Below are 123,953 nucleotides of genomic sequence, written 5' to 3'. Positions count from 1 at the left end.
AGCAGAGACAAGATGCACAGAGATCCTGGCATGGAAGCCTAGACTTTACCGACGATCATTACGGAGGAACAAAAACACACCAGCCATTAGTTTTCCCAGACTTGAACCAACTCCCCGCGAGAGGGAAAACTTTATTCACACCCACCAGTGTATACCACATGTCAAAAACAACACGCCTCATTGGCTGTCGGCGTCCTCTGCCACATTAATATTTAACAAAAATAACTTGTCTGTAAACAACAGGAAACAAACATGCCTTTTGCACAATTGAGAGCATATCTGCCAACACCCCCACTTGCTCTCACATTGTCATTCTTTCAAATAACAAAAACATGAGGTTTCTTTCCTTACACTGTATACACTGATACACAATCAACCTCCAAAAATAAACCTTTCAAACTTAACCAGCTTAACTTTTGTGGCAGGTTTTGTCATCACATCTGCTACCATCTCATCTGTTGGACAATAACTCAAAATAATTTTTCCCTCATTCACAGTTGACCTTACAAAGTGATACTTTATATCAACGTGCTTACATCTCTGTCTGGTAACAGGATTCTTTGCCAATGCTATCGCACCTTGGTTATCTTCATAAACCTTAAACGGTGCATATTGCTGTCCATCGATACCTTCTAATAGTTGTAGCAGGTACAGACACTCTTGCACAGTTGCAGCTAATGCCATGTACTCAGCTTCACAGGTAGATAAAGCAACAGTGGATTGCTTTTTGGTTTTCCATGAGATCAAAGGACCATTCTCACTCAGACTTACACAATATCCAGTTGTGCTCCTTCTGTCAGTTAGATCTGCTGCCCAATCTGCATCGCTGTATGCTTGGACCTTCAGTTTCTCATCACATTTTCTGTAACACAGTTCTTTCTCAGATGTCCCCTTTAGGTATCTCAGTACATGTTTTACTGTAGTCCATTGTTCCTCAGTTGGCTCAGTGAAATACTGTGACAGTTTGCTTACTACAAAACTCAAATCTGGTCTTGTGCATGTAGCCAAATAGAGCAGGCTACCCACTGCCTCTCTATATTTCCTGACATTGTCCATCATGTCTGCACCATCCGTGTAGCTTACTTTCTGTTCACAGGGTGTCACTCTGGCTTTACAATCTTGCATATCAAACCTTGTAAGTATTCTTTCAACATATTTTTTCTGTGACATTCTTACACAGTCATCACTCTGGTCAAAATCTATACCAATGAAATGTTTCAGTTTACCCAAATCTTTCATTTTGAACCTTGCTGTGAGCATTTCTTTCACAATAGTCAATGCTTTCACATCACTGGCTGCGATAAGCAGGTCATCCACCCATATTATCAAGATCACTTTCTCATTTTCTGTCACCCTTGTGTAAACACAATGGTCAGCAGGATTCTGCACAAAGTTGTTTTCACTCAAATATTCATGCAACATCCTATTCCAATTTCTGCCTGATTGCTTTAGCCCATACAGTGACTTTTTCAACTTGCACACCAATCTTTTATCGGTGTCGGATTCCACCTCATAACCTTCTGGCTGTTCCATGTATATCTCATAATCTACCGGTGCATGTAGGTAGGCAGTTTTAACATCCATCTGATGTAAAATCATGTTTTCTTGCGCTGCCTTTTGCATCAATACTCTGATACTGGTCAGGTTAGCAGTAGGAGAAAATGTTTCCTCATAATCTACACCCATCTTCTGACTGTATCCTTTGGCTACGTATCGTGCCTTGTATTTTTCAGTTCCATCTACATTGTTTTTGATTGCATATACCCATCTACCCCCCACTGTTTTCTTACCCTCTGGCAAGGTGGTTAAGGTAAATGTGCCATTTTCTTTCAGTGACTCCATTTCTTCATCCATTGCACCTACCCATTTCTGAGAGTCAGATGACGTTACTGCTTCTCTGAATGTCAGGGGTATGTTACACATGACTCTGTAACAATAATCCATGTTAGTCAACACTTGATCACCACTGTCCTCACCAGTTACATATTCACTCAAATATTCTGGCTTCTTCCTCACTCTGGAAGGGTAACGTGCAGCCTCATGGTTTGTCTCACACTCTTGTGACTGGTTGTTCACCTCAGGCATGGTTACTGGAAGCTGACATTGAACATCAGTATTTTCTCTAGTCTTGCTAGTCCTGTTTTGTACCTCAAAGTCATCATCATCACCTGGCATCATGTGAGTTTGTGTCTCTCTCTCTACAGTTGTTTTGATAACAAACTTCACCAGTCTGTGCTTCTGTACCTTCCCACTGTTAGGGTAGTAGACCATGTAAGCTGGACTATTCTTGTCATAGCCGACAAAAACTCCCTTCTCACATCTCGAGTCTAGTTTCCTCTTGTTCTGTCTGTAAACATAACACACTGTCCCAAATCTCTGCATCCTAGAAAGGTTTGGTCTTCTTCCTGTCAGCATTAGATATGGTGTCTGTTTTGTGCGTTTGTTAAAACATCTGTTCCTCACCACAGCTGCGGTTTGTACTGCATATGTCCATAACTCCTTAGGTAACTCACTCTCTATTAGCATACACCTGGCCATGTCAAAGAGTGTGCGCCAGTTTCGCTCGGCAGTACCATTCTGATGTGGCGAGTATGGTGCTGAAGTCTCATGCCTGATCCCATTTTTTCTGAGAAGTGCCTGGTAATCCTTCCCCATAAACTCCGTTCCATTGTCAGATCTGATACATTTAATTTGCCCATATGGGGCTGTATCAGCCACAAATTTCTGTGTTGCTTGTGTTGTGTCGCTTTTACTTTTCAGAAAATACACAAACACTGCACTGGAATAATCATCAGTGAATGATAATGCAAACCTATATCCATCTTTGGATTCTGGGTCTACTGGTCCTGCTAGATCTGTGTGCACCAGTTCTAGAGCAGCCTTGGCTCTTACATCAGGCTCCCTGTTCCTAGTCTGAATAAACTTCCCCTGTGTGCATACCTGGCAATGTAGGGCTGATTTATCAGTTTTACCTTTGATTGTCATACCATTGACAACACCTTGTAATTTTTGAATGTCATCATAATTGCAGTGCCCTAATATTTCATGCCATGTTTGCATGTCATAGCAACCGTTACACTGGTCATCACTTTTGTTCACTGTTTGCAAGTAGTACAATCTGTTATATTCATATATGGGAAACTTTGTACCGTCTCTGTGCTGTAGGGTATTTTTCTCTTGCTTGAAAATAACAGTTGCTCCGCTGGAAGTAGCTGCTTTTACAGAAAAGATGTCCTGTGGGTATGAAGGAATGTACAGTGCCTGCCTCAGAGTTGTTTTGTGGCACTGCCCCCTGCTGTCGATCAAGCAAACCTCTGCATCTCCTCTGTGCTCTGCGACTCCGTTGCACTTCGTACCATCAGCCAGCTCTACGTAGTGTGTCTTGGCCTGGAAGCTGTCATCGAATTTTACAAACTTTGCAATATCCGTAACGATATGCGAAGTTGCTCCCGTGTCCACCATCAGACCTTTCTTTTTGACGCCACGCCCTGACTGGATCCCTGGATCCTCGTCGCTCGTCCGGAATGCATAATCCTTGCCGCTTGGTTCCTCAGAAACTTTTCGCGCGTTGTCCCGTCGCTGTTTCCCTCTGCAGGTTGCGTCCCGATGTGTAGAGCTTTTACACTCACTGCACCACTGCTTGCGCTGACACATTCTGGCTTTGTGTCCCCTTAATCCACATCTGAAACACACAATGTCTGTATTCCCGGCTCCCCGGTCATTTGGAATTTCAGACGCGGGTTTGTCACCCGGCCGTGCTCCTGCTTTCATGACATTATCCGCCGATGCTACGGTGCGCATTTTCTCAGTGTCCTCATAGCTCCGCAGTTTAGTTTTAAATTCTGCAAAGGTCACTGTCACTTCACTTTGTGTGATATGGATAGCAAACGGTCTAAATGAATCTGGCAGTCCCTTTAAAACCATTGCTATCAATAACCCATCACTCAATGTCTCACCAGCATTTCTCAGGGCAGTGATGGCGGCCTCTGCCCGTATTACATACTCAGTCACACTCTCACTGGTAGACTTTTGGAGTGAAGTCAGTTCTGTATACAGACTAATTATGCGAGGCTTTCCTTTACCTGCATAATAGTCCCTTAGGATCTTCAGCGCTTTCTGCCCATTGTCCGCCGCTTCTCGCATCACTAGAGACAAACTTTTGTCATCCAGGAACTGGATCAGCTCCGCATATGCCTCTGCGTTTTTCGCGCTGTCCTCTTCTTCCTCGACGCCGGCAGGCTGCTTCAGAATGATATCTTTCAATCCTTGCAATCGAAGATGGCCCAAAAATTTCGTCTCCCACAGTTCATAGTTCTTTTCATCTCCGTCAAAAACTAGCCGAGACCAGCGGTTATTTGACTCGGCGACCCGTCGACTCATGGTGTTAGCATGCTAACTCTCACCGGACACGCTGTACGTTGCGACGTTTCTTTCGGTGGAAAATCACTTGACAACTTTCTCTGGGCAAGTCTAAGCTATACTGGGCCCATAACCTGTTAGCAGAGACAAGATGCACAGAGATCCTGGCATGGAAGCCTAGACTTTACCGACGATCATTACGGAGGAACAAAAACACACCAGCCATTAGTTTTCCCAGACTTGAACCAACTCCCCGCGAGAGGGAAAACTTTATTCACACCCACCAGTGTATACCACATGTCAAAAACAACACGCCTCATTGGCTGTCGGCGTCCTCTGCCACATTAATATTTAACAAAAATAACTTGTCTGTAAACAACAGGAAACAAACATGCCTTTTGCACAATTGAGAGCATATCTGCCAACAAGCAGGTACAGCAAAACACAAAGCACACCCTCTTTGAGTTCCAAGGTTTTACATATGAGAACACCATTAAAAAAAAAAAATTACCTGGTCCGTACCTCACAAATCGATTTAAATACAACCTCAGATGAACAACAAAACTCACTCTATATTGCAAAAAGTGTTCACGTGTTCACTCTGCCTTCACACACATTTGATCTTTCCACAAGGTTTAGGAGTGTTTATGGGAATTTTTGACCATTTTTCCATAAACGCATTTGTGAGGTCAGACACTGATGCTGGATAAGAAGGCCTGGCTCACAGTCTCTGCTCTAATTCACCCCAAAGGTGTTCTATCAGGTTGAGGTCAGGACTCTGTGCAAGCCGGTCAAGTTCTTCCACATGAAACTCACTCATCCATGTCTTTGTGGACCTTGCTTTGTGCACTGGTGTGCAGTCATGTTGGAACAGGTAGGGGCCATCTCCAAACTGTTCCCACAAAATTGGGAGCATGAAATTGTCCAAAATGTCTTGGTATGCTGAAGCATTAAGAGCTCTTTTCACTGGAAGGGGCCGAGCCTAACTCCTGAAAAACACCCCAACACCAGAATCCCACCTCCACCAAACTTTACACTTGGCACAATACAGTAAGACATGTACCGTTCTCATGGCAACCACCAAACCCAGACTTGTCCATCGGATTGCTGGACAGAGAAGCATACTTCGTCACTCCAGAGAACACATCTCCACTGCTCTAGAGTCCAGTGTTGGCGTGCTTTACACCACTGCATCCAACGCTTTGCATTGTGCTTGGTGATGTAAGGCTTGGATGCAGCTGCTCAGCCATGGAAACCCATTCCATGAAGCTCACTGTTCTTGAGCTAGTCTGAAGGTCACATGAAGTTTGGAGGTCTATAGCAAGGGACTGCAGAAAGTTGGTGACCTCTGCACACTATGCACCTCAGCATCCACTGACCCCGCTGTGATTTATGTGGTCTACCACTTTGTGGCCAAGTTGCTGTTGTTCCCAGTCGCTTCCACTTTGTTATATTACCACTAACAGTTGAATGTGGAATATTTAGCAATGAGGAAATTTCATGAGGGATAGATGAGTGAATACTTTTGGCAATATAGTGTATGGCATGTTTCTTGTTATTTGTTTAACAAGAATTAAGCCAAAATGTAGAAGCAGTATGTAAAACTAACCCAACTTAAAACACTTGGTTCATATTCAGGTTATAAGATAAATCTGCACAAAATGCAAACTCTTACCTTTAACTATCTACTTCCTGAAAATATTTGTAAAATGAGTAAATTTAAATGGAACAACACAGTTATCAAATATTTAGGAGTAAATATACCCAAGGATTTATCCAAGATTCATGATCATAACTACCCACCCTTAACACTAGAAATTAAAAACGATCTAAACTGCTGGTCATTGTTTCCTATGAGTCTATATAATTGAATTGATATTATCAAGATTAATATTCTACCAAGACTGCTCTTTTTCTTTCAGTCTTTGCCTGTGGAGGTACCCTTAAAACAATTTACTAAATGGAACAGATTAACTTCAACCTTCGTTTGGGAAAAGAAAAGACCAAGAGTAAAGCTACAGACACTGCAACTTCCTATGAACAAAGGAAAGATGGCATTACCATGTTTTGAAGATTGTTACAGAGCGGCAAAGTTATGTTCATTAGTCTGCTGGTGCAATTCTAATATTGAAACCAAATGGAAAGATCTGGAGCAGATATTTGTAAAACACAATCCACTACCACTAGTTCACTTTTGTGGAGGGAATATACCTGGAAAAACAATTTGAGATTTTTCATTACACCCAAAATAAAGCAATTAATAAAGAAAAGAACGGAGCTCGGGCATTGTTGGAGACTGTGTGGGAGTGACTCTGCAGGACATTTCCACATTTTCTAGGATTGTCCTGCTATTTCTCCCTACTGGAAGGACATTATGTTTGCAATCAGTTCCATTATTAGAACAAAGATTAACTTTACTTTTGATGTTATTTATTTAGGGAATATATCAGATGAGCTTCAGAGAGGGGAAAGATATCTGTTGCAGGCATTACTAGCTGGTATAACCAAGAAATGGCCAAATAAAGAACCCCCAACAAATAATGAATAAAAAAAAATAATCTGGGAAATCTACAGTATGGAACAAATTACATTTTCTTTAAGATACGCCACCAAGAAAGGAGAGGAATACTGGGAAGAAAAAGAAAATTGTGTGTGTGCGTGTGTGTGTGTGCTGTGTTTGGTTTTTCTCCAAACATGGTGCTGTACATTATGGCCGAATCGCTCCTCTTTGGTTTTGTCTGGCCAACATTGCTCCAGAAGTCTTGTGGTTTGTTCAGATGCAACATTGCAAACACAAGCTGTGCTGTTGTGTTCTTTTTATAGAGAAGAGGCTTTCTTCTGGCAATCCTTCGAAACAAGCCATACCTGTTCAGTCTTTTTTTAATTGTGCTGTCATGACGTTTAACATTTAACATACCAACTGAGGCCTGTAGAGTCTGACTCACTCACTGAGAGACAGACTCCAGAGTCTCACTGTGGAATGATGGACTTTAAATAGTTTGGAAATGTCCTTATAACCCTTCCCACACTGATGAGCAGATCACTGCTGAGATCTTTTTTCTTGGCATTCTGTTAACACATGCCTGAATGCCCTAGATCAGCAAACAGCCCAAACCTTAGCTTTTATAGAGGTGCTCACCCTTGCTGATGATCAGTTAATCCACATGTTGTTGATTAGCAGCACCTGGCTGCTACTTACCCTCTTAGTTCCTATGAAAGCAGTAAGAATGTACTTAGTCTTTCACACACTGCTTCTGTATTTTGGTTAAATAACTAATAACCCGGTGTAATATGTAATATGTTGTTATTCATCTGAGGTTATATTTACTTAATGTTAAGACCTGCTGAGAAGGAGATGTTTTTTCTTATGTCCTGATGTGTAAAAGCTTAGAACTGAAAGTGGGTGCACTTTCTTTTTCACATGGCTGTGAGACAAACAGTATGGCTGTTTATCCATAAATGTTATGCACACAAAGAATAACAGTGCATCTGGTAAACACATGTATAGACAGGACGTTTGACACAAAATCATGCTGATTTTTTTTTGTTTGTTCTTTTTTACACATGACTCAGTAGTTGAGAATGCAGTGTGAAGTCACGAGGACTTCTTGAGAACTCAGTCACCAGATGAAAAATAGCTCTTCCTCTCTGTATCAAACCTGTGGTAGCCCCCTAATGTTTAATGGTGCAGCAAACTACATCAGGAAACAACAGCCTGGCAACAGCTGATTTAACCGTTGATTTGTTTCACAAAAGAGGCGGAAGTGGGTTGGGGTGGTATTTCCAGCTGGACATTTCAATATGACAGGTTTGCAAAACAATTGAAAAACTTTCTAAAATTGTGTGCACAGTTAGTGGTGTATCTGTGTTCCTCAGCTGATGTGTCTCTAAATGTTTGTGGATGTCTATAACAATAAGTTGTGAAAAGAGGGAACTTCTGTGCCACTAAATTTGTGGCTTTCCTTCCTGTGGGATCATTCGCTTTGTAGATGAATTTGTCTATAACTGAGAAATCTGCTTCACCACTCTGAACTTGTGTTTATCTGCAGGCTGGGGGGGGGGGGGGGGGGGGGGGCTCACTGGTGCCAGACTGGAGGTCTTATCATTAAGCAGGACATGACATGTCAGCTGAAAGGCTGCCAGTGACTCATTGTGCCACACACTGACAGCTGGCTGATGCACATCCTCAGTGACAATGCAACCAACTCAAAATGGATTAGACCCCCATCATCGAAGGCTTATTTGTCTGTTACAGTCTAGTGCCTGTAAAGACTACATGCACAAAAAAATAGCATTCGATCTAAAGAATAGTTCTATGCTTTCAGAGATACACATTCATTTTTACCTGAGGGGAAAAGATACCCACTGGTTCAACATATGAAAAGAGTACCCCACTTCAGCAAGATGCACTGGAGTCTTACAACACTGTCAAACTCATAAACACTAACTAAGTCAGAGCTGGTGCACCAGAACTGGCAACACTGGGGTGTATTGTGATAGCAGTTGCTAATCTTTTTTTTTAGTTCTAGCTTCAGATTTGTGTCAGTCTTCAGACCCAACCAATGGTGACTCAGGTGAATTTGTCAGATTTAATACATTATTACATTATTATTCATGTGTGCAGAGGTACTTGCAAACAGTTGGAGGCCATCCCTTTGCAGCTGGAACTAGCTGCAGTAACCCAAGCTTAGTAAACACAGGCAGACTGAAACAACCAGTCAGTTAAGTCAGTGCATTCAGCCAATAAAAACACAGTAATCTGCTGTAAAACCATAATTTATGGACTTTTTCTGTTTGCACATTAGTCCAATAAATGATAGCATGCTAGTAGGTGGATTTTATTCACTTCATCATGTCAGGAATGGTTGGAGTGAAGACCCAAATGCAAGACATAGAGGCAGAAAAAAATACCAAAAAAGTAAGGCTTTACTTCATGATGATGTAAAAGCTTCAATATGCAAAAGTGAACACACACCTGTAATCTGAAAACAGAAAGGAGGAGCAAGAGTTACATAGGGAAAAAACTCAGCAGCAAAAACAGGGAAACAACAGATCATGGGACTCAATAGATGCGATTATACAGTTAGCTCCATAATTTGATTGGACACCTTTTTTTTTTCTCAATTTTGTCTCAAACAATCAAGATGTGATCAAAATGTAGACTTTCATCTTTAATTGGTTGAACCAAAATTGTGCATTAACTATTTAGGAATTACAGCTATTTTTATACACAGTCCCCAATTTTCATAGGCTCAAATTTCTGTCATATAATGCTGAGGTATACAGAGCTGAGGACCCAAATGGAGAGACACTGAGGCAGAGTGAGCTGTTTATTTGAGCTGATAGTTTACAATCAAGAAATGCCTTTTAAATGTGAATGCAGAAGGTTTACAACAAGGTGCAAATAAGAACAGGTTAGATCAGACTTTGCCAGAAAACATCTAAGAGAGACTTCCTGGTTCTGGAAAACAATCTTTGGACAGGTGAAACCAGGATGAACTTGTGGCAGAATGATGGGTAGAGAAATAGAGCATGCTTTTCAGTTATTAAATACGAAACAGAAGGCAGAGACCCACAAACAAGCAGCAGCTGAAGGTGGCAGAGGAAACAACATTTGGTGATGTCCACGGCTTCTAGACTTCAAGCAGTCAGTGACTGCAAAGAATTTTCATCTAAGTACTAAAAATATTCATTATATTTTAAATTATTCAAATTTGTCCAATTCATTTTGAGTCTCTGAAAATAGGTGTTATGTTATGCTGTGGCAGGCTGGGTCAGGACCCCGACCCAGGACTCGAGACAGGACTTTAACTTGAACCTTCAGCTTTATTGCTATAATCACAGGATCTACAGAAAGCCAACAGAACTGTACGGGAGCCGGCAAACTGGGAATCTCACTCAATCAGAAATACACACAGACAGGCGAGTGCACGGCAGACAGGAAGCCATTGATGACAGCGCAACAAAGAGCAAAGAAAAATGAAGATCATTTATACACACGAGGTAATTATAGAGATGGAAAACGACAGGAAACACAGGTGAAACTAATTGGGGAAAACAAGACCAGGGAAGCAAAACTGAATACAGAACACATGATATGAGACACTATCAAAATAAGGCAGGAAGTGACTATCAGTGAGACACAGACTCACACATCTGAACTTGACACAAGGGCAGGAAGGTAAACAAACACGGGGACAAGACTGAATACACACAGGAGACACAGAAGAGACTGAGAGAGGCTGGACCAGAAAAGGAACCATCATAAAATAAGACAAACTCAGAAGCACTAGAAAATATTATAATCAAAAGGCAAGAAACAGAACCAGAACAAAATCATTTCAAAACCAAAATCACAGAACTCAAAACCCACACTGACTCAGAACTGTGGGTCAACGACCCAGAGACCATGACCACAGGGAGCTGTGTGTTAAAGAGGCTGCAATTCCTAAACAGTTCATGGAAAATTGCTGTTAAATCCCATGAGTGCTGAAAATCTGCACTCCAATCACATCTTGATTGTTTGCTTTAAAATCCGCTCCGGTGACATGACAGAGGGAAACACTGGGGGCGACTAAAAACACAAGAACCAAAACGCTCCAAATACCCAGGATCATGACAGTTTATCCTGATACTCTTTGGACATCTTTGGACACAGACTGTGGAAACATAGTCTGTGTCCACAGAAGTTCTGACTGTAGCGGCATTGTGCAGAGTTCATGTGTAAACAGCCTCAGAGACCGCACAAGAGCCAGAAAACCATGCCTAATGTTTTTCAAAACCAGTTTCCACACTGTATTTATTTAGAATTTCCAATACACCCCACCTCCCTCCTCACTGCTCCTTAGTTTTCCTTGTGCCACCACATTAAAGGAAAAAAAAACCCCCTGGAGTTGCTCCTGACATAGCGTAATGCTGAACAGGAACTGAGGAGTCACCGGTGTGCTGCCGGCCCAGAGCCAAATGTATAAAATTCAAGTTGTTGTAAATATGTAACTAGGAAACCCTCTCCACTCCCACTCCTTCAGTGTAAAAGTTTAGCTTAATGACAGAAAAGCCAGTAAACTACAGCCTGGTGATTGTGGAGTGCTGACAAAGAAGATAGCAATGACCCTTAAACAGCATCAACCACTAATAGTTGTTTTTCCACCATGCAGAGTCACATGACGCTCCCCCACTGGTGACAAAACACATTTATAAGTGAAGTCTATGAGAAAGCAGCTGAGAAGCGGTTTGAGCAGACAGTGCTTCAGATATATGTGAGGGATCAGCCGCTCCCCCCCGACAGACAGATAAGGGCTGTGTTGCTCCTTGGTGACTGGGACAGAAATGCACTTTGTCACTTTAAGGAAGCTTTCAGAGTCATGGGTGCAGGTAACCTGCGTTGGCCATCAGACTGAGTTCAATACAAACACATGCAAGCAGCCAGGCCTAAAGCAATGAATTCAAACTAAAACAGATCATTAGAAAATGTGGGTGAAATTGGGTGGGTGCCTATCGGTTCAGTTTAGTAGAAACAAGAACTCAAACCTTGTTATCTTATGAATCTTGTTAGCATCCAGCTCTACATCACTGAAATACCTCATAAAAGCAGAACAACCCACAGAGCCAACATCCTGATGCAACAATGAGCAAACAAGGATCTTGTTTCTTTTTAATAATAGAATTATTACTTTATTGTAGCCTGCAGTGCATTGTTCAATGTGTTCTTACTGATTAGAACCAGTGTTAACCAGTATCTTTCCATGTGTGGTTATGCTCGTGTGCCAAGCAGACAGCTTGTGTTTATGACACTCGTTGTGGTTAACCTGGGCATACAGTTCTTCAGCTTTGCAAAGATTCTCCTATGACTGTGCAAACTCTGTGTGCAGTTTTACATTCAAACTCTTTCATCTGAAACACTTTGTCCTTCTGAATTAACTGTCACAGTCAGGTACAGTGTTGTGTGAAAGTCACTCGAGCCACTCCTCATTTCTTTATATTTTGCAAGGACAATGGGAACCAGTTGCAGTAGTTTATTAAAATGTGTGCATACATTCATGGAAATACAGTATCCACCTTTGTTCTTTAACACGGCCTGAACTCTCTCAGGCAGCTTTCTTCTCATTTCTTTCAGTAGTCTTCAGGAATAGTTCTCCAGGCTTCATGAAGGACATTCAAAGCTCTTCTTTGGATGTTGGCTGCATTTTTGTTCTGTTCTCTGTTGTGATGCATCTCTCAGGTCCTGTGTCTTGTCTGGATTTTTTTTTAGGGCTGCAACTTCTTCTTTGCCCCCCACTTGTCAAGCCTTCCACAACAATGGCTCTTTAGAGCTTAAAATATCTACTCACATCCTTTAAAAAAAAAAAAAAAAATCAGTACAAATATTACAATGTACAAACAATCAGCTACTATGAAGAAACTGCTTCACATACATCATTTTCTGATGAATTCAACTGCTGGAGGCAGCAGCAATTTCCCTCCCAGTGCCTGCTAACACCAAATGATTAACCCAATACATATGATTTGTTAAATCTTTACAAATAACAACAACAACAAAATTTCAACTGGGAACAACAGTCAAAAAATAGTCTGGGTTATGAAGGCAAAGGTAGAGTTGTTGTTTTGTGTTGCAGTAAAGTAAATAAACACATGAGCCATGTTATTTGAATGTATTATTCATGAAGTCAGGTGGTAAAATGTTGAAAATGTTACTGCTGTAAGCGTAGGGCAGCCGACACTAATGGAGCACAGTGGAGGTAAGTCAGTGCAGTCCTGTGGGAAACCTGCTGTCATTATTTGATGGCTGCCTTTTTGGAAATCTGTCATAACAGGTTTTGTACATCAACAGCTTTGATTCTTAGAAACAGAGCTGTCAGTTATTTAGTGGGAGTGTTTGTTGCTGTGACATAAGTCATAGACACTGGGTGTGTCTATGACTTATCCTTATTCTTTATGCTCTCTCTGGTACCTGTTTTATGCCTTTATTTATAATTTAATTTTTAATATAAATCACATTTAGTTTCCAAACACACACACACCTATTTTCACATCTGTCATATTTGCTTGCTCTCCAGCTGTCTGTTAATAGTCTTCTCATTTGGTTGTAAAGAGTCTGCTTTAAGCTAAACACTCACAAAAAAATTATCTACCTATCTATTCTGAATAAAGCAAAGTTTATCTATTTGTTGTTCTCGTAAAAGTATCTACTAGCAGCGCAGCATCACAGCTGACACATTTGAATGGGAGAGTGGAGGGGAGGAATATCATCTATTATATAACAGGCTAAGAAGGCCACGTCAGCAGGAAAGTGGTTTAAGCAGTTGTCATCCATCTGAAATCTCAACAGCTGTCTTCATGCAAAAATGATTTTTTTTTTTTAATTAAATGCAATATGTTTGATAGGAACAAGAGGCATCACTCTACTAACTGCTTTAGAAAGTTCCACAAAGGAACTAGAGCTCAGCTTAATGGCACGCGATACACCACTGTCTGAACCACATCCTCTAACATCCTCCAGACTCACAGATATCTTAACAAACACTCAGCAAAAGAAACGAGAACAGAAAGAGAGAAGCTCCTCAAATACACGCAGCTGATCCAAAGGAGAAGGTCTAACCTTCAAATTATCCAACCACTTTTACTCAAGCTCTCCCAGCCCTGCTGTTACACGAGAATGCAGGACAAACAGGCCAGTTTACTGAGACAGTTGCATGCACGCACACAATCTTGTAATGCACACAAAACACTCACGAAGAGAAAAGCCTCTGATAAACAGAGAGGTTAGTGGTGAAGAAATGCAAACATGCACAGCCCCCATCGACGCCTCACATGTACGCTGGAAACCATTCTGTGTCATCAAACCAGACAGCCCACCTGCCACAAAGCAAACACTTTTTTTTATGACCCACAACAAGCAAGCAAACTCGTCTGGAATGGACTGAAATATATGACTATTATTTTTGCTTTCCTTGTCTCTGAGTAATGCTGTGTTTGACATAAATATGTTGCATGTTAACTAGATTAAGGTACCAGTCCAGCACTAATTTATACAAAGAAAAGATGTCATGTGATCTGAAGGGAGGAGCTATTTCTTGACTGGGCGCAGTGACTTTCAGTCATGATAAAACAACAGGACACCTTCTGTCAATTTCAAGGTTTTATGTAACAATAACGGTCTTAAAAATGATTTATATACAACTTTAACCATGAACTACTAAACATGACATATTACAGTGTCATTATTTATTTAATAAAAATTAAACCAAAATGCAGAAGCAGTGTATAAAAAACTAAGTGCACTCCATGACTCAATACCTTGAAGTAATCATGTTTTTTGGTGTTTCTTAATCAGTCTCTCACATTGTCGTGGAGGAACTTTGGTCCACTCTTCTTTACAGCGTCGCTTCAGTTCATTGAGGTTTCCGGGACATTCGTTTCTGCACGGTTCTTTTTTCAGATCCTGCCACAGCATTTCCATTAGGTTCAGGCTGAAACATTGAATTTGCTGCCATGCTTGGGATCATTGTCCTGTTGCAAGTTTTATTCGTCAGACATATGGTCACATATGTGACAACTGGTAGGAGGTGTTTGTGCAACATCCCCCTGCTTGGAAAAGCAGCCAGCCCCTGCAGAGACTGCACACTACATGTGCCTCTAAATTAGGGTATGCAAAATATTCATGCTAGCGGAATGCTGTCTCATTAGCTGCAGGATAAACACATCATGTAAAACAGCTTTTCTCTTGGTTCTCATGGTGCACAGAACCCACCAGGCAGCTCATCATTTGCACACATCAAATTACTATTGACATTTGAAGGTATGCTTGCACAAGTCACACCCAGCCTCTACCTACAGTACAGTGACGTGCGGTGAGGGTCGTGACTGGTGAGGCACTGACGTCATCACATCAGATTTACAAACATATAGCTTATTCACCATTTGATTGGCAACAGTTGTTTTGTTTAACATTAACATAGTCTGAAGCAAACCTTTTAGCTCCGGTGTTGGTCTTCCTTTAATTATTATCTTCTGCTTCGATTGAAAGTCCAGTTTAGAAAATTCTTTCAGTTGAGTTATGTAATCTTCCATGTTGAACATAAGGCCAAGCAACAGGAAAAACTAACTGGCCATGCTACCTGTTTATGGTAGCTTGCCGCTGAGGAGTCGTAGAGTCCCTGGGATCACCAGCGCCCCCTACCATGAGGCACGAGAACTGCGTGCCTCACCTAGTGTCTCTTCGCAGCAGTTTCATGATCGCTCAACACAAGAATGCATTACACACACATACAGTTGTTAATGAAAAAAACAAAAAAAAAAAACTGTGCATTATATACACCAGCTAAAATATGGAAATTTAGTTCATATAGTAAAAGTGTTAGAACATTTTAATACCCACATGCAAAGGGAAAGTAATCCGGTCTCACTGCATAGCATGCCAGCACAGTTAGTAGTCATTGGCAATGACTATACTGAGCCGCACCACGGATTGCGCAATCCGTGGTGCGGCTCGCCGGGCTGGTGCCTCACCGTTCGTCTCTTAGTATTTGCAAATTTAAATGCAAAAATTCAGCGATTTTGAAAAAACTAATCTAAAAATGGTGTAGTTAAATGGAAAAGAACTTTAAAATACAAATCACTGAATGAATATAACCATTTAATTTATTTTTTAATTTTATATTTCCACGATGACAGGTGAGGCCGTGCCTCACCTGCCTCCCCTGACTGCACGTCACTGCTGCAGTACTCCTCTTTCAGCAAGTACAGTGAAACAGAAAGCACACCCTTCCAGCTTTAAGGTTTTATATATCAGGGAACCATTTAAAAAAAATCCCCTGGTCTGTACCTTCCAAAATTATTTAGATGCAACCTCAAATGAACAACAATTTATGTTATTATTTGTTTAACAAGAATTAAGCCAAGATGCTGAAATGTGAAAAACTAAGTACACCCCATGATTCAATAGCTTGTATAGCCACCTTTTGCGGCAATAACTAGAAGTAATGATTTTTCGTATGACTCTATCAGTCTGTCTATTCAGCATTCATTTATGCTCAGGTCTCTTAAAGTCCTGCCACAGCATTTCAGTCAGGTTGAGGTCTGGACTCAACCTGGAAGAAGACATACTGAAGCAGTCTGACCTTGGAGTGAATTTGCTGGGACGTCCACTCCTGAGCGGATTGGCAGCTATCTTGAATGTTTTCCACTTGTGAATAATCTCTCACTGTAGAATGATGGACTTCAAATAGTTTTGAACTCTTCTTGTAACCCTTCCCAGACTGATGAGCAGCAACAGTCATTTCAGAAAGATCACTGGTGTTGTCTTTCCTCTTTTGCATTGTGTTAACACATACCTGAATGCTCCAGACCAGAAAACTGCCAAATTATAGAGGTCCATACACTTGATGACGATCAATGAATCAAGTGCATTTGATTAGCAGCACCTGGCTGCTCCTTACCCTCTTAATTCCTATTTTGGGTCAAGCACCCAGGGACTCCAATGTCCTACTGGGAGACATCAACACTCACACGGGCAACAACAGTGAGATGTTGCGGGGCATGAACAGGAGGAACGGCCTGCCTGATCTGAATCTTGGTTCCTACCACTTACTTTTCCATCCTTTTGCTGACCCATCCCAACTTTTTGTTTTAGATGTGTCGCTGTCATCCAATTCAAAATGAGCTAATATATTTCATGAAACAGCAAAATGCCTCTGTTCTATTCTAATCATATTGTTCTATTGTGAATGAAATATGGGTTTATGAGATGTGCAAATCATTGCATTCTGTTCTTATTTATATTTTACACAGTGTCCCAACTTTGTTGTATTGTGTACACACACAAACTTGCTCAGAATCTACAGTTAGCCTTAGGAAAGTGTTACTCATAGAGAATGGAGGGTTTAAAAAAAAAAAAAGATTTCAAACAAAACAGAGTTACATTCTCACATCTGTAAACATTTGGTAACATGAGAAAAGAGTAATTCAATGGGGAAAACTAATCTCAAAACTCACTGAAGGCTGGGCACTGCTCATGTTTCTGTTACATAACCACAGAAGTGGAAAATCCAAGTTAACCAGCTTGGGTCTGTATTGAATTCAGTGTGCTCTGAGCCAAAAAAATCCTCTTCTGGACATAAAACAACCAGTTGCTCTGGTAACACGACCCCACAGTCATCAACTACATGGGAATACACAAACAAGTGAAAGCAAAACTTCACGGCACTCAGAAGAACAACTGAGAATCACAGTTAAGTGTTTATATAAAAACGTTTTAATGAAATTAGCTTATTAAAAAACATACATAAATATTGGTTGTAAGAAGACATGAAACATGAATGCTACATTTACATTAAACTGTCACAGTAGCTAAAGCAGCAGTCGTCTTTACTAGAGTTAATCTTTTAACAGACACAAACCTGGAGGACGGGCTTAATGAAAATGCACAGGATTATATTTAATGTGCTCAAATGCATCGAGGTCCCACTAAAAACAAAAAAGAAACATACACGGTACTGTATGCTGTATGTCTAAATAAAAAGCTCTGATGATCTATTTTAGTAAGTGTGATGTGGTCCTGAATGAACACGTTATTATCTCTGACACACCACAGATAATTCAAGTATACAGGTTTCTGGATGAGTGTTTTTACCTGTGATGTGAGGCTGTGTCAGGTCTGTGGTAGCTTGGTGGATTTCCATAAAGTGGGATCTTCCTGCATGGCCAAAGTCTGATTAACAAACTTCAGCATGCCTGTCAGTGAACTCATATCAACCTCCTCTTCCTGACCCACCAGAGTGCTCACAGACTCTCTCCTCGAATCAGTGAGCAGCTCACCTTCATCCTTCTCCATCAAGGTAGCCTCCACCCCTGGGTTTCTGTCACTTTCTTTGTCAACCATGTATGTGAGCGGGTTAAAGGAGATATCAGAGATTGCTGTGGCATCTGTGGCACTGAGTCCCTGCCAACTGTGGTCCACTGTGTCTGGTAAAGAGGAAACTGAGTGAGACAAGGATTCCCACGGTTGCTTACTCAAAGCCTCTTTCAGTGTGACCTTTAGGCTCTGAGAGAGGTCCAAAGAGGAATCAATACTGCTGCTCTGCAGCCAGTCACATATTTGGTGGCTCTCAGACAGGTGAAGGGCTGAGGTTGGTTTAAGGTATGAGTGAACAGACGGTGATAAATAGGTTTGTGCATGTGTTGGGGAGCGTATATGTGTGGAGTGAGCATGAGGAGAGCTGACAGTCATGTGAAGCTTTTTGGGGGAGGATTCAGGGGAATGAGCAGCGAGGGAGCACTCTGGAGAGTCTGTGACTTTGTGCAGAGCAGAGAGAGACGGTGTGTGATTATACAGATTTTGTCGGTCTGCAGCTCGTCCCAAACTGGAGATCCTGGCCTGGAGACGAGTCACCTCAGACTCCTATCAGAAGAGGGGAACATAAACTTTAAAAAAATAAAATGAAGAACTTCCACCATATAACTTTCATTATGCTGACACAAAAATACTCTACCTTGAGGAGGAGGGAATCGCTGGAGGTCTCCACAGACTTCTCAGAGGCATGGAGCTGATTCTGGAGCTGTACAGCCTGGACTCTGGTATGATTTAACTGGGCAGTCAGCTGCTCCAGCTGTGCATGGAGATGACTGTTCTGGGCTCTGGTTTGCTCGTACAGAATCCTGCTCTGCTCCAGCTGAGTTTTGCTCTGAAGGAGCTGGGCCTGGCTCGTGTCTAACTGTGACTGGAGGCGAGTGGCTCGGTTCCGGGCATGATCCAGCTCCGCCTTAGTTTGGTCCAGCTGGGCTTTGGTCTGTTCAGTGTGGGCCGTTGCTTCCTCAAGCTGAGCCTGGGTCTGCTGAAGTTTAGCAGAAAGCTGCTCCTGGGAGGAGCGCATGGTGGAGGAGATCTGCTCTGAGACTTTGAGGAGCTGGCCTCGAGTCTCCTGAAGAGACTCCAGCTGGTGACAGAGGGGAAACAGGCACAGAGGACATTTTTTTCCCCCACCACAATGTCAGAACAGTTAAAATAAACCAGTTAAGCTGAAACCGAGGTATGAAGTATTTTATACTATTGATGTGTCCATGTAAACTCAAAGTGGCAGAAGGACAACAGCACCATCGAAAAAAAAAAAGGGAAACGAACATGTTCTCAGCTGTGTATCACAGAGATGAAGTACTGTGGGAAACTCAACATACAAAAAATAGGGAAATTGTACGGCGTCACTGACGTGTGTAAAAGTCAAATATTAATAAAAATGAGGAAAACAAAACAGACAAAACAGGAACAACAGTGATGACTGCATAAGCTGATAAACCACAGAAACTTTAACACATGGACTGACTGACTGACTGAAATTCTGCTGACCAAGTGGTGTGGCTTCATCAGGATAACAACACAAGGGATTGTCTAAAATGACCTTCTTGAATCTCAAAGGGGAAAGGTTCAGCAGATAAAATCCAAATACCACAGGATTAGAAGCCAAAATAATAGATTGCCCTTTTGTGTCATATATGAATTAAATTAAGTACATTTCATGGAGTTGAAACACAAGATGTTGTGTTTCATTTCCATTAAACACAACTTTAAAAAATTTGTTAACTAATGATTAAAATATGTCAACTAGAAAAATCTTACTATAATAATAGACTTTTAGTCTTTAAAGCAATCACCTTCCTTTGTTACACAGTCCATTAAGTCCTGCCTCTACTCTCCCACTGATTGGCTAGTGTTTGTGGCTTACGATTAGGTGATTGGTTAAATGGTTAGGGTCAGAGCCAGTCAGAAGCAGAAGCAGTGTGGCAAACACAAACAGCAGATATCAGAAACTGTAGAAAAGAGGCCTAGTTTTGTATTACATGACATTATTGGTGCAAACATTCACTTCAAAGAAAATCTGCCACCAGTGGCAGTGATGCAGGCCCTGAGTCCAGCGTTACAGAATCAAATTAAAATATCAGATCTAATATAAACTCTACTTAACTGCACAGTTTCTAAAACAGTCCATAGTTTGCAGTTTCTTCTAACCAGAACTGTCAGACTGAAAATTTCAGTTTCCATCTAGTTGTTTCTATTATAACACTTTAAATGCATTTCAGAAAGAAGCTGACACCAGTCTTGAGACTACTGTACCTCCTTGCTGTGCTGCTCCTTCTCCAGCTCCAGCTCCTGCTCTAAAGTGGTAACCATGCTCTGCAGCCTGGCCTCTGACTGCTGCCAGCGCACCTCCTTCAGAGTCAGCTCCTCCTTCACACTACACAGCTGGGCCTCCTGCAAGGACACACACACACACACACACACACACACACACACACACACACACACACACACACACACACACACACACACACACACACACACACATTACTGACAGCAATAACATATAACGGATTGGGTTCCCAACAAAGAGGTTTTGGGTTTCCAAAGAAAAATCACCAGGACTGTGATTTAAAAAAAAAAAAATAATAAAATCAGTCTGTTTGTAAATAAAAATACCATGGGCTTTCATTTATGCACTCATGAAATTCAGCATTATTTATAAATGTTCAGAAAGAACATTCTGTTTAATATGGTAAAACATTATTTACCAGAAGTTAATGCAAGAGGCCGTAATTTAATGCAAACCAATCATGCATCACTCCCCAAAAGCTGACTCTGAGCCAGGAAAAACCTGAAATGTCATGAATTGTTTGATAAAAGTCAATGATGCATCCTGTTAATAGCAGTGAAGATACTGGTTCATCAATAAGCTTCAAGACTGCTCTGTGACTGACTGGGAACCTGCCCTGTGGGCACACCCCCACCCACTGTGACCTTCTAAAGGACAACCAGGCATAGCTAAAAAATGATGAAGAAATGGTTACTGAACAGTGCTTTGGCTTTACCGTCTCTTTGGTCTGCAGCTTGGCAGCATCCAGCTCTCTGGTCAAGGCCTCACGGTGACACTGAGTTTCTTCAAGTTCTTTAAGAACTTTTTGAAGTTTTTGCTGACATGCAAACAGCTGCTGGCTGAGCTCCCGGGACTCCTAACAACACAATCACACACACATATTAATGAAAAGATGAAAAGTTTACATCCAGTCATCATGGGCGTGAATGTAATTTGTGGTAATTTGGGGCTTTTAATGATTTCTTTGAACTGCTCTTCTGTTCTGATGCAATGATTGTAACAATCTTTAATGATTTTTAAAAAACAAGAATTGGGTGCACAACTTTGAATTTATTTTGGATTTTCTCTAATCCACACAGTGTCAAAAGGGTATATATACAGGCTCAAATATATACATACACTCCCTGAAATCTTTTAGTAAATGGTGCTGAACATTCTACAGTTTCTTTTATCTTGACAAAACTAAGGCCTGTTTCAGTAACCTACAATGGTTACTGAAACTTAACTTGAAACTTTAAGTTAATAAATAAAAAATTACAGAAAACGAACTCATGAAAATGAGACATTGCTTTTGAATTGTGGTTCAACAGAATTATTTTAAAAAAAACAAACTGGCTTGGACAAAAATAATGGTACCCCTAGAAAAAATTGAAAATAAGTTAACCATAGGGATGTGTTAAACTAAGGTGTGCCCCATAATTAGCATCACAGGTGTCATCTAACTTGTAATCAGTCAGGGTGAAAAGTCATCACTGTGCTGTTTGGTATCATGGTGAACATGGACCACAGAAAGTTAATGACAGAGCTGTCTCAGGAGATGAGGAAGACAATTATTTATTAAGACGATGATATATTATTAAACATGTTAAAAGCTACGAGACCATCTCCAAGCAGCTTGATGCACCTGTGACTACAGTCGCACATATTATTCAGAAGTTTAAGATCCACAGGACTGTAGCCAACCTCTGTGGACATGGCTGCAAGAGGAAAATTGATGACAAATTGAAGAGATGGATAATAAGAATGGTAACCAAGGAGCCCAGACTTCCAAACATCCAACTTCCAAAGAGACTAGAGGTGAACTCCAAGGTCAAGGTACATCAATGTCAGATCGCACCATCTGTTAGTGTTTGAGCCAAAGTGGTCTTAATGGAAGGCAACCAAGGAGGACACCAGTGCTGAAAGTGAATCATAAAAAAATGAGACTGGATTTTTTTCCAAAATTCACATTGACAAACCACAAAGCCTCTGGGAGAATGTCCTTTGGACAGATGAGACAAAACTGGAGCTTTTGGCGAATCACATCGGCTCTGTTTTCACAGACGCAAAAATGAAGCATACAAAGAAAAGAACACCGCTGTGAAACATGGAGGAGGCTCAGTTATGTTCTGGGTTGCTTTGCTGCAACTGGCACAGGGTGTCTTCAATCTGTGCAGGTACAATGAAATCTCAAGATTATCTAAGCACTCTGGATGGAAATGTGCTGCCCACTGTCAGAAAGCTTTGTCTCAGTCACAGGTCCTAGGTCCTCCAACATGGTAATGGCCCAAAACACACTGCTAAAAACACCCAGGAAGGGCTAAGAACAAAATATTGGACTATTTTGAAGTGGCCTTCTGTGAGTCCTGATCTAAATCCTATTGAACATCTGTGGAAGGAGCTGAAACATGCAGTCTGTAGAAGGCACCCTCCAAACCTCAGACAGCTGGAGCAGTTTGCTCACAAGGAGTGGGTCAAAATACCTGTCGGCAGGTGCAGAAGTCTCACTGAGAGTTACAGAATTCACTTGATTGCAGTGGTTGCCTCGAAAGGTTGTGCAACAAACTAATAAGTTAAGGGTACCATCTAAATCATCTAAATCATACTATTTCCCACAGTGACATCTGATTCGGGTGCGAGTTAATTTTTAAAAATTCTATAAACAACTCAAACCAGATCTGTACGTCTCTTCCGAGCAACTGCCTCTGTTTAACCAGACACTAGCCTCAGGTAGCATATTAGTTTTATGAAGTGAACACAAAACAAAAGCAAACATAAGGTGAGCAAACATTCATGTAGCCGACTGTGTTTGATCAGCATTTCACAGCTCATATTAAAGCTGCTCCATATCCATATTGTAGCCTACAGTTTTATCTCGCTGCAAACAAGTCCACGAAATATGTGACACAAAAAAGATTTCCTATGAATAATGCAAAATTGGATGGAAACATTTAGTTTTTACTTTCTCTGTGACATGTGTTGGTTGTGCAGCTTATAACAGATAACACTGCCAGTCCATCCATTCGCTCCCCCCATTCTTCTGATGTTGCTTTGCCAGAAACTTTAACCTTAGTCCAGCTGAAAAATATCCCTTAAGGCAAACCCAGTGACACACTTTCTCACACTCTCACTCCTCTCAGTGAGCTCTGACCTTCGTGTTTCTGTCTCTCAGCTCCCTCTGTGTATCTCTCAGCTCTCTCTCTCTGGCTTCCAAGCTCTGCTGCAGAGACTCCACCTTCCTCTCCAGCTCCTGCTTGTGCTCTTTGATGGCCACATCCAGTTGGCCAAGCTGAAGATAACATGATGTCCGGAGAAAGGAAAATGATGAGCCATGGCAGCAAAATATGGTATGGATTAAATGAAATGTGTGAAATTGCGTGTGTCTGTGCTGTACCAGCTTTGCTCTCTGTTGGAGCTCCCCCTGTCTTTCCCTCAGGGCGTTGTCCATGTCTAAGACCTCGTGAGTTCGGTCCTCCAACTCTCTTTGGGTCTCACTGTAAAGTCACACATATAAATACTTACAGCAGAAATTCATTATTAAATCTGGAAAACCAAAGGATTTTTCCCTGGATACACAAAAGTGGTTCATTTCATCTGATATTATGGCAATGACAAATAATCATACAGTCAGTGCAAAGTTTGAGACAAAAGGATTCATGACTGTGTGTTTCTGGAGGTTCGTTTGTGACAGAAATGTACAATATTATTGTTTCAAACACAGAAGAGCTAAAGGCAGCAAAGAATCTCACACATGAGCACATGATGGCACGTTCTCACCTCAGTTGGAGAGTCAGTTTTTCCACTGAGGCTTGCCGCTCATCTGAAACCTTTTGAGTTCTCTGTAAAACATCCTTGAGCTCCTGTAGTTGCTTCAGAGTGTCAGCCAACTTTTCCTGCTCTGTCTGCAGCTGCCCTTCTAAGATCTGGAGTTGCTGGACACAGTTAAGCCGATCTGCCTCACACCTATGAACCTGCTCCTCCAGATCAATAGCTGGGAGGGGGAGAAGGATGAGAGGAAAGGGATAAGAAAAAGACAGAGAAGTTTTTTTGACCATTCTTCCAGAAGTGCATGGATGAGAAGGCCTCGCTCGCAGTCTCCACTCTAACTCATCCCAAAGGTGTTCTATCAGGCCAGTCAAGTTCTTCCACACCAAACTCCGTCATCCATGTCTTTATGGACCTTGCTTTGTGCACTGGTGCGCAGTCATGTTGGAATAGGAAGGGGCCATCCCCAAACTGTTACAAACTGGTTATATACATCTGTGGTCATCAAAGTGATTGGATCACCCAAATTCAGTGATTTGGATGGATGAGTAAATACTTCGCAATATAGTGTAAGTGACTAAATTCTACAAAACTATCAAGAAAAAAACATATCTTACCCATTTCATTCTTGCTGATGAGTTGGCTCTTCATGTGCTGCAGACTCTCCTCCATACAACTGATCTGAGAAGCCTTAATGACAACATCCTTTCTCAGATGCTCCAGCTCTGACTCTTTGGACACCAGCTCCTCTCTGCACTGTTTCACCTCTGATGTGAGGCGGCTGCAATGTACAGAGAAAATAGCATAAAATAAACAGCATATGCTTCTTTTTGTGCAGGAAATTAGGTACCCATGCACTGTTTAAAACATTTAATTCAGCACAGCTGGAGACATGTCCATGTCTTTACCTCTATGAGAGTACAGATCCACTGCAGACACAGAGAAGGGAGGGACCCACCAGAATTTTTAGAACCTTATCTGGCTTAGCAAATGTTTCTTTTGATGGCGCGTTTAAACTCTTAACATGATTTTTCTCTTGGTGCTTTTAAAATGAAAACTGCAATGAAACTAGCTACAGCAGCCCTTCAAAATTTAATAACTGGAGGTATATCAGATTGGATCTTTATGAGTGCATCTCCCGGCACTGAACAAGTAAGATCCTTAGTTAGAAACAGAGGCCTTTGATTGTATTTGATGCATTCAAGAACAACAGGACACTTTCTGCAAGAAATGAATCACTAAACAAAGCTCCATACAAACTGCATTAAACAGCCAGAACAGTGAATAACTTAAAAACTGCTCACCTCACAGACTCGGAGAGTTGTTCATTCTGCTGGTTTATCTCCTGCAGGTTCTTCTCCTTCACCTGAGCATCTTCCTGTCTCTTCCTTAATTCTTCCTGCAGAGATGCCCGGGCTCGTTCCAGCTGCTGCTCCAGACTGGACACCTACACAGAGACAGTACCAATGACAGCATCCACTTTAATTTGAATTATTTTTATTTCCCATGTATAAAAATAGAAAGTAAACAGTTACAATTTGCACAGACATTACAAATCAGGAGATATAAGAAGAACAAAATATAATATTTAAAAAGACACTAAAAGCTGTCCTCTACCTTTAAGAAACTGATTTTTTTTTTTCATCTGTTACTCAGACCAGATGTTCATCTACAGATTCTCCACACTGCTGTTTCTGTGTTTGTTATGATCCCAGTAATAGAAGCAGCTAAAATGTTCCACCTTTATTCTTCAGCACAGTCTGAACTCTCTGAGGCAGCTTTCTTCTCATTTCTTTCAGCAGTCTTCAGGAATAGTTCTCCAGGCTTCTTAAAGGACATTCAAAGCTCTTCTTTAGATGTTGGCTGCTGTTTGTTCTGTTCTCTGTCAAGATGATCCCACACTGCTTCAGTAATGTTGAGGTCCAGGCTCTGGGGAGGCCAGCCCATGACTGATAGTGTTTGTGTGTTTTTCTATCCAGGTATGCTTTACTGCATTGGCAGTGTGTTTGGGATCATTGTCATGTTGAAAAAGTAAAGAGTTCCCAATCAGACACTTTCGAGATGGTACTGCATAAATAAAAATCTGATGGTACTTTTCTGAATTCCTAATTCTATTAGTTTTGACAAGATCTCCAACACCAGTAGCTGAAAGGCAGCTCCAAACCATGACAGAGCCTCCATCCTGTTTTACAAATGGCTGTAGACACTCACTGCTGTATCAAATCCAAATTTGGATTAATCAGACCTGTTACTACTAATTTTCAGCCCAGTTCTTGTGTAATGTGGCATATCTCAGCTTCTTATTCCTGTTTTTTTATTAGTAGTAGTAGTGGTAGTGTTCATTTTAAAGATGTGTATAATATTCCTAAATCAGCCAGACTGTCATTTGTCTGTACTCACGGTCATGGTCACTTCTAAATGTATTCCCAAAGTACGAACAGATTTGTGCATGAAACGCTCGTACACACACATTTGTGACTGCACACTGTTTTTTGAGAGTCCTGGGAAATGGAAGAAAAAACCAAAACAAAAGCAAGAATCTAAAGATATGTGGTTTACTATGATTAGAAATCAGAAAAAGGGGGAAACTGCAACTGAGCTATGATTGCCATTTGTAGAATATTTTAGTCGATCCACTCAATGATTAATCAACTTGTCATTGCGGTGCTAAATGAGAAAAAAACTGTTGAAATAGAAACGATGTGAAGGTTTCAACTGAACACTTCAAATTACTGAACATTTCAAATACAAAGTATCGAACACAATAAAACAAGTATGACAAACGCACATTTCCAAGTTTACCTGGTAAGTGAGAAGGTTTTTGCTCCGTCTAACTCACCTGTCTGTGCAGCTGGCTCTGGCTCTCCTCTAGCTCGGAAACGCGAGCACTGCTCTCAGTCAGCATGGTCTGCTGCTGCTGGAGGGAAAGCTGCAGCTGCAGGTTCTCCTCGCTGGAGTGCTGACAAACCAGAGTGGTGCTGTGGAGCTTCTCCTGCAGAGAGGACACCTGAAAAGGAAGAAGAAGCGGAAAATATGAGGTGTGTTTTTGGAAGAAGAACATAAAAGCATGCATGAATTTTCTTGCAGATTGTTCACTGTATGCAACACTATACCTTATCCTTCTTCTTCTGCAGCTCGGTCTCATAGTTCTTCTTCATCTCCTCTATCTGCTGCAAGTATGAGTTCATCTCTTTTCTGCATGCTGACAGAGATGACTGTAGCTCACACACCTGGTGTATAAACATATTGGTAACTGTAGTTGTTGCTGTGGTGTGATTCATGACTTGTTCTAGATGTTTATGCACATATACATCAAAACTGTCATTTGTTTTATTTGTACAAACCTTGGCTGCAGAATCAGCTGCCTGCTCTTTGAAACTCTGGAGCAACTCTTCGTTCTGCCTGACTTCCACCTGCTTCTCCTAAAAATAATATAAATGTAGGTTTTGCATTCATAAACGGCATACGTACTGTGATGCATGTGTATTAAATGGTTATTGTGCCTTCTTATCAGGTGTGGGTTTTATGCAGGAATTGAAATAGAAAACGCACTTGTGGTCTTATACTACGAGTGTTCTGACCTGTGTGAGCTGGTCTAGAGAGCTCTGCAGCAAGAGAGCTGCTTTCTGAGCCCCGTCTCGCTCCCTCTGGAGTGAACTCAACTCCTGCTCCATCTCCACCAGCCGAGAGTGAGCCTCTTCCAGAGACAACTGCAACTGCAGGAGACAGAGCACACTATTAATACAGGTACCAGCAGAGATTTAAAAACATGGTCACAGCTGGTGTTTATTCTACTAACTCAGAGCACAGATTCTCTCCATCTTTCCTCTTCATTAGCCTTTGGCTGCAGCACAGTTAGCATCATGTAGATAAATCATTAGTGTCTGAGTAAATTAATGCTGCAGAGGTAAAGGATAGAAGCTGAGGAAGCCGAAACAGTAGATCACCATTTGTATTCTTTGTTGCTGCTCCGTGAATTGATGAGAATGAGACTGTTTACACTTTTCCAGAGACTGCTGATATTCTCGTTGCTTTTTGGTCATCAGTGACTGGTAATGCTGCAAACTGCTGCTCTTCTCCTTCAATTAAAAAAAGAACCAATTTTTAACTTTCATTTAATTTTTTAACAGTGGAAAAAGCAATCATAACTGTGCACCTGTAGCTGATTCTCCAGCTCAGTGTTCTTCAGTGCAGCCAGACTGTAGGCCGAAGTCTTCTCCTGTAACTGCTTTTCCAGCGCAGCAGCTCGTGCCTTTTTTTTCTTTAACTGAGGTGTAACAGAGACAGCTAATTTGTAAGTAACAATCATGAGTTCCTAAACTTGAAATGATACCTTAATGAGTTATAAAACTCACTGTACATGGCACAGATCTAGTGAACTAATTAAAAATATCAAACACTACATAGTTGTATGTAAAGGATAAATTTGGCTTGAGTTGTTTCATCCTAAAAATAAAAGTAAATGAGTAGAAAGAATATGTGCTATACTGTTGAGCTTATACTCAGAACTAAAATAAATTTGAAAAACACGTTAAAGCTGGTGGCGTGTGAGAAGAAAAATATGTTGCCTCTTTCTCCATGTCTGTGGCTTGGTTGACTTTGTCTAGCAGCTCTGTGTGGAGGCTCTGGTAGTGGGAGGCTCTTTGGGCCATGGAGCTCTGCAGGGAGGAGATTTCCTCCTGGGCTCTGCTCAGACGCTCCTGAAGAGACTCGATCAGGCTGCTCTGTTTCAGCCACTCAGCTTCCTTCGACTGCAGCACTCGCAGCAGCTGCTGGTAGCCTTCACCTGCCAGGATTGACAGAGAGGACTGGAATGGATCTGTTTTTCCTTCTTCTTTCAACTGGTCCCATTAAGGGTTACCACAGTGGAACATCAGCCTCGATCTCACCCTATCCTCTAGCATCCTCTTTTGGAACACCAACCCTCTGCGTGTCCTCCTTCACTACATCCATGAATCTTCTCTGTGGTTTTTCATCTTTTTTTCATCTCCTGCCTGACAGCTCCACTTTCAACATCCTTTGTCTAATGTATCCTCTGTCCCTCCTCTGCACATGTCCAAACCATCTCACCCTTGCCTCCCTCACCCTCTCATACGGTGGCCCTGAGAAGTCAAACGCACTACAACTTAAGAAAACATCAACAAATAAAAAAAACACTGCAAAAGCACACAAAACATAATGGAAGTTGAATAAAACACAATGGAAGTAGAAAAAAAGAAAAAATATCACAAAACACAACAGAAGGTGTTTCTGGGGACACAATAATGTGACAGAACAGCTGCGCAAAACAGAAACTAAAATATGCGAAGGAGCAGCTGCTGGTGTTTTCTTTAGTTGTTGTGCATTTGACCTCTCAGGGCCACTGTAGTCTCAACCTGAGCTGTCCCTTTGATATACTCATCCTGTTCACTCCCCAAAATAGATCCATAAAAAGACAGAATGGATAGAAATGTAAGCTGCATTTGTATTTCTGTTACTAGGCACAGACACATACACCAATGTAATGATATATCCAAGTGGGTTTGGAGCCTACCTGGCTTGAGCTTCATCAGGTGTGCAGCTCCTGTATAGTTCACTGGGGGTAACATGCAAGGACTGGCACAGATTTGTCCCATGGCACCCTTAAGTTGGAAAAGAAAAAAAAAAAAAAGGATATGACAACAGCAATCATGTCATTGCTTGTGCAAAATCAGTGATAAATGGCAATTTTATTTACATAGCACATTTAATAGGACCACAGTAACTGAAGGCACCCTCAGCACACTTGCATCTGACTCTAGGAACATTTAAAAAAATCTACAGCTGATGACCTGAGAGCTCTGACTGAGTTGTCAAGAGTCCGGCCTGTTTTGAGGAAACAAATAATGTACCACAACTTTGATTCAAATGCTGTGGGCAATTTAACAAAACCACATGGGAACACAAATGACATAGACGCCGCTCCACCTCTGGTAGATGCAGCAGTGCCAGCACGGCCTCCAGGCTGGCCAGCTCTGTCTGGCTCTGCTGAGCCTCTTTTTGGCTCTGGGCCACTCTCTGCTCCTGGCTGTGAGTCAGAGCTCGCAGGTTTTCCAGCTCCCTGCGCAGAGAGGCCACATCCCTGCACTCTGCACCTCGCTCCACAAGCTGCCGCTCCAGATGCGAGGCTTTGCGTCCAGCCTCTTCGATTTGGGCTTGGAGGTTAGAAGCCGCAGCGTTAAACTGCTTCACCTCCTCCTTCAGCTTACTGGGAGACAGACAAGACGAAACACTGCTGATTAAACGATTATTGAAAATCTACAAGTGTTCAAAAACTACATAAAGATGCAGTCAAATTAAAACAATCCATCTCTTGTGAGTACCTAATTGTCTGGCTGTGCTCTGCCTTCTCTCTCTCCAACACAGTGCACTTCATCTCCAGCTCCTCTTTTTCTCTGCCACTCTCAACGAGACTCTCTTTTAGCTTGCTTTCACTCTCCATCACCTTAAACCCACAAATCAAAATGCATTTCTGACATTAACGTGCAAGTAAAAATGAGTTTATTCATTAAATAAATCAATATTTGAATAAATGCACCTTTTTGAGCTTTATAGAAATTGTAGCCTTATAATCTTTGAAAGCTTCTTTGAGTTTCTCTGCATTTTCAAGTGCTTGATTCCTCTGTTGCTCCGCCCTGCAAGGCATGGTGTTGCACATGCATTAGTAAAATATATTAAATAATTCAATTAAACATAATAAAATGTGACAGAAAGCACTGTACTAGATTACTTTCTTATATTTTCACTCATGTTATAAACTGTATTGATAGAAATCATGCGCAGAGCTGAGCCCAGATGTAAGCGCACCGTTTTCCTAAGGCTGCCTTGTTTTCCAGCTCCTCTCTGAGCGTGTTCAGCTCTTCAGTAAGAGTCGCCACCACAATGTCACTGTGAGCTGCGGCTTCCTCGCAACACTCGGCCCTCAGCTCTACTGCCCTAGGAAACACAGACAATACAGATTACACTGTTAACGCTGAGGTTAACGGCAGTTTGAAAAACACACAAAAAAAGCTAAAATAATCTGTAAATCTTTAAAGGCTAGAACCAAGAGCCACAATTCCACCCAGAGTGAACTTGTTCTCTTGGGAACTTTTTTAGGGAAGTGAAAGCTTCATTCCGGCTGTTGCTTATCTGCATTTCCACTGTGGAGAACACTCACGAAGATTAAACAGCTAATTTTAAATGTCAGACTTTACAAAAACATAGTGACCAGATAACAGCTTAAATATCTTTGCCTTTCTTTTCTGTTCTCTGTCTCTGTCTGAAGGATAGCTGTGGCTTTGAACATAACCACAAATAAAAACATTTAATTTCTGATTTACTACTTTGTTTTCTATAATTTAATGGCAGCAACACGTCTCAAATAAGTTGGGACCGGGCCGTGTTTACCACTGTAGAGCATCCCCTCTTCTTTTAACAACAGTCCATAAACATCTGGGAACTGAGGACAGCAGCTGCTGGACTTTTGGGAGAGGAATGTTGTCCCATTCTGATCTGGTTGAGGATTCTAGCTGCTCAGCAGTCCTGGGTCTTTATTGTATTTTTCATTTCATGATGCTCCAAATGTTTTCAGTTGGTGAAAAGTCTGGACTGCAGGCAGGCCAGTTCAGACTCTTCTACTATGAAGCCATGCTGCTGTAATAAATGCAATATGTGGTTTAGCATCGTTCTGCTGAACGGCAAGGCCTTCCCTGAAAAAGATGTCATCCGGATTGGAACATATGCTGCTCTAAAACCTGTATATACCTTTCAGCATTGATGGTGCCTTTCCAGATGCTCAAGCTGCCAATTCCATGGGCACCAGTGCACCCCCATACCATCAGAGATGCAGGCTATTGAGTGCTGATAACAAGCTGGATGTTCCCACTCCTCCTTAGTCAACAGGCCACTGTGTCCATGTTTTCCAAAAAGAATTTTAATTTCTGTTCATCTGACCACAGAACAAATTTCCTCTTTGCTTTGGTCCATTTTAAATGAGCTTTGGCCCAGAGTAGATGGTGGTGTTTCTCGATCATGTTCACGTATGGCTTCTTCTTTGCATGATGAGCTTTAACCTGCATTTGTGGATGGCACAGTGAACTGTGTTCAGTGATTTCTGGAAGTGTTCCTGAGCCCATGCAGTGATTTCCATGACAGAATCATTTGTTGAGATGTGTTGCTGCCATCACATTCGAGATGAGCTAATATTTTTTACAAAATCATAAACTGTCTCAGCTTATTATTTTTATTTTCTATTCTGAATAAAATATGGGTTTATGAGCTTTGCAAATGATTGCCTTCTATTTTTATTTACATTTTACACAGCACCCTAACTTTTTTTGGAATTAAGGTTAAATGAATGACTCACTGAACTCAACACTAAATCACCATACGGTGTATATAAACAGACATGCAGCTGCCACATTACAGTTAGGATATTAGCAACGTCTACAGAAGTATAGACAGTGAGATTACTTTAGTTCTTTGGCCTGAGCCTCCAGCTCTGCTTCAAGCTGACGAATCTGTTCACTCATGATTGCCACACTGTTGTTAACTCCAGCCCTAGTGCCTCTGAGGTAGCTCTGCAAAAGAACACAGACAACAGATGTGCACTTTTTCTTAGTTATTATGAGAGACATGTCATATTTTTATTGACAATTCAACCAAACTATTCCACACTATATTCATCTGCAACACACAAAGTCGGTCTTTTAAGATTTAAACAGCTTTACTCAAAATAAATAAATAAAAATCACACATGTAGTGTCATACCTGAGACTTGGAGGTAGCTATTTCATACTGTATTGCATCCAAGTCACCAATGAGCTGCTCATCCTGCAGAGTCAGACGGGCGTTTTCCTGACGTACACAGCCGACCTTCTTCCTTGAAACAGACTCCATCTCTACAGAGCGGGTTTTGGATGAGACGGGCTAAAAAGGAGGATAGAACCCAGGTGTTGATAACAAGGGTTTATTTCTTTGCCCTATAACTGTGATATGACACTAACTCTATTGCCTTACTACCAGTTTTACATGTACAGAAAATATAAACCACAACCCAGAGCGTAATGCCTCATAAAATTTACATCTTTAAATCTACTACTTTTTTCAGTTACCAGTTATGCAAACAAAACTGGCCTGCAAATGTAGCTTATCTATCTATTTATGACCGAGGGAACAGCCAGTAGATTCATGCATAAGTTCATACAGTATATAACACAGGATAACACAATACAGCGTGACAGGTAATGTGTGCCTCTAATTGTTTCACTCAAAAATATATCTTTTGCCCCTCACCTTCGACCTAGAGGAGGCTGGATTGACACTACCAGCAACAGCCCGCCTCTCAGCTGTCTCACTGAGGGGCTTTTCCTGTCCAGAGCAGAGGAACATCAGATGTCTGAAGGTCTTGCAACATCAGGCAGCCGGGATTCTGCTGAACCTATTCATCACCACGGCCATCTCACTGAGTGTAGAGAACTGAGGAGCGCACCGAGGGTCGGGGGTTGATGGCTCAAATACAGAATCATACTACTACCTACTTTCAGCAGGAATAATGGTTTCTGTAGCGATAAACACCTGGTACAGGCTGGGTTTGTGTCAGTACTCACCTCAGCTTCTGTGCAGGCTGAGCTCGGTCAGTCAGATTACCTCTTCGGTTAATCTCTCCTCGAGCCCAAACATCAGACTAATGACGGGTGCGTGTCTTGCTTTCCGGCGCTGAAGCAATGTTTACAGCTTATGTGCACAGATGAAAAGGTCCAGAAGACCTTTAACTTCATCAGCATCTGGTTATGCTTTAAATATCTGAGATCACAGCGGCACAGCAACGCTCGCTAAATGTAAACAAAGATGCTCGATGGATCAACAGGTGGCTAGCTACTCAACCTTATCACCAAACGAGCGACACAGCATTTAACTTTTCATTGAGCTGTTAATGTTTAGTATCCTAACGCTATAAAAGTAGAAAATAGGTATTTATCACTTCCACTGTAACAAAGATTACCCAATGGAAATGCAGTGAAGCGGAAGGTATCCAAAACAGTTTGTAATTCTTAGTCTCCGCCTACACCCAACAACAAACTTTGTGATTGGGTAATACTAAGCTGTCCGTGACTTGATTGGTGGAGAGGGGTATGGGGTACCCCATACTATGGGGTAAGATATATATATATATATATATATATATATATATATATATATATATATATATATATATATATATATATATATATATATATATATATATATATATATACACTTAGAGAGCCATGATTTCTGTATACACCGAATAAGAATTATGACAAAGACATATGACAATTTGTGAGGTGCGTATTTGAGGATTTTTCTCAAAGTAAGTTTTTACTTCTCTCAATCAAATCCAGTGGCTGTACAAAGTCCTCTTAACTTAAGTGACGGATTGACATTAACCATTTTAGAGAGGCGACCAAAATAGAGCTGAATAACTAGTGAAAAAAATACTGTGTACTGGTTTGTAAGTTCTCAAACACAGCCAAGACACGCCTAATTTTCTGAAGATGAAATATGTTCAAATTGAAGTGGAATGAATGAAAGTGTTAGGAATTCACAAATATGCCAACCGTCAAAGACATGGCAGCACATTTTATAGCTACTATTGAAAAATAAAGGCAGCCATCCTCTGACATTACCCAGCATGCATCACCTCCTCCCATCAACGAAATAACAGATACAAAATTTATAGTCTGTAATCTTCTTTGTGGTCTTCCTCTTTTCCTACCACCTGGCAGCTCCATATTCAACATCCTTTGTCCAGTGTATCCACTATCATTCCTCGTGTCCACATGTCCAAATCGTCTCACCCTCGCCTCTCCAAATTTGTGTCCAAAATGCTCAACCTGAGCTGCCCCACTGATTTAAACAGATTTTAACATCTTAAACTCTGTCACCTCCGCCTCGGCCTCCTGTCTTTTTGTCAGTGCCACCCTCTCCATACATTTTCTTAACCACTTTTTCAATTCAGGGTTGCAGGGGGGCTGGAGCCTGTCCCAGGTATTGGGCAAGAGGAAGAATGCTTTTTTTATTTTGAAAAGCTGATCCCTAAACTAAACCCCCAAATAGATTTCTTGTGAGGGTTATGTGTCCTGTTTCCCGCCTAGAGTCCGTATCTGCTGCACGATTATGGTATCATTATAAACATGTGTTTACCATAATGAATGTGGCAACAGGTAGCCTGGTAATTACAGAATGAATCATTTGATGTATTATTATTGTGCTGTGGGGTTTTAGTAATGACAGAATACACAGAGGTCTCTACCTCTGGGCTGCTTAAAGGGCCAGTTTATCCAAATGACCAAAGCTGCAGCTATAGCAGCTGCTGTCAGGCTTCAGATATATACATCATTCCTCTCCACAGTCCATGGCCCAGTGTTTCAATGAGATCTTGTAAGCCGTTGTTTTACTGCTCATGCTTACATTTACAATAAGAAAATGGAGCTGAGCAGCTGCCATTTTTATGCATCTTTTCACACTAGTGACCTAAGTACAGCTGTAGTCTACACTTTATTTATTTATACATGTATTTTTATGAAATAAATAAATAAAATGTAGTGTAATATAATGCAAAATAAATAAAGAATTTTTTATGTAACAACATGAGACTTGCATGAAGTGTTTCCACGGTGACCTGCTGTGTCATAAACAGAGAACTCTTCTAGAATTCTGCTTCAAAGCTCAAAAACAATTCATTTGTGGAAGAGAGGCAATCGCGTTCGGAGGATTTTGGCATCTGTCTTTGCATTGACAAACTTTTTAGAGTATTTGGCTGGTTTTTCCCCATTGCGATACACAACAGCGGCATTTCGATGGAAAGTAGTAGAGGAATCTACAAATCCATCAGGGTATGAGAGAGTTTTTCTTTGTACTGCATTTAAACCATTTAAAGAGGCTGATGTATTTTTTAAAAGTTAAGAAACTGAGAATCAAATTAATTAATGATGAGTAACTTCTTATTTCTATGGCAGGTGTTGTTTGGCACACCCATCTATGAAACAGCTGTGGACACCTGTTGGCATCTTCAGGGCTACAAGACTCAGGTAAGATCCACTATCCATCCAAGCCCAAACTGACATAAAATATGTTGAAGTCTGCAAAACAGTGTGGTCTTGGTTAAATATCTGCTTTTATTTTTAGATTGCAGTGATGAGGGAGTTCCTGAGGCTTCAGCAGAAAGATCAGATTCCACCTCAGATCACTGCTGAAGATATGAGCAACTTACTGGTGCAGGAGAGCAAAAAGACAGTGAATTACTGAGACACCTACAGTTCATCCAGCTCACAGTTGAAAGTCTGTTTGTAATGAAGTGTAAATGCTGACATAAAACCTGTTTTGTTTCCTTTCAATGCTCTGGGAGTTTAGACTGGAGGATTTTGAAGAAAAAGAGGCCAAACCTCTTCTGAAACTGGTAAGACTAGGAAGCTGATGAGGCTTGTATTGATCTGTAGCTTTTTTTTCACTATGTTCACAAAAGCTCAAAAGTGCACTCTATATGTTTTTGATCCAGGTGTAGGCAGTAAATGTCATCAACAGAATGAGGGATGTTGAGTTTCAAGCCCGGATGCTCCTGAAATTTCCGAAGGCCACACCTCCTACATTTCAGTGAGTCCCATTTGACAAACAATCATTAACAGTTCAACTACCGTGTTTCACTATTTTTGGGTTTAAAACAACACATATAACCTTAATCTATAGAAATCCTAAACTCCTCAGCATGGCCAAAACATACATTGAAATGCTCAAAGAGAAGCAGCAGGAAACCCAGACCTCCAGACTGCTCACCGCAGAGAAAGTGGTGATAGAAGTAGTTCCACAAGTCCTGCAGGGCTTCTGGCAGCTTCCTCCCAAACCCCTCTTGAACATGGCATCCAAGAGTCTGAGTATGCTCTGCACCAGTCTAACAAAGGCAACTTTGGATAAGGTCTCCAAGACGGTCACAGCAATGGGAAGCCAGGTCATCTTCTCCAGCTCCATCAAAGATGACGTGGTCCAGACCATCTTGACAGAAATTAGAGAGCAAATCCCACTCGACATTCTGCTCAACGGCATTTCAAACTTTGCACCAAAGCTGCTCAGTATGATTGTTTAGACTACCGACTGTTTATGGACTGTAAGGGCTGGGCCGGAGTATCATGGGACCGCCCTGGTGTGTCGGTAAGAACACCTCGAGAGTCAGGATGATGGCGAAACTTTAATAAGGATCATGCAGCACGGCTATACACAGAGCTCAGGATGTAGGGATCACAGATGCAACTTGTGGTGGATCATCAGTGACACACAATCTCACATCTGCTACAAGGTAAGCAGCTCTGCAGTCACAGGCACTGTGAGGCTGGATTGTCTGGCGAGTCGGCGATGAGTGCTCATAATGGCGTCGGTGTCTGTCTGCACTTGAGAGGAAAAGGAAACGTACCGAGTACGTCATGTGTGATCTGGGCGCATGCGCGAGCTGTCTGCTGCAGCCCTTAGTCTTTCTAACACTGCCGCCCCCACATTTGATGCCAAATGTGCTCCTTAGAAAGACTGAAGTGAGCCTCCCTGCTCACGGTCCATTGAGCTCCTCCTCCGGCATCTTAGGCAGAGTGATTGGCCTGGTGTATATCTTGTCCTCAATCTGTATCTCGGCCATCCTGACATGACCACCTGGGCCTGGGTACACTTTCACCACCTTTCTGATTCTCCAAAGTGATCGAGACACCTGTGGGTCTATTACTATGACTACGGCTCCAACCATCATGTCTGGGGTAGTGGTCCTCCACTTGTTCCGTAGCTGCAGAGCAGGTAAGTAGTTTTTTAGTTCTTTTTAAGTAGTAAGTAGTTCTTTTTCCAGAACCTATCTGCCAGCACCTGAGAGTGCCTCCACCTCCGACGTCCAAGGAGCTCGGATTGCGGATAGACTACCTGGGGCAGGGAGCTGTCTGGCCGCCCCATCAGCAGCTAATTGGGCGTGACAGGGTCAAAGTCTGCTACATCGGCCGAAACGTAACCTAGCGGCTTAGAGTTGAGTATGGATTCAATCTCTATTAGGATGGTTCTGAGAACTTCGTCGCTCACAGTCTGAGTACCCAGAGTGGTGTACAGGGCAGACTTTACTGACCGGATCTCTCCCATGCACCGCTGAAGTGAGGTGCCGCAGGTGGATTGAAGTGGAACACAATCTGCTGTGTAGCTAACTGCTGCTGGAGGTCAGGACATAGGCTGGAAAAGGTGTTTCTCAGCTCCCGCTCACCTCCTCGGAAATTGGTTCCTTGGTCTGAATACAACTCTGCTGGCTTGCCTCGCTGAGCTACAAACCTCCGGAGAGCCATCAAGAAGGAGTCACAGTCAAGTGAAGGTAACACCTCTAGGTGTACCGCTCTGGTGGTGAGGCACTTAAAGAGTATACCCCATTGTTTCTCCGTTCTTCGGCCAACCTTCGCCAGGAGCGGTCCGAAGCAGTCAATACCACAGGAGTAAAACGCTGGCTTAAACAACCTAAGCCTCGGCGGTGGTAGGTCGGCCATCCGTTGTACAGCAGGTTGGTATCTCCATCGACGGCACTCGACACACACCTGCTGGCAGCGCTTTACTGCCTCACGCCCCCTTAGGATCCACACCCTGCGTCTTAACTCGGCGAAGACTCGTTCGGGCCCAGGGTGGCACAGTTTGGTGTCATACTCCTGGATGAGTAATTTGGTAGTCGGGTGACTAGGGTCAAGTACAATGGGGTGTACTGTGGCTGGATCCTTCCCCTCTACGGAGTCGTCCACCCACTCTAATGACTGCATGAGTTGAGTCGAACTCCGGAGCAAGGCAAAGAAGACAACTATTGGATGCTACGGGCTTCCCTGCCTTGTAGAGGTCATAGTCATCTGCAAAGCTCTCTTGCTGCGCCCTCTGGAAAGTAAAGAATTTGGCATCCTGGTATGTACTAGCTGTAGGTGGCCCTGACAGCCCAGCTGCCCCGTGAAGCTCCTGCGCTAGTGTTTCCATCAACTCCTGCCAAGTCTTGAATAGGGACCAGTCCATATTCAGTGGATCAGTGGTGCTACTCAGACCACAGAAAGCCGAACGTCTGAGTTCAGTAGTGTCTCCCAACTCGGAGGAGTGCTGCAAAGGAAGGGTTGGCCACTCTTCGGGGGCTAACTGCAGAAATTCGGGTCCTGACTCCACCGGCTTGGCTCCCCTAGGTGTTGCAGGGACTTCCCCTTTGTGAGGTCATCTGCGGGGTTCCGTAGAGAATCAATGTATCGCCAGGACTGGAAGTCCGTAAGCTCCTGTATCTCTGCTACTCGGGTGCCTACGAACACTTTGAAGCGACACGACTCTGAATGTAGCCATGTAAGGACAGTGGTGGAGTCACTCCAAAGCACACAGTGGTGAATCACCACGGTGAGCTCATTCCTTAGTAGCTTGGCCAACTGTGCTCCCGTGACTGCTGCACATAGTTCGAGTCGGGGCATCGAAAGTTGCTTCCGATGGGCAACTCTCGAGCGTGCAAGAAGGAACGCAACGCAGATCCTCCCTTTGGGATCTTCAGACCGCAGGTAAGTGACCGCTCCATACACTTTCTCAAAGGCATCACAGAATATGTGGATGTCTCTCCTGGTGGCAGCGTAGTCCATCTCTGCCGGGGTGTAACATCAAGGCAGTTGTATGTGAGGTAGCTGTTCGAGTTCACGTTCCCAGGTGCGCCAGGCGGTCAGAAGCTCTGCTGGGAGACTGGGGTCATCCCAGTCCCTCTGCCTGTCCCATAGCTGCTGGACCAGGACCTTTTCCCTTGTGGTGTAGGGTAGCAAGAATCCGAGTGGGTCGTACTGACTGGCTAGCACCCGGTAGATGTTCCGCATGGTCACCGTGTCATAGGTGATAGGCCTGTGCTTATAACTGAAGGTGTCTGCGTCACACTGCCAGCACAGTCCTAAGGTGGACTCGCGCGCTTCCGACTTATCACGTTAGCCATAGCTCTAGCTTCTCTGACCTGGCCTTGGCAGGGAGGTGGCTGATGACGCCCGGCACGTTGCTCGCCCACTGCCGGATCTCAGAACCTCCACTCTGGAGAAGGTCTCTAAGGTAGTTGATCAGTTGTATGGCCTCTTGTGTAGATGGCATGCTCTGCAGGCAATTGTCCACGTAGAAGCATTTCTCTATTGAGAAGCGCTCTGTGCTTCCAGGCTTGCTGTAGTCATAGACATGCCTCTGCAGGGCATAGGTGGCACAGCAGGGGCTGCACGTGGTCCCGAAGGGCAGCACCCGCCCCTCGTAGACTTCCGGCGGGTCCTCTCTCCGTATGTTGCGCCAAAGGAAGCGCAGAAGGGGCCTGTCTTCTGGTAGTAACCGCACTTGGTGAAACATGCCCTTGATGTCACCACTAACACCGACACAGTGTTCTCTGAACCGTAGAAGGACGCCTAGTAAGGAAGGGCTCAAGGCAGGGCCAGATAGCAGGTACTCATTTAGACTGAGGCCCTTGTATCGAAAGGAACAGTCAAATACGACTCGATTTTTCCCATTGTGTTGCACCAGGTGGTGTGGGATGTACCAGCTCTCCCCACTGGATGAGGTATCTGGCCTGACTACTTTAGCAACTGTACCGGTAGACTCCAGCTTCGCAATCTCAGCTTCATAAGCAGCTGCACTCGTGGGATCATGTAATAGACGTTTCTCCAAGCTCCTAAGCCTTGGCATTACTGCCTCCGTGGGGGCGTGGAAGGACGGAAAGGTTTTCTTCCGAAGTAGAGGGGTCGCATACCGGGAGGTACCACGAACCTCAACGCGCTGGGTTTTGGACTCCAGGGGATCAATGGCTTGTTGGTCTTCTCGTGATCGTGTCACCTGCTTCTCACTCCTTGATGGTAAGAGGTCGAGCTGCCAGAGCTTCTCTACATTCCTCAGCAGTTCTGCTTCTCGAGGACTGAGCGATGTGAATAAACACTGCTGAGGTGATAGCTGTAGCTCTGCCAGCCGAGCCGGCCCCTGGAGAGTCCAACCAAGCCTGGTCTTTATGGCCACAGGGCTACCAGGGGGACCTAGACGCACCAGCTCAACCGGTGTAATCAGGTGAGGGTTGTCAGCCCCGATGAGCAACATAGGCCTTACCTTGTTGAAGGCTTGGAGTGGAAGGTCATGGAGGTGTTTGAACCTTCTCTTGAGAGCAGCCATAGGATAGGTGTGATCAGCTAGGCTTAGGCATTCGGCAGTGAAGGTATCCTTGATCTGAAAGGTTCAGTTGGGTTGGACTGTAGATGAAACTCTGAAGGTGACGGAGGCGCCATCCATGGTTTGTACATCCTGTCTGATGGTCCGCAGGGCTAAGGATTCTGGGTGGCCTTGGAGGCCTAGCTTATGTGCTGCTGCAGTCAGGATCATTGTGCGTTCTGAGCCATCGTCTAGGACCGCGTAGGTATCAAGTGTCTGGTTCTCGTGATGGAGAAGAACCCGGACAACCTTCAAGAGGACCCGGCTGCATTCTGCTGGCCGATCAAGGTATAGCGTCTCTGTAGCCGAGCTGACCAGACAGGACCTCTCCCTTGCCTGCCTAACGTTGACCTCATGTAGTATTTGGAGGTGTTTGCCCTGATACTTGCTGCAGAGTTTCTTCAGGTCACATTGGGCCGCCTGATGGGCTCTGCCGCACCGCCAGCAGCGTCGGTTGGACTTTATCCACTGGATAACTTTGGCCTTATCAAAGGACTTAAAGGTGTCGCACTGGCTCAGGAAATGATCCTCACACTCACAATATGGGCAGTACACGTGCTTGGTCCTTTTCTTACCTGGTGGATCAGGTTTCGACTGGGGTGGTTCTACTGGCTGCTGGTCAGGAGTAACCTCGACCCTGTGCAAGATCGTGGCTGGACGAGGATTCTTGGTGTCATGCCACTAATCCGAGCGCCGTTTCCCCTCGGACCGAGGGTCCTGGAAGCTAGCATGGCTCTCACTATCCTGGCACCATGCCTCATATTGCAGTCAATCGGAGAAGTCGGTGAGATTGTACCCAACTCCTGATCGGCGGAACGTACATCTCCGAAATTCTGATCGCAGGTCAGAGGGAAGTTTACTCAAGAGCCGCTCGACGTGGGACCCGCACTGGAGCTCTGCTACGCCTTCACGTCCAAGGGTCTGTAGCATTCCCACCAGGGCCCTCACTTGTAGAGCAAACTTCTGAAAGGCTTGGGAATCTCCTTGTCGGATGTCTGGAGCGTTCATCACCGTGGCGATGTTCTTTAAAGGCCAACTTATGCGGTTGACCAAATCTGTCAGTCAAGGCAGCCATCGTGTCCGAATAAGGTGTAGATGAATTCAAATAGGCATCAGCTACAAGGCGAGCCTCCTCTAGTTTGAGGTGGTCCAGGAGAATTTGGTAGCAGAACAGCTCGGTAGCGCCAGGAGGTAGAAGGTTCTCTAAAGCGACCTTGAGACGGGTGAATTCACTAGGGTCTCCTTTGGCGAAGTCGGGAATGGTTGGAACGGGTCCCCGGTACATTCTCTCTCTGAGGAAGGCGGGGGGTTGGTGTACTGTTGCAACGTGCGCCATAGGGTGTGGCTCATACCTCACCTGAGGGCCTGAGGGTGCGTTCGACGGCTTGCGGGTGGTTCTGCAAGTCTGGTTGGAGTCCAGCCAGAAACCGGTGGCTGCTCACCTGGATATTGTTGACCCACCTGTGGATTCCTCCGCACGTGGCCCTCTGCTTGATCCTTGATGAGTTGTAGCTCCCTCATCACGCGGTTGATGGAGTCCATCAGGTCTTGCTCTCGTGCGGAGGTGGGGTGCTCACCAGGGCCCTGAGGATAATGACCAGCTGAGGTGCAGGCGTTCTAAACCTCAGAGGCTGTGGTCATAGCACTGGCTCTGCATGCGATTTCCAAGCAGACTTGGGCTGTGGGTCGTGGTAAGCACCACCGGGGGGCTGACTGAAGGAAATAACATTCTCATCATCATAGGTACTGAAACTTATCACTATGAGACACAGATTGTCTATATAACCCAACATGTCCGTCATGAGGCACTGACTGTGCCTCCTGTTGACCAGGGCCCTCCCACGGTCTATAGAAGGCAGAAGGAGACGTCTGGTTGCTCCCAGAGGGACCGATCAGCTGTGCACTGGACCGGGAAGGGTACCATGCATTCTCCTCAAGTGTAAGTGTTGCGGCGGATCATCGTCCCCCCACGGGGCTCCACTCCTCCGCCGTAGACTCGGCATATTGGCTGATAGGGCTGGCGCTGGTGGGGTGGGATGCCTGCGCTGTCCTCCTTCCCCCTTCTGCCGCAGCCACGTTGGGACTCCAGTCCTCTGAACCCTGTGTATGCTGTGCTGCATGTGGTGCCGGGGGTGGCTCTATCGGTTCCCAACCTGCTGCTCGGACCTCATAGTCTCTCAGGTAAGCAGGCAGGTGAGACTGACGCTTAGGGCGTGTAGAAGCTGCAGGACGCTCCTCGCCAGGTAGAGAATGCTGCATCACGTAGGCGTAAAATCCAAGGCAGCCTCACAAATCCGGCTCGAAGGACCACTGTTTAGACTACCGACTGTTTACGGACTGTAAGGGCTGGGCTGGAGTATCATGGGACCGCCCCTGTGTGTCAGTAAGAACACCTCGAGAGTCAGGATGATGGCGAAACTTTAATAAGGATCATGCAGCACGGCTATACACAGATCTCAGCATGTAGGGATCACAGATGCAACTTGTGGTGGATCATCAGTGACACACAATCTCACATCTGCTACAAGGTAAGCAGCTCTGCAGTCACAGGCACTGTGAGGCTGGATTGTCGGGCGAGTCGGTGATGAGTGCTCGTAATAGCGTCGGTGTCTGTCTGCACTTGAGAGGAAAAGGAAACGTACCGAGTACGTGATGTGTGATCTGGGCGCATGCGTGAGCTGTCTGCTGCAGCCCTTAGTCTTTCTAACAACGATTGCTGTTGTAGCAAAGAAGCACATTTGCACTCTGTTTGAGGAAACCCCTTTCCAAAGTCTGCCGACGTCTGAGGTTCAGTCCTGTGATGAACCCCCTGCTGAAAATTTTTCTCTGTCTGAGGTTCAGCCCAGTGAGGAACCCCCTGCTGAACCTTTTTCCCTATCTGAGGGTCACCCCAGTGAGGAACCCCCTGCTGAAAATTTTTCCCTGTCTGAGGTTCATCCCAGTGAGGAACCCCCTGCTGAACCTTTTTCCCTATCTGAGGGTCAGCCCAGTGAGGAACCCCCTGCTGAAAATTTTTCCCTGTCTGAGGTTCATCCCAGTAAGGAACCCCCTGCTGAAAACTTTTCCCTGTCTGAGGTTCATCCCAGTGAGGAACCCCCTGATGAATCTCCTTCCTCATCTGAGGTTCATCCCAGTGAGGAACCCCCTGATGAACTCCCATCCTTGTCTCAAGCAATTATGCCAGTTTTCATTGTCACGGAGAACTCTGAAGAACTTCAACCTAAGAAGAAAAAAAAATGGGAATTTTCCATAAATTCCTCAGAACTCTGTGCTGTTGTTGCATCAGTCCCACAGCAACTGACTGATTATAATTGGATTGAATTAAATTGAATTGTGTTGAATTGAATAAATGTTAATATTACTCCACATCTGCTACATTGGAAATTGTTTGCTTAGTTAGTGTCCAGAATTAAATCCTATTCATAGCAGGACATCAGTATATTCATCAGGACTCAGGAACATGAGTAAAAGCAGCATTTACACTCTGCAAAGCTGATAAGAACCATCAACATCTTCCAGCATTTCCAGATGTGTTTTACAGTGGTTTATTTAGGAACAGAGCTGTATCAGTCTAACATAAAACTATCAGCATGAAGGGATGCATGGAAAAATGCCCATTTAGATAAAGACCCTTGTTGTATGACTTCAAAGTTTCACTCATTAATTGTTACTTATAGTACAGCATGTGTGAAACACATGCCTGTTATGGAGTCACAATATAATTTGGTGAATTTATTATTTAATCCAAAGTTGAAAACACAAATTTAATCTTTCACAATCAAAGTCTTCAAATCAGAAAGAGTAACCACTTGGGTAGTTGCAGATATTTGAAAATATGCAGAACTGTGTGTATCGGGAAAGAAACGCAAGTTCCAAAAAACTGCATTTTCACATAAATTGTTTTAAGAGTCACTCCATGGAAAAGTCAGGTTTTCTGTCCATAGCCTTTACAGAAATGTTCAATTTGAATAAGAGTTTAAAGGTACAATTTGCTGCTGTGTTAAAACAAAACTAATTATTATTTGAACAATTACAGCTTACAGAAACATTAATTTGACAATTAAAAAAAGCAGCCTCCAAGAGGATCAAACAGGAGTCTCCCGTAGGTTCAGGCAGGGCTGCTTAATAGAGCACCTCAGCTTGACATGCTCAGGTGTGCTGCATCTGAAATTGGGTGGGCTCCACCCAGTAGTTACCTGAAAAAGGTAGACACAAGCAATAAGAAAACAAGGCCAGCCCAGTGGCCCTCACAGTTTTCATTATTCCAACATTTTTTCACTTTGCATTTTATAATGTGTATTGTGTGTTTTTGTAAAGCATTTTTAACACTGATTTTTGTGATGTAAAAACAAACCTGATTACTGTAATTCATATTATGAGCTGTCTCATGAGTAAGGTTAACTTACCTCTGGGGCAGATCTGGCTGCTAAATCAGACTAACCATGACTGGATTCATGAAGTGTAGATAATTTACAGCTAGCTGGTTGACCTTAGCCTGTTTGCTTGAAAACATTATTGCAGGCAAAAAGCCGTCTGAGTGGATGCTTTCGGTATCCAAACTGAAGGGACTAGCAGCCTGTCACCAAAAAAACCGTACAATATGTCCCCATACTTTTAGCTTAATCTATGAAGATAATGGAGTTTGACAGGAATAACATTGTATTTTTGCCACAACAAGGTGATTCCCAAAAACTTGGGATATCTCAGCATGGTGTCCAGTGCCTTCTTAAAAAAATGAGAAAACTGGACAAGTGGAGGAGGAACGAAGAATTGTCAGGGCTAAAAAACAGTATCTGAAAGTCCTATTTTGTGATTAATGTGATTTTTTTTTTTTTTTATAATTATAAAGGTTGAAGTGTTCTGCTGTATGCTGAGAAATTCTGCTTCCTCAGTGATCTTCTCTTAAATGCATCAAAGAGACAAAAAGAGGATATTTTCCTGATCTCTTTGTTTCCACTTTTTAGAGATGCACTCTTCTTAGTAGTAATAGGTAGGTGGCCCTGCACCCCACCCCCCGTATACCTGGTGGCCCTTGGTTTTTCTATAAAAACCACAGAACTCCCGAATGGTTTCAAAATATCAGACTGTGCTCAAACTATGCAGCCCTCGTGAACAGCCCTACATCAACAATTCTCCTCTGCTGAAGGCAAAAACAGAATTTCATGGTTATCATAACCTTCTGCATAAGCTTAGTGTGATGAGCAGTATGATGTTTTTCCATGTTAAAGAATGGAGATCAGCTGACATGGAGTTTTTGTTTCTTTAGAATCATTGCTACAAACCTGACTATTAAGAATATGGCTTATATGCTGCAGTTTTTGAGGTGGGCAGCTGAACGTATCCTGACACTATCTACTAACCCTAACTTAATAAAATATCTATTACTAACATGATTTTTTAATTAAAGTAGGTTTTTATCTTGGAGTTTATCTTGGAGTAAACATTAAATTGACCCAATAACTTTATTAAGCTGCACTGACTCAAAAGTCTGAATTTCTGGAGTTCTCTCTCTGTGGTCACAGTTTCTGAAACATAATGAGTGTCTCTGAAAAACAAACTATGCAGCTAACGCTGTTTACCCCCTAAAACATCCAAAGTACTGATTATTTCCCTTCGTGTCACAGAGACATTAAATGCAGATGCTTAGTTCAGATGTAACTGATAAAAAGAGTGTTGCTCAGATTGCAATAAATCCTTGGTGTTTGTTGTAGATATAACAAAATGAGTGTACACAGCAGACTTTGTGTTTTTTACAAGAGGTCGGCATAAAATATGTCTGGTGATTCAATAAAAGTGTGTATCTTTTAGAATATCTTTCATCATCTATATCCCACTGTCCCTACAACGGTACATGTATGGAGGACAGAAAGTGTCACAGAAAACACAACAAAAAATTTCATTAATTAATAATTAACATTTGTTAAATAAGAATAAATTTTGTACTATTAAACGATTTGGTTAAACTTAATTCATCCATAAACATATTTATTAGATCTATAATAGTGAAAGACAAGATAGTGAGACATGCTATGATGTATGTTTTGGAGACACTGACAAAGGTAAGCATTTTAATGTCATGCAGGGTAAAGTGTTTTTTCCAGTTTAGCGTTTGTGTTTAGAGAAAATCTCCACACCGCGGTGGATTAGCCTTTCCTAATCTTAGTCCCGAACACTGCCCTGTACCTTTCAGAGCGTGTCCTGCTGTAAAACGCTTGTATTATCTCAGTAAGGAGGTGTTAATGATCAGGTCTGTGGGAAGCAGGTGAAACACTAATGTTATTATTAATAATATTCCATAACTTTTAATGTTTAATTTTGTGTTTGTATAATGACTAATTCAAGGGAACTGAAGAAAAAGCACTTACATTTTACACCCTTTATATTTTAGTCGACTATATTCTTACGATAATTTGACTAAAACTAGACTAAAAACAAACTATTCAGATTACTAAATTATGACTAAAACTAAATTACATTTTCATCAAGACTATGACTAAAACTAAATCAAAATTTGCTGTCAAAATTAACACTGATGCTGATGTGACAGAGGAGGATGCTAGTGAGGTGGGGGCAGATGATGCATGATGAACTAATTAATTGATGAACTAAATAACTTTAAGATGTTTAAATGGGCAACATAAAGCTAATTTATAAAAAGAATCAAATCTTTATCCATGGATGGATGGATGCAGATTGCATTCCAGAATTTAAAAATAGTAATTCCCTTACCTATTTGCACTTTCATTCTCCTTTTTGGTCTCTGTGCAGCCTTTCAAGACACTTCAGTGAAGGTAAACCAGTGTAAAGTATGCGTAACATGTAATAAGCTCTGTGATCAGCCGTAATATTAAAGCCTCTCACAGATGAACTTTATTATCTCTTTAGTGCAACATCATGGGGAGGCACAATGGTGTGGTGGTTAGCATGATTGCCTCACAACGGGTACTCCGGCTTCCTCCCACAGTCCAAAGACCTGCATGTTTGGTTAACTGGTGATTTTAAATTGCTGATAGGTGTGACTGAGCACATCTGTCTCTCACTGTTAGTGCTGCAAAAGAAGAGCTAAACTCTACTACAGAGGTGAGACTCAAAGTGGAGCTGACTCAGAAGAAGCAGGGATGAGGACAGTGCAGGAAGTAGAAAATGAGTACAACCGGCTTTTACTTGAAATACAATTTAAAAGATTAAAGGCAGTATATAAGGATAAAGAAATGTGAAAGCTCATTTCTGCCACTGGGGGAAAATAAATGAATACAAATGTTGCCATCCATAAATAAAAATGTTGTCATTTTCTCATAAGTTTCAGTTAAGTTAAATGTCGTTAAAATTTTAACTCATGAATGGCAAAAAAATAAATTCCCCAGTGGCATAAACAAAAATGTCAGTCTCCTTTTTAATCAAGCTCTTGAGACTATGACATGAATGACTGATTCTATACAGACAAAAGGCCATTTGAACCACCAGTACATGAATTTTTGACGTGACTGTTTTTAGAAAAAAGAGGCCATTAAAAATTTTATGTATTACTTACAAAAATAAAAACCAAAAGCTTTATTTATACAGTTAACATTCAAATGTGTTACCATTTTTGGTACTTGTGGTCCTCTGAGTGCACGTGTGGCAGTTAACACCAGAAACAGGACATTTCAAAATATCTGACTTTATTTATCCTTTAACAAAACAGCTTCTCAAGTCACAACCTATATAATGATATATAAAAATGTAATAAGAAAAATCTCAAAAGACAAAAGCAGACGTTACATGTATGTTCTTTGGCTGCAGAAGCCTGCTGGAAGCCAGTGGTAGCAACATGTTGGCTGAGACACTGGCTGAGTAGAGAGAAGCTTCAAATACACTGACTATACCCCTACAAAGAAGACATATCAGTGTCTGTTATAACAAAAAGCAGAAACATCTCCAAAAAGAGATACCAACTGAATACTCACCTACTGCAATGATATACAGCATCTTATATTCCAGTGATTGTATTATGACCCAGTTTAAAACAAGTAGGTTTTCCGACAGAACACAAACAGTATTTCTCAAAAACTTACACATGGAAAAATGGTTCAAAGTTATGACACATGGAGGGTCTTATTTAAAAACACTGACCAGCAACACTATAAGAACAACTTACATTAAATCCTCCTGCCACGCAGCAAAGACGGACCTATGCACTGCAGTGACAATTTGGGGTATATCCTGAGTGTGTAGACCACAAAGTGAACTTGACATGAAATCAAAAACCCAAGTGCCTTTTTTGTAAGTAAATTTTGTTGCACCCATCTCAAACACAGACACACAAACACACAAAAATGAAAGCCTGAGTCAAATGATAATGTGTGAACTTTCCCCTGTGTCAAGGCATGTGGTCCAATTAAATAAGTGAACAGCTTTAACAGGGACTACCATGCATAGGGAACAATTCTGAACTCCTGGTGGGTTTAACATTCACTTTATGCAGGACTTTAACTATAAGACAAAATAAAAACTAAGTTAGGTTCCTTTATTAATTCAAATTAAAATGCTTTAAAAAGGATATTTATGTAGACAAAAACAAATGGGCCCAATTTACCAAGAATCCCCTCAGGTATGGACAGAGATTAATTAAAAGAATCCCACTTGAATTCAAACTATTGGGAGTGGGCAAACAAAAATGTTACCATAGATAAATACTGTCTTGTATAAGCGGAAATGCTCCAATTATCTGTTCAAAAATGACGACCTAACAGATCTTCTGTAATTTGATGTGTAAAGTGTCTGCGATTATTCACCGTTAAAATGACAAAAACTGCCCTGCTGAACAGAAAAGGCATGAGGCAGAACGAGTAGAAAGGGTAATAATGAATGTAGTATACTTCTATATAAAATAAACATTTGCAGCAGCACATCTCTTTTGCTTTGAGTTACTCCTTAACCGCCCTACAAATGAGCATACTTTCCAACACAGAGCTGAAAGATATGCCTGCCAAAGGCACCGAGAGGTACTCATAGCTGGGATGGAACTAGAGAGAGAGAGGGACACGTCTGTATGGGGGCAGGTTTTTACTTGGGGGGTGGTTACTGAGCATTAGTTGTTGAATAAAACGCCCCCTTTCTCTCTCATCCTCCAAGATATATAACAGTTAACCAACATTATTTATAAATCAAAAAAAAAAAAAAAAAAAAAAAAAAAACACCTTACAGTTCCATAATTAACGGGTCTGGAAATGAAAAGCATATCACTGGATTAAGCACAGTAACATCACTGAAAGCCTACAGGTGCAGTACGCAGATTGGTGATTTGCCCCTGAATGGGGGGGTAGTCTCTGTGTAAACACTCAAAGCAGATAATTACAGTTAAAGCCACAATAACACAAAAATTCTGTGCTATTGTGACAACTTTGTGCTGTCAATTAACTTTCATGAGATTATATATATATATATATATATATATATATATATATATATATATATATATATATATATATATATATATATATATGTGTGTGTGTGTGTGTGTGTGTGTGTGTGTGTGTGTGTGTGTGTGTGTGTGTGTAAGAATCACCCTGGACTGCACTGAACCAATAGGCTTTATAGAGTAAGCTCAACAGGCAGAACTTGCTCCTGTCTAAACTAAATAAATGGCATATAAATCAATTAATGCTCTGAATACACACATCCTCAGCACAGCCATATACCTCCCGTAGGTGCTGGTGAAAAGTTAGAAGTGACGGTCAACGAGTGACAAATCTAAGACGCAGTGACTCCTTCCCACTCCACCAAGTACTGCACCTTGCCATCAAGGGTGACCCGTCGGGCTAGGACTTTGTACTTTTCCCCGCAGGCCAGACGCCCCGCTGCTCCAAAATAGTTGCTGATGGAGCTCTTGAGGTGGGAGAGCTGGCTGTTGGGGTCCATGCCATGAATTATGTCAGTGGAGTGAAGCCCTGGGAGGGTGTTCAATAACTCTGTGGCTGAGGGGTTCGGGTCTGCGTGGCTGGGAGGGGGGATCTCCGGGTTGGGGGGCTGCGGGACCCTTCGTGGCCGCCCACGTTTCCTTTTTAAAGGTGGAGCGGAAACAGGCATGATGGAGGCTGCTGTACGTGTCTTGCTGGAACTACAGAGGCTGGAGGGTGTTTGATAGGAAAAGAGGAAGTTAAAAAAAAGAAAAAAAAGAAGCCAATTCAAACAACAAAAACAGACTACAGAGTAAAAACTAGAAAAACAAGACTGGGAGTCTATAGCCAGGCAAATCTCTGTGAGCTTGTACCTAAACACAATGCTACTTTACACTCAGTGAAAACATGAGGCAGATATATTTGGTGATATTGTTGCAATATTGTAGCAGGCATACCTGGACTGTCTAGAAATGCTAGTTGAGGTAGTTTCTGAAGCGCTCAGGGCTCCAATGGATTCAACATCTGAAGTTTTTGAAGACAACAGAGACCTGTCACTCCTGGTGTTTGAGGAAGGCAAGAGAGAAAAATCAGTCAATCAGGTTGTCAAAAGAATCAACACACCATAAACTGCTGCCTTAAGCTTCACTCCACAAAGCTCAGCAGTTATGATTGATTAGGACTACATTTTGCCACTGCTCACTTACTTGACAGATGTAAAGTGATCCAATGCATGGGGCTCTAGTGGTGGAGGTTTCCTGATTTCCTGTTAAAGCAAAGAAAAATATATGTAGTTCCTTCTAATGTCACACCAACAGTAAATGTCTAACACCTACACAAAGCAACAATACAAAAAAACAAAAACAAACACCCACCCCTATGCACACACCCTAGTTCACACCCACTGTGTGCGCACACGCACACACCCCCACACACCTGTGACGAGGGCTCACTGGAGCGTTGTGGTTTAGCCAGAGTCTCCAGAGAGCGTGCTCCTTGCTTCCTCTTTCTTTTCTTCTTTTTCTTCTTCTTCTCTGTGCCATTGGTAAGAGCACTGGGACTTCTAGAGCAACAACAATTCATAACAGTTTCACAGAGACAGTTGTGCCTTAAATAACCCCGAAACTGTCAGGCAGTTCATATGTAACAGAAGCTGTTAGGACCCCCTCAAACTGTCAAAGAAAGGGAAACTCATTAACATTGCAGATTAAAATAATAAATAAATCAAAATTCAGTTTCATATTATGAATAAAAGTAACAAGGTCAGAAACACAGCTAAACAGAGCTTTATGCTTCTTGTTGTTTCATGACTTCTTCAGTGCACCACAGGGATAACACCAGAAATGTGAAAACTGTGCATATAATGAGCTATAGAAAAGCACCCCCCCCCGCCCAAAAAAAGACCTTTGTTAGAAAATAATGAGCTCTCTTCTACTATAGACTGTACATAAAAGATGGAGGATGCATGGTCTGAAAAGTGAAGTCAATGTCACCCTTCTTAAATCTTAAATTCAGCAGGGGGAGACTCCTATCATTGCAAAAAAAAATTTAGACTGTATAAAAAGTCTATGACAACGTGGCTCAACGTCTTACATAATTTACAACTTGAAGAAACACTTTCCTGATGCGTTTATTCTTCAGTCACTAATTTGGGGTCTACTAGCTTCAAGAATACAACATGAGGTACTTGACATGAATTATGATCCCATTTTGAGTAAGATGGGAGATAAAGCAGCGCATGTTTTATGGCATGGCTACTATGTGATTTACAAGTTGCTGCAGTATTAGTGTTCAGTACACTCAGGTTCTCAGTCAGCTCCTCAGTGTTTTGTTTCAAAAACACAGTGGCAAAAAAAAAAAAAAAAAAAAAGGGGTGGCGGGTCCGCGTTTGGACACGGAAGCCGAAGGTCACAAACGTGGGACAACACACCGTTTTGCTGCGAACATATTTTACGGTCCAAACAAAACTACTGCAGCGTCTATGTGCAGCACAGAGGTAAACACAGAGCAATTACGAGTAAGACGACAAGTACGCACTGTGTGTCCTTTTATCTGTGATATGAACTGATACAAAGCAGCAAGCTCAGCCTTCAAATACTGGCACCTGCTGTCTTCTGGATTCTTTGTGTACATATTCTGAGATTATATATATATATATATATATATATATATATATATATATATATATATATATATATATATATATATATATATATATATATATATATCTCAATGCAATTTGCACTACTCTCTTGTACAATGTCAGACTTAATTTAACGCTTCCTTACCTACATTTTTATATTTTAGCCATTTTTGTTTCTATATGTATAGTTTTGCACTCATCGTTGGCACTCTCACATTGATGTTTAGTTACTGTAGGTTGTTTTTTTTTTTTCTTGCTGCTGTAACACAATTTCCCTTGTGGGATCAATAAAGTACCTCTTTTATAGACAGTCTACAGGCTCTACACTAGGACTGTGCCATATCATACAGTCTATGATAGTATCAGTATAGTTTTTTTACATGATACAAAAATGTCAATGATATAATGCCTCCTGACAATTTAGTACCTAAAAAAGGGTGCTGCTTCAACAACCTCCAACAAAGAACAGAGCTCTGCAAAATATGCAAGAAAACTGCTCCCACTAAAATGGAAGCAACAAACTTTTTTTTCCCCCCACCACTGGAGGCAAAAAACACACCATTCGGCAGAGCCAGGCTCTCTCAACTGAGCATCGCTGGAGCACTCGCTAGCTGCACTGCATGTGACAGGAGCGCAAACAGTGGATGGAAATTACTTGTGCGGTTACATGGTGATGAAGAAGGGCTTTAAGCAACTGGTTAAAAAGCTTTACCCAAGAGACACATCCCAGGTAGAAAATATTTTTAAATTCCAATTTTATTAGGTGACAGTTACTCTGCAGATCCTGTAGATTTACAAGGTTAGGTTACTCTAGTTACTGTTAAACTAAAATGTTAAGCAAAACTTCCAAGGAAAACATTACCTAGGTTACTTTTGTGCATACAGTGGACTGATGCTGTGCCACTGGATATGATACTGTGTCACAACTGTTGCACTATAATGGTGCTGGCACCTTATGGCAACATATTCACATTTCAAATTAGGTAGCTTATCATCGATGACGGCAGCTCACTGGAAAAGAAGGATGGAAAATATCTATTTTGTTTGCACTAACAGATGCTGCTGGCTGAAAGCTGCAATCACCAATAAAATGTTCCACTTTTTTCCCCCCACCTATATCATTATAAATAATATCACAAATTACTTTGAAATATCCTGATACAACTTTAAGACTGTTTCTTATCTTACCTTGTGGCAGAAAGGGCTTTGGTGGACTTGCATCCCTTGATGGTTATCTCATGTGAAGCTTTCTCCATCACTCTGCCGGTTGGCTCGTCACAATTGGGGGGAACAGGAGGAAAACGGATCCTTAGGCCAAACAAGTGCTTCTTTTTCTTCACCTCCTTTCCTGACATGAACCTGAAAGAGACAGATGGAGAAATGGTGGCCATGTAAAAACATACAGTCTGTGCAAATACTGGGAGAGATTGGGGGGGAAGCACTTAGATGCTGTCATCAATATAAAACATTTTAAAAGCATCAGATAAACTTACATGCAGCTATTACTGTTAAGTGCTTCCAAAACATTTTCATATCGCTCTGATCGTGGAGTGTTGGCGAGCTGTAGACACAGGAATGACATTGTGCAAGAAAAAAAAGTTAAATATTTCAGAATCCAAAGGGGGGCCAGGTTATTTCTACTTTAGAAATAACGCTCTACTAGGATAACCTAGGTGTGGCTTTCTGGCCACCAGTCAACCAGAGGCATTAAGCAGCTAAAGAGACAAACCACTGAAAGTGGCTGTCAATTCCTAATGTAACAAGTAAACATGAAATTAATACTGTAAAATAAATAAAATCTATGTTGAGCTACAGTTGGTCACGGTGCATTGCACAACAATTATCCTCACCTCTCCCAGCTGCATTAGCTCCCAGTTATCATTGATGTACACCATCAGGTCCATTTCAGAGTCAAAGTACTTCTTCTTGTGAATCACACTCAGGTTGTAGAGGCTCAGGTGTGCAACATCCTTCCTGAAAGATTTCAGTAAAAGCTGTTTTGTTTAGTCGGCCTTTAAAAGAAATTGTAAAGAGACACCAAATATGTTTACTGGAGTCAGAGTTGTGGAGCGGTGGCCAAGTGCGGAGGCCCTGGCTGAACGATCACCGGCTATCGAGACTGGCTATTGGGAGATGAAATGTCACACCTCTGGTGGGGAAGGAACCTGAGCTAGTGCATGAGGTTCAGAGATACCGGCTAGATATAGTCGGGCTCACCTCAATGCATGGCCTGGGCTCTGGAACCAGTCTCCTGGAGAGGGGCTGGATTCTGTTCCAGTCTGGAGTTGCCCTCGGTGAGAGGCGGTGAGCTGGGGTGAGTATTCTTGTATCCCCTTGGCTTGCTGCCTGTACATTGGCGTTCTCACCAGTGGACGAGAGTTGCTTCCCTGCGCCTTCAGGTTGGAAAACGTGTCCTGACTGTTTGCGCTTATGCGCCAAATGACAGTTCAGAGTACCCACCCTTCTTAGAGTCACTGGGTGGGGTGCTCCATCCGGTGACTCCATTGTCCTACTGGGAGACTTCAATGCTCACATGGGCAATGACAGTGAGACCTGGAGGGGCTTGATGGGGAGGAACAGCCTGCCCGATCTGAACCCGAATGCTGTTTTATTATTGGACTTCTGTGAAAACCAGTTTGTCCATAACGAACACCATGTTCAAACAGAAGGATGTCCCATAAATGCACATGGCACCAGGACACCCTAGGTTGCAGGTTGAGGATCTGCAGCAAGATGTTCTGGACACCCGGGTGAAGAGAGGAGCTAAGCTGTCAACTGATTGCCACATGGTTGTGAGCTGGATCAGGTAGAGGATGCTGGACAGACATGGTGCACCTAAACATATTGCGAGGGTGAACTGGGAACACCTGGCAGAGACCTCAATCCACGAGATCTTCAACTCCCACCTCCGACAGAACTTCTACAGCATTCCGAGGGAGGCTGAGGACATTGAGTCTGAATGTACCATGTTCCACACTTCCATTCTTGAGGCTGCTGTTCAGAGCAGTGGCTGCAAGGTTGTTGGTCCCTGTTGTGGTGGCAACCCCTGAACCAGATGGTGGTCACAGGCTTGGTTAGCCTGTGGGACTACAGAGGCAGCAGACAGGTACCGGCAGGCCAAGCGGAACGTGGCTTGGGTGGTGGCCAAAGCAAAAAACTCGGGTGTGGGAGGAGTTTGGTGAGGCCATGGAAAAAGACTTTCAGACAGCCTTGAAGCGATTCTGGCAAACCGTAAGGCAACTCAGGAGGGGAAAGCAGTGCTCTACTCACACGGTCTATAGTGCAGGTGGGGCACTGCTCACTTCAACTGAGGCTATAATCAGGCGGTGAAAGGAATACTTCGAGGACCTCCTTAATCCCACTGACACGCCTTCTGTAGTGGAAGCAGAGTCTGGGGATGAGAGGAATGACTCGCCCATCACTGAGGGTGAGGTCACTGAGGTGATTAAGCAACTCCTTAGTGGCAGGGCCCCTGGGGTGGACAAGATTCGACCTGAAGGCTCTGGATGTTGTAGGGCTGTCTTGGTTGACATGCCTCTGCCACATCGTGTGGAGATCTGGGGTGGTGCCACTGGATTGGCAGACCAGGGTGGTGGTCCCCATCTTTAAGAAGGGAGACTTGTAGTTGGAGAAGGTGTGCTCCAACTATCGGGGATCACATTCCTCAGCCTCCCCGGTAAGGTCTATGTCAGGGTGCTGGAAAGGAGGGTCCATCTGTTAGTCAAACCTCGGATTCAATGTGGTTTTCGTCCAGGTTGTGGAATGCTGGACCAGTTCAACATCCTCTCAAGGATGTTGAACTGTGCGTGGGAGTTTGTCCATCCAGTCTATATGTGTTTTGTGGACTTGGAGAATGCATTCGACCACGTCACTTGGGCTATCCTATGGGGGGCGTTGCAGGAGTATGGGGTGCCTGGCCTGTTGTTGCAGGCCATTCAGTCCATGTTCAACTGCAGCGAGAGCTTGGTCTGTATTGCAGGCAATAAGTCATTCTCGTTTCTTGTACGTGTTGGACTTCGTCAGGGCTGCCCTTTGTCACCGATTCTGTTCATAATTTTCATGGACAGAATTTCTAGGTGTAGCCAAGTGGTGAAAGGTTTCTGCCTTAGTGGCCTCAGAATTGCATCTCTGCTTTTTGCAGATAATGTGGTCCTGTTGGCATCATCAGATGGTGGCCTCCAGCTCACAGGCCTCTTTTCCACTGATGGGGTTCCGGTGCCAGTATTTGAACCGTTCAGCAGTTTTTCCACCGCGAACATGCTCGGCCGAAAAACAGGTTCAACTCAGGCCCCTCAAGCTAGCTGGTCTCAAGCCAAGAACACGTGACGAAAGCGGCAGAAGGGCGTGACTCTGCCAACTCAAGGTAAAGTTTTAACCATCATTTCACTGCATGATGTGTATTACATGAGAAAAGCAATGCGATTTTCACTGCTGTGAATTAGGTTGGGCCCTAAGGCTGAACCTGCTGCTTTGTATCAGTATCACAGATAAAAGGACACGAAGTGCGTACTTGTCGTCTTGCTCTAATCGCTGTCTGTGTTTCCCTCTGTGCTGCACACAGATGCTGCAGTAGTTTTGTTTGGACCGTAAAATATGTTCGCAGCACAAGAAATGGGAACGTATTCGCCGAGGTTTGTGCTCTTTGGCTTCCGTGTCCAGATGAAGACTCGCCCACACTCATAAGTAAAGGATCAGTTCACACGCACGGTGGAAATGCAGGCCCGTTCTTAAGCATTTTGCCGGTTCATTGAAATCGACACCAGCACTGGCACGAGTACCGGCACCTCGGTGTTGGAAAAGTAGCAACAGTGGAACGGTTCGCAGCCAAGTGTGAAGCGGCTGGCATGAAAATTAGCACCTGTAAAGGCCATTTCATATCAGATGTGTTGCATAAAAACGACAAGAAATTCAGAATCTTTCGGATGCAAACTTGTATAACCTACATTCACACCAGACATGTTGCATTTTTGCGAATAAAGCATCCTCATAAAACACACTGTGAAAGAAATGAAGTCGACATCAAACGATGATGTAATGAGGTTGTGATGTTTCTAAACAACAGAAGGAAGAAACAGATTCTGGGTTCATCCAACTCATAAAGCAGCAGCAGGGAGAGTTTGATGATTTGATCCCTGAGTTGAAGCCGCATCACGGCCACTTTCGCGCATATTTCAGGATATCAGTGGGCAGTTTGAGCTATTGTTGGCAGAGTTGGGATCACACATGAGCAGGCAGAGAATAATTTCAGAGAGCCGACTGACCCGGAGCAGTGTGTAGTTGTGCGTCTGAGGTAAAACAGTAAGATTTTATTGTTCCCACATCACTCAGTACATCGGTGCGCGTTTTGAGCTAGCCTCTGCAGTGATGCGGATGCTGCACCGGTCTGTCGTGGTGCAGCATCGAGTGTGAACGCGAAGCTGTCGTTTTACCGGTCAATCTCATCCTATGAGCACGAGCTTTGGATAGTGACCGAAAGAATAAGATCGCAAATACAAGCAGCAGAAATGAGCTTCCTCCGAAGGGTGGCTGGCCTCTCCCTTAGAGATAGGATGAGGAGCGCAGCCATCCAGTACGGGCTCAAAGTAGAGCCACTGCTCCTCCATACCAAAAGGAGCCAGTTGAGGTGGTTCGGGCATCTGACTAGGATGCCTCCTGGGTGCCTCTTGGGTGAGGTGTTCCAGGCATGCCCTACTGGGAGAAGGCCCCTGGGCAGACTCAGGACATGCTGGAGAGATTATCTCACTCAGCTAGCCTGGGAAACAGAGGTGTGAACTCTTCTGCTTAGGCTGCTACCCCCACAACCTGGCCCCAGATAAGCAGAAGAAAATGAATGGATCAATGGATGGATAGTCAGCGTTAATTACACTGGTGTAGCTAAAGCTTATTACAGATCTCTAGCCTTTAGCATCACAGATAGCAGTGCTTGTTTAATTTAATATGCTTAAAAGCTCGTTATGTATGTCAAAGTAAAAGATCCTCTTACCAGCTGAGAGGCAGACGACTGAGGTACTCTGGTCCACTGTTGCAAACGGAACAAACAAACACATAAAACCTGAAGGCAAAAAAAAAAAAAAAAAAAAAAACATAACCTCAGGCAACAGGAATACAACAAAGTTTAACATGAAAACCTAGTTCTGCACGAGCTTCTTTACTGACAAACTTTTTTTCCTATTATTTTTTGTTTATGTGCATGCACTTTCCCCAAGAAAAAGTGCATGCACAAACAAAACATTTATTTGAAAATTGAACAATGCATAAGCGTATATTTGCCATCATTTCAAGACACATTTTAATAGGCTGCCTTTGGTCTTCAAAGATGTACTCAAATAATGTACAACAATTCAGCCAAAAACAAATGTCAACTGTAAAACATTTACTTCAGTAGCAGTAAATATGGTCACCTATCTCCGTAGAGCATTGGCATCTGTAAGCAATGGAGACAGGCTTCGTGGAACCACTGCTGACATCTGTTGCACTGCAGCATCTTCAGGTACCAGCTATAAGCAAACAGACCGATTAGTTGTGCCAAGATATGAATGCTACACTTTTCATGGACATGGGGGAATGGACCACCCTTTACTCTTTCCAAAAATATGCCATGTCACTCACTCTCCTGGACCGCCACAATAGCAGTAACACTGCTGTATGTTAGTCTTGTGGCCCTGGTCCCAAACCAGCTCCTCCAGGCCATATGGGAAGGACAGGTGTAGCTCCATGTGGTGGTGCTGCTGCTCCTGCTGCAGAAGGTCTTTAGCAGACGCTCCCATTCTGTGTGCACCACCCTTCTGCGAACCAAATAGGCAAAAGGAAGGTTTTCCTCACCAAAGAACAAACAAAACACATTTTTTCAATAAATAAATGGCCTCAGAATATTTTTTGTCTCATTTGCTTAATTGGGTTTTCTTAATTTTAGGCTGTCTTATATTGTTTTGGGCCATGCCTCAAAGAAAAAGCTGTACCTTAGATATAGAAGTGAGCTCACACTCTGAGCAAAGCCACTTGTCATCAGAGTCAATGACAGCAGCATCGATGACAGGGGAGTGACACCGCTGGTGATAGCCTAAAACACAATGAACACATCTTCAATGGCCAGAGATCAGAGCCCAACAGACAGATGAATAAAGGCTGAAAACTATTCAAACCGGCTGTTTAAATATAAAATAAATGCACTGTTTTGGTTAATATTGTAGCATCAAAAGCAATAAATGGTACCTTGTCCACACTTGTCACAAATGACAATCTCATTGGGTTCCTCTGAGGTTTCATCCTGGCATATGGAGCACACAATGTCATCATCGTCGTCATCGTCATCGTCTTCTTCCCCTGAAGAGCACAGAAGTAATAAAAGTAAGCGACTAAAGCTTCAAAAATAGTGGTAGTATGACAACCATTTAGAGCAGCTTGCAGTTAAATAAGGCCGGTTAAATCTGTGGAGTACCCCACATAACCAAAACACAACAAAAGACAGTTTTTATTCAGTCAAATGTAACTTTTGATGCTGTGAACAAGATAAACCAAATTCACACAGATGAATCTAAGGTGGCAGGAGGGCATCTTAAAGACTGGATATATAAACTCCAAACTCTATGTACAGTTAGACTACGAATAAATAGATTCAATAAAACAACAGAAGGAGGGCGTGTTTCAGCTTAGTGGTGGGGTGGGGTCTATGCCAGAATACTGGAGAGGAGATTCAATCCACTGGTTGAACTTTGAATTCAGGAGGAACAACGCAGTTTTTATCCTGATCGCGGGATACTGGACAGTTAACCACCTTTGTCCTCTCGAGGGTGTGTGGAACTTTGACCAACCAGCCTGCATGGGTTTTGTAGACTTAAAAAAGTCGATTAAGTCGAATATGAAAGCAAGGCTGTTGATCTACATTCCCACCCCATCTACAGCTACAAGTGACCAAAAGGTATAAGTGGTTGAAATGTGCTTCCTCTGAAGGAACTCTAGGCTCTCCCTTAGAAGTAAGATGTGTAGCTCGGTCATTCAGGAGGCAATCCTCCACATCGGAATGAGCCAGTCAAGGTGGGCATCTGAAGAGAATGTCTCCTGAACACCAACTAGGTGAGGTGTTTAGGGCATGTCCAACTGGGAGCAGGCCCCGGGGTAGGCCCAGGACATACTGGAGAGATTACATCTCTGGGCTGGCTTGGGAACGCCTCCACCAAGAGAGCTGGAGGAAGTGGCTGGAGGAGAGGGAAGTCAGGGTGGCTGCCACCCTTATGACTTGGAAAATTGGTAGAAAAAAGCATGGATGGATGAAGTTGTTTTTTTTTTTTTAAATATGTGGATAACCTGGCCTTTCAAGGAGCATCTAACACAAAGACTTTGCACCTGAGCGTGATTTCAGAATGTGTATACACTATATTAATACACTATATTGCCAAAAGTATTCACTCACTCACCAAATCATTGAATTCAGGTGTTCCAGTCACTTCCATGACCACAGGTGTATAAACCAAGCACCTAGACATGCAGACTGTTTTTACAAACGTTTGTGAAAGAATGGGTCGCTCTCAGGAGCTCAGTGAATTCCAGCGTGGTACCGTGATAGGATGCCACCTGTACAACAAGTCCAGTCATGAAATTTCCTCATTACTAAATATTCCACAGTCAACTGTTAGTGGGATTATAAAGTGGAAGCGATTAGGAAAGACAGCAACTCAGCCATAAAGTGGTAGGCCACATAAAATGACAGAGCAAGGTCAGTGGATACTGAGGTGCATAGTGCACAGAGGTCACCAACTTTCTGCAAAGCCAATCACTACAGACACCCAAACTTCCTGTGGCCTTCAGATTAGTTCAAGAACAACGCGCAGAGAGCTTCATGGAATGGGTTTACTTGGCGGAGCAGCAGCATTCAATAATACAACCCGACAGAACACCTTTGGGATGAATTAGACCACAGACTGTGGGCCAGGCCTTCTCGTGCAACATACAAATACACTTCCAGAGGAACGGTCAAGAAGTCCCATAAACGCACTCCTAAACCTTGTGGAAAGCCTTCCTGAAAGAGCTTCAAATAGTCACTGTGTGCATCTGCCTAATTTTGAATAAATAGTATTAATCAGGGTGTGTACAATACAATCAGTAAACTTTTAAAGATTCAATTTAGGAAATTTTAAGCAGTATTCTAAACTCATCAAAAAAAATGTATGCTTAGAAAATGTAAAACACATGTTGAGAAATTCACATATTTAAGTTCTCATCCTTGTATTATTGGAATTTACAACAATATTTTGACAGTATGACATTACTGAAGTGAAGGATGATATGACAAATTACACAATGCCTGGAAAAATCTTAACTACATATTTCCTACAAATTGTTTTCTGTCATAAACGTTGCTTACATGTCAGATCAGAGCCTCTCATTCAGGCTTTTTTTGGGGGTTGGGGAGGCATTTTTTTTTTTTTAATTTATGATCCAACCTATTTAAGAATAAAACAAAGAATACAGCTTTTTTTTTTTTAAGGTTATATTAACCAAAGGGGTGTAAGTAGACAGATACCAGCCTGTCTATATCTTAGCAATGCACTCCAACTGTAGTGATACACTCAGTTAACTGTCAGTGACAAGAGCCAGAGATAAGTCTCATAAGAAAAGGCAGACAGGTTTGCACAGAGCAAAGCCACAAATTGTAGCTAATTCACTTTTTTTTTTTTTGTTTAAATTGATTTACAGTGTCTTTTAGATTCCCTGTGAATAAACCACTGAATATTATCTAATAATTTAACTCAAATATAATCACATGTATCTTGAACCCAACATTCACCTGTTTGAATATCCTTCCAAAGAACCCACGACTTTGATCGATCCTCAAAAACCACAAAACATCGGTGCTTGTCCCGATCTATCTGAAAAACAAAACAAAAATAAAGATTTACTTGTTTTCAAACGCCACAGGAGCAGATTTTACTGCTGATGGGTTCAACGGTTTTTCTGCCAGTGCTTTCCAGACAATCTGCATGCAACACAGGGCCACTTAAATCTGACTGATTGGACAACAAACAGGCTCCAGTGCCATACGCTCATACCAAACACCTGTTCTTTGAAAATACATGCTACATATTCATACAGACATTTAAGTTTATAGTCATTCTCCTCACACTAACCTTTGCAATTGTCCCCAAGTAGAACAAACCGTCTGACCACCGGGCCAGAACGTCCTGTCCCTCTGAAAACCTGTCAGACATGCCGTCTTCTCCATACTCTCCCCTGGCAGAAGGGCTTGTGGGGGACAAGGACACAGCCTGCTGCTGCTGCGGTGGGGGAAGAGCTCTGTGATGCACAGACAGGTGATCCACAACTCCTGAGTCTCTGAAAAGGCAAGGCAAGAGAAAAGAGGGAGACATGAATTTACAAGATGGACTGAAATGATCTGAAGAGATGTTCTCATTTTACTGTAAACAGTTTGTAACTCTGTATACAGGTAGTGTATTCCGTTTCCTCAAGAATACTAGTACAATTTAATTTAGGATAATGCTAGAATTTTTTAACCAACAACACAGAACTCATGTGTAATGCTAAATCACAAGGATGCATTGTTGTTACATAAAGAGTGAAACACATGGTATTTCCTCTCCAGTGAGTCTAAACAACAGGTGATTATACTCATAATCAGTGCTAATTGGTAATTAACCACACAGTCAGGAAGATGGATGCAGGGCAATGGAAGATTTCTAAAAACCTAACATAACCGCTCAGAAACAAAAAATAAAGGTTACTGCAACACTTCTATTCAACTACAAGTCTCAGTGACAGTTGGTACTTTAAGCATACAAATATAATATTTCATATTTTTTGATTCTACTGCAAAACAGTCATGCCGTTATATTAAAAGATTACAGAATATTTTCCTCTCCGCCTTTAGACACTGCTCTCCAGTGCAAGGTTTTCTTTGTTCGGATAATGAGTGAACATGCTCAACGCCAGCCACCAGCAAGGATAACAGCATAGCCTGGGAAAGCGCTGTAAAGCTGATATAATGTCTTGTATATTAAATAGCTGACAGCAGGGCCTGATCAGCAGCGGGAATAATCCACAGGCAAAGCCGTAACCCCAGCCAGGTCGCTGACCGTCGGACCCACACCCCCCCAACGGGAGGAAAACATGACAACAATACCTCATTCGGTCACCTCCGCTTCTACAAACGACACGTACGACAAAAATAAGCGGACAAGAGAGCCGCTCTTATCCCGCTCGTCGCGTAGCTGAAATCGCTTCAGAGGCTTATGTAAGGAAACGTGCGGGGTTTGTGGCTTCCTCAGAAAATAACAAACGGCTCATTTTCCCCCAGCACGTTCGCCATTTTGGTTTCCCGCTGATGATCGGGGAGTGCATTATGGGAAGAGCTTAAAACGACGGCTGCTGCTGCGCTCACCTTTTTTTTCAAACATTTGAAATTGTAGGAAGGGCATTTACTAAGCAAAAGCATATCCGCCTCTTAAAGAAGCATAAGATTTTTTTATTGTTATTCTTTTATTCCCCCTTTCTCTGGCGGTGTGTGCATGAAATGCGTTCTAAGCGAGAGAGACATTTTACATATATGAAATATGTTGATTCAAGAGGACCAGAAGTTTGATAAACTTGTACAAAGTGTGGCCACTTCTTGGCGCTACAACATAACATGACACCAACAGGTATTTTTTTTTTTTTAATTAGACCTCCTGACCGGAAGCTGTGTGGAATAGCTGCAACAATAAAACTTTTATTTTGAAGGAACAAGCGGAAGTTTGTGTCCCTGCTGCCCGGTACTTTGACCCGCTCGTATTCAGAGTTGTGCAAACACACGATATTGACTCTCCGTTATCTACGCAGGGTGTCTGGCATCAGTGAATGGGCTTCTGCAGCAGGTTTGGTGTGATTATTTGATCACCTGTAAACTTTAAAAAGACGACGTCTTATAGGTAGACGATCAAGTTTGCGCATGCGTTCTGAACCTGCGGGGTTTTTTTTCCCCAGCTTCAACTATGTTGCTTTGGTTGGAAATCAGCAGCTGCTGTAAAGAGCAGAGGCGCAGGCAAAGTGTGCTGTCACACCGTCAAGACAAACCGACAATCTGATCCTGAAATCGGATAACGTGCGGTCATTTTCCCCCGTGCCTGTCGTTTGATGCTGAACACGCTGTCTCCCATGGGCTTTTGGATGATCCCCCACAGCCAGATCCACGTATTGAGATGATCTATTTTTGTGATGGCGAAGGGTCTGTTTCCACGGGCCTGGGTGAAAAAGTCGTTCTACTTTCAGGTAAGATTGCTACCCAGTAATTGTTGTGTGAAGCCGATTGCAGGTTAAAATGAGGTGATGCTGTGGGGTTGTATGAGCTCTCCGTGGTGCCACATCACACTGACAGCTGGCAGCAAACGGGTACCTCCTCTGGCTGCTCGGTGGGGCTATCTGAAAATACCTGATGAATGCAAACAGCAAAATACCTGGTGTTTTATTTTTGACTTTAAATATGCCAGGACTTGCACTCGTAGTTCACAGTCGTTTCCTCGCCTTCAGCAGTGCCAGGGCAGCAGTAATTCCATTGGGCTGGGTAATAAGGGTTGAACCTTATGATTTGGAGATCAGCTGCCAGCAACTTCTTCCAGTACAGTAAGGAGCTTATGCAAGTGGAAGAGGGTACAGGATTGCATGTGTTCTTGTGAAGGACGAACATACTGTTGCAATTCAGCATATCTAACTGCCAGTTTAACACAGTCCTCTGAAAGTGAAAGGTGAAAGATGTAGAGCTCAGAGTGTGATATATCTTGGCAAGCTGATTATTTCATCTGGTAACTAATTATAGGAAGTAAGTGTCTCCTGTAGCCCCATGGGTTAATTAAATAAGATCAGTTGCAACTAGGCAACATTTCATCCTGTACTTGGCTTCTTTGGTCCTGAGATGATTTTGATCCAAGAAGAAAAAAACTGATTTGTGTATGTGTTTTCATTGCATATTGTACATGCACTGTGTATATTTTGCATGATAGGCAAATGTGGCCTATTGGTGGTCTACTTTCAAATCAATTTGTCCCTTTGTACTCAAACATTCAGCACACCTACAAAATACAAACTGGCTCACCAATTAAAAAAAAAAAAAAGCCTTTCTAAGACCTTTCTAGGAAGCCTATCTGCTCATATACCCACAGCAAGAATGTGTTCCTCGTTTATTACATGCCATGAGACGTGCTTTTCCAGGTAGCAAGTTTACAGGGCAGGTTTCAGCAAAGTCATCCAGTTTACTGCAGAGCCGACGTATATCGGTCTGCTGGGTCAAACCGCACAGTCAGAAATCAAGTCGCTCAAATGTCAAAACCTGCTATATTAAAAACCAGTTTAGTAAGGCTTCACTGAGCCTGTAAAGACACGTTTTCAATCAGTGATCATTACCCACCCACTGTGCTTCAAGCTGGATTAGAGACAAAAATTGACAAGGATGTGCCAGCTCCATCCTGAGAAAGTCGGTGGATTTCACATGGGAGGGAATGACAGTGGCCGTCATCACTCCTTCACATGATATGCGACTGTATACGAAGATGTGATACTGCAGGTCTTTTGTCTGGGTAACTTAAGCCATCTGTTGACAGATGGTGACCTTAAATTGCACTATGGATTTTGTGCTTTGTAAGTTCATTCAGCTCTGACCACTTAGTTATTTTATTCCACTTATCTTATTTTGTTTGTTTTATTGATTTCTACCCCGAGGGCACTATTCAATTGCAAAACATGTGTGCAGCACCGCTGTCGTAATAGTTAGTAATGCAGCAATAAACTGCTTTTTCACGCTTTAGCCTCTAATGTACATACATGGCATGAGTCAGGCCTGTCTGATGTTTTCTAGATAAGACATTTACTACATATTTGGCCTCACTGAAGAGGAGACACTGCAAGGGACCACAGAGTTTATTGAAGGACTAAGCTCTGTGCTGCTCAGGTTTCACACACCCTGCAGACAGTCCACACGCACACATGACTCAAAGCCACTTGCCTGTCATGACCACGGAGGGCTGGGCTGTGGGCCACCTTTATTTTCCACATGTTTTGTGCACATAGACAGTGTTAATGCACTTTGCAGTGAGCACATACCAGTGTGTTCAGATGTGATAGTAATGTGTACACTTTTTTCTTTATCCCTGTCTCTTTCCTGGAGGCCTGTTGTCTATTTAATCATGTCTTCAGGTCACACACTGTTTAAAAGCAAAGCAGTCCTGCAGAGGACACATCTGTCCTGCTCTATCATAAAGCAGCTGCTAAAGCTTTATTAAACTTCTGCTGTTGTCAATAACAGACTGATGAAGTGCACCAAATAGAATGAGAGGCAGGAAATTTATCATTTTCCTGCATCCTCGCTTTGTTTTAAAAGTATTTCATTAGATGCCTGAAATCCCTAAAGAATCTAAATTACAAGTAATTTGACCCTCTCTGTTTGTGTCAATGTGGATCAGATGCTTTAATGCCTCCCACTGAGTGTATAAACCCACAACAGAAAGTTCTCCTGCTTTGTTTACACACTACAGTAATCACAGGACATGAACGATAAAAAGGCTTTTGACTTGGTCCCTGCCACGCTGCCAGGATATTTTGTTGGGATTTGGAAACAGTGCTGAAACTGGATGAGAGGCATGCCAGGCTGCCAAAACACGCACGGGATAACCAGTTCCTGCCACACGATCAAAGAGAAAAGCAAAATTGCTTTATCCTCCCAAGTGCAGTTACAGTCCTTGGAGGAAAAACTAACTGCAGTTTTGTTTGGGTAAAAGTCGAGGAGTGTGGCCGACGGAGGCAGTTTGACCTAAATTCTTTGCGCTGCTTCACTCTGCCTTCCAACAGTCTACTGTGCTTCATCTTTTGCTTGCTTTTATCTAATTATTCTCTTAGTCTGTGTGCTGCTGGGAGGATCATTTCATTAACTGGCTTTAGCTGTTGCTCTTGAGCAACGTTAAGACATCACAGAAGGGAAGTTTTAGCAATTCTAGCTCTAGACTTCTCAATAAAGCCCCAGAACTGTCCTCTGTCTCCACCATAGAGTCTAGATTTTTGTTTTTTAGTGAACTGTGTAACTGTGTTGAATAGGTTGCCATGATATGTGGTTTAGCAACCTTTGGACCCACCGATCAAAGAACAAATTAACAAATGACTACCATAGAAACTTCATGTTCCCCTGCCCCACTGAGTTCAGTGGCATCACATCAGTATTTACCTGCAGTAATGATGTTTCATAGGCCTCAGTTGTATTTTACGTTTTGTCTTAGCAAATATTTACATGCTGACATACTAAACCGGGATTTCAAACGTGGTAAAAGTTCTACCTGTTAATCATCGCCATGTTATCAATTTTGTTGGTGCTTGCTGAAGTTACACTTTAACTCAAAGCGCCAGTGTTCATAAGTGCAGCCTCACAGAGATGCAAACGTTACATGGCTGTAGGCTCTTAAAGTTGCTTTTCATTGAAGTAAATAGTTTGTGTATGTACCACTGAACTGAATGGCTAAGTTGGCATTTAACTTAAAATTTCTTCCCATTTTCATAACTGCAGATATTATTGCCCCCCCCCCCCCCCCCCCCCCCCCCCCCCCCCTAAAAAAAAAGCACTTTCTTTTCTGATTTGGTTCATTTCAGTTCAGTTTTAACAGTTGTCACAAACTGGCCCACACAGGTGTGACAAAAAATCTGTTTAGTTTAAATGAAAGATACTGTGTATAGGAAGTACAGTCAGTGGTGTCAGTGAGTGCATGGGTGGAGAAATTGTGTACACAGTGCTGTTTAATTCAGAAAACTAAACCAAAATCCAAGAAGGTGTCTCAGAGAAGAGAGCCATTCGGCAACTTTTATAGAGCACTGGCACACTGGGCCCAGGTGTTGCCTGTGTCACTGACTGGCAACGAGCTGCGCCAACCCTTCAGTGTCTGCAGATGAGACCTGCCACACAAACAGGCCAAGAGGAAGGAAGGGCGGAGTGTGTCATCACAAAGTCGACTAACTATCCATCTATCCGTTAGAGGCAGGAATCACAATACAGTCACAATATTATTGCAATTTTTAACATTTTGTGATATGCTGAGTATTGCAATAACATATATCGCGAGTTATCACCTTTTTTCAACTGCATATTATGTCCTCAAAGTTAAACTTTGTTTTACCCAATAAGATAAAATTACATCACTTTAGTTATTTTCTTGTTGCAAAATGAGATTGTCAAGCATACCGACACTGTCACTAAAAGCTGCCATAAATAAACAGTCAGTCTGCTGTCAGTCTGCTATCAGTCTGCAACTGAATGGGCTCTAGTTGGCAATTACATGCAATCTGTTTCTGACAATGCACCAATTAACTGTCAAAAATCACACATCTATTGTTGTTTACATAGACAGAAATTCACATTTAACCATTAAATTTGTGCACAGCAACCTTCCTGCTCTACAGGAATATAACCAGAATACAACCAGTTGAGTCGAGTCCCCTCAAGTTGTCCTCATTGACAAGGACTCACTCAGACCAACGGTAACATATTGGCAATCTGTCTGCATTTATAAATTGGACAGCAATTATTTGCAAACCTTTTGACAATCTCTGAGAGTGATTGCAGTCAGTCCAAGTCTGACTGCAACTGTTTGCAGAAACGTTGCCTCCTATCAGGTATCCCGTGCAATCGCCTTGCGATCAAAAGTGGTTGTGAGTGTGCAACACCCTCAAGCTCTGGGTAACCGTGTAGTCACCTCAAGCTGTGCTCAGCCATAGATAAGCAATAGTTAATCTTGTAAAGTACTTTAATCAACAATGTTGTTTTTAAATGTGCTACAGAAATAAAATTGACATTGACATAGAATGTGAAAAAATTCAATACAATCACCAGGCAACCACTGAAAATTTTTTTCCTGTCCTATTTTTACTCGTGTGACTGAGCCATCAGCTCGCTCTGAATTTAGTGGGTAGCTTTGTCAAACTGTGTCCAGTGTTGGATGTTTTTTTTGGTAGAGCCGATTTAATGTAAGTTTGCTCGGCTAACATTATGTCAGGATGGTAGTGCATGAGATGAGCCCTCTTGTTCTCAGTATTTCCAGAGTATTTTAGTTTATTTAATAAAATATCGATATTTTGTGTCCCTGTATACAACACAATATCGCCACGCAAAATATCACAACACTGTGCTATACCAATTTTTTTTTCTCCACCCCTACTATCCATCTATCGCTTTTCAGCCTCTAATCCGGGTCATGGTCGCAGGGACAACAGTCTAAGCAGAGGTGCAGAGACTTCCCAGCCACCTCCTCTAGCTCTCCTGATTATTTGTGATGAAAATATATTTGTCGCTAATTGCTCATTAACAAGTGAAGTAAACTGACAGAAATAAATAATCAGTTGCTGACTTGTCTGATATCAGCCTGGTTTAAAATAAACTGTTTTGTAGATCTTAGATTTCAAGTGTTTACTTCAGGAGTTTCAGTGTGCCTGCATTTTATCACCACGGTAAATAACTGCATTAACGTTGACAGTGTTACAGAAATAACAGGACATCTGCACAGAGGGGTATTGTAAGACATGTGATGTGTGCATCCTGTGACTCAGGCAGTAAAGCTTTTACCAGCTACACAGCTAAAATTGTATGTGGCACTGGAAGAATGGGACTTCCACCTCCAAAGTCATTTTCCAAATCATTTTCCAGCTTAATGAGCTATTGTACATAGTCATAATCCAGAGGCCTGTACCTTGTTACTGGACACTCCTGTCACTGTGATAACGTATTATGTGATCAGGGTTGTTTGATTAGATCAAAACCTTGGTTGTATAACATGTTAATCCAGGCATAATTCAAAGAAATGCAGGTTTATAACCTGAACTGTCAGGGTCCAGGTAGAGTCTCAAAATCTGGATCCATCAGCGCGGTTTTGTTTCTGCTCTCCACTCGCAGGCTCGGATCTCCTTTGTGCGGGTGAACTACCTGTTCCTGACATGGCTGACTGTGCTGGTGGGGAGCTGGGTGTTCTATGTGCAGTACTCCGCCTACACAGAGCTGTGCAGAGGGCACGAGTGCAAGAATGCCATTGTGAGTGATTGCAGTATTTTAGCAGAGGCTGTGCTTTGAAAATTGCAAGAAATCACCTCAAGATATTATCAGAAAATTTTGCAGCTATTAAGAAATGTTGCCTATGTTTTCTAAAGACCTGGAAAACTAATCCAGTGTTCCTTGCTTCTGTTCAAGTGCGATAAATACAGGAGGGGGATCATCGATGGCTCTGCCTGCAGCAGTCTGTGCGACAAGGAAACACTCTACATGGGCAGGTGTCTGTCAACATTGCCAAACAACCAGGTAAGAGACCACTGTACGTTCTATTGGCGTTAATGAAACTTTCTTTGAAATTCTCATACGAGGTGAGAATGTAAACAAACTGTTTATTAGAGGGAAAGTGTGATTTGTAGGACAATCGAGCCTAACATTAGCTGAAGAAGAAGAGGATGACATTTTATCCAGGTGCCATGTTGTCTCTTTTCTTTATGTTTTTGTTTCTTTGGTGAAGAGGACTGCTTCGGGGACATCAGTATGAGCCTTCATATCTTGAGTCTGAAGGTGCAGGCACAATTACAATTCGCCTCCACTCCACAAGAACATCTAAGAGTTCTCTTCTTCTCCGCCTTTGGTGTACTGTGTATGTAGCCACTCTCTAGCCACATACATAAAACGTGATTAGGCGGAACAGCGATGTCCATCTCGGCCACTGTGTGCAAGATGACGGGGTGACATGGTGGCTTCCACAAACCAGCACCTGCTCCTACATATTTTTAATGGATTAATTCTAAGTTTGTGAGAGTGCATCATTTTGTTGGAAGACATAATTAATCAGTTTATATTTATGAGTACAATATTCTTTTTTTCTATTAAATATGTTCAAAAAATTACTGACCGTACTCTCAAGTTAAATTGTTGTCTTCATAACAGTTACATCTTTATTTGTGTGATTTACGTGATTGTTTGACCTTATGCCAGGGCCACAGCCAAGAGTCTGGCCACCCCACATGAACCAGCCTGTTAGGAGGCTACACAAATAATAATAATGCATTAATCTTATATAGTGCTTTTCTAGACACTCAAAGACGCTTTACAATTTCATGCACTATTCATTCACACCTCAATCATACCTGGTGGTGGTAAACTACTAATGTAGCCACAGCTGCCCTGGGGCAGTCTGACGGAGGCGTAGCTGCCAATTTGCGCCTACAGTCCCTCCGACCACCACCAAACACACAACCACATTCACACTCATACTCATAGAACCAGGGTTACGTCTACTAACTATTTTTTGTGCAGCATTTTTTACTTTTTTTTGTGAAACATTTCTCTACAGCCATTTTTTCTACATAGACACATTTAAGCAATTTTCAGTTATAACAATTTTTATATTTATAAGCTTTACCAAGTATTAAATAATAAATTTGAACTGTTTCTGCTTTTCATCAGGTGTACACAGGAAGCTGGGGAGACCATGATGGGATCATCCACTGTAAGCTGGGGGAGGTTGTACACTACGAGCTGGGCGAGGAACCAGAGCCACGGAGGGAAACCCCTGTGTTTGACAAGCCTACGAGAGGCACCTCAGTGGAGAAGTTTAAAGAGATGGTCTTTAATCACCTCAAGGTAAAAGAACACTGAACCAAGTCAGAAAGGTTCAGATGGAACCAAATCTGTGATGGACTGAAGTCTGAAACCGTTAATCCTATTCTCCATCCACCAGTCCAAGCTTGGAGAGCAGGCGAACCTTGCTAGCCTCGTCAGCCAAATCCTCTCTATCGCCGATGGCAACAGAGATGGACGGGTGTCACTGCCAGAAGCGCGCTCGACGTGGGCCCTCCTGCAAATGGATGAGGTATCATAAGTAAATAATAATATAATTAACAGGTATGAACGGTTTTCTGAACCTTTGTGTTGAGATGGTTTTGTACTCTGTTCTTTGAGGTGCTGCTGGGACTGTTGCTCCAAGACAGAGGACACACTCCTCGTCTCATCGGCTACTGCGGGGATCTGTACATGACGGAGCGTGTTCCCTATGGGCCCCTGTATGGTTTATCTCTGCCCTGGCCCCTTGTTTCATGGGTTCCTAGTGGTTTGCAGCGCTCCATGGACCAGTGGTTCACCCCTTCCTGGCCTCGCAAAGCTAAGATATCTATGGGCCTGCTGGAGCTTGTGGAAGACATCTTTCATGGCACCTATGGGAGCTTTTTGATCTGCGATTTCGCTGCTGTGCACTTCGGTTACACCGACCGCCATGAGCTCCGTCTGACTAACACCCAAGCAGTGGTCCCGGAGGAAGAGTTCAGGCGCACCATGCGAGCACTCAAGTGTGAGACGGATGCTGACTGCGTTCATGGGGTGGACTGCCAGACGTCCTGCAATTTGTCAGACAAACGATGCAGGGAGGAGCCAGTCAGGCCAAACTTGGCAAAGGCTTGTGAAACCCTAAAGGACTACCTCCTGCGGGGGGCGCCATCAGGGATGAGAGAGGAGCTCGAGAGGCAGCTGTACGCCTGTATGGCTCTCAAAGGTAATGCTGGACAGATGAACATGGAGCACTCACTTATCCTCAACAACCTGAAAGCTCTGCTGTGGAAACAGATCTCACACACCAAGGACTCGTGACGAGGAGGGGGAAGTCCCTCTGAAAGAGGAACTGGCTATAAAATACGCTGTGATATAAGAGTAGCAAACTTACTGAAGTCATTTTTATTTAACACTTATGAATGGTCACACTGATGGACAAAGTTGAAGGCTGGAAAAACTTATTTTGACAAGCTTAAACGACTGCATGCTACTGTCAGTCACGCTCATCGAAACACATTGTATTGTATTATTCACCGCAAAGGAATGTCACGAGGGCACTGCTGGAAAAAAAAGATACTAGTAGTTTATACTGTGAGTCTCAAAAGCTGAGAGAATGAACATGCAGATGAGTGAGGTGGTGGTGAAACGATGATTGCAAAATGAATGACTTGGCTCTAGTTTTAACACTAATACCACAGTTCCTCTCATTTTTGTTAAGGTTGCTATTAAAAGCCAGAACATCAGGGAGTTTATCTTTGACAGATAAGGGTGGTCTTTGAACGCACCCAACGAAAGGACCAAAACCAACCTAAAAACAGAAGTACTGCACTAAAATCTCTAAACAAGAGTAAAGAGGTTATTTGTTGCATATGAATACTCATTTGGTGCATGATCAGCATTTCCAGAAGCATAAAGCAAAACAGAAGCAAAAATTAACCACAGTTCTCATGTGCTTCGTGATGAAGAAATGCGTCACCGAATGCAACAATGTGACACATGTATGTGTTTATACGACCCACAAAAAGTCAGGGCACTGTGTAAAATGTAACAAAAGGAGGATGCAACAACGTGCAGTTCTTTTAAAGCCTGTTGACAGCAGGTCTAAGACCACAGGTGTATAAAATCAAGCCGAGTCAATCACTACAGACCTCCAAACTTCATGTGGCCTTCAGAGCTCAAGAACAGTGTGTAGAGCTTCATGGAATGGGGTTTTATTGCTGAGCAGCTGCATCCAAGCCTTACATCACCAAGCACAATGCAAGGTATCCCAACTTTGTGGGAACAGTTTGGAGATGGCCCCTTCCTATTCCCACAACTGCACACCAGTGCACAAAACAAGGTCCATAAAGACACGGATGAGGGAGTTTGGTGAGGAAGAACTTGACTGGCCTGCACAGAGTCCTGACCTCAACCCGACAGAACACCTTTGGGATGAATTGGAGTGGAGACTATGAGCCAGACTTTGTCTGACCTCACAAATGTGCTTCTGAAAGAATGGTCAAAAATTCCCATAAACACTCCTAAACCTTGTGGAAAGCCTTCCCAGAAGAGCTGAAGCTGTTATAGCTGCAAAGAGCAACATCATATTAAACCCTATGGATTAAGAATGGGATGCCACTGAAGTTCATGTGTCTGAAAGTAGGCGAGCGAATACTTTTGGCACCGTAGTCTAGATCACCACCAAACACAATCTAAAGGTTTAGTGGCACATTCAAGTCTTTAATTAGTAGTGGATTAAAAAAAAAAAAAAAAAGCCTTGGGGAATCTGGCACACGGTCACTTATCTGCATGGTAGACTGAGGCAGGTTTCAGTGTGGATGATGTGAAAGTATCCACAGAAGTCTGTATTGGTGTGCATCTTCAAACTGTTACCCTTGTGAAACCGATGCTGCATCACTGACACAAAGTACAAGTATTATTGTATTTCATTTGTGAATGTTAGATGTTTGTATTTTCCACTGAAAACAGCATTTGTGGTAATGTATCACATTATTTTTGAATTTCAGATCCACAGTGCCGTAGAGTTCATGCTGGCCATTTTATGAATGTTTACAGTTTGTGGAGAACATCAATCTTGTGATCGCATCATGCTGTACAAAGAATGTTTTCCACGACTCTTTCCACACATTGCTCAAGTGAACTTAACTACACCTTGATGTGTTGAGCCAATACAACTCAGATCAGACCACTGCGGAGTTTAGAAAATGTATATTTAAAGAAAAACAAACAAAAAAAAAAACCAGCATGATTTTGCACAATTAAACTGCATACCACTTCATTGTATCCTGTTCAATATTTCAGTCCAGTCAGTTGAAATATGCACCAGTGTGGATTAAAATATCACAGTAGATTATCAGTCATGGGTGTAACTTGAAACTCATGAGACTCATGACACAGGACAGAGACAGCTTGAGTTTGAAATAAATTTATTTGTCTGTGATGCGAGCTGTATTTTCTCTGCAGAGCCCCTAACCTTCCCCCGCTTCTTGCTCTTGCGCTCGTAAGAAGCTGGCTTTTTTCTGGGCGACGCGGTCCTTCCTCTGTGCCAGAGATAACTTGGCGCGATTCCACCTGCCCGGAAAGAGACAACAAAAACGACTCCATTAACATTCAGCACATGAGAGAAACTGCCCAGCAACTACTCAATACTTTGGCAGGGATTTGGCATTAAATAAGTGCAGTTATTTTCCACAGGTGTCGGGATCGCGACTGTGAACTCACCTCTTCTTCTTGACGTCTTTCTTGGGTTTCTTTTCATGTATGGGGTTCGCTCTGATGGCGGCGTGTGCTTTTTTATACATTTCTTCAACCTGAGTGGGAGGGGGGGGGGGGGGGGAGATGAACGTTCACTGTGTATCTGCATTGCTTCTCTTGAGAAAGACAGGAAACATCAGCTGATGCAAATGAAGGACCAGCTACAATTTGATCACCAGGAAGAATAATGGGGAAGCAAAGCAGTCAATGATTAACATAATCCAATATGGGCTGCATGTAGAGTGAGCACAAGCCTTTGTGTGATCATCAGTGTGATGCTTTTTAAGTTTTCTGTCTGCGTTCGATACACAAATTAGATCCAAGTTTGGAAATTTAACATGCAAGCAATATTTAAATTATGTTTGTGTGCCTGTCCCCATGTAAACCTCACCAATCTGAGCATCAAGCAATGTTGATTAAATACATAATGTGTGACTTTTTTTTGGATGATGCTTTCCACACTGAGCTATAAAAAAAAAAAAAAAAAAAAAAAACTGTGGTAAGGCCATTTCTGCTTCACTGAGTTGAATAGAAGGTCATGTACTGGAAACAGGAAACCAGATCTTAGGTGCCTGTTAGAGACTGAGTACATTACCATGATTTAAGCTGACATGAAAGTAGATGACAGAATCTGTTCTGCTGTATTCATACACATCATAGAGCACGCCATCTATTTCCAAATCGTACAGAAGCGCCATCTTACTGTGTCTGGCGTGACTCCGTTCTTGATGAACCGTGAGAACTGTTTCTTGTAGGCATCCTCATCCTCCTCCATCAGGTAGGACATGTAGTCGGCCACATTCATGCCCATGATGTGTTTCCGATGCACCTCTGCGTTGAACTCTTTACTCTCTGTGTCGTAACCGGGGAAGCGTTTCAGACTAGAAACAGGAAGTGTGAAGAAGAAGTTATACAACACTTCCAAAGAATCAATAAAAAAAAAAAAAAAAAAAATCAGGTCTAATGTAGTTATGTTCTTTGTTGGGCAACAATCTGTTAAAGTTGCTTTTTGTGATTAATCTCTGCAAAGCAAAGCAACCGCCACTGGGGGGCAGCATTTTAGTGCTGAGTTTCTTTGGTCCATCCTGCTTCTCTCAGCCCCGTCTTGAAAAGGACAGTGAACATCAGCTAATGCAAATGAAGGACCAACTACATTTTGCTCAGCGTGCTTTTTATCATCATCGAGAAGCAGAGATGCACCAATAAACTCAAGGGGACAGTTGTACGGAGGCCAGTTGTTGCAGACTGCAGCTGGGAAGCTTTGGCATTTGATGCAGGGGTGACGCTGCAAAATCACCATGACCCACGTGCTGCTGCACGATGCGCTCGCCTCACATAACACTAACCTGTGAGGAATTGCAATTCCGCCGTCGACCGCCCCCTTCAGGGCTCCAAACACCTTGTTCCCTGTCGTGGTTCTGGCCAGACCTGCGTCCAGGTAACATGTGAAGGCACCTGGCTGTCCATCCACACTCTCCACGTTGAACTCATCTCCTGTCACCTCCACTTGGCCCTCGTAGACCTGGTCCATGCCAAACTTGTGCAGCAGCTAAGAACAGGAGAATGAAGGTGTGTAAGAGGATGTGCAAAAACACAAATCTGGTCTAGTCTATGAAGACCATGATGTTAATCCTTACGTCACAATCCTGTGCATGCATGTGTGTGTGTGTGTGTGTGCGTGCGTGCGTGCGTGCTTACCCTGCGAGCCAGCAGCAGCCCGGTGCAGTATGCCGCAGCATAGTTTGTGAGCCCCACTGTGATGCCATACTTGGACAGCTCATGAGAGTAAGCAGCACAAACGATATGGTCTCCTTCAATCTTGGCATATGCAATCTGGACAACACAGACAGAGGAGGTTGAGACAAGTCCATGAAAACATGGGACCACTCAGTCTTTCAGTCACTCACCTGGCAGCAGATGTCCCTGTTGGAGAACCTGACAATCATGCGGTACTTGGGGGTGTTGTACTTGTTCTTGTCCTGCACAACCAGACGTTTGCGGGCAAAATAGTCGGTTTTCCCCTCTGCCAAATAATGATTAAAAGCATGTGGTTTAATGATGCTTGCTCAACAGAAAGGGAATCAAAGCTGGTGTACGGTCAGTGTTGACTTTTACCTCTCCTCCTCCTGAATTTGACTTCATATCGTTTGAAGTAGGCCTTACTCTTCACCACTTTGACGAAACCCTGAGAAGAAATGAAGCAACACGTCACCAATAAATAAAAATACCAACTGATTTAAGCTCCAAATTGTCCACACAGTCGCATTAACGCTCTTAAACTCGTCTTAAACCACTCGGAGTGAGTGTCCAGAAGGAGGTCAGCTGAGGTTTCATCATCAGCCATGATTCGCCACGCTGGAATCGAGCGGCTCGCCGGCCCGGAACAGCCCGAAAAGCCGCAAACATCCAGCTCCATCCGACCCTCAAACCGCTGGAGACACTCATCTACCAACACACACACCTCCACGCACTCAAACTGTCTTCACCAGGCGTATATGAACACTACCCACTCACCATCTTTGGGTAATTTTCCTCCTTTATCTTCCTGGACTAAGAAGCTAACTCCGGGACACGGAAGCCTGAGGTTGCTCTTTTTTTTTTTTTTTTCTTTTTCTTTTTAGAGAGTCACCGATAAAGAGCGCCCCCTGCTGCACCGGAGACAAATAGCACCCCAACAGAGGGCAACAGCTGCGCGGACAGCAGGGTGCACTCTTAATACATCATGAGCATGGATTAAATCAAAAGGAGTCTGGAGTCTGGGGGGTCTGGAACCCAGCTGTCACAGGGCGAGAGGCAGGGTACACCTGGACAGGTCGCCAGTCTGTTGCAGGGCTAACACAGAGAGAGACAGACAACAGACCAGTTACCCTAACCCCACTAACTGCATGTCTTTGGACTGTGGGAGGAAACCAGAGAAAACATGCAAACTCAGCACAGAAAGGCCTCAGCCAAGGTGGATTTGAACCTAGGACCTTCTTGCTGTGAGGCAACAGTGCTAACCACCGTGTCACCACATATTAAATAAGATTTTGAATTTAAAAAATAAGTGAAGATGTTGCCAAAAAATGTGCATATTGTCCATTTGAGAGTAAGAGCGATAATAAAGTGAATGAATTTAGTGTTTCATTTAAAAAAAAAGAGAAAAGAAAAGGAAAACAGCAAACTTTAAAATGTTAAAACTGGATTTAAAAATAATAAACATTTGACACAAAATTACATCCTCATTAAAAATCATAAAGTGAGTAGTGATTTCAAAATTTTTGTTGATGCATCATTCACGATGGTGAAACGAAGGCACGGTGATGATTTAAGCTGGGAACAAGTCTGCAGGGTGGGTGGACTTTCTCATAGAGGTCACACTATTTGACAGCTGAATCAGAATCTGAGGCAGATTTGGGGTCTGATCAGGCAGTTCGGTGTGCACGTGCACTTTGTTTGACCTCATTTACCTCTCGGCCATTAACATAAAACATTGTTTATGTCTTCACAGTCTGTGTTAAAACCTTCCAGCTCTGTGCTGAAGCTCCTCTAACTCCTGCTGGCACTGTTGTGGCCTTGAGTCCTTCACTTGTACTATATTCTAATATAAATCTTTCACTTTTTTTTGTCGGTTGCGTAGCTATTGTCCAAAACAGGAAATAAGCACTTCTGTACCTGGAAGGTGTTTAGGTTGTTGTTTTCCATTAAATTACTGGTTGCCAGAGCTTGTAAATTTTCTTCATAAGAATTGCAGAATTAAAGAAATGCCAAGGTGCCAGAATAATTTTCCCTTCAGCATATGTGCATACGATCCCTCCCCCCATCCCCCCAGCTCTATCTTTTCCTTTTCTTGTATTATCACCAGTCCAGAGAATCACCTGCGCATGCTGTTCTGATCATTGTTGCCCTAACTATAATTCATATGATAGATTTAAAAGCTCCAAAACAGCGACTATATGGACCCACTAGTGGGATTTTCTTTACCTGAACAGCTGTTTCCAGAGTCAGCAATGAGCTCTCAGTCTCAGAGGAAGTAGCCGTGGGTGATAGCTGCTTAAAGAGCTCAGAAAAATGGAAATTTGAATAAAAAAAAAAAAATCTATCTATAAGCTCTTTCTTCATGAGAATAAAGGGAGGTAGAGTCAGCTTTACGTCATGTAATATCAAATAAAACTGATCAGGAGCTAAAATCGTTTAGTGATGATGACTAAAATGATAAAAATCACAATGTTTTTGCTGCAAGGCAGGTTAGGTTATACCCTCTATATTTATAACAGTGTCATTATGTTTAAATGTAAAACAGCACACCACAGGTAATGAAAACAGCAGCTATTATTTCACTTTCAGTCAAACAGATCTATTTATAACACAACCGCGGTGTAAATGTAGCCTGGAATACTACCAGTGGGGTCATTCTGACTATCAAAGTGACAACACATCATGAGTGAGCGGACAGTCATCGTCTGAGAGGGACGTGAGGAGCCAGAACAGCAAAAGCTTGCATCACACATGGTAGGATCCACCTATTTCCAAACAGCAAAGCAGTGCTGCTGCGGACCCACCTGTGGTTTTACTCTGCTGTGATTAATGTGCTGTCATTCACAGATCTCCCAGAGTTCACAGATGTGGGCAGGAATGCATTCAGGCCCAGCAAGAACACTCAGTGTGGATCAAAGCAAAGCAACCTCCCTTCTTTGACTGTGTGTGGAAAGAAATTATCCATCCATTCATTCATCCATCCATCCATTCTTTATTCTTCCACTTATCGTTTTGAGGGTTGGGGGGGGTGGGGGTGGGGGTGGCGGTGGCGGTGCGCACCCTGGACAAGTCGCCAACCTGTCGCAGGCCTGACACAGAGAGCCAGACAACCATACACACTCACATTCACACCTATGGGCAATTTAGAATCACCAGTTAACCTAACCCCACTAATTGCATGTCTCTGGACTGTGGGAGACATTAAGAACCTTTTAAGTGAGTGCTGGATGCAGACAGGCAGCATTAACTCAGTATTTTTCAAACCAAAGCTCCTGGAGGACAACCATGCGTGCATGGGGAGAACGTGCAGTTCCACACACAAGAGCTTGGGTTTGAATCCAAGGCCTTGGCTGTGAGACGGTAATGCTGTGGTATTCAAAAGAAATGATGGAAAACATTACTTTTACTCTTAGATTTCATATTTCATTACTTTATATTAAGGAAATATAAAGTATTTAATACAATTGAAGTTTCGTGTATCAACAGCACGATGGTGCAGTCGATCAGTCAGCATCACATTTCCTCATTAGCAAAAAGGCTTTGCTTTTTGTCCTTCCTGTGTCTGTTGGAGGTGCAGTAATACTAGATAAGCACTAAAACCAGAGTCCACATTTCAGAGAGAATGAATAATAATATAATTTTGCACCTATAAAAAGAAAGATACATTTTTGTGCAATTACATTAAAATTGTCAGGTGAGGTTCAAAACTGGTGTCTGTAAGGTACCTCCCATGAATGGTACAAAGACACTACTTCTAGTGGTACAGTGACATGCTTTTCCTGCAGTTTAACCTGTTGAATTTTCAGTGTGTAAAGCATCAGAGAATAGTAAATTAAAAGGATCTGTTTACAGTGTCACCACAGCAGATCAACCTGCTTCCACCTGTCATCTCTGTCACACCAACTCTCTGCATGTCCTCCTTCTTCCTGCTTTCCTCCTGCCTGCTCAGCATCCTTTGTCCAATATATCCACTATCGCTCCTCTGCACGTCTAACTCTGTTGTCATTTACCACATCTTACATCTAACATATTGAGTTTTGCCTTTATACAAAACCACAAAAACTCACAAAGTTTGTGCTTTGAGTGAATTTCAGCTTTAAAATTATTTAAACACGCTCTTTATTTGAGAGTAGCCAGCTGGTTTCTGGGTATCAGAGGAAGCATTATAAAGGCCCAACAAATTTCTGCCTCTCCACCCCAAAATAATCATACTGATGCACGTCTCTGGAGTTTGGTTTATTACTAATGCAATATGAGTTATTCTCTTGTGTTTGGCTTATTGTTTCAGTATCGCAGCATATTTAAATAGTTTCAACACGTAGCTCCTTGTAAATGTATGCAGAAAACAAATACCTTTTTTTTTTAGAGCTCAAATACACATCAAAGCTGGTGTGAGCTGCAAAGCAATCAGAGATAACCGTCACAGACTGCTCAGTTTGAGGGTGTGTGCTCTAAAAAGGCATTAACACCTCCACAAGTCACAGTCATGGTGAATCAGATATTCACAAGCAGTCATGCAGGAAAAACAATCACATAGAAAAATGTCTTCATACAGTTGCATACTTCTCTTTATTATGGTAATGACACATCAGACTATCCCTTCTTTTTTTTTTTTTTTTAACATGTCCTTGGATGCACAGAGCAGTGGCTGCTCGGCTGACCTCTTTCCAAAGACGGCAAGTTTGTTCACCAAGATGTCACTCTGCTCTGTCTGCACAGATAGCGGTGAACTTGCAAACCATTGCCATTGTGATTAGATTTTCTATGAATTATGCAAAGTGTGATGAGCCGGTGAGTGGATTTTGTCACCTGTTCCCACAGAGATGCCGACTGTCCCCCACAAATGCACCCACGAGCTGACTGTTTGCTCGATGTTGCTTCATATTCAGCTTGAACACACAAGAACGTCTGGTCATGAAGATTCCTTTGACGAGTAAATGAAGAGCAAGCGCACGGAAAATAGTGCACTTTACATGCCAGCGCTGATTCAAAGGGGGCAAAATGTTTATTTATTTTGTGCGGGACATGTTGGTTATGTGGCTTTGCCTTTAGCAGTGTAGGATTAGAGGTTAGTGTCTCCAGTGGTACCACTCGAATGGTCAACAGTCTCTTTTTGTTCCAGAAAAAAAAATCCTGTTAAGTCTTTAATTCTATCAAACAGCTACTTTAAAAAAAAAAAAAAAAAAAAAAAAAAAAAAAAAGGGAACTAAGGATCTTCTGCTTTTCTGCTCAAGTGAGATAGATAATATCTTTCACTGTCACTCTTGGTGCAGATGTCTCAGTGTTAGATAAGAAAAGTCAGAGTCACTCTTGTGGACAGCTTGTTCCTAGCTGTTCAAGTTCAATTTCTCCAGAACTGATTTCGCAATTAAAAGAAGCAATTGTCCAGTCATCCTTCAGCAGTACTAGTGGTCAGCAGTTACTAAAGGTTCACATGTGGGCTGGAGGGTGTGGTGGGCGTAAAAAGAGGTAATACGTGCAGTGTGCTCATCATCGCCGAGATGAACAGGAACTAGTTTTCCAAACATAAAATGTTGGCATTCCACTTTTTGGGGGTTCTGCACTGAAGTAATAACAGCAGGACAAACCTTTGTGATGTGTTTGCGCTGCCAAATTGCGTTTTCATCCCAAAAGCCAGCGCATACATTTAAGAAAAGACTTTGTGGTCGTGGTGGACTAGAAATGACTCGCAGAAAAGTCACACATCAACGAATGTGTTCACAGGCACACCACAGATAAGAAGATTGCACTTTGTTGAAATGCAGCACATGCTTTCCTGCTCGTTTTCTCACTGCTGATTGCATTTATTTTCATTTGCATACAAACACATTTAATGGCTCCCTTCCCCTCTAAGCCCATGAAGGCAAACAGGTGGGATTTAATCTGCAGCGTGCATGTACATCGTTAACTCTTGTGACATTTTGCCCGCACATTTCAAGATTTTTAGGGTCAGATTAAAAGTTTTGCAGTGCATGGATAGCTCTTTGTCCTGAATGATGTACTGAGGTGAGTGGGCAAATAATATGATAATACACAATTACTCCACAAAGCCAAATCAGTTCTGCTGAAACTAAATTTTTACCTCTGCTAACTTTAACACCAGACAGAATATATCAGGAAGAGCAGAGATGGTGCTGAGATGTAGTTTCTGTGTGAAAAACGGCACCTTCGGTCTCCTCCACCCACCTGTGACCAGTGTTTTACAACCCGTGAAAATGAAAAAAGCAGCCATGCATCAGAGTGATAAACCATATACTCCAGAGCATAAGCCCAAACAACCTAGTACTTTCAGTTTGCTAAAATGCCTCATAACGTCAGTTTTTTTTCATGGTCTTTACCCTTGAGTTAAACTCAAAAAGGTGTAGATACACTCATTTCTTTGATTTGAATTCCCTGTTGAGGAAACTGCGACCTGAAAGCTTATTTAGGCTCGACCGTGCACATTGAACTCTGACCTCCACAGACATGCAAACAGATACAATGACCAGGAAACACCCAGCAGCTTTCTTCACATCCAGACACCAACGTCCTTAGTGAGTTGCTTGGTATCTTGAGGGGGGGAGAAATTTACAACCAGAAACAGTTGAAACAAGGGGAGCTGCTGAATCCAAAGTGATGAATGAGGGAGGTGATTTGTGTTAGTGTTTATAGCACTGCTCCAAGGATTTGCTGAGTAGTTTCTTTTCACTGCTTTTATACACTCACAAGTTTTTTGTCTCTTAGAATTTGGCACCCCTGCAGATCCTGGGTGCCTTCTACGGTACTCTAGTGTCAAATAAGAATATTAACCTAATAAGTAATTCCTTAAAATTAGTAAGAGCAACTCAAACTCCACTACAGAGAGTGCAGAGAAAAACAAGACATTACTACAGCGCCTGTGTAAAAGAAGAACTGTCTTGTGGTCAGCTGTGTCCAGTAAATCATATATTGTGTTAACTCTCTGCCCCTATCTGGTAGCTGCAGGTGGACCCAGCTGAGAGCTTGATGAGATTTGGCTGGTAATTTCCAGTGGGGTGGGGGGGTGGGGGGGGGGGCGTGGAGGGGCGCATACAGTTGAAACCAAAACAAGGACTAAAATCTTATTGTCTAACTGGAGGAAAAAGAATGAAGAGAGTTGAAAAGAAAGCGGAGGGGGTGCTAAATGGTGGTTAGAGCTTTGGAGCCAAAGGAACCTGTGAGGGGATGAGATAGCATGATGTGGTTTTCACTGAGATGCCACAACAGTCCGGAGGTGCAGAGGTGAACGCACAGACTGAGTGCATGGGACTGAAGAGGGACATAAACCAGGGAAAGTCAGTTTAGCCACAACAGGTTATTATGCCATGAATTCCACTGCCAGCAGTACAGTTAGTAAAATTAGCCTCATGCGGTTAGGTACTGCAAAAGAGCGCACTGCTTGAAATGTTTCTCTTTTCTGATAAAGCAACAAAACAGAAGGAAAAGAGAACTAAGTTTTTTAGAACATAACTTTTTTTCTAGTTTGACTTAAAGTGAGACTGCAGCTTTTTTTTTTTTTTTTCAGGAAACAAAATGCTGAATTAATGAGAAAGTAAACAAACCCCTGTCGGTGGTGCCACTCTTTTAGTCTGGCATCTTTTAACCTTCGACTTTTATGTTGCACATTGGTTTGTGGCATAGACTGTATATCAAAGATGGACGCTGCCATTGCAATGCCACCCACCAGTTAGGAAAGTCCCATTTTTTGCTGTCACCATCTTGATGTTACAAGCGACGGGGTGGAGCTGACCGTGAAACCGAGGGCTGCTAAAAACTTATCAATCACATGGCAACGCATACCCGGCTTTATCCTCCCTTTTTGACACTAATGAGGTCCAAAATTAAGAAAATGATCTTCAAGTTGTATACTGTGTGTATGTGTGTGTGTGTATTGTAGACTCATATTTCCAAGCCTGGATTCTAGCATTTTGAGGGTCACAACCTTGATTTTCTGGAGCCAAAAATCAACATATTTGGACAAGAAAATAGATAGCTTAGATATAAATATGCATCCACAGATACCTGCTAATCAGTACTAAGTAACATACATGTAACATTCCAGAATTTCACTCAAAACTTGAGCACTGACTTCTTGTATAGGCTGCAAGCACATTAACCACAGAACAAGCAGTATTATTTGTCACACAATTGTAGTACAAATGCTCCAAAAGGCATCAGCACCACAAACATTGGCAAGGTGCACCTTGGTCGTGGAAAGACCTTCAGAGCACAATAAAGCTGAATGTTTTTTTTATCTACCTGGAAGAGTTCAGAGCTTGTATGATGAAATCTACAACTTTGTTACTTGTCTGCTTTCATTTGAATTGAAAAATTCAAATTTGGACTTCATCATCCGCATCGTGACCTGATTCATTTTTGGAGCCAGCCTAAAGCAGCCTTTCAGGAACTGCTGTTTTTGGCAGTTCTTGGTGGTTTCAGTTGTCAGTCATGCATGTTGATGTCTGGGTACTGGTGGATAATGTTAGCTTAAGCTAAGACCAATATTTCAACAGGTCAGATTAAAGAAAATCGAATCTTTTCTCATTGTCACTGGAAATGGCCAGGTTTAACTACAGTTATGCAGGACTGTGTTCACCTGACATCCCGTGAGTCAAAATCATGAGATGTGACATGTCACAAATGCACTCTGCACCTCTTCTTGTTAATATTCACATGCATGTGGTATGAAAGCTGCAGCCTCAAGTATATTTAAAACAATGAGGAGTCCCCACAGCCTCTGTCTATCCTCCCTATAAGGCCAAAAAAAGCCAAAAGGGGGTTCGAGGTTCAGCTTGAAAAATAAAATAGCCTCATGGCTCAGCAGCACAAGTCTTTATTTAACCCCGTGCATCTGTAAAGCGCACCTTTGACAAGGTAGACAAGGGCAACTGAAGCAAAAAAGCAAAGCAAAATATAAGACCCCCCCCTTCCCCTCTCTGTGATCGCTGCGATTGAGCTTCTATTTCAATCACATACTTGCTGTAAGACTAAAAGAGCAAGAATCAAGGCCCGTGGGGGGAGGGAGGGGGAGACACACGAGAGGAGCCTGTGGCAGCACTGATACCGTCTTCTCACTCTGCGTGGTTTCCTGTTCTGAGTCAGTGTGTAACCCTGAGTTTGGCTGTTGTCATGTGTCGCATCGGCTCTGTCCCTCTGCGTGCGTCTCTCTCACTTCAGCTTTAAGAATAATCAGAGCGGCTGATAGTCAGGCAGGGCAATTTAAAGGTGCGACTGAACTGAATGTTTTTAGGGGGTAATAGGAGCTGTAATTAAGCAGCCATGAAGCAGAAACAAACGGTGAGTTTGAAGACAGGTCTTTTTGGTGATTTCATAGCTGAACTTTCTTTTTTGTTTTGTTTTTGTTTTTGTTTTGTTTTTTGTTTTTTTAAAGATGCATTTCAGTGAGTGCAACTCTAAGAAATCAGACGCAATAATGAAAGTAAACGTTGGCATCTTATCAGAAAAATGGCAATCACAGAAATGAAACGTGGACTAAAGATTTTGTCCTCATATCACAAAGAAACTGAGTGTGAAGGAAAATAATGAGAAGGAAATCGGCTCTGAAAGGCGACTGGATTTATTTTTGTACAATGCAAATGCAGAACGATTTTGGCGTGTGTGTGTGTGTGTGTGTGTGTGTGTGTGTGTGTGTGTGTGTGTGTGTGTGTGTGTGTGTGTGTGTGTGTGTGTGTGTGTGTGTGTGTGGAGGGCGCTCTTATCAAAACATGAATCAGTGTTTTTGTTTGATCGTCATGGTTGACTAACATTAAAATTAATTTCTGAGGGAGGGGGCGAGGTCAAGTCAAAGAGCTCGCGCACGCGTGGGTGCACGTGTTAATGTGTTGAGACCGTACGAGAAGCAGGTCTGAGGTGGCTTTCTGGCAGTCAGACTCAATGTGGCCCGAGATCTGGACACTGTGTGTTCTCGGAGTTTGGGAATAGTACCTGCAGTGTGAGTATGGCACATGTGCGTTCAGCTTCATGCCTCGGCTATCTGTGCTTTGCTTGCAGGTCTCTAACTTGCAGCAGCTGCATCAAACAAAGTCTGTTCCCACAAACGGATAAAATCGATACCGCTTTGCTTTAGTCCGACCTTGAACCCAAATCTTCGCAATGATTTGCATTTTGAGCCTGACAGATTTCCGCTTCAAGAACTTTTTGCGTATGTGATTTATTTATTTTATTATTATCACTATTATTCATATGTATGTATTATCCTCTCCAGCTGGCACTTACGCGTGTCTTTTCCTGCACTTTTGTTCAGTGGACAGCCTAATTGGGTCTGTCTATTGGCCTGGACGGGGTTTTAATGATGTAAAATAATAAGGCTGAAGTCAGTGCGGGTAAGCTGAAGCAGAGTAACTGTAAAGGGATACTCCGGCTCCCTACCGGCAGGCTGTTGTGCATAGCGGCCTTGCGCCGGCTCATTAACGAGATCACTTTACAACCAGTCAAATAGGTCATTATCCATCACTGCCTGCTCTGCCTGTATTAGCCGGTCTCAGACCCGCAAGTCTCATTTCTTCGCTTAGCCAAATTATATATTAATAATAATTATTATTTTTGTGGCAGGATATTCTCAATTAGTTCATGCTAAGAATAGAAAAAATCTCAACCACAAATCCAATCTCGGTTTGCGATACAAAAATTTGGTATCATTATACTTTAAATATGCTACAATCTTGGAAATATCTTTTAATTGATCTACTTTGGAAAAAAAAGAAGGAAATAATATTACACTACTAGGCCCACTATATGTTTTAAATTTAGGTCGTAAATATGTAGTTTAAGACGACATTACAGTTTATAAACTACAAAATATACATACAGCTGACGTCTGTTTTCGGTAAAGTGGATGGAAGCGCAATATCTGGTCTTCAAACATATATTTACCCTTTGAGGGGAAGGTGGCTCCGCTTTTGGTCACCTGCCCGGCGTCACCTGGTAAACGATATTGCTTCTCTGCGCATGCGTAATAGCCTGCCAAAAATCCTAACAGCATATCGCCTGACAACCAATAGTGTTCCAATCTTTCCAGAGATAAAGTCAGAGCGGCGCTGAAGGGACACAAGTGGAAGATTTCAGGTCCGAAGAGCGCTGAGCTTTAGGCTGAAGAGTTGTACAACATGCCGAGGTCTTTCCTGGTGAAAAGCAAAAGGGCACACAGTTACCACCAGCACCGGTACTTCGATGATGACTACAGTAGACTGGACCCTATTCTGGCCCATGTGTGCGCAGGTGGGTGCATTTGTGCGTAATTACGCACGTAATCTGGTGAAGAAGGAGTCGTCTTAGTGGGAATCCTGAGTTTTAAAGTACATAAATTTGTAAATCCTACACACAGAATAACTCCTTTTATTATCCTCTTTTGTCAATATAGAAAACAAATCTCAAGCCGAGTTGGACTCCAACCTGGAGCAGGAAGATGTGAGCACCGGCGCTGACAGACTGTCCCCCGGATCTCGGCTCCGGTCCCCAGGGTCGCTGTCCTCCAGCTCTCCGCTGAGCTGCGGAGGCAGTGCGTGTGACCGGTCCTCAGACTGTGACTTCTGGCGGCCCCCGTCGCCCTCGTCCTCACCAGGTCTGTTCAAACTAATTCTTATCAAGACAAAAGCGCAGCAAAGTTTGTTTGCGTTATTTAAAGAGTGAGGGCGGCAAGGATTTTTTTTTTTAATCCTTCGTTTCAGTTTGTGTTGGGTTCCTGAGTTGTCAAAACTTTTAAACAATTTCAAAATGAAATGATGTCTAAACACTGCAAAATAATTTATTATTATTATTGTTATTATTATTGTTATTATTATTATTATTATTATTATTATAGAAAGCAGACATTATTTGGGACACAAAATAAACATTAAGGGGCGTATTCAGGACTGAAAGGTTTATGAAGGCTGTGATGAAGATACAAATACTGATATTTTACGTCTGTTTTTGCTTCTTTTGTCAGTTTTTCCACTTCTTTAATTAAAAAGTATATCATATATAATGAAAGAATTACAAGGACACTTGTGATTAATGAATGGACACGCAACCCAATTACGTTTTCTGTTTTGTTTTGACTTTTACGCACGATATGGGCTCATGTCCAATAAAGTCCAGCGTATTTTCCAAATGTCCAAATTTAAGGCAGGCCATTTATTGCAGATGTCAATCTTCAGCATTTAAAAGAAAGCCAAATTAATTTCCAGATTCAGAGAAATGCTCCACTCCAGCAACGGAGGACGATCACTTGAACATGCCAATCTTTCCGTACCCCTGGTCAGCATACTCCGGCTCCGACCTGAGGCATCTGGTCCAGGGCACTTATCACCACCACCTCCAGAGCCACAGGGAATCTCAGTCACCCGTCAGCATCTACAGGGGAGAGGACAGCGGCAGTGAGTCGCTTTATGCTCAGCGGGGACTCTCGGCCGAATGTTACCAGGGTTATTCGTCAACTCCCCACCAAATCTGCAGGATGCGGGACAGAGACGAGCTGTATCTGGATGTGAAGCAGCAGGCCCGCGTGGCGGAAATCAAGTCTGAGAAAGATTTCATTCACGGTCACCTGGAGTCAAGTGGATCTTATAAGTGTATTAAATGTTGTAAGGTAGGTGTTTACTTAGTTTCACTTAAAGCAAAAATTAAGTTTGCAGTTTTATTTATGATTTTACCTATGTTTTGTCTTCTGTGTCATTGTTACAATTTAAATCAGACAATGTCTTTAAAAATGACGACTGACATTGACGTTTGAAAATATTGTGGTATATATTGTGTTTCTTTATTGTGGGTTTGATTTGAATCTCAAACAGCCATCCGTGTGTTTTCTAAAGGTATTCTCCACACCTCACGGGTTGGAGGTTCACGTGCGACGGTCGCATAGCGGGACGCGGCCGTTTGAGTGCGGGATATGCGGGAAAACCTTCGGGCACGCAGTGAGCTTGGATCAGCATAGAGCGGTCCACTCGCAGGTATGGGCCTCAAAACCGGAAATTAACTGAGCCTGCTGGACAGGTCGCTGAACTCGCTTTGGGTCCACGTCCTTGACGCAAAGGCCTCAGGCGAGATTTTTCCCACCACCAACCTCTCCGAGTTGCATTCACACGGCATTTCTGCAGTCTGATATTTTGAATCGTTCCAACACTGACGGGATGTTATCTTTAACAGGAGAGGAGCTTCAGCTGTAAAATCTGCGGCAAAAGCTTCAAGCGCTCCTCCACCCTCTCCACGCACCTGCTCATCCATTCCGACACGAGGCCTTATCCGTGCCAGTACTGCGGGAAGAGGTTCCACCAAAAGTCAGACATGAAAAAACACACTTTTATTCACACAGGTGAGATGCTTTATGAAGTGAAAATATTTATCAAATGCGCAAAAAAAAAAAAAAAAAAAAAAAAAAAAAAAGGCCCTGTAACACAAAAAAGACCTAACATTTGTCCAATTGTTCTCCTGCTACAGGTGAGAAGCCGCACAAGTGCCAGGTGTGCGGGAAGGCCTTCAGTCAGAGCTCCAACCTCATCACGCACAGCAGGAAACACACGGGCTTCAAGCCATTCGGCTGTGACCTCTGTGGGAAAGGTTTCCAGAGGAAAGTGGACCTGAGGAGGCACAAAGAGACGCAGCACGGACTGAAATAAACGGAGTTCAACGAAACCTGTCACGTTTTATGTTTGCTGTAATGGGCTTTTTCCCCACTGTTAAACTATTTAGCCTAAAATATGCTTATTATTTATCTGTTGTGTTTTTATTATTAGGAAAAAGCTAAATAATTTCATAAGCTTATGCTGTTTTAGCCTTTTTATTGTATTAAAAATTAACTTAAGGAGCGCAGTTGTCAGTCTTTTGAATCAGTTAGTAGTTAATCACATTTCTACAATTAATTGTTGGTTTATCAGTCAGATCTTTGTGTCTCGATCCGCTGACTTGACCTGAGAAAAACGAGCAACTGTGCAGACCACCAATCACGTCTCCAATCTGCACAATGGCACAAAGTCATATCTGAGACATTAAATAGCAAAAACGTTTTGCTGCGTGCGCCACCTGGTCAAAACCAAATATTTTCAGACAAGCGCATTGCTGGCATACCCATATAATAAATTACATTATGGCGCCATAAAACGTCCATGTAAAGGAAGTCGGGAGAAATAGTGCAACTTTTATTACAGGTGGAGCTCCTCCAGGGCAGCAATAAGCAGCGTGTCCACATGGCGTTTTCACTGGGAAAAGCTGGGTGTGATTTATTTAGCCCTGCCGAGGTTAAACATCCAACAGCTTTAAAACTTCAAGAAATCTGATTTGGCCATATCTCACCACAGATTGTGTGCACAACATCAACAGCCTCCCAGCACTGCAGGATCGAACACACAAGTTCTTATTATTGTTATTACAGCAAAATTTATTTTTGGAAACAGACAGTCCAAAAAAAAAAAAAAAATCCCCAGGGGACCCATTTGTTACACAGGCGCAGATCTTGAGCGCAGTTGTGTTGCTTTGTCCATATTGGTGTCAGTGTGCTGGGGATTTAAACAGCCGGACCAAGCTGAGAAGGTCCTGCTCCTGCAGACTGAGCTCCATCATCAATGTGCTCAAATACTCCATGGATGCTGAAGTCTCCAGGGCTTCACGCACCAGCTGAGACACTTCTGACAACCTGAAATAAAAAAACAAAACAAAACAAACAAAACAAATGAAAAACAACTCCACAGTCATCAGACACACAAAGAAAATCAACAAGCACATATCTTCATAAAAGCAATTCTGATTTTAGGATTTAAAAAAAGAAACTAAGAATGACAAGGACTGCCCTAAAAGGACTGCACTGAAAGGTCACAGCTTCAACCTTCTGTAACAGGCTGTAAAGTTAGCAGTGAGTTCTTATTTAAGGCATGCGAGTGCTCTGAGAAAGCAGGGTTGCTGACTCATATGAATCTTTGCTGAATAAAACAAGATCGAAAGGGTCTGAGTTTTTAGTCAGCAAAGTTATCAGGTCAACTCTGCTTATTGCAGACTTGAGGCCATTTTCAAGACCAGAAAAAAAAAATGTTTTTTTATTTATGAAATTGTTTATATAAAGTATCCAAATTCTGGTCATTAATATCTCTGGATAAGCCTATCAGTGCAGTGTTTATTCACAAGCCACAAGCTCATGTAGTCCAATACGGCCGTGTGGTTCATCCTGCTTTCATGAACATAAGGCTCAGTCTCTGCTGAGTTCCTTTCAAAGGAGTGTATGTTCAGCTTTACTGAAGTGTGAGGGCTGCTGAGAGGTATCAACGCTCCTCACTGTCTATCCCATTCATATAAATAATAATAATAATAATAATAATAATAAAATACAGCCCCATTTCCAAAAAAAAGGTATGCCAGTGATTTAAGTTTAAACTCTACCATGCAAAAAGAAACAAAACCTACAAACAAGATTCAGATAAACAAGTGTGCCCTCCTTTGAGATGGACAGAGGTGAAGATTAAAGTTGTCCTGTGCTCTGATGGTTCAACTTAGACTTATTTTTGAAAATAAAAAAAGCTGCATCTTCAAGGCTAAAGAGGAGCGCAGTCATCCAAATTGTTATAAGCACACAATTCAAAAGCATGCACATGGCAGGGTTGACCTATACATGCTGAGCGATATATACAGGTATGCCAACTTCAAGGTGACGTGTTTTCACGGGAAGGCCAAACCATACACCAATCAAGCATAACATTATGACCACTGAGAGGTGAAGTGAATAACACTGATTATCTCCTCATCATGGCACCTGTTAGTGGGTCAGATATATCAGGGAGCAAGTGAACATTTTGTCATCAAAGTTGATGTTAGAAGCTGGAAAAAAATGGGCAAGCATGAGGATTTGAGTAAGTTTGACAAGAGCCAAATTGTGATGGCTCGACTGGGTCAGAGCATCTCCTGCAGCTCTTGTGGGGTGTTCCCGGTCTGCAGTGATCAGCATCTATCAAAAGTGGTCAAAGAAAGGAACAGCGGTAAACCAGCGACAGGCTCACGGACGGACTCACTGATGCACGTGGGGAGCAAAGGCTGACCCGTGTGGTCTGATCCAACGGATGAGCTACTGTAGCTCAAATTGTCAAAAATGTTCATGCTGGTTCTGATAGGAAGGTGAACGAATACACATCGCATCACAGTTTGTGGTGTATGGGGCTGCAGACCAGTCAGGGTGCCCATGCTGACCCCTGTCCACTGCTGACAGTGCCAACAATGGGCACGTGATCATCAGAACTGGATCACAGAGCAATGGATGGAAGAAGGTGGAATGGTCTGACGAATAACACTTTCTTCATCATGTGGATGGCTGGGTGCATTTACATCTGGATCTGATACACAGTTCATGAACACACATTTTGTCTGAAGCCACCCATTTGTGAACAACAGTATTGGAACAGAAACTTAAAATAGATTCAAGTGAATAAGACTCAGTATTTAGTTGCAAATCCTTTGCTTGCAGTAACTGCATTAAGCCTGTGACCCACTGACATCACTACACTTTTACATTCTTCTTTTGTGGTGCTTTTCCAGGCTTTCACCTCAGCCTCTTTCAGTTGTGGTTTGTTTTGGGGGGGTTACCCCCTTCAGTCTCCTCTTTAGCAGGTAAAATGCTCTATAGGGTTTAAATGTGGAAATCACCTAGGCCAGCGTAAAACCTTCCACTTCCTGCTCCTGATGAACTCCTTTGTCGTATTGACACTGTTTTGGGTCATTATCTCGCTGCATGATGAAGGATCTCCCAATCAGTTTAGTTGCATCTTTCTTTAAATTGATGGACAAAATGTTTCTGTAGACTTCTGAAGTCATTGTGCTGCTGCCATCATGTGTGGCATCATCAATGATGATGAGCAGATCCTTTCTTTATCCAGACTTTAGGCTTTCCATCACCAAGTTTCATCTTTGTCTCATCATTCCATAAAACTTCGTCCCAGAATTTGGGACTGTCTCTGTACTTCTTAGCAAATTCCATTAATTTTATTTCATGTTTGTTACTCCTCTTACTATAAATGCAGTCTTCACAGGCAAAACCCAAATCTGAAAGTGAGTGTTGACATTCAGCTCTATTTATTGTTTGAATAATCAATGGAACAGGACAGACCTGGGCAACAAAACACACCTGTCAGTCACATGTTCCAATACTTTTGCTCACAAGAAAATTGGGTGGCTTCAGACAAAAGCTGCTATCTTCTGAACTGTGTATAAGATCCAGATGCAAATACCTGGAAACAAAAGCTTGTTGATCTTTTGTCTCATATTGATTTTTCTGAGCCCAAATGTTTTCTTTTTTTCTTTTATTGACAGTGGAGAGTGACAGGAAATTGGGAGCAGAGATACGTGGAAGACACACAGGAAATGGCGACAGGTCGGGACTCGAGCCTGCGCCGCCTGCACCGCTATGCAGCATATGTATGTGGAAACCTCACTGTTCCAGTACTTGTCTTCCAATACTGAAGACATATACATACGTAGCGAATACGCCTTCACTAACAGAGAAAATTACACTTATGAGCTTCATTCTTTATCAGGATAAACAGGCAAAAAGTTTCCGCCTATTTAAATGAGATGGACTTTATCTGTTCACCCACTTGCCCTATCTTAAGACCACAGCTCTGTCAAGTCATGGTTGACATGAATCCAGATTGACAATATCAAAAACTTTGTGAATATTTGTCAAGTTAGCACACCCTCAAGTAAACAATATTTGCCTCTAATACTAAACCCCTCCTTCTAGCTACTCTCGGTCATCTCTCTACAACACCATCCCCATCCCCCCACCTATGCTTCTCTACCTGTCCTACTAGAGGAGAAGGTACACTCCTGGTCAATCTCCGGTTCAGCCCAGGGTCTAATGTTGCAGGGGAGGCATGCATTATTCAGCTGGGCTGAACAATAGAGGCCAGACTAGCTCCACAGCTGCCGTGCAGCAGATAGATAAGACAGCACACCAAATTATTCATGATGGAGGAATGGAAGGATGGAGCGGACGTTAAATGGAAACCGATGAAATCATACTGTACCAGTGTCACATCTGAGTGAATGAAATGGTTGATACGTACAAATAAAAGTTAACTGTCAAGAAGTGGAGTTCTTACTTTCTTGAAATCTAATCTGAAAAGTTGAGCTTTGAAAAAATGTAATCACACCAACTGTCAGCATTACAGACAGCTACAGTCCCACCCCCCACCTCCACCCCCCAACAAAAAAACCTCTGTGAACCCTTTGAATTACCAGGATTTCTGCACTGATTACTCAGAAAATGTGGTCTGAGCTTTATATAAGTCACAATCTGACAGACACACTTTGTGAGTAATCAGTGCAGAAATCCTGATAATTCCAAAGGATTCACCAACCTTTTAGACTCCCCACACACACACACACTTTTTTTTTTTTTTGCAACACCACCATCACTTCAGGCCTCAGATGAGAAATCCTGCTTCTGCTTTAAGATCAGAATTTCATTCCCTTTATTTCCCTGAAAATTACAAAACAATTTCTCTCAAGCAGGTTTTAGGGGCCTGTTGCCTCTTCAGTAGCAGCACATTTGTATTACCTACTGTACCTAAAGCAGCACAACACTTACTGTATCCTTCTGTTAAGGCTATGATGTTAAAGCAAAGGCCAGGAACCACTGAGGGAGTCATAAATCAGAATCAGCCGGGCATCAGGTGGAAGTTTTCCCAGCCGGGGGCAATATAAACTATTCATTTTGCTTGAATGGATACACAGAAACTGTGCGCCTTCTGTAATGCATCACGGATCTAGACAGAGGTAATTAGGTGGAGATAAGGCCATGAGGTGTCTGTGTGTACTTAGACGGGAGCAGCACGGAACTGTCCATGAACTGCCAACCACATACACCCCTCGACACACACACACACCATATGGCACAGGCCAAACAATGCCAAAGCATACACCAGCCTGTCAAATGCACCATGAAGATTTCTTGTTGCATCTCTGATTTCAGCACCTCTTAATGCACCAGAATGGCAGTAACCATCCATCCATTTTCTTCCGCTTATCCTTTTCAGGGTCACGGAGGAGCTGGACCCTATGCCGGATGTCATGTACCCTGCCCTGAGAGACAGGCAACCATTCGCGCTCACATTCACACCTATGTGCAACCACCAATTAACCTAACCCCACTAAGTTTATGTCTTTGGACTGTGGGAGCAAACTGGAGTGCCTGGAGAAAACCCATGGGGAGACTGTGCAAACTCCACACAGAAAGGCCAAGGTGGATTTGAACCTTCTTGCTGTGAGGCAACAGTGCTAACCACAGCTAGCCACCATTCTGCCAATGGCAGTAACATAATGTTAAATCCAATATGTGCACATCTGGATCATCTTCACCCAGTCATTATGTTAAAATGTTCATTTACGTGCTCTGTAATGTGGTTGCTGCTTGTTTAGGTAGAGACAGCTGACAAGGTCTATTTCCTGGGAAACAATGGTCCTTAGTTTTCTTGCAATATTTTTTCCATCTAATGTGCAGCTGGGCTTGCTGAGGAGCAGGCTATCCAGCTGTATATGATGCACACTCCAAAAACACACACACACACACACTGCAGATTAACTTACAGATGCAGAAGAACCACAGCTATAAGGGTCCACTCTGGAGTCTTATGGATGATGTTTTTGTTGGTGAACCTGTGAACAAAAAGCACCACTGCTACATTACATGCAATAAAATAACCTAAACAGCTTGAAGGGTGTGCGTGTATGTTGGATAGAATGCATATACAGTAAATAGGCTGGTTTTAATACAGCACATTTCTATAGTGGATGCATGACGGTTTCAGTATCTTGCCCAGGGACATTTCAGAATTCAGGCGGGAGCAGCCGGGGACTGAATCACAACCCGCTGTACGTCCTGAGCAACAGCTACCATATATCCATGAGTCTCTCTACAGATAGTGAAAAAAATGCTTCATTCTCGTTATACATAAACTAGAAAAATAAATTTTCCTGCATGCCGAGAGCAACAACCAAAACACACTGCATGCAGTAATGATTTATGTCTTTCTGACAGCACTGTGTATATTCTTTGGTTTGAGCCTCTTGTTAGCGGGGCCTCTTGACAGCACAAAGACAATTCCCGGAAGCAGGACTCTGTAGCTGTTACTCTGCAGCCTGATGTGCTTTTAAATCACAGACACAGTGATTTAACAGCAGGTCTGTTGAAAACATCCTAACCAGCCAATGGGAATCCACAGTTTGTCTAAGGCAGGAAATGCTCAATTCTGGCACAAGTTTTCAAGACTTTTCTTTTTTTTTTTGTTTTTTTTAAATACAGCTCTATCATTCTTGTAGACTTTTTAACTGAAGACACACTGATATGTTGCAGCAGTAAAAGGAGCCAGCATATATTAACTATCCTGGCATCATGGAACGCTGGCTCAGTGTCCCTTCATGCAGGTACACTTGGAGAAGGAGGACTGTTGCTTTTATCAGTAACAGCCTTTTCCTATTAAATACCTATAGATATACAGGTGTTACAGTATGAGATACATGATATTTTGTAACAGTTGTATTTCTATGCAGCAGATGAGACCAATTAAAAAAAAATAGCCATAGGGCTCTTTAAAATAGACATTTTGATCCATCATATGAAAAAGGTACAGATGTCATCAGATTTTAAACGTTTACAGGAAGCAAATAAAACTACTGCTCTTGTCGTACTTCATGTCTGCCTGCAGGGGGAAGCAGAGCTAATTAAAAACGTGCTGTGAAATTTAGATCAGATCCCTTCATTAATAATGACATATTTTAGAATAGAATAGAATAGAATGCCTTTATTGTCATTATACAGGATGTACAATGAGATTGGAGATTTTACACTCCTTTCTCTGACTTCTTCTTAAAAATAAGAGTGAGCCTAATGAGGTGGTTTCCTGTTCTATGCAGTTTGGTTTTTCAGTTTGTCTAATGTGGTGATAACAGTAATTGATTAAAAAAGTTGGGCCACTGGGTAAAATGTTAATAAAAACAGAATGCAATGATTTGCAAATCTCATAAGCCCATCTTTTATTTACAAAGATTAGAAAACAGAAAACATATCAAATGTTTAAATTCAGCAGCTAGACTCTTTTACTATGCAAAGCCTTCCCTGAAAAAGACGTTGTCTAGATGGGAGCAAACACTGCTCTAAAACCTCTGTGTATCTTTCAGCACTGATGGTGTCTTTCCAGATGTGCAAGCTGCAGTTCCATAGGCACTAACTGTGCCTATTGTGCTTATATTGTGAATAAACTGTCAGTATATGAGATTTGCAAATCATTGCATTCTTTTTTTTAAATTTATAATTTTCACAACATCCCAACTTTTTTGCAACTGGGGTTGTGTAGCATGGATATAACAAATGCTCATATAGTTCTTTAAGAACATCCTAAGTTGTGAGACAGCTCACTCTTTTGCAAAAGTGAAAGAATCAGTTTCCGAAGGTAACGGGACAGGTCTGCATGCTGCAGCAGTAGAACTGTAAACTGCCATTCAGTTACATAGAAACAGTCAGGTTTCACTATTATGCCTCTGAACCTTATATGAACTCAGATGAACCAGGGCCTGGTTTCAACATTTTCTCTCCTTCAGAGGATTAAAATTAAAAGCATTTCTGATACATTTCTACAGCTGATCTGCTAAAATTACACCCCCAAAACTAAGTGTGTCTGTGTGTGTGTGTGTCCTTTGTGGTGGCAGACTAGCCATGACTGAACATGGGTGTTTGTATGTAGTGTACTCACCTGAACGTCCTCACCAGGTTGTTCAGGTCGGTAGAGATGTCACTCATGTTGAGATGCAGTGGACCTACAATGTTTCTGAGACTGCACAGCCACAAAACAAGACAGAGACCAGAGAAGATTAGATGAAGTTCAAATGTACTTATTGATACTGTGAGTTATTTCCAAACTGTGTTTCAGTCACACAAGAATAACGGATAAGAGAAGATGGGGATTCACCTATGGGTTTATGTATTGCTTATTAAACCAATACAGTAACTGTATGCATCAGAGGGAAGACAACAATTTTAACAAGAGTACTTTAACATTACCTCTGCCGAGTCACAGGATCCAAATATCTGATGAGGATCTGGATTCATTTGTGATATTTTCTTGAGAACATCACGATGTCTCCCTTTTTTCTTATTTCAATTAAACAGGTATTTGTAAAGAAATAATCAAAAATGTCCAAATTTGACCCAGAATCCAAGCTTCATCTCCTCGTGCAAATCTATCTTTCTGAATAAACTTTAGAAACCGAACGTCCTCGGTGGAGGTAATAAGCTCACGTTTGGTGCTAAATGACTCTCTGCTTTACAAGCCATTAGCTCTGCATTATGGAGATGATACATTAGAGAATTAATCAAAAGCCAGATAAAATTGACAAATGAAATAATTATGCCACCTTCAGCAAAAACCTCCAAAAAATTGACGATCACAGCTTTGTCCTGGGACCAAAGATATTAAATTTACACATTATATTTTGGATTTATGTAGTTTTTTGTTTGTTTGTTTTTTTGTTTGGGTTTTATAAAGAGCCCAAGTTGTCACCATGATTTCTGGGTATTTCACAATATTCTCATGTTTTATGGACCACACATGTAATCACTTAACTGGTTATGAAATTGATTAGGTACAGCCAATTAAAACTGTGCTGCAATGAGGGTCAAAGGACCTTCAAAGCTGTTGAATAGAAAAAGCCTGTAAAGAAACTAATAATGCTCTGTCTGCCATGTCCATACAATAAAAAACAAAAACACACACACCAGCTGGAGAGCTTCTCCACTGTGATTCGTTTCTGGATGAGGTGCTGAGCCTGAGAGTCAATGAGGGGCAGGACTGGATCCTTGATGCTTTCCTGGACTGTCACCTGGTGCAGGGAGGGTTCGAGAACAAACCTCACTACATAAACTCAGTTATTTTGAAGTGTTTGCATGTGAAGTTTTTACTGAAGCGCCCCCGTGAGGACACAAACTTTAAAAGCAAGTCCTTTTAATTTACACTCACTTGGTTTCCGTTCAGCCCCTCTTCCTCTTCAGGCAGAATCCACGTGCCCTTATAAAACTCCCTGACCCTGAGCTCCAGCTGCTGGGTCTCCCTCCGCAGCTTCTCATAGTCTGGAGCTGCAGCCAACGGCCTCTTCTGCTCCGCAGCACTGTCCACCGTCACCTCGTCCTCGAGGTCATCTTCATCTAACTCCTCTTCCTCCACCTCCTCTTTTCCTTCTTCTTCACTTACCTCAGCATAGGGAGAACGCAGTGAATGATCGGAGCCGTACAGGAACCTTAGCGTCTCATTGGTACACCACTCTTTTAATGTTTTTTTCAAGCACTCGAGAAGATTGAGCCGCACTGACTCAGGTTTGGCTTCAGCGCAGTTCTTCAGTAGATCTCGCAGGCCTGCCGCCCCCCTCTTGCTCATACCCACCTGGGTGATGTTGAGGCCTGGCTGGTCGTGGCTGTTCCGATTAGTGCCATTCAGAGCAGAAGCAGGCAGATGTTTGCTTTCTGCTGGAAGGTTTGAGTGAGGAGTGCTGTGAGTGACTGCCTCTGATAAACTGCACAAACTCATCTTAGCTGTAGTCTCTTCCACATCGAGGACCTCAGATAATTCTCTCTCATGTGGCACTGCCTGGTCAGTATGTGTACTCTGCAGCTCTTTGGGTTTTTCCACATCAGTTCTAACTTCAGTTTTACACACAAGTGACTCTTTTCCTTCCTCATCTTCTCTCATACTTTTCTGCTCTTCTGTATTCTGACTTTGGCAGTGTTCGGTCTTCTCTTCATGTCCCTCTCTGGTGTTTTTCTTTCTCCTCTCAGACATCCTTTGTTGCCCTTTCTCATCCTCATCTGAGCGTTTAGGCAGGTCACCCCAGTGCACCCGGGGTCTCTGCTGTTTGGGGACCATGCTGGAGACAAAGTCCTGTTCCTGTTCGCCGTCACTGATGTCACTGTGGCTGCCTCCTGCAGGAAGCTCCTGAGAGCCGCAAAGGTCCTCATGCTGAGCAGCCAACGGATTCCCGATGTCCTCCTCTTTTAGACGCCTCTGAGACAGCATCACCTCCTCACCAGAGCTCCCACTGGATGCACATATGTAACCTTGGATCAGTCTTTTTTATGAATGAGACTAAATTTGGAAAACTGGAAACACTGAAGCTAGTACGTACCCATCTCCTTGCTTCAACAACTTAATTTCAGGAGGACTGAGAGAGAAAGGGAGCAGAGACATTATAGAGAACATCACTACATTGAATGATTTGATCAATCAGGTGATTTAGGGCAGAGATGAGAAGCAGCACACAAACCTTTCATGCTGCCGAAGCCAAAGAGGCGTCTTTGGTATTTGCAGCTCCAACGCTTTGGAGGCTTTGTAGCAGAAATTACTGCAGAAACACTAAACACAAAAGAAATAAAGACCCGAAATGTTTCTTTAAGCAGCTTTTGGTTGTGTCAAAAAAAGCTTCAGGTAGAAACACTCACCTTGCGCTCTGTGATGTCATACACCTTATTCGTCTTAGTAGAAATTTTGTATTGTTGAGTTGGTATCTAGAAAGTGAACAGCAGCATGGAATCAAGCATGACATATGAGACACAGGGATGTTTATTATTTGCAAAGAACTGCAGTGTCAGTGGTCTTACGTGGCCCAGTTTATTAGGACAGATGGGATAACCGCACAGTTTAGCAATGCATCTCTCCTCCACAGCATCTCTGTAATTAGCTGGGGTGATCATCTTGGCCTGTGAAGAAAAGAGAACTCAGTTACTTTGACTTTGCAACTTTTTTCTACTTTGAATTTGTGCAAAGTGAATATTTTGGGATTAACTGGAAATTGTATTATGCAATCTAATTTAATATGTGTCACAATCATATACCCTGCAGGTTATTACAGGTAATCCTGTCTTAAATATCCATCAAGCCATCTTCTTATGCAGTTCAGGGTGGTGCTGAGTCCATCCCAAATGTTTTAGAGTGAGAGGGAGAGTCCACCCTGGATAGTTGGCCAGTCCATCACAAGGCTAACACACAGACACACACATCCATTCACACCTCCAGCCAATTTAGAATCAACAATTAATCTAATAGGCAAGAAAACCTGGCTATGGCGGACTTCCTTCAGAGTATACCCATCAGGCCCTTCTTGCTGTGAGGTGATGCTGCTAACTTCTGCCAACAGTAATGTGGTGTGATAAAATTCATAATAAGTCTAAATAACACATTATAAAGCCAGGTCTGATATTCACTATACTGCCAAAAGTATTTGCTCGCCTTCCTTCACACTTATATGAACTTGAGTCACATCCCATTCCTAATCCATAGGGTTTAATATGATGTCCCTTTGCAGCTATAACAGCTGCAACTCTTCTGGGGAGGCTTTACACAAGGTTTAGGAGTGTTTATGGGAATTTTTGACCATTCTTCCAGAAGCGCATTTGTGAGGTCAGACACTGATGTTAGATGAGAAGGCCTGGCTCACAGTATTCTCTCTAATTCATCGCAAAGGTATTCTATAGGGTTGAGGTCAGGACTCTGTGCCGGCCAGTCAAGTTCTTCTAGTGATGTGAGGCTTGGATGCAGCTACTCGGCCATGGAAACCCATTCTATGAAGCTCTCTACGCACTGTTCATAAGCTAATCTGAAGGCCACATGAAGTTTGGATGTCTGTAGCGACTGACTCTGTAAAAAGTTGGCAACGTCTGTGCACTATGCACCTCAGCATCCACTGACCCCACTCTGTGTTTTTTATGTGGCCTACCACCTCATGGCTGAGTTGTTGTTGTTCCCAGTCACTTCCACTTTGTTATAATCCCACTAACAGTTGACTGTGGAATATTTAATAGTAAGGAAATTTCACAATTGTATTTGTTGCACAGGTGGCATCCTATCACGGTACTACGCTGGAATTCACTGAGCTCTGAGAGCGACCCATTCTTTCACAAATGTTTGTGGAAGCAGTCTGCATGCCTAAATGCTTGGTTTTATACAACTGGGGCCATGAAAGTGATTGGAACACCTGAATTCAATGATTTGGATGGGTGAGTGAATACTTTTGGAAATATAGTGTAGGTCATGTGGGCCCAAAAACCCCAATCACACAGACCTCATGGCTATTATACTGCTGTAAACTGCAGATGGAGCTATGTTCAGAGACTGTAAGAGTCTAATCAAATCATGGCAGAAAGAGACAGGATTAGTGTGACAGAGGCTTGGCAGTGATGTAAGGGGTAACAGGGCCAGTGTATGGAAGGCAGAAAAAAGAAAGTTTACCTAAAGCTTGTGCCATGTCTAAATTTGCCTGAGATACATACACAGTCAGCTAGGAAGTCCTCAGCTACACTGTCGTCCAGGAGGCGCTCCACCACCTTCAGAGCTCTCCCCTCCAGCTCCAGCTTCTCCCTCAGCTTCTCCTTCAGCTCCTCTCTCCTGACACAAAAACACGTTTGAATAAGCGTTTGTGTTTACTCAACAACCAAGCAGTTAATGGTTAATGTGTAAAGCCATCAGGGCATTAGCACTGATACTAGCTGAAGCATCCAGGCCTCGGGTTTCGCACCTTCTTGCTTCTTCCTCAGCCGTCAGCGCTTTGACTCGTTTCCCACCTGCCACACAAACAGTAAAAGTACTGAATCTCTGAGGTGCTCAACCAGCCACTTAGCAACGACACAAACCAGCTGCGGGATATCATTAAAACACGTTTGGTTGCCCCAGTGCTGCAAACACGTCTCTAAAACCTAACACATAAATGACCAAAATGACCACCACTGTTAACGAACCCTTGTTGGAAGCTCTTTTGGAGCCCCTGCTCCTTCTCCTCTCCTCCGTCTCCATGCTACTTCTGTTTTCTGTGTATTCAACTTTGACCTGTGACGTGTCTCACACTACGGCAAGCCCGGGCGGTCAATCGCAGCTTTCAGCGTGCTTTGGTTAGTTTTCATCGGGCTGTTCGCGGAAGGAAAGCCGAGGTGGAGGGTCTTCTTCAGCGCCGTCCTGCTTGCATCCACAGCGGCAGCGCTTAGCGGCGATCACCGTGTTCGGCTGGCCTGGATATTGCGATTGCTCCGCTAATTCAGTGGAGGATCAGCATCCGTCCTGCTGTGCTGTGTTCACAGCCTCACAGGCACAGGGCTTACCTGACCTCTGACACCTGTGAACGAGCAGCTCTTTGATTATCAGCTACATTGTAGGCAGTATTTGAAGTGTCCCGTTAGTCTGAGGATACAGCCCGTACGAAGACAGCAGGGATGGCTCTGGAGCAGCTGAGTGAGGTGGTCCAAAGATGCGTAAGTATTCAAAACATCCAATCCTTGAAACTGATATTCACCCCCAAAAAAGCATGCTAGCGACTGACCTGGATGCTTTCATACAGGTGTACCCACCGCGCAAATGTGCATAAGTCCCCTTCAATACTCCCGCAGGAAAGCAACACGGAAAATAATCACAGACCGTGCTGATGTGATCTGGAGTTGTTTTGTGTCTCTCTGTATGACATGTATTCAGTTCAGTTCATTTTTATGTATATAACAGCAGTTGTCAACAACAGTAACTGGTAAGATCCTACAGTGTTTGACAGAAAATATCTGCAGTCTGGGGATCACCTATGAGCTTAGTGATGGTGGGAAGGAAAAACTCCCCTTTAACAGGAAGAAACCTCCGGCAGAACCAGGCTGATGGAGGGGGCAGCCCTCTGCTGCGACCGGATGTGGGGTGATGGGAAAGAAAGGACAAAAAAAGAGACCATAGTGAAACAAGACACTGTGGGAGCGGGAAGACAAACTGACATGCAGCAGTGGTACACAAATACAGTGGGAGTGAAGGGGGCTGTAGAAGAGAAGTGTTCAGTGCATAATCAAGGGATGCTTCAGGGCCACCTGATCCAGCCTGAACTATAAGCTTTATCAAAAAGCCTGATCCTAAAAGTAGAGAAGGTGTCTGTCACCTGAACCCAAACCCAAAGGGTAATATGTTACAATAATGTCTTTAACATATTTGATAAGATGTGCGATGTATACAGTATACTGTAATTCTGGGATAAGAGCCAGGTTCCTGTGACTGCCTGGGTTACAGGTTCAGAGGGTTTGTATAACCTCTTTTACTATCTGTGTTTTAGTTGCACCTTAACATTCAGTCTCTAGCTCGCATGGTCTTTTAAGAGGAATGATATTCCAGTGATAGGTGAGGGAGAGGTTTTTGTCAAGAAAGGATAAAATACAAAAAGTTAGTACGCATAATATTTATACAATCACAGGGTGCCTGCAAACAGAGCCATACAGCTGAAATCCAGTCTGATCCTACTGTTCATGAGAGCCTTCAATGCATCTTAAATGACTTTAAAAATTGAATCTGGACCATGTAAATTAAAGTTTATACAATGATCACACCAAAAGGCCACATTCAGGAGAAAAAATGCTACTAAATTAACCTCGTGTTGAGACCGATTTATCATCCATCTTATCTGTTTGGCTGCAGTTTAGTTTAACATTGATTTCTGCTTGTGAAATGTTGTGAGAAGTGCCCACCGGATGTCAGGAAAAGTATTCGGATTATTTGGTGGTTTTTAATTTACAATGATGTAAAAAAAAAAAAAAAAAAAAAAAAAAAAAATTAGTAATCAGTCTGAATTGTTTAATAACTGTTTTAAAATGTCTGTTTTCTCTATTCTTACTCCTTTATTTGTTTCTCTTTCATGCAGCAGGCACTCGCAGACGACAGCTACACCACCGAGGATCACGACATCTTCACGATTGCTGGGCGGACGTGCATCGAGGAGGGAAACAGTGTGCAGGTTCTCAGTATTGTGTTGGATGAAAAGAATCAGGTACACTCTTAAAGCTCACACCAGTCACTGCTTCGTAAGCGTGTTGCACACTGAACTGCGTAACAGTCGCTCTTCTGTGTAGGACATGGTGAGATGCATGGGTTGGAACCTGCTGCCTCCACTGATCCAGGTCCTGCTGAAGAAAGAAGACAAGAACCTTCCTCAATGTCTGGCCATTTTTAACCACCTGCTGGAGGTCTGTTAATGTATAGTTAATATCAATTACACATATCTGATCTACAGCACACTACCCAGAGTTACAGGACTCGATGTAAGCTAAAACTTCAGTTATGAATGCTACATTTAAAGGGTGAGCTTTGATTTTCCAGACCTGCAGACCCAAAGAGCTGCTGATTGGCCTTTTGGAGCTACTGGAGCAGGATGCTCCTGATATGATAGCAGAGAGTCTCCACCTGCTGTTGAAGCCTCTACAGAAAGGTAAAGGAAATTTGTAATGATCTTTGTTATGGGTGTGCACTCTAAAATAGTTGCATTTTTCCAACTAGGTGTGAAAAAAAAACTGTCTGCATTGCTTCATCTTGCAGTGCATTATTGATACATCGTATTGTTTTTTTATGATAACTTCCTTGCAGTGTGTCAACTATTGCTGAATGGCTGTATTTTGATGCCATCGTTATTGTGATGTATTCTCTGATTCCCTCCTCTGCCTCCCTTTGTGTACTCTCAGTGCTGCTGGGCCTGGGCAGCCGTAAGGCGTCATCCTTGGGCATGGTGCTGTCCTCCGTGCTGGACCAGGTGGCCAAACTGCCTCTCCCTCACACCAAGGAGCAAGAGGAGGACGACGTATTTTCATTTTGCCGTTGCTGCATTGACATGATAGATTTCGTCAGGCCTTTTGTTCAAGAAGTCGGGCATAACCTGCTGAATAATAAGATGCAGAATGAGACCACAAAAAAGACTGTGGGCAGGCAGGAGAAGGATAAAGAAGATGAGCTGCAGACAGAACTTCTGAAGTTGTGAGTGAAAAATCTGTTTTCAAGCTCAGACTCGCATTTGATAGTTCGACATGATGTCATAGGCTCCTGATGATGATGTCGAGGCTGACCCTGCATTTGTCGCTTCTGCAGCTGTATGAAATGTCTGAGTCATCCTCTGTTGGAGGTACAACTCAAGGATCCTGACACGCTGGCTCTCTCCCCCCTCCGGACTTTTGCCTCTGAGATTTTGGTAAAACCATTTTTCAAAAGCACACATGGTGTAATAGCTGGTTTCTAATATGTCATCCGTCCTTCATGTACTTACATCTGGCAGATGTTGAGGCAGATATTTGTTAGATGTGTCTAATTTTAGTTTTATATCTATGTGTCATACAGAACATCCTCAGTTCTATTGGGGAGTCCCTCTCCGGGCTCGTGCACCGGCCTCTCTTGAAGAGAAAACAGGTTCCCGGCTTTCTCGAGGAGGAGGTGCGTTATCCTAAAGAGTCTTTGGCCAGCTTGGCTCATCTGGTGTTTGTCCATCATCTGGCTGCAAACACTTTTCCCACTGTTTTCAGGTATTTCAAGAACACATTTTTGACTGGGGATGCACAATACAGGATTACTCACACTTGGCTTGAAATGATCAACTTTAAGAACAATGATGGAAACATTTAAATAGATTTTAAATCCTCCCAACACTCTGTATTGTCTCTACAGTCCAGTGTTCAGTCTTCGATGTAACATAGAGCACGCCTCTCTCCTCCTGTCCAGGTAAACACATGATATAATATTATTATTATTATAAGCTTTGTTGGCTTTTTACAAAAGAAGAAGCTACTTTTGGCCACTCCCTCATTCACAAAGGGTCGCCACAGAGGGGAGCTCCACATGTTTGATTTGTGTCGCCTCCCAGAATAGGACCAGAGATCTTTCGCTTGTTAGACAAATGTGTAAACTGCTGCATTACAGAGGCACGTGTAAGTGTTTGCTGTGTGTAATGATTTTGAGTCGAGCCCCGTAAACATTTTTATAACTTGTAATCATTAATATGTTGTTGCTTTTTTTATAGAAATGAGGAGTCCAAGCTTCAGAAAGGACTGGTAAGTGATGTAACATTCTGGAGATTTTACATTAATTTATTTTACATAAATTTTAATAATCCTAATCACAAAAGCAATAGGTGCTCATAGCATAATTTGTATGACTTGTATTTGATGCTATATCCTTCCATGGTGATATTTTATAACACACAGCAGGTTTAAAAGTTTAAAGGGCCATATTGTGTGTTTTCCTATTTTCTGATATGTACTGTTACCATCTTGGATGCTCATATTCAGCATGGCTAACATTTCAAATAATGGGGTTAGTGTTTGCAGAGGATTTAGACTCTTGGTTCCCAACATTTTTTTTTTCTATTCAACCCAATCAGAAGAAGCCAAACAGAACATTCATGCAGAACTCCTCTAATAGAGTCCCAAATGAAACTGAGCTGAAATAATCATAATAGGTCGCCTTTACTGACACAGAATATAAAACAGAGTAGTAGGCTGAGCAGGGTGTAATGACTCAGACCCACCAGGAAAACGGCTGAGCAGAGAAAAAGTGGAAAAATCTTTCCTAATCTTTCCTCTCCTTCCTGCTGACAGGGCAAAAAAAAATGTAAACTGTGTTACTTAAATCTTCTTCTGCACGTTAAAATAAATCTTCAGTCCAAATGTCATGAGTGTATGATGGATGTGCGTCACACAGGAGCTGTATGAGAAAAGTTTGGTGCGGGTGGAAGACAGCAGTCTGCCTGCAGATCTGCTGGAGATCAAAGCCTTCCTCGCAGTCCCTCAGGTGAATGCAGTCGCTTTATTATAGAGCTTTAATTCTGTGGCGGTTCTCCTATTGTGCTCTGTGTGTATCGTGTTGTGTTATTAATGCCAGTGTTTGATTTCAGAACTTAATTAAGGTCATGACGATATGTCCAAAGCATGAATTGGTAAGTCTTTAATTGATTTTGGGGGAAGGGGGGTGTTTTTATTGTAATAAAATATCCATTAACTTGCATTTGTGTCACCTTCATCTAGTTTTTGTAATCCAGAATGAGACTTTTTATATTGAGAATAGATTTTAACATGACTTCTTTTGGCCTTCAGAGAACTAAAGGACTGAAGGTTTTCCAGCTGAGCATTGATAAGTTTAACACCAAAGCCAAGTACAGATTCTTCCAGTGAGTTCCACCTTTCCTCCTTAAAAAAAAAATTCATCAAAAACGCGTCCCTCTGTGTCGCTTCTCACCGCCGTGACCTGCGTTCTTGTTTCAGGTACATGTTGAAGACGAGTAATCACTCAGGAGTTGAAGGCTACATCATTAAAAACATCAAGAATCAGATAGACATTGCCCTGCAGGTGAAGATCTATCCATTAGCGTGGTTGTCAGTGTGTGTTGTCTTTAATTTAAATTTCCCAGAGGGCCTAAAAGAAAAGTCTGTCTCTGTTTCTCTGTCCCCAGCCGGGTAACAGTAACGCCTGGTTTGAAGGGGTTCAACTCCTGCCTCTGCTGCGTAAGGTTCTTAGTCTTCCAGATGGCCCAGAGACTGACCTCCTGCAGTACCTGGACAGGTGTGTGCACACACTGTAATGCACTGTTAAAAAGGCAGGTGCATAATATGTTTAAACAAAAATGTAATTAGACAAAAGTTAATTAGACATTTCTGTGTAATCAAGAGGACAGTTAATGAGGTAATTACAGATAATAATATAGTAATATTTCACTGCAGAAAATGCCCAGGATTAAAAAATGTTTTATAAAGTTTTTTTTCTTAATGGGATGCTTGATTTTTATTTATTTTTGTGCTTTTTTAATAAAAATTGTGCAGTAAGTATAAACAAGTAGCATTGCTGTTGGGTTTTGAGTCTGATATTGATATTTAGGAGCTTTTAAAAAAAGCCAATAAAATATACACTCACTGGCCACTTCATTAGGCACATCTTGCTAGGGCACCAATTGGACCTCCTTTTGCCTTCAGAGCTGCCTTAACTCTTCATGGCATGGATTCAACAAGGTGCTGGAAACATTCCTCAGAGATTTTGGTCCATATTGACACGATAGCATCACAAAGTTGCTGCAGATTTTTCAGCTGCAAAACAGTGTGCCAAGAAAATGTCTCCCACACCAATACACCACCAGCAGCAGCCTGAACCATTGACCCTACTGTCCGACTGTCGCAGCAGAAATCAAGACTTGTTTCTCTGATCTTCTGTTGTTGAGTTTTGGTGAGCCTCAGTTTCCTGCTCTTAGGTGACAGGAGTGGCACCATCTGTGATCTTTTGCTGCTGTAGCCCATCTGGTTCATGGTTCAATGTGTTGTGGATTCAGAGATGTTCTGCATACCTTTGTTGTGGTGGTTATTTGTGTCACTGCTGCCTTCCTGTCAGGTTGAAGTAGTCTGGCCATTCTCCTCTGACCTCTGACATCAACAAGGGATTTTTACCCAGAGAACTGACACTAGCTGGATATTATTATCTGTAAATCCTACAGATGGCTGTGTGGGAAAATCCAGGCAGCAGTTTCTGAAATACTCAGACCAACAACAACCATACCATGTTCAAAGTCACTTAAATCACCTTTATTCCCCTTTCTGATGCTCAGTGTGAACTTCAGCAGGTTGTCTCGATCACATCTTCACTGGGTTGCTGCCATGTGATTGGCTGATTAGATATTTGCATTTATTAGCAGTTGAAACAGTGTGGTCGGTGAGTGTATACATGAGCCTGATCATTTAACATTCAAAAAGAAACAATCTTTCTGGATGAGTGCTTTAAAGAAATATTGTGTGTTGATCTCTGCAGAGTCATGGAGTCTCTAAACCTGCTGCGTTACCTGGTCATCAGAGACAAAGTGACAGAGAACCAGGTGAGCGCAGTGTGAAAAATTTTGAGGTTTTAAATAAAGTTTCTTCAGTGCTGTAGAAACCCCCCAAAAATGTCATTTTAAATCAAAATCCCATGTTGGCCTCTGAGGGTATATAAAGCCTCATTTCTGCTCTCTGCTGCTGTTGCAGACCGGCATCTGGACAGAACTGTATAAAATAGAAGATACGTTCATGAAGCCCCTGCGTGTTGGGCTGAACATGTCCAGAGCCCACTATGAGAGGGAGCTGCAGAGCACAATGGAGACCAAGAAGAGCAAAGCCAAAGGTCAGATCAGGGACACTGATTTTAATTTCCCCCTTCCAAGTCCAAACAAATACCAAGGGCCTCTATTTTGTAGGTACCCTGGCTTCATTATCCCAGGCTTCATGTGACTCATCCTAACTGCAGTACTTTATGAATGGCCATTTTTTTTCCCCCAGCATGCATCATCAAAAATCTTCAGGTGAGGCTTTCTGACGGCATTTGTTTTTCCACAGAGTCTGTAATTTCTGTGTCTGTTGGTGACGAGAAGCTGCCGAACATGACACCAGAGTCACAGGTTCAGGTGAGTAACTCAATCAAATGGCATCATCTTGTTTTTGTGCGCGCTGAGATGAACTGACTGAATTTTCACGGGTCCTGACAGGCTCTGCACTCAGCCCTGCACACGTTTGACATGATAGAGAGCGTGTTGGTGCGGATAGAGGAACTCATCGAGGTGAAAGACAGTCTATAACCTGACTGCAGCTGCCAGAGATCCGCATCATCTCAGGGCCTAACAAACAAACTTATTTGTTGCAAAAGAACATGGTTATATCATTTCAGTGGACAAACTCTGCACTGACCGTCTTTGTTTTACAGTCTAACTCTAAGTTGTTGAATACATTGTTTATTAAAGGTAGAAATGACACAAGTTTGCATCAGCTCTGTGATACACTTTTGTACACACAGGTTAAATCAAGTGTTTTCATTCCTGATGTAAGTGTAGTATTTTCTAAGTAAAAAGAGAGTTTTGGTTTGATGTTTCATTTGTAACCTTTGGCAGCACAGCGGTTTCGTCCTGAAGCTCCAGTTTCTGCTGCCATCACAGAACATGTTAGGTTAATGCTGCCTGTGGCATCACATGGAACAGAATTGCTTAAAGGCAAGTCTAGTTTTGCTATGTACCCTGGGGCCTGACACGGGCGAGCGTTAAAGGTTATCAGTAAAATCTTAACATCACTTCTAAAACTTGCAGGCAGCCAGATGCAAAGATAGAGGTGATGTGATGCTGTCTGTTAAAATCCTGAGGAAGCCTATCTACTCTGTTCTCAACAAGTTGAATGTGAGACATTGATGCCAGAGGGAGCTGTAATTGTTCAGTCCTGAGAAAATAAATGTGTATGATTTTCCCCAGAAATTTTCATAATGACCAAACGTGACTTTGAGCACCATTTGGTTGAAGGCCCCATTAAGGTGATTATTAAGTTTTATTCAATTCTGACCAATAGCATGAATGGACAGACACACAACAGATGTCCCACCACAGGATCAACCGGATGAGTTAAATACTCAAATTAATTTAAACAGTTTATGAAGCCGGCTGTTGTTTCAACCAGTTATAAACGCTTCACTTAATATAAGCTGTTATAACTTTTTCATTATTAAATTATTTTAAAATGTCTTTGCAAAATTTGCTCATATAAAGAATTAATAAATACATGACTACAACCCACTTTACAGCCACATATACATCAGAATTTTTACCCCAGATTATTAAAAAATGCTGAGCTTTTTCCTGACTTCAGGGAGCAAAAATAAAAGCAGAACTTCTGAATGAATATAACCACGCAGAGTAAACAGGAGACATGATTTTGTTTTTGCCTTTATTATGAATCTGAACTGGGGCAGTGTTTTAAATAAATAAACTGGGATCATATACACGCTCTCATGCAGCATTCATACAAACACAGATGGCGTTTATGTGCACCTTCAAATTAAAAGCCTTTCTGTAGTTAAGGAACGATCACCTCTTATGGCAGTGACTCAGGAGTGACTACTGTAAACATGAATTATTCCCTCTTTAAAAGGTGATGAGTTGTAGCAAGAATATGTAAAACACTTAAACCATGTACAAGATTTTTAAAATGCTTTTCTTTACAGTTCTGTAGTCTATGCCATAGCTGCCACGAATACAAATCATTTTAAGTGCACTCTGTCAGCCATGAAGCCAAAGCCGATTCACATAAACATTTACATTTAAGTGTGATTGTTTTTTAAAGAAATCTGATTGGATGGGAAAAAACTGCACCACATCACAAGGATCAAAAGTTCTCTCTAATGCCCCATTATCACGTTGCTACATAACTGCAGAACCAGTACATGACAGCCTGGGACATCATAGTTTTACTGTCAAACAGATTTCTGGTGCTCTGACCACACAGTTTCACAGGTCTTTGAACAGCGGGTGCTGTAGAGCCTGAGTAGCTGTGATCCTGGTGGAAGGGTTCAGATCCAGCAGCTTATCTAGCAGGTCGTAGGCCTCATCAGGAACTCTGTCCCATCCACCTTCATCCTCCTCCGCCTTTCTCTGTGTTGGACGGCGAGCTGTGGCGTTTTTACTGCTTGAATCTTTCTGGTTGTTTGGATGAGTACACAAAAGTGCTGCAGGACTTTCACCTGCTTCCTCTTTGTGTGGCTTGAATGTTGCTTCAGTGGGGCGGTGTGTGGGCGTATCATCTTGGATCTTGCGATGACGGGCCTCAGAGGAATTTCTTGTAGCTTCAGGAAGTGGTGTGACTTCGTTATCTGGTGATGGCCTCCGTCCTCTGAGCGTCTCACACAGGGTCCTGAGGTCCTGTCGAGGGAGCTCCCGACTGCACACCACTGCTTTACCTGAATGAGATTCAACCCCAAAATACAAATTTACCACACGTAACTGAGGTACACTGTTGTTTCTGAAAAATGTGGGATCCTGTTTAAAAGCAGTACACATTTGAACCCTCTAATGTTTTTTTTGCACACTTTTAATTTTACATCGGCAACACTTTCCAAAGAAACTGGACTGAACTGTGGAGCTAAAAAGAGCATCCTAGATAGGGCAGACACAGGCTAAAATTTAAGAATAACTTCACTTAAAATTAAAAAGATTTTGGGTATTTAATCATTTGCAGTACATGATATGATGAAAGGATTCAGAGTATTTGGGGAAATTTTTGTACACTTTAAACTACTGTTGAATGGCTGAGATTTTCAGACCCTCAGGTGGCGCTGCATTCACACCAGACACAATCCTGTAGAGGAAAAAGCCAGCATCTGCAGTGGAGATAAACCACCATTAATACTGAAAGGTTTTGGAGCATCTGCTTTCTGAGGGACGGTCCTGCTTATTTCAGCAAGACAATGTCAAACCACGTCCTATTGCTCAGCATGGCTCTGAGGTAAAAGCACAGGTGCTAAACTAAAATGTCTCAGATCTGTTGCTCCCTGAGTATTTGGAGCATTATGAAATGAAAAGGAAGCCCCGAACTGTTATGCTGCTGAAATCCTACATCACACGATAAAATGGAAGCATTAATATATCGTGTGTTATGTACCATTTTCAATTCAAAACATGCTTTAAATAATTTGTAAATTGACGTTTTTGTTTTTTTACATTTTATACAGCACGCCAACTTTGGAACCTGTGCTGTAGAATATCGTTCCACTGCAAACTTCCAGTGACTGATCTATGATGATGAACAGCCTGCAGGATTAGTCACAATGAGGAAGCAGAAGATTGTTTGTGGTGGGGGGGGGGAAACAATATTGATACGCACCAAATGACTTGGCAGCCTTGACGGTCTCTCTGGAGCCTCGTATGGTCATGATCTGAGCGAGCGCAATGAGGTCGTCACTGGCTTTAAAGAATGGGTAACGGCCACTGAGCAATGAGAGCAGGATCACACCAGCTGACCACATGTCTATGGCTGCAGTGCAGGACGACAGGACGGAGCAGAGTACAAGAGTACAGATTAGCAACAGTAGCAACTCAGTGCATTAAGATATGTAGACATGGCTAAGACGACCTGCTGAAGTTCAAACCAAGCTTTAGAATGGAGAAGGTGATTTAAGTGACTCTGAGCGTGGTTCTTGATGGTCTGAGTATATATACAGGACCAAGGCATGCAGAAGAGCATCTCTGCACCCACAACATGTCACAAAGCAGATGGGCTACAGCAGCAGAAAGTGGCAGGCAAGCATATGTATTTGCATTGTTTTTAATCATGCCTATCAATAACGACTTGAGACACCCACCTGTGCCTTGGTTGGGACACTTTGTGAGGACTTCTGGTGCTCTAAACCCTGGAGTTCCAGCCCTGGGTGCCACCTGCGGCTTTCTTCAGTCAAAAATAAGGACAGTAATGAGGTATTAGATCGGATATGGCACAAAACAGAAATAAATGTTTAAATAAAAAGAATTTTTGTTCCTGTATGGCTGAAACTAAAACTTCATCAAATCATATTTCTTATGAGAACATACAGGTGTTTCAGTGTCTACAATGCCACCCAAAATATGCCCCATTGGTGAACTGAATGTACTGTATTTTGTTACCTAGACAAGCAGATATTGCAGACCCTGTCAGTAAGGTAGCAGTTACAGGTTAGGCCTTGTTGTACGGGTTTCTGACTGCTGGTCTGGGTCCTGACGGGGAGGGGACCCCAGGTGGCTGAAGAGTACTTCTGGCTGGCTGCATCATCTGTTCTCCTTGGTTTTACCACCTAAAAAGTAATAATAATAATTCATTTTTAATGGCACCTCTGTGACACTCAGTCACCTTACATCATTTAATCATATATAATGAGACTCAACAGTAAAAGTTGCAGTAGGGAACAGAGTGTAGCTCTGTAATGAGTTAAAATTAGAACTGTAGAATCAAACTCCTAAAATGCAGCTGATGGTATCAAAGTGAATAAGCTTGTTTAACAAGGTTTTAAAGGTCGTTTTTAACTCTGTGAAGAAGCAGTGTGTGTGTGTGTGTGTGTGTGTGTGTGTGTGTGTGTGTGTGTGTGTGTGTGTGTGTGTGTGTGAGGGGAAAGAGTTCCAGAGTTTTGGTGCAGCATAAGAGAAGGCTCTAACACCCATAGCGTTAGGGCTGATGAAAGGTAGTGAAAGTAAGCCTGTTGATGAAACCTCCACAGGGAGCAGAAGGGAATGTAAGTCTGGAGGTAATGAGATACTCCCTGCAACACAGGGAAGAAATGTAGAAAGGCTGTGACATGTGCAATGGACTGGCAATAATCCATACTGCAGAACTGTAGATGAGTTGATTAAGTTTGTCGGAGATTTGTTTGTGGGTGGTGCCAGGACTGCACTGTCATCAAACCGTGATGTTAAAAAAAAAAAAAAAAGCTGCAATGCAAGTCAGACGCCTCAAATATCAGCATAATTTTAAAGACCAATAATGTTTTTCATTGTCTTCTCGTTCATTGACAATTTATAAAAACATTTCTAGTATTGTGCAGTAGTCCTGAGCTTTTTCTTTATGTTTTGCTTGGAAACGAGTGAGCCAATTTACTGAAACATAAGCAAACACACACAAAAATAAAGTATGTAATTCTTACAAGCTTTAAAGTCAATATTTGGTGTGACCACCTGTATTCTTCAGCACAGCCTGAACTCTCTAAAGCAGCTTTCTGGTCATTCCTTTAAAAGTCTTCAAGAATAGTTCTCCAGGCTTCTTGAAGGGCATTCAAAGCTCTTCTTTGGATGTTGACTGTCTTTTGTTCTGTTCTGTTTGTTCTGCCTTTTGTGGTGTTGCACTCTGGATCAAAATCTGACTACACTGTTCAGCATTCATAATTCCATCAATTTTGACAAGCTTTCCAACATCACCGGCTGAAATTCAGCCCCAAACCATGACAGAGCCTCCACACTACAGATGGATGGAGACACTCACTGTTGTACCTCTCTCAGCTTAAGGGCCTGATGCATCTCTCAGCGCCTCTGTTGGATTTTTGCTGTTTGTTTTCCAGTTTAAGAACATAATTTTCAGATAGTTTTCACCTGTGTAGTTTTTTTCTGCCTGTCACTTCTTTTTTTTGTTCTCCACTTCTCTTCTAATTTTTTAAGGACACACTGCACACCATGATGAGATATGCCAAGTTTTCAGCCAATACCACTTTGGGAATTACCTTGTTGGTGCAAAAATACTATTTTATTCCTGTTTTGTAGAACCAGTTAAAGAAATCAAAACAAATGATGTGTTTTTGTGACAGGCTGCTTGTAAGAAGTGCCTAAAGATCCAATTTACAGTTGGTTTGCTCAGTTGTCTATTATGCGTAGACACAACACTGATTCATCCCTTGACTTAGATGCCTTTTGTAATGCTTGAGTGGCTCATAAATCAGTGTTAGGTCACTTAAACAAAAACACATTCCTCTAAAAAATGGTCAGGTACAAGAGCTTCAGAAAGTCAGGAGAACTGCTGCGCAAGACCATTTTAAAAATTACAAGAAAGCCTGGCTCCTTGGAAGGAATATACAAACAAATGAGGGGAGGCTCAAGACTTTTTTGCGCAATACTGTAGTTTTCCCCATTGCTTACTTCTGTCTTAATGGCAGCTTGTTTGGTGTTGGTGGGCGCTGGTGTGTAGCTGTTCAGGTTCCTCTCTCCAAACACAGGCCGTGATGATTTGCGTAGTCCTGTCAAATCCTAAAGAAAACAAACGTAGATGACATGTGAGCAAAACCCAACAACGTGCAGAAAAAGGAAGCACAGATGCTTTCATAGCTATCCAAGAACAGCTTCTGTTCTCACTGGATATTCAAGACTGAAAAACGTAAGATAATGAATGAATAAATAAAACGGGGGAAAAAGTGCAGACACCTTTGTGTGTTTTGTGCGAGAGGCGGTGACAGTGGCGGTAACAGAACGTGCTTTTTTAACCAGTGCTTTTCGAGAGGCTGAAGGAAATGGGGTGGTGGAGGAAGAAGAGGAGGAACATGGTACTTGCTGCCGTGCAGGCGGCAGAAGAGAGACTGAGACTGTAGTGGTTTTTGAAGAGAGTTTAGCTGGTGCTTTGCTCCGCTGTGTGGCCTCTTATTTCCCTGTGGACCCGCCACCTTTTTGTGATGACCTCTGTCTCACCACCTTCAGCAGCTCAATCTGGGTGTCACATGTACCCTGAGCAAGGCCGAAATCCACCAGTGCGTACCTACGTATACAGTTACACACACACACAAAAAAAGTAATGATTAGACATTTTTTAAATAAACTATGATCTTGAAGCTGAGCGATGCTCCAGCACTCCTGGAATGTGGATGACAGAAGTTCTGAATTAATAGCGAAGTGAAGAGACTCTTTTTCTCATCAGATCATCAGCACTGCATCAGAATAAACAACTAGACCGTTTAAACATTTCAAATGTACTGCAGCTACTTACGTTTTCCTCTTTCTGTTGTAGAGAAAATTGTTTGGTTTGATGTCTCGATGAATGATGCCAAACTGGTGGATGTGTTTCAGGGCCTTTAACAGGTGGTAGATGTACAGGCGAACCTCTTCAAAACTTAGTGACCCAATGATGTCCTGGTAAATAAATTTTGGTTAAACTAGAAGTTTTAAAAGACATTTTAACCAACATCAACATAAGAACATAATCACAAAAGCAACAGATTGATTTATGAGCTCAGACTGGGTTCATGAAAAAAGGAAAAAAAGGAACAAAAAAAAAATAAATTGTATCCACCACTCCAGTATGCCAATGCATGTCGTCAAATGCAGTATGTAGTAACGTGTGACAAAGTACATACCACGATGGCTTGATGCTCCATGTAGGGCATTACAATGACCACATGGTCCTCCTTCCTGAAGCAGTAGGTCACCCCCACCACATTCTCTCTGCCTCTGCAAAGTGGATTAAGGCCACAGTTCAGGTAACAGGCATCATTTCATTATAACGCGTTACGTCTGCACGAGATGCCAGACTTGGACGTTCACCTCCAGAAGGACTCAAACATAAATGCACGCTCATTTATATAAACTGGTGTGCTTGATGCTGCACGTCCTGCCAACCCAGCCATCTGAGTACCAAGGCACGTAGGTTAAGCTGAATCATAAGACATCAGACAAATGAGAAGCCCACGCACCGATTTGTTACAGCATAAAAATAACCTTAAAAGCAAGAAATCCAACAAATGTGGCGGTTTCTTCTGATTTTACATTTTTGGAGGTACTCAGTTCTTTCACAAACACAGTAATACAACAACAAAAAAAAAGTCACTATATATGAAGGCATGCACCCAACTCCACATGGAATTATAGGGAAATTAAATCCCAATCCAATTAAATCCCTGCATTATCTGTTGAATAATAAAAAAAAAAAAAATACACTCACCACCCACTTTATTAGGTACATCTGTTTACCTGCTTGTTAATGTAAATATTTAATCAGCCAATCATGTGGCAGCAACTCAAGACAATCTGTTGAAGTTTAATCAGAATGAGGAAGAAAGGTGATTTAAGAGATTTTGAATGTGGCATGGTTGCTGGTGCCAGATGGGCTGATCTGAGTATTTCAGAAACTGCTGATCTGCTGAGATTTTCCCACATAACCATCTCTATAATTTACAAAGAATAGTCTGAAAAAGAGAAAATATCCGGTGAGCGGCAGTTCTCCGGGTGTAAATGTCTTGTTGATTGCTTCAAGCTAATAGGAAAGCAACAATAACACAAACAGACACTCATTGTATCCAAGGTATGCAGAAGAGCATCTCTGAACACACAACACACCAAACCTTGAAGCAGAAAGGCTACAGCAGGAGATCACACCGGGTGCCACTCCTGTCAACTAATAACAGGAAACTAAGGCTACAGTTCATACAAGTTTACCAAAATAGGCCAACAGAAGATTAGAAGAATGTATTCTGGTCTGATGAGTCTTGATTTCTGCTGCAACATCCAGATGGTAGGGTCAGAAACACCATGAAAGCAGGGATCCATCCTGCCTTTTATAAGTGGTTCAGGCTGGTGGATGGTGTAATGGTGTGGAGTATAGGTTTCTGGCACACTTTGAGCATCTAGGTACTGAGCATTACTTCAACACCACAGCCCACCTGAGAATTTTTGCTGACTATGTCCATCCCTTTATGACCATCTTGTGATGCCTGCCTCCAGCAGGATAATGCACCATGTCAAAAAGCTCCAATCATCTCAAACTGTTTTCTTGAACATGACAGTGAATTCACTGTACTCAAATGGTCTCCACAGTCACCAGATTTCAATCCAACAGAACACATTTTGGATGTGGTAGAACAGGAGATTTGCATCATTTTTGAAATTATGGAGAGAAAAAAAATGAGGGCAGTTCAAGTTTCCAGTCAGCATATAAAATGCTTCTATCCTTTACCTCATGAGATTATAAATAAAGAAAAAAATTAAGGCAAGAAAAGCTTAGTGGTGACAAGAAAAAAAATCTGATGAAACACAAGGATTAAAAATTGACCATCATGACAAAAACTCTACAAATAAATATGAAAATGCAACTCAAGGGAACACTGTAATTTGACCAGGTTTGGATCCTCACAAATTATTAGTGACAGTCTACAGGGTTGCAGTCACAAAAAACTGTTAAAATAACGTAAACAGTGTCAGTGTAATAAAGTTACAGTGTTGGACTCACCCTGCAACTGTTAGACATTGAAGCTCAGCAGCAATGCGTGTAGGATGGCTAGTTGGGATGAGGTGCTTCAGTGCAAACATCTCTTTCGTCCCATCTCGCATCTGTGCCTCACCTAAGTATACTGAGCTGAAGGTACCTAATGAAAGGACACAAATGTCATCAGCACTCCTCCTCTTACTTTCCAGTAAATCTCATGAGGTTAATGAGTGAGTCACAATTGTTCTGCCAACAGTATGCAAACTCCAAAAGTTGTAGAGAAACTTAAATCGACCATGTACCTTCTCCAATTTTGTCTATGATGCGGAAAACCTTGGCGAGCTGAGGAACAGCTTTGTAAAGAAACTCAATGTCCATCTCCACATCCCCTGGAAGCAAACAAGAAAAATAATGCTACTGTCTTGCACAGCTTTTAAAATCAGCCAGTAACATAATAGGATAACGTGAGAATGAAGGTGCAAGTACCAGACAATTACTTTGTTAAAGCTTTTTCTAATTTTACACTGATACTGAGTCCATACCCTAAGCTACAGTGTCAAACATGATGCTTTGCTGCACCAGCTATTATGACTCCAATGTAATGATGCATCTCTACTCAAATATTTCTCTCTAATCACAGGTGTCCAACTCACGTGAAACTTTCCGCTTCCTGCGACCTCTGTCAGGTTTGATAATGCATCCGTCTGTGCTGATGTCCTCAGGAGTGCAGACAGGAGAAAACTCCATCTGAAAACCAAAGAGGAAATTGTCAGAGAAATTTACAGAGGGAGGAAAGACCCGAGACATCTTATTCTGTAGCTATGCAGTCACGGTCGAATTACTGTCTATAAAGTAAAAAGATATGTTGGAGATGGTATAGAGACTTCTATTAACTAGACAATCTACCTGATTAAACTGGCAGATGGATGGAAATCTCTGCAGTGATCGTTACTGAAGAGCGCCGTCTGACTTCCTAATACAACTAGCATCCTGTTAGCTCGCTAACCGCAGCGCTAGAGCCAAAACACAAAGAAACTTACCGCCTCAGCTGGCTGTAAAGTCCAAAAGTATCTCAGATGAATGCTTTATAAAGTCACCATGTAGTCCCGACCAATATCTCTACCGGTAAAACATTAATTATAGGCACGTATTCCGCACGGGTCGTAGCTGAATAACTTTGTACGCACTTTCGGACTCGAGCTTATCCGCCAACAACAAACTCCGCGCTAAAAGTGACGTCAAAGAAATCTCGCGTTACAGCAGCAGAAATCACGTGATATCCGTGATAATGAGGTGTAACCTAAATGAGATGTTACACTGCCAAATTAACAGTTGAGTATTTTTTAATTAGTTTTCTTTTTATTGGGTTTTGAGTTGTTGGTTTGAATTTACTTTAGTTTCAGTTTACAGAACAGATTTGCTCGTTTGAATTTAGTTTTGGGGTCACTGCCCTGAGGGGACCGCTGTGGCCTTCACCTTCCACATCCTCTCTAGCTCTTCTCTCAGCCCTTGGTATTTATCGAGCTTCTCCTGTTCCTTCCTCTTGATGTTGCCATCTCTTGGTATTGTTACATCTATCACTACGGACTTCCTCCTTTGCTTGCCCACCACCACTTCCGTCTGTATCTGGAAGTCCCACAGGATCCCACCCTTGGGGGCGTATCCCATTCTGACCTCGAGACTTCCAGGTAATACTCGGCACAGATGTTCCTGTATACCAGGGCTCTTCAACTCCAGGCCTCGAGAGCCACTGTTCTGCAGGTTTTAGATGTGTCCCTGATCCAACACACCTGAATCAAATAGCTGAATTACCTTATCAATATGCAGTCAAGTTCTCCAGAGTCCTGCTAATGACTTCTATATTTGACTCAGGTGTGTTGAAGCAGAGACACATCTAAAACCTGCAGGACAGGGGCTCTTGAGGCCTGGAGTTGAAGAGCCCTGCTGTATACTATACCAGCCACTTGATTATGGTGTTCCATATATGCTGGCTGCTAGCATCTTGCACCCTGCTGTTATGTGCTAGATCATCTCAGGGGCATCTCTGCACAGCCTGCACCTGGGGTTTTGCCTTGTGTGGTAGACTCTATCAATCTTGTGCTTAGAGCTTGTTCCTTTGCTGCCATGATTAGTGCCTCTGTGCTGTCTTTCAGCCCAGCTTTGTCCAGCCATTGGTGGGATTTTGTGATATTGGCTGCTTCTTCTTTCGAAAGGAGCCAGTTGAGGTGGTTCAGACATCTGACTAGGATGTCTCCTGGGCGTTTCTAGGGTAAGGTGTTCTGGGCATGTCCTACTGGGGGGGGGGGCAACCTCAGGGCAGACCCAGAACACACTGGATAAGTAGAAGAAGATGGATGGATGGCCACTTTTTTTTAATCTGCCTTTGGTACATGCTGTGCAGGGGCCTGTCCTTCCATGATGGTTCCAGTTCTTCTTT

General features: G+C 42.5%; 8 protein-coding genes across 10 annotated transcripts; 3 read left to right on the top strand and 5 right to left on the bottom strand.

Moving 5' to 3' along the window:
• Positions 1-17,633: 17,633 nt before the first annotated feature.
• ccdc18 (coiled-coil domain containing 18) lies at positions 17,634-34,301 on the bottom strand. Its single transcript, XM_030751023.1, has 25 exons — positions 33,854-34,301; positions 33,540-33,722; positions 33,015-33,173; positions 32,718-32,824; positions 31,071-31,199; positions 30,802-30,898; positions 30,587-30,708; positions 30,192-30,471; positions 29,779-29,866; positions 28,814-29,031; positions 28,402-28,512; positions 28,193-28,324; positions 27,827-27,961; positions 27,590-27,667; positions 27,359-27,475; positions 27,085-27,252; positions 25,550-25,692; positions 24,863-25,026; positions 24,258-24,471; positions 23,875-23,974; positions 23,632-23,769; positions 21,217-21,357; positions 20,465-20,602; positions 18,849-19,292; positions 17,634-18,757 (listed from the first exon to the last, which is right to left on the bottom strand). The coding sequence occupies exons 2-25, from the start codon at positions 33,633-33,635 to the stop codon at positions 18,008-18,010; spliced, it is 4,269 nt and encodes a 1,422-aa protein (XP_030606883.1). The 5' UTR covers positions 33,636-33,722; positions 33,854-34,301; the 3' UTR covers positions 17,634-18,007.
• Positions 34,302-50,957: 16,656 nt separating this feature from the next.
• Positions 50,958-64,810, bottom strand: mtf2 (metal response element binding transcription factor 2). 2 transcript variants are annotated; one of them, XM_030752131.1, is made up of 15 exons: positions 64,609-64,810; positions 63,599-63,803; positions 63,259-63,340; positions 60,687-60,797; positions 60,434-60,534; positions 60,084-60,259; positions 59,876-59,971; positions 59,458-59,526; positions 55,325-55,448; positions 54,968-55,035; positions 54,663-54,833; positions 52,268-52,394; positions 52,039-52,097; positions 51,790-51,891; positions 50,958-51,561 (listed from the first exon to the last, which is right to left on the bottom strand). In XM_030752131.1, the coding sequence occupies exons 1-15, from the start codon at positions 64,611-64,613 to the stop codon at positions 51,186-51,188; spliced, it is 1,872 nt and encodes a 623-aa protein (XP_030607991.1). In that variant the 5' UTR covers positions 64,614-64,810; the 3' UTR covers positions 50,958-51,185. The 2 variants fall into 2 exon arrangements, with proteins under 2 accessions (XP_030607991.1, XP_030607992.1); XM_030752132.1 differs by having other exon boundaries at positions 60,084-60,256.
• A 445-nt stretch (positions 64,811-65,255) lies between these two features.
• dipk1aa (divergent protein kinase domain 1Aa) lies at positions 65,256-76,071 on the top strand. The gene is made up of 7 exons (XM_030751817.1): positions 65,256-65,338; positions 65,448-65,732; positions 71,380-71,514; positions 71,671-71,778; positions 72,925-73,101; positions 73,199-73,330; positions 73,420-76,071. The coding sequence occupies exons 2-7, from the start codon at positions 65,679-65,681 to the stop codon at positions 74,098-74,100; spliced, it is 1,287 nt and encodes a 428-aa protein (XP_030607677.1). The 5' UTR covers positions 65,256-65,338; positions 65,448-65,678; the 3' UTR covers positions 74,101-76,071.
• Positions 76,072-76,191: 120 nt separating this feature from the next.
• On the bottom strand, positions 76,192-79,142 carry rpl5a (ribosomal protein L5a). The gene is made up of 8 exons (XM_030751818.1): positions 79,051-79,142; positions 78,652-78,721; positions 78,444-78,559; positions 78,235-78,369; positions 77,883-78,085; positions 77,240-77,417; positions 76,504-76,592; positions 76,192-76,353 (listed from the first exon to the last, which is right to left on the bottom strand). The coding sequence occupies exons 1-8, from the start codon at positions 79,051-79,053 to the stop codon at positions 76,251-76,253; spliced, it is 897 nt and encodes a 298-aa protein (XP_030607678.1). The 5' UTR covers positions 79,054-79,142; the 3' UTR covers positions 76,192-76,250.
• An 8,342-nt stretch (positions 79,143-87,484) lies between these two features.
• Positions 87,485-92,070, top strand: gfi1aa (growth factor independent 1A transcription repressor a). Of its 2 annotated transcripts, none has more exons than XM_030752420.1 (7): positions 87,485-87,567; positions 89,309-89,508; positions 89,651-89,851; positions 90,459-90,859; positions 91,083-91,220; positions 91,417-91,582; positions 91,708-92,070. In XM_030752420.1, the coding sequence occupies exons 2-7, from the start codon at positions 89,397-89,399 to the stop codon at positions 91,884-91,886; spliced, it is 1,197 nt and encodes a 398-aa protein (XP_030608280.1). In that variant the 5' UTR covers positions 87,485-87,567; positions 89,309-89,396; the 3' UTR covers positions 91,887-92,070. The 2 variants fall into 2 exon arrangements, with proteins under 2 accessions (XP_030608280.1, XP_030608279.1); XM_030752419.1 differs by lacking the exon at positions 87,485-87,567 and adding an exon at positions 88,120-88,222.
• A 618-nt stretch (positions 92,071-92,688) lies between these two features.
• On the bottom strand, positions 92,689-105,237 carry rpap2 (RNA polymerase II associated protein 2). The gene is made up of 12 exons (XM_030752804.1): positions 105,020-105,237; positions 104,800-104,845; positions 104,555-104,669; positions 102,887-102,985; positions 102,728-102,793; positions 102,553-102,641; positions 102,415-102,450; positions 101,256-102,327; positions 101,015-101,118; positions 99,993-100,073; positions 97,831-97,899; positions 92,689-92,899 (listed from the first exon to the last, which is right to left on the bottom strand). The coding sequence occupies exons 1-12, from the start codon at positions 105,072-105,074 to the stop codon at positions 92,755-92,757; spliced, it is 1,977 nt and encodes a 658-aa protein (XP_030608664.1). The 5' UTR covers positions 105,075-105,237; the 3' UTR covers positions 92,689-92,754.
• glmna (glomulin, FKBP associated protein a) lies at positions 105,141-112,923 on the top strand. The gene is made up of 18 exons (XM_030752805.1): positions 105,141-105,526; positions 106,936-107,061; positions 107,144-107,257; positions 107,391-107,499; positions 107,750-108,038; positions 108,150-108,249; positions 108,396-108,577; positions 108,720-108,773; positions 109,072-109,102; positions 109,752-109,841; positions 109,945-109,986; positions 110,144-110,217; positions 110,312-110,396; positions 110,500-110,609; positions 111,840-111,903; positions 112,052-112,187; positions 112,400-112,467; positions 112,549-112,923. Exons 1-18 carry the CDS (start codon positions 105,488-105,490, stop codon positions 112,636-112,638), a joined length of 1,803 nt encoding a protein of 600 aa, XP_030608665.1. The 5' UTR covers positions 105,141-105,487; the 3' UTR covers positions 112,639-112,923.
• Positions 112,924-113,763: 840 nt separating this feature from the next.
• cdc7 (cell division cycle 7 homolog (S. cerevisiae)) lies at positions 113,764-123,121 on the bottom strand. Its single transcript, XM_030752149.1, has 12 exons — positions 122,557-123,121; positions 122,170-122,263; positions 121,819-121,905; positions 121,541-121,676; positions 119,673-119,766; positions 119,306-119,448; positions 119,014-119,077; positions 118,468-118,575; positions 116,476-116,642; positions 116,178-116,260; positions 115,700-115,849; positions 113,764-114,776 (listed from the first exon to the last, which is right to left on the bottom strand). Exons 2-12 carry the CDS (start codon positions 122,261-122,263, stop codon positions 114,328-114,330), a joined length of 1,575 nt encoding a protein of 524 aa, XP_030608009.1. The 5' UTR covers positions 122,557-123,121; the 3' UTR covers positions 113,764-114,327.
• Positions 123,122-123,953: the final 832 nt, after the last annotated feature.

The sequence above is a fragment of the Archocentrus centrarchus genome, chromosome 17 (assembly GCF_007364275.1).
Source record: "Archocentrus centrarchus isolate MPI-CPG fArcCen1 chromosome 17, fArcCen1, whole genome shotgun sequence".
Taxonomy (NCBI): Eukaryota; Metazoa; Chordata; class Actinopteri; order Cichliformes; family Cichlidae; genus Archocentrus; species Archocentrus centrarchus.
This window is presented reverse-complemented; position numbering and strand designations above follow the sequence as displayed.

Bases quoted from the DNA above. Each gene is read 5' to 3' on its own strand.
- ccdc18 (XM_030751023.1), bottom strand. From the start codon at position 33,635: ATGTTCCTCTGCTCTGGACAGGAAAAGCCCCTCAGTGAGACAGCTGAG. The intron at 28,513-28,813 runs GCAACATATTTT...GTTACACCTCAG, and splicing joins CCACAGACATGGAGAAAGAG to TTAAAGAAAAAAAAGGCACG. The intron at 18,758-18,848 runs GTAGAGTATTTT...CTCTTCTGATAG, and splicing joins GCGATTCCCTCCTCCTCAAG to GAGTCTGAGGTGACTCGTCT.
- mtf2 (XM_030752131.1), bottom strand. The intron at 59,527-59,875 runs GTGACCATATTT...TTTTGCCTTCAG, and splicing joins CCAATGCTCTACGGAGATAG to GTTTTATGTGTTTGTTTGTT. The intron at 51,892-52,038 runs GTAAGTGAGCAG...CTCAAACACCAG, and splicing joins GATCACTTTACATCTGTCAA to GAGTGACAGGTCTCTGTTGT.
- dipk1aa (XM_030751817.1), top strand. From the start codon at position 65,679: ATGGCGAAGGGTCTGTTTCCACGGGCCTGGGTGAAAAAGTCGTTCTAC. The intron at 65,733-71,379 runs GTAAGATTGCTA...CTCCACTCGCAG, and splicing joins AAAAGTCGTTCTACTTTCAG to GCTCGGATCTCCTTTGTGCG. The intron at 71,515-71,670 runs GTGAGTGATTGC...CTTCTGTTCAAG, and splicing joins ACGAGTGCAAGAATGCCATT to TGCGATAAATACAGGAGGGG.
- rpl5a (XM_030751818.1), bottom strand. The intron at 78,086-78,234 runs GTAAGCACGCAC...TCCTGTTCTTAG, and splicing joins GGCTGCTGCTGGCTCGCAGG to CTGCTGCACAAGTTTGGCAT. The intron at 76,354-76,503 runs GTGAGTTCACAG...CTTTCCGGGCAG, and splicing joins AAAGACGTCAAGAAGAAGAG to GTGGAATCGCGCCAAGTTAT.
- gfi1aa (XM_030752420.1), top strand. From the start codon at position 89,397: ATGCCGAGGTCTTTCCTGGTGAAAAGCAAAAGGGCACACAGTTACCAC. The intron at 90,860-91,082 runs GTAGGTGTTTAC...TGTTTTCTAAAG, and splicing joins AGTGTATTAAATGTTGTAAG to GTATTCTCCACACCTCACGG. The intron at 91,583-91,707 runs GTGAGATGCTTT...CTCCTGCTACAG, and splicing joins ACACACTTTTATTCACACAG to GTGAGAAGCCGCACAAGTGC.
- rpap2 (XM_030752804.1), bottom strand. From the start codon at position 105,074: ATGGAGACGGAGGAGAGGAGAAGGAGCAGGGGCTCCAAAAGAGCTTCC. The intron at 102,451-102,552 runs GTTTGTGTGCTG...TTTCTCTCTCAG, and splicing joins TGGCTTCGGCAGCATGAAAG to TCCTCCTGAAATTAAGTTGT. The intron at 100,074-101,014 runs GTGTGTGTGTTT...GTGGCTGTGCAG, and splicing joins GTGGAGAAGCTCTCCAGCTG to TCTCAGAAACATTGTAGGTC.
- glmna (XM_030752805.1), top strand. From the start codon at position 105,488: ATGGCTCTGGAGCAGCTGAGTGAGGTGGTCCAAAGATGC. The intron at 108,774-109,071 runs GTAAACACATGA...CTTTTTTTATAG, and splicing joins GCCTCTCTCCTCCTGTCCAG to AAATGAGGAGTCCAAGCTTC. The intron at 109,987-110,143 runs GTAAGTCTTTAA...TTTGGCCTTCAG, and splicing joins TATGTCCAAAGCATGAATTG to AGAACTAAAGGACTGAAGGT.
- cdc7 (XM_030752149.1), bottom strand. From the start codon at position 122,263: ATGGAGTTTTCTCCTGTCTGCACTCCTGAGGACATCAGCACAGACGGA. The intron at 121,677-121,818 runs GTACATGGTCGA...TCCTTTCATTAG, and splicing joins CATAGACAAAATTGGAGAAG to GTACCTTCAGCTCAGTATAC. The intron at 115,850-116,177 runs GTGGGTGTCTCA...CCTGCACTGCAG, and splicing joins GTGTCCCAACCAAGGCACAG to CCATAGACATGTGGTCAGCT.